At 32.8% G+C, this 144,179-nt stretch overlaps 7 protein-coding genes and 1 long non-coding RNA gene across 10 annotated transcripts in view; 3 read left to right on the top strand and 5 right to left on the bottom strand.

The window, feature by feature from the left end:
* Positions 1–1,901, top strand: part of LOC134691154 (D-erythrulose reductase-like) — a 16,854-nt gene extending 14,953 nt beyond the window's left edge. For both annotated transcript variants that reach the window (XM_063551442.1, XM_063551441.1), the window contains one exon: positions 1–1,901. This exon is cut by the window's left edge and continues 1,270 nt beyond it. The gene's annotated coding sequence lies outside the window, so the exon portion shown is untranslated.
* Positions 1,902–8,306: 6,405 nt separating this feature from the next.
* Positions 8,307–11,604, bottom strand: LOC134690389 (uncharacterized). The gene is made up of 3 exons (XR_010101921.1): positions 11,245–11,604; positions 9,046–9,437; positions 8,307–8,580 (listed from the first exon to the last, which is right to left on the bottom strand). It is a non-coding gene; the product is annotated as an uncharacterized LOC134690389 (long non-coding RNA).
* Positions 11,605–17,262: 5,658 nt separating this feature from the next.
* Positions 17,263–17,688, bottom strand: LOC134690074 (ATP-dependent DNA helicase Q1-like). Its single transcript, XM_063550048.1, has one exon. It carries the CDS (start codon positions 17,686–17,688, stop codon positions 17,263–17,265), a length of 426 nt encoding a protein of 141 aa, XP_063406118.1.
* A 12,827-nt stretch (positions 17,689–30,515) lies between these two features.
* On the top strand, positions 30,516–44,877 carry LOC134690388 (embryonic protein UVS.2-like). 2 transcript variants are annotated; one of them, XM_063550363.1, is made up of 10 exons: positions 30,516–30,602; positions 35,034–35,154; positions 35,352–35,527; positions 37,474–37,692; positions 39,715–39,873; positions 40,385–40,488; positions 41,419–41,599; positions 42,112–42,441; positions 43,289–43,564; positions 44,445–44,877. In XM_063550363.1, the coding sequence occupies exons 3-10, from the start codon at positions 35,383–35,385 to the stop codon at positions 44,768–44,770; spliced, it is 1,740 nt and encodes a 579-aa protein (XP_063406433.1). In that variant the 5' UTR covers positions 30,516–30,602; positions 35,034–35,154; positions 35,352–35,382; the 3' UTR covers positions 44,771–44,877. The 2 variants fall into 2 exon arrangements, with proteins under 2 accessions (XP_063406433.1, XP_063406432.1); XM_063550362.1 differs by having other exon boundaries at positions 43,259–43,564.
* Positions 44,878–53,648: 8,771 nt separating this feature from the next.
* Positions 53,649–106,643, top strand: LOC134690072 (hemicentin-1-like). Its single transcript, XM_063550047.1, has 20 exons — positions 53,649–53,694; positions 54,753–54,833; positions 62,658–62,888; positions 64,078–64,377; positions 65,413–65,721; positions 66,178–66,477; positions 66,771–67,070; positions 67,868–68,176; positions 68,559–68,858; positions 73,187–73,486; positions 75,818–76,129; positions 78,772–79,071; positions 79,876–80,175; positions 82,434–82,733; positions 84,421–84,720; positions 86,783–87,076; positions 90,668–90,730; positions 92,313–92,420; positions 105,728–105,795; positions 106,605–106,643. Exons 1-20 carry the CDS (start codon positions 53,649–53,651, stop codon positions 106,641–106,643), a joined length of 4,560 nt encoding a protein of 1,519 aa, XP_063406117.1.
* A 1,358-nt stretch (positions 106,644–108,001) lies between these two features.
* On the bottom strand, positions 108,002–113,437 carry LOC134690071 (uncharacterized). The gene has a single exon (XM_063550046.1). The coding sequence runs from the start codon at positions 113,435–113,437 to the stop codon at positions 108,002–108,004; it is 5,436 nt and encodes a 1,811-aa protein (XP_063406116.1).
* Positions 113,438–121,545: 8,108 nt separating this feature from the next.
* On the bottom strand, positions 121,546–127,631 carry LOC134690070 (axoneme-associated protein mst101(2)-like). Its single transcript, XM_063550045.1, has 4 exons — positions 127,619–127,631; positions 124,453–124,653; positions 122,677–122,961; positions 121,546–121,919 (listed from the first exon to the last, which is right to left on the bottom strand). The coding sequence occupies exons 1-4, from the start codon at positions 127,629–127,631 to the stop codon at positions 121,546–121,548; spliced, it is 873 nt and encodes a 290-aa protein (XP_063406115.1).
* Positions 124,537–131,120, bottom strand: LOC134690387 (S-antigen protein-like). Its single transcript, XM_063550360.1, has 3 exons — positions 130,952–131,120; positions 127,619–128,371; positions 124,537–124,653 (listed from the first exon to the last, which is right to left on the bottom strand). The coding sequence occupies exons 1-2, from the start codon at positions 131,118–131,120 to the stop codon at positions 127,647–127,649; spliced, it is 894 nt and encodes a 297-aa protein (XP_063406430.1). The 3' UTR covers positions 124,537–124,653; positions 127,619–127,646.
* Positions 131,121–144,179: the final 13,059 nt, after the last annotated feature.

Below are 144,179 nucleotides of genomic sequence, written 5' to 3'. Positions count from 1 at the left end.
ACCTTCCCCAATTAGATAAAATAAATCATAAGGTTATCTCTGTCCAGTAACATAAATGTGCAATAAGCTTTAGAAGCTCATATGGACTCAATTCACAAACGATATGATTTCCGTGGTCTTTGATCTTCAAATCCCAGCATAGTTGTTTTACCTGTAGATTTAACGATTTATTCCTAGTACCGATTGCATGTTTCCTTTGGATGGAGTATTCGAATGAACGGTTAAGCATAGGCACTGTGATGTATATATAACATTTGACAGTGTTTTAAGAACTGGATTATGGCAAAAACTACATCTTAGTGAAATCAAGGGGAAATGTTTCAAAGTTATCTTTAATATGTATCAAGGTATTAAATCTTGTGTTCAATATAATGGTGAACAATCAGAATTTTTTCCATGTCTGATTGGTGTTAGGCAAGGGGAAAACTTGTCTCCTTTTTTATTTTCTATTTTCTTGAACGATTTGGAACAATATTTTAGAAATTTAGATGGTATTCCTTTAGAACTTTTAAAGGAAAAATTTGAAAACGAACTTCATATATTTTTTGAATTGTTCGTAATTCTGTATGCTGATGATACAGTAATCTTTTCAGAAACTAAAGAAGGCTTGCAACATTCCTTATATATTTTCCAGTTGTACTGTGAAAATTGGAAATTGAAGGTGAATGTTAAGAAAACCAAAGTTATGGTATTTAGCAAGAGGAAAACTAAACAAAATCTGAAATTTACACTGCAGAATGATTTACTTGAAATTGTTGATACATATTCGTAATTGGGTGTCATTTTTAAATATAATGGTACATTTTTTGATACCAAAAAGAAACTTGTAGATCAAGCCCAAAAGGCACTGTTTTATATTTACAAAATTATACGGAATGAATCTTTACCAATTGATCTACAATTTAAACTCTTTGATTCTATGATAGAACCTATCTTACTGTATGGTTCTGAAGTTTGGGGCTTTGAAAACCTGAAAATTATCGAAAAAACTCACTTGAAATTCTGCAAAAGGGCGCTGAAAGTTAGAAACACTACGCCTAATTTTATGGTGTACGGATAATTGGGTAGATTTCCTCTTGAAATAAAGGTGAAAATTAGAATGATTATATATTGGTGTAAAATTGTAAATAATGAATCAAAACTATGCAGTTTATTGTATAGACTGATGCTTGGTTTAAGGCCTAAATCTAAATACACCTTTAAATGGGTAAATTGTATAGAAGCAATATTAAACGATACTGGCATTGGATATATTTTTGCCAATCAAACAGGCTACTGTGATAAAATGTACTTAAAACAGATACTTTGTGATCAATTTGTACAACAGTGGTTTAATTAGTAATATTGAAAATTCGTCACGAGGTCAATTCTACTCAATATTAAAACAAGATTTTACTTTAGAAACATATCTGCTAAAACTTCCCGAATATTATAGGCTTTGGATCACACACTTTAGGTGTTCAAATCTGCGTCTGCCAATAGAAACAGGCAAATGGCAAAATATCCCGAGGCATGATAGAATATGTACTTTGTGTAAGAGTAATATTGGTGATGAATTTCATTTGCTATTTAAGTGTACTTATCAAAATATTGTTGTATTAAAGGAAAAGTTTCTGCCAAGCTATTACACAGTGAAGCCTAATTATAAAAAAAATGGAAGGTCTCCTTTCAATATGTAATGTACAACTGTATAAACGTCTTTCTGTATTTATCAAAAACATTGCAAATATGTTCTGAAAATGTTAAAAAAAAACATGTTGTATGTTATTGTTATATCTTTATACTATGTCATTGATACCACATAATTACTTCGTCATGTTTATATAATGCTATTATGTATGACCTCATGTTACACATGTATCTGTGTCTGAGTGTTCAAATAAAATCTTGAAAATCTTGAATCTATAACCTGTCGACACATCCAGACCAGCTCCTTTATGATTTAATGCGATTTACTCAGTTTATTTTTTTTATCTTCATGTGTATTAATGTATTAATGAGATTAAATAAAGGTAAACTACATGTCCCTCTAATGTAGACACCGGATTGCAATTTGCATGATACTGGTATACATTTTTCATAATGCCCTTATGCAAATCAAGTTCCTTTTTTTATTATTAAATTTAAAACGAAACCGGGTCGTACACATTGACAGTACTTGGTCCTGCCATTTTAACATGCCCTATATATCATTGTATGCATAGTTAAACAAATATATAGGTGCAAAACGTGACCAATATTGCATTTCTATGTCTCTTCTAACAAGCTACATACAGTGAAACCTGTTTAAACCGAAATCTTCGGGACTTAAGATTTTGTTCGGTTTCGTCAGGTTCACAACGCATGCGATTTGATATGACAGTGCTTAAGAACATGTTTGGTTTAGATAGGTTTTCGGTTTATGCAGGATTTGGTTTAGTCACGTTTCACTGTATTTGAAATTCAGCCAAATTTAAGTTGGGGGTTATTCTGATCAACATTTTACCGTGAATGTTTCCTACTTTCTTAATTGATTTAGAATAGCGGTTTAAATGTAACATATAACCAATGTTATTTCAACTGATCGGGCGGAGCTTATGTTTTAATTTGCATAAGGACAGTCTATTTAAAGATGTGTGTGATAAGGATGGTTGCCGTTATAATACTAATTGAATTCTAATCACTAATCAGTGTCACCAAACACATATACAAAAGAACTTGGGCGAATAACTGGACACTTCATAGATGAGCTTATACAAAAACACATGCCTATAGATGGACTGGTCTTAAATGAACTAACTTCTTAAACTCCGCCCAGTCAAGTGAAATAAATCTAGTAATATCATAGCCGAACATAGCAGTATATAAATTTATATTCTACATTTTCATACACATAAATAATACGTAAACATAAATCCTACATTTCAGTTGTCTTTTTGTGGTTCCTCTTTGTATTGAAAGTTGGTTATAATTCGAAACATTTTTTGCCGCGGTTAATCGAAAAAAAAAATCCTGTCTAGTACAGATTATGATGAACTCAAAGTTCATTGTACCATTGAAATTCTTTTTGTCATCTAAAATGCTCTATACCGATACTCAAAACGTGTTATTGTCGGTTTGTTGATCTAAGATGTCCTCTCGTGTATTTATTCCAATAGGTGGACGGTAGAGTAATACACATTATTTCAAGTAGAAATAATCTCTACCTTTATGACCTCTGTTATAGAATAACGAGCCATTTAAAAGTCTATTATAATAAAAGGATAGTTTATAAATAACGGAACTTAGAAAGCAGAAAAAAAATTGACAGGTACGTTTCCTTAATTTTGAGATATAATCATTTCAAAATTAGGCGGGAAATAATTCGCTTCTGATTTTTAAATACTTTTTACAATGGCTCCTTTTTTGTCTCTATGAAAAAAAAACAAGAAGTTTATAAGATTTAAAAAAATGGCCTTTTAAATTTATGTAATTAAATTATAAAAAGAAAAGTAGGGTGATCTGGCAAAGTTGTTATTGGCACCCCATGGACACAACTAGAGGATTCCGGATATCTAACAAAAAGTCAAAAACCAAGAGTAGTAAACATCCTTAACGCGTTTGTCAACTTATGGTTAGTGTTTCATTTGTAAGAGCCACATCCTTTAAATATACAGTGAAACCTGTTTAAACCGAACTCTTCGGGACCTAAGATTTTGTTTGGTTTTGACCGATGTTGGGTTTCGTCAGGTTTACAACGCATGCAATTTGATATGACGGTGCTTAAGAACATGTTTAATTTAGACAGGTTTTTCGGTTTATGCAGGATTCCGTTTAGTCAGGTTTCACTGTACTTGAAACAGTAGATAAGTTACTATTTAAATGACAATGCTTATTTTGTCAAACCAAACAGGAGGTAGAATGCCTAAAACGGAGAAGCCAGTTGTCGGAAAGATACGTAATCACCCGTTTAACCAAACAGGAGGTAGAATGCCTAGAACGGAGGAGCCAGCTGTCGGAAAGATAAAACGTAAGCATCCGTTAAACCAAACAGGAGGTAGAATGTATAAAACGGAGGAGCCAGCTGTCGGAAAGATAAAACGTTAACGGTTTCGTTTTAAGAAAAGCGCCATTAAAAAATCAGTGAGTCGTGTAGAACTAATATGCCTATTGGTGATAAAAAAAAATATGATTTATTACGTTTTTTGGCTTATACGAAAACTGATGTTGAAGAAATAAAAGTATCTCGACAAAAAAAAAAATGTCAAATGTTATGTTAATGTTCGAGTGGAGATGGTTCGAGATATTGATGATGGACAACAAGAAAAAGCTCATCCGCATTTCCGCAGCAAAAGTTCCATGTCTCTTCAGAATGAGAGTACTGATCATAATTTAAATGAAGCTTTCCAATGAATTCACAGAGTAATGGAAGAATTTATCAAAAAGGGATCGAACTGGATATTGAACAAAGTTATATGCCTTGAAGTACATACTTTACCATACTCACCCATAGCTGGTTCAAGTTATATGGAATTACCACATACAATTTAGTCCACTGATGGAATTATCAACATTAGAGATGAGATGACCAAAAGTGTTTTCTATGGTCTGTGCTGGCAGCCCTTTATCCGATAGAATATAATCCATACTGGAAGTCACATTACACAAAAATGAATTGAACATGAACGATATTGAATATCCTGTGTCTTTAACAAAAAAAGGAGAAATTTGAGAAACAAAACAATATTTCAATCAATGTTTTTGGCTTTGAAAACAAAGAAGTGTTCCAACTATACTAAAAAAAAGTTAGAAAATGTAGATAATGAGATCGATTAATTGTATTTATCACAAAACGGTGAAACGCACTACTGTTGGATCAAAATTTTAAAACGTATCCTTAGATCAAAGACTAAATTTCACACCAAACGGTTTTACTGTAGAAGATGTCTTCACGGATTCAAAAGACAAGACTTATTAAAATAAACACAGACTATATTGTAATAAGTTTGATTTTCAAAAAGTGACTTATCCGAAAGAAGGAGAAGCCATTGTAGAATTTAGAGACTTTCATAAACAAATGCGTGTTCCTTTTGTCATATATGCAGACTTTGAATGCTTTGCAAAAAAAGATAGATACCTGTCAACCAGACCCAAATCAATCGTCAACAACACATAAAACGAAATTTGTTCTATGTGGTTACTCCTACGTTGTGGTCAGTTCACACGATAATTATTCCAAGCCAGTCGTTGTTTACAGAGGAGAGAACGCTGCCGCGAACACTTTTTTGAAAATATATTTACAGAGGAAGAATGCATAGATGATATATTGAGGAACATTTATGAGGAGTTAATTATGAGTGTGGAAACCGAAACGCAATTTCAAAATGCTGCAAACTGTTATGTGAGTAATCAACCATTTTCAGAAAAAAAAAAATCAAAGTTCGTGACCATGACCATTTAGTTATGAACGAAGATAACGAATCACCAAATTATGGCAGTTACAGAGGGGCAGCCTGTCAAAGATGCAACTTGATGTTAAAATATCCAAGCATTCCTGTCTATTTCCATAATTTGCGGAACTTTGATGCACACCTTTTGCTGTCGGAAGTTGGTAAATTGAAAGACAAAAAATTAACATGTATACCAAACAATATGGAGAAATATGTATTCTTTTCTGTTGGACAACTAATGCTTTAGACACATACCAGTGCATCAAGTGCTCTTTGGAGACTTTAAGTGCTAATTTAGCAGCAGACGGTTTTAAAAATTTCAAACAATTTCGTAAGGCTTTCCCCAATGACGAACACGCTAAACTTTTGCTTCATGAAGAGACAGCTCACCCTTCAAAAGCAGCTTTTTATAATTCCTTAACCAAAGAAGCTATTTCTGATGAAAAGTATGAACACGCTCAAAAGGTCTGGAACACGTTCAATATGAAAACCTTAGGGGATTTTCACAATTTCTAGATATTCATAGATACGTTACTTTTAGTATGGCAATCAGCATTAAAAATGAGTAGTGTCTGCCTGGATTTAATCATTGATCCCCTCATGTACAACATGATAGAGCTTGGAACACGAGATGGGGTCAGTTTGGTCACCAAAAAATACCGTCGAGCTAATCATCAATATGTTACCTACGATGAATCAGATGTGAAAAAACACATCATGTATCTAGATGCCAACAATTTGTACGGTTGGGCAATGTCTCAACCATTTCGGTATGAGTTTTTTTTTCCATTTTTTAAATGAAGATGAAATTGACCATTTTGATTTACATAAAGTCGAGTCAGACGCAAAAGAAGGCTACATTTTAGAAGTAGGCATAGAATATCCTGAACATCTCCACGACAAACATAACGATTATCTTCTGGCATCCGAACATCTACTCATTGAAGATAAAGATCTATCGAAATACAGTACTGATTTATTGGGAAAGTTAAATTCTGCGAAGAATGCAAATGGTGTGAAAAAAGTGAAACCTAGGATTAAAACCCGAAATTAATTCCAACTTTGAAGAAAAAGACAAACTATGTGGTGCATTATCAAAATTTACAACTTTAAACAGAACTTAGAATGAAATAACTAAAATACATAGAATATTAGAATTTAAACAAAAGGCATGGATTAAAACATACATAGAATTCAACACCAACACGAGAAAACAGGCAAACAACGACTTTGAGAAGGACTTTTTCAAACTGATGTGTAATAGGTATATTATTTTTAAATTTGTAAGATTTCAAAGTGTTGTTAGGATCTCGAGTTTGCTTGTTGTCTCCTTGTCGCATTACCCACATTGATTTAATTATGTTTTGTGGTTTTTGTGCCAGCTTCTAGTACTTATCTAAAAGTATTCCTATTTTTCAGTGTTTTTGGTAAATGTATGGAAAATTTGCGTGTCAAGACGAATCTTAGACTAATCAATTCAGCATCGGGAGAAAAACCAAAAAAGTTAGTAGCTCAGTCGTCGTTTCTATGCTGTCAAATTTTCAATGAAGACCTCGTTGGAGTACACAACCAACAACCTAACTCTCTCTATAAACCGATCTATGCCGGACAGGCTATATAAGACCTTTCAAAGAGACTGATGTATGAATTTCATTACAAGGTGATGAAGCCTCAGTACGGTGACATGATCAACTTGCTGTTTACAGATACAGGTATGATATTTTTTGTTTGTTGAAATACAAGCCATCGTTTCTTTATATTTCTAATATTTCTCAATGTTTTCTCCTTGGTAAATGTAGAATTAATTCCTCTTTGGTATTTTGTTAACATTTCTGAATTCATTTTATATTCGTTGTGTTAGGAGATTCTGACTATGATTTATATGAAGACATGAAACCTATCAAAGACCTATTCGATACCTCAAACTATGGCTCATTCAACAAAACAAACCATCTCTTTTCCAACAAATAAAAAGAAAGTAGTTGGGAATTTAAAGATGAGCTTGGTGGTGAGTTCTTTCAAACAAACATTTTTTTCTCTGTCTCTAAAGTTTAACAGAAATTTTCTTTTTAATTTTCTTTTTAATTTTGTTTAAAATTATTATTAAATATTGTCTTTCTCATGTTTTTCAAAAAATCCTTTCAGGTGTTCCTTTGAAAGAATTTGTTGGCCTGAGACAACCCGACCTCTAAAGAAGGCATCGCATGTGAAAAGGGAAAAAAGTTGCAAAAGGCATTTTAAAAACTGAAATAAAACAGACTCTCCGACATAAAATGTATAAGAAATGTTTAAATGAAGAAACTACGACCACCAATTCAATGACGTGCATTAGAAGTAAAAATCATGAACTTTTCAAGGATACCGTTGTGAAAAAAGGACTGTGTAGTTTTGATGATAAACGTTACTAGAAGAACCCAATTGAAAGCTATGCCTATGGACATTATAATAAAGACAAATATAAGTGATAGTATTTATTAAATATTTAAAACAACTAACCGTGTCAGTCTGTTTAACATATATATATACATAATAATATTTACAAATGTTATTCCTTAAAAGGTTCATTGAATATAGTCCTACACCCCATTGAGTGAAAAGTAACACCACATTGAGTGAAAAGATACATCACATTGAGCGAAACAGTATATCACGTCGGGTGGAAAAGACTCCCACCTCCTCCTCAGAGAGGTCATACAGTTCATTTTTCAGAGAGAAATGAAATACTTTCAGTGCCGTTTGTAATTTCAAGTTTTTTAAAGAACAAAAGGCTGTTTGCAATAAACAAATTAAATTCAATTCTAAACTTGAAAAATAAGTATTGCTTTGTTCGCATTGAAGTGTATCAAGTTAAGAATAAATAGTGATTCTTGAAAGAAAAAAGTATATTACAAGTACTGTTGACAGTATTAATTGTTAACTTGTTCCCGTCCTGAACATGTATGAAATATTTGCCACTGGACGTTTAAAAACCAACAATCAATCATGATTTTTGAAAATTATTTAAACTGTACATTAATATACTTACGGAAGGTTTTGTTCGTGGTGCATAAAGTGGTGCCATATTTTCTTTTGGCACATCCTGCTCTTGTGGGTGGGAGTGCGACTAATACATAAATTGATGTCACATTTTCTTTAGGCACACTGTGACCTGCTCTTGTGGGTGGGAGTGTTGCTATAAAACATAAAAAATAAAACTCAAACTCAAATGTTATGAAGAAAGATTTATACTTGCGAGAGGTGTTGGTGGTGTGTTACATATTGTTTTTCGTTCATTATTTTGTACATAAATTAGTTTGTTCATTTTTTTCCGGATGTATGTTTTACATTCATCATTTCGAAGCTATTTATAGCTGACTATGTGGTATGGGTTTTGCTTATTGTTGATGGTCGCAAGATCATTTGGTCTCTTGAAAGGGGTTATCTTATTGACAATCATACCACATCTTCAAAAACAGAAAGATGAACGGTAATAGACAATACTTAAAACATTCCTGTTGTTTACGGTAAGCGCATACCAACAGTACAAAAACACCTCAAAAGGTATTATAATCTTTCCTAGGTGTTGTTTTTTTTAAAAGAAAACTCTTACATGTAGACCTAATGTAAAAAAAAAAAAAGAAAATAGTCTTACATGTACCTGTGGAAAGTATGCTTTCAGGGACTCTTGTTGACCCCTCAGGTTGAACATATCTTCTTACTCATCCAGCCCCAAGTTTTACATCATTGTTCCATTTGATGCCGCTAAATCCAAAAAAAAAGAGTCCTCTAGCGAACTTTTTATATGTTAACACTTTCGCCCTCCCAAATTGTGTTCTGTATTCGGTCCGACGAGTGCAAGTAACAACTTGATTAAATTGAACATTTTCAGATGACATTATAGCACTTTTGTGCCAGAACAGACTCGTGGCTCCTTAACACCCGAGCACAACCCTCTGTCTAGCACTGTCCCTGACCATCAGCAGGTTGGTTTTCATCCGTAGTGAAAGGGAATCTCTGCCTAACATTATCATTGCATTATGATGATGTATTCTGAAAAACATTAAAGCACTGCTGTTAGAATTGACTTAAACAATTTTGGGAGTACTTATTTTTCATTTATTTTAGACATTCATACTTATAGATATCTCATGCTCTAAATTCAGCTAAAGCTAAATGTGTATTGATTGTCACATGTAGTATGATGTGGATTAGGTTATGTTATTGTATTTGTATACGTGGCCTGTGCTAGGTCAGGAATCTGATGTACAGAAGTTGTCGTTTGTTTATGTAATTTATACGTGTTTCTCGTTTCTCGCTTTTTAATATAGATTAGACCGTTGGTTTTCCCGTTTGAATGGTTTTACACTAGTAATTTTGGGGCCCTTTATAGCTTGTTCTTCGGTGTGAGCCAAAGCTCCTTGTTGAAGGCCGTACATTGACCTATAATGGTTTACTTTTATAAATTGTTATTTGGATGGAGAGTTGTTTCATTGGCACTCACACCACATCTTCCAATATCTATGTAGTTTATTATATTTTTATTTAGACTACTACAGAAAATGAGACCGCAGCCAATACAACACCATTGGATAGTGGCAACCGTCACCACTTTAACCGGTAGATTTTAAAAGTTTATATAATTTTTCTTGGAGTAATTTTGTTTCTTTTAATTGTCTTAATTTTTGTGCCCTTATTAAAAAAGTATTAATATCAATCAGACTACATTCCAGTTATGTTATCAAACGATGATTCTTTATATGTTGAAATCAACACCATAACTATAGTTAAACTATTTCTGTTCTTGTAGTACTTCTGGTGATAGCGTTATTTTGGGGAAGAAATGTTTGAGGAATAGTAGGGGGGTTATAATTGATCCTGGTATTCCTCTGGAGGAGATTCCTACTGCCCCTAAATATAAGTGCTACATGTAATAGGATTTTTTTTTTATTAATTCAAATTTTAATTTCAATACTACTGCTTTCAACACATTTTTTTTATTTTTTTTACAGTGATATTCTTTAAAAGTTCTACTAGGTGGATTTATTGTTTGGAGGAAAAGACGTTCCCAAAATATTTCAAACTGAGAAGATGAACTATATAATAAAGGCTGATAAAATTGAATAAGTATGTATAGCAATTTCAAGTCCTCATCTTTACCATGAGCAGTTTGCTAGTGGTTCTAAACCAAATACATAGATTTTCAATTAATACTGTAACAGCTATTCGCAACTTCATTCCCCCTGTAAGACAACTTTTTAACCCTCCTCCACATCGACCACTACACAAAGCAGCAGCTCAACCCATACCACTTGCAGTACACCAAGAAATCATCCTACCCTTGCCAGCACCACCACGTATTTTAAGATGAAGCACCAGACAGTCAATACCACCCAACAGACTTATTTTATAATTTATTTATGAAATTAATTTGTGAATTTTGTTTTCAAACAAAACTTGTTTATTATCTATCAGACTGTCTGTGAAATTAAGATATTAAGGTGGTACATAACACTACAGGGAGAGAACTCAGTAAAATCAGCTTACCGTTTTAATTATGATGTGTTTTAAGGGCATTGTAATAAGCTTCTCAATGATTGAAATTAGTGTTTGTCAAACTGCTATATAACCAGTGTAATTTTTATGATAAAATGGTTGGTTCAAATATTTTTAAATTTTTACATTTTTGTCAAATGTTTTAAATTAATACTTTGTTAAAATTTTATGAAAATTAAACGAGCCAAATTGATTTTAGTTAATTATAAAACTATGAATAATACCACTGTAAGACTAACTTTTATGAATCATATTGCTTTACTAAGTAACTTTATATAAAAAAAAATGTTTAAGTCTTTCTTACCTGTCCTTTAACATATTCAATCCTATCTGCAGCATGTCTCGGCTGTGTACACTACATGTATTAGCTGTATTGCACTGTTGCATCAGTTCTCCTAAAAATGTCTCGCTCATTCCCTTGAGACATCCTATCCTATTTTTTCTGCTTTCATGCATCAGACTATGATATAGTCCAGAAATGTTAAATTGTCTATTACTAAATGTATTGATGGGCTGATAGCTATACCAATCCTTCATTTCATCAAACAATTCGGGTTGTATTGAACACTGATAACATGGGAACAAATGAATTCCCACTTCTGGTATATGTTGAGATACAAAATTAGTAAATTCATTAAGAAAGTAAGTTGTTGAAGCACGTTTCATTATGAAGTTTTCATAAATATTAAAAACTCTAATAATTCAAGCCCTTATATACCGTCTACGATGCTCTCCGCCTTTCGAGTTATTGAGTGATCGATAGGGAGCGTAATATAACTACTGGATTATTCGGATTAAAATATCAAAGGATTTATTCTTCTCTCTTGGGTATGATAAGATTCATTAAATAAAGTTGGGTTGATAAATTTAATTCATTTAGACTTAACTAAGATATCATTTTTATGATTAATCTATATATCATGAATAAGCATCCATTGTAATGACAAAGGAGACATTAGCATTTATTTATTATATTATCTTAAGAAGTTTTTTGAGGGGGGCTTCTTTTTATTGTTGAAGGTTTAAACAAAGTTGAGTGATTTTTTTTATACATAAGAAAAACTTAACATCCAGTGTTTGACATGATTACAAATTATGGTTAAAATAATAATTTTCTTTTTTTCTTTTTTTTTCATTCTTTTTTATGAAAATAGTGAATAATAAAATTGAGAAAGGAAATGGGGAATGTGTCAAAGCGACAACAACCCGGCCATATCATGCATATTTTCAAGTCAGATTTTGAAATGATGCTACTTCAAAGGGTGTTGTTCATATCATACATGTACATATCTAGGAGTTTTGTATATGTTTACACAATTATGTTTTTTTCTGTTAACAAGTTAAACTCAAATTAGAAGTATTATTATGTTTATCTGTCTGATGTTCTTCCTTTAACACATAATCAGTTTTGAAACTTGATTGCAATAAAGACGAATTCTTATACTCTACATCTCAAGATTGTTATATATGCTTATCTATCAACAGTTATTTAGCTAAGCACCAATTCGAAAAATATGGAATTTACTAAAATTTAATCAAATCAAATTAATGCTATTATCATAAATATATGTTATTTAGTCTAAGTATATGCTAAAAATATTTATGGAGCCTTGCATCTAAGGAATTATCTGACATGATCTGTCAGATTAAAAGATAAAATTTATTTGGTCCTAATATAATCAAGGATTTGTAAGTTATACAAATCCTTGATATAATGTAAAAATATCAAAAATGTTATGGAGATTAATGGGGAACATAATACGGACATTATATAGTAGTATACTGTAATATATAGTATAACATGTATATAGTCTATATTTTCTTGTTATTAAGCAATATAGTTGTGATAATTTATTAAATGTTAATTCTTTTAAAGTTGGTGCTAAATAATTGTGATATTCATTATAAATTTCATATTTCAAATCATGATACTTGTACTCCTGATAACATGCTGTTATATACATGAATGTTCTCAACTTTTCTTTTCATTTACAATGATAGTTTGAGAGAGGAAAAGACTTTTAATTTATCATGTATATACTCCCAGCATGTTCCCTCTATAAAGACAAATTTTATAAAGAAATAAGTGCTTATACTTTAGCTTTGGTGCTAACAGTTATATATATGGTGTTCCAACAGATCATACTAGTTTCAATGCTATGTATTCCAACAGATAGAGACAAATTTTATAAAGAAAGTAGTGCACTACATTTATACTATAGTTTTGGTGCTGCATTCTTACATTGATAACATAAGCATTTACGGTTGTTAATCAAACCATGTTACCTTCATATATTTTTTCGGTTTTGTTACTTTATCTAGATCTACTCAAAATGTGATTTTTTTTTAAATTAAAAATAATTTATTTTCTTCTATCTTTGTTTTATCTCTTCTCAAGTTTCTGTATGTTATGGACACAAAATGGATGCCACCCTCATACCCTTGCCAACAACCAACTCTCTTTCGTATTTACTAAATCCAGCCAAATAACAATTCAGCAAAGCAAGGCAAAAGGGGGTAACAACCCAAAATTCTGCAACTGTTGACAAAATGGACGTTATGTCAAACATACCATGGTCACCAACCAATATTGTTCTACCCTGAAAAAGTCGGCTACATGGAAACAAAATGGACGACAAACAAACCCAGGAAAAAAGACTGCAACGTGGAAACAAACATTCCACTATCACTTGCACAATATTAACACAACTTGGCTGTGTTACCTGATCTACTGTTTTCTTATCACTATTCTACTAGTACTTAGGACAATTAAGGTAATTTATATGTCCGATAAGTATAAGTGTAAAAGCGTTTGTGTAGGGCTCTTCCACGAACCATCCCTTTTTGTTTGTAAAAAAGCAAACGACTGGCACTTCTTTTTCAGAGGGAGTAGTTTAAAAACCCAGCATGAACGGTTGTCGTATCTAGGTCAAATATGTCAATTTCGGAATGAATATATATAGAAAGATGTGGTGTGAGTGCCAATGAGACAACTCTCCATCCAAATAGCAATTTAAAAAAAAGGTAAACCATTATAGGTCAATGTACGGCCTTCAACACGGAGCCTTTAACACGAAACACATTACAGTCAAAATGAATGATTATGCCGAATTAGCAACATCTTGTGCACCATTTAAGGGTTTGAAATTGTTATAATATTAAGTGCATGATAATTTGATAAAATTCATTATTCTGAAGAAGTCAATATACGCATGTGCAAATATTTTTTGGGGGATTAAGAGCCTGGGTTTGTTCACAAAGCGAAAGAAGCACGTCATATTAGAATTGGTGTTTTGTTTTCTATTTATGCAAACACAGTCACGTGACCGGGAAGTAACCTAAAATTTAATGAGCAGGAATATTCGATCAGCACATAGTACTGCAACCAGTTCATTTTTTAAAACTTAATGGTCTGGAAGAACACACACCTAAATTATATATCTATGGAAAGCGGAAAACATGTACAATTAGAAAGGATGGGTCGTAAAAATCCGGAGTGGTCACAATTTTGTAAAATTGAGGTCAGAGGACAGACATAAAAATATCAATATTTCAACCACAAGGACAAAAAGGAGAAATATTCTGATATGTATTCAATAGAATGCTACAAAAACGATTCAATCATAAGCATATGCTATAAACGAAGTTAAAACGACACATTTGACTACTTATATGAAGAGCTGCCATAACAAAATGGCGTTGATTTGGAACCTTCTGATTTTTTTCTATTTAAGACATTGCAAAAGAAGAAGTGGCCTTCACCTTTTCACATCCATACACTTTTATATTGTGTATAGTGTTTCACTAAAGTATATCACAGAATTATTTTTTTCTAAACTATAAAACACCAGTTTATCAAATTATTTCAATATTTTTTCTATCTTTGAAAAAAAAATTCAATCGCAGAAACAGTGTTTTAAAATTGGCATCTTAAAGGGTGTGTATTTTGTGAAATTTAGTATCTAGTTATATATAGATAAATACAAATTGTGTATTTGCAAAGTGTAGACAGAGCAGTTATAACACAAAAATACTTTAGTCACCCGAGGCGAATGCGAGGTTTAAAAAATGAGGTTAAAACAAAGTCAGTTTGGTGCATGTACATTTTTTAGTGGGATAATTCTGGTAAAAAAGTTAACTCATTAATTTTTTAGGGGAAGGATGAAAAATATAATATGCAATGCCAATTTTCTAATGTTGTAATTAAAAATCAGTCATGATCCTTATATAACTTTTAAAAGCGACACACAATAGCTCAAGTATGCATTAAATAGGGACATAAATCAATATCTTAGTCATCATATGCGGATTCAGTTTGCGTATTAGCATTACAAGACACTTCCCTTTTTGGTTTATTAGAACAAGTTCGGCGCAGGACAGAGTTTGTTCAAAGCAAACACAGTTTTTAAGTACAAATGCTATCGGGGAGCGTAAATACCGTCATGATTCGGTCAAACTCGTCAGATATACTAGTCGTACCTTTGCATAGGAAACACATTTAAGCAATGTAAGTACAAAGTTTCGATCAATGTTCGTGACCCATATTCCCATATGCATATGCATGATATATCTGCACTACCAATCCCAAATGTAATGGGGCGAATGTTGCTACAGAAACGATTGAATTTGTAATTGCCATACATTTACGAATTTTTGTTATCTTTAGGGACAATATATTACGGTTCAAAAGCGCCTTTGTATTATTTTTCATCAATTTGCTAACAAATGTTTTTTGAGCCTAGGCTCCGTGTTGAAGTCCGGACCATGACCTATAATAGTTTACTGTTATAAATTATGACTTGGATGGTGTGTTGTGTCATTATATTGGCACTCATACCACATCTTCCTATATCTAGTAAGAAGCTATGCAAGCATAATTTCCATAGAAATACCAAAACGACGACATAGCTCATAAGAGCACTGGTGGCAGGGTGAAGTAATTGTTCTTCTTTTAATGTATCCTTGATATATTCAAACACACCTTGGTTTAATTCTGAAAGTCTTAACATAGACTTCAAAATTCCTGCAGCAGATATATATATTGAGTTCAGAGCTAAACTCTATATTTCACATCCCTTGTCACCACTGTGTCTGAATTGTAAGGTGTCACAAGATCTAGTTAGTTCTTGAGTTTGGCAGTTTGGTAGGCATCAGAGACAATCTTGGGTAAAAGTGATCGGTATATCTAGAGGATGTGCTACATGAGAAAAGCTTTGTTCACATCACTAACAATCTTTATTAATGAACTGACAACAAGTTCAAATTCTAATTTCTCAGTAACTGTTTTACTTAATTGCACAGGTGTTGACTTCAATAAGTACTTGGTTATGCATGGATAAATGATTACTCGCATTAATAAGCACAACTTAAAAGACTGTCAACACGTTTAGAGGACTCAGTTTTTGTGTAGTCTTCTGGTTTTTTTTAAGGTTTTTCTTTTTTCACAAAAACACTGTTTTCATATCCGAACTACAAGGAGCGCAAGATCTTATAAAAGTGTCAGGTTGTGAGGATACATGTCGATTAGTTTGATCACATATATGGATTTCTGTTGTTTCTAATTTAAATTTCCCCATGGGTGACTGGGGAAACGAAATATGGTCACTTGGTCTTCTCTCGATCGGCAGTAAAACGAAGTGTGGCGTCCGTTTGGCTGTGCGGGATGTATCAAGTTCGCCGTCACGTCCGGTCATAATGGGGACGTTAAATCCGATGCCTCGTGTAAAGGGAGTGCCACGTTCTTTGCACGTTAAAAACCCTTGCAACAACTCTTTCAGTGGTCCGCAGGTGGCCTGTTACAATGTAAAATTTCTGTCCCAATCCAATATACCATCATTTTCCAGTGGCAGTCTACATTTTCCCGATCATCATCCCGAATGGCCTCTATAATGACAAAACCTACCTATTGCTTTTATTGTTAACTTGTTCTCGTCTTGTACATGCATGAAATATTTGCCACTGGACGTTAAGCAACCAACAATCAGTCAATCAATCTAATTTAAAGACGCACCACATTTTGCCTTCTGATGCAAGTCGCATAAATCACTGAGGATTCGCCCAAGGAAAGCAGGATATCAAGCGAAGTTGTTTTTTGCATCACCTTGTCACACACCAAATCTCTGCGAAACTTCAATAGTACTAATCCCTCGACCACTTGCATGCATATTAATTGCTCTGAGGTTACACATTGACATACAATGTATTTCACACAATATCAACTAGTCATTATCCGGAAAAAATTCTTATCCGAAAGATTTGGTTAACTATTATAAAAAGTCAAAATTTTATTAGTAACAAAAATATAACCCGAATAATCTAGTCGTTATATTACGATCACTTCGATCAACTCCATTGTCAGACTCTTCCTCCACATTCCAGATGTCAATGCAGCCTCTGGCGAGGAAAATACAATTGAGAATTGTCCTTCAGATATTCTCTGGCCAACACCTTTATATTTCTGAATTTCACCAACCACAACAGATGTTATTGACAGTTTTTCCAGCAATTGTACTTGATCCAGCATCAATGCTTGTAGTGGTGAAATGACAACAATAGACGATTTCTCTCCAGTCAAGGCCTCAAATATCTCGGGCATATAAAAATAAATACTGGACTTTCCGTAACCCGTCGGTAGAGTAACGAATGTATCATTTAATTGGACAATTGCGTTTATAGATTCTACCTGTTTTTCTTTAAACTTGAAGTCATATTTATCTTCTATTATTCGAAGGCATTGGTCGACGTCCATTTTGAAATTTGTAAACAAGCGGTATTTACTACGGAATTACATTGCGCATACTCGCCATGGGATAGACTCTGATTAATCTGTACAATTTGAACAGGGCTGACGCGACCAATGATCAATCTGCCTTCAAGCTTTCGAGAAAAGTAGTGGATAGAGGGCGCTGAATTATTCGAGTTAACAAAAATATAACTTATTTACAGAAAATACACGAAAGAACAACTATATATATTCAAATCACCCAAAAATAAATTAACTTCTCTTACAAAATCTACATATCACATCGAAACTATCAAATTGTTTGTGAAGGAAAAAATAAAAGGTGGAGCTGATTGACGGATAGGAAATTTCCGTAATTAAAAAAAGGTACAAATGATGTTTTTATTTTTGAGTTTTTGGCAAGACTGTTTGGAATTTGCCCAATAAAATTTGAATGCAGTATCGCAATAATTTGTTTCAACAATTTGTTCTTTCATATGTCAAATATGCTGTTTTTGAATCATAAAAAAATATGTTTTCTCGTTTTCAAATAAAAAAACGCGTTAAATTTCTATCTAAAAAACAGCCAACTTTATTAATACGGAGTGGCTATTTGTCCGGCTAGCCGGACCAATAGTGTCAGGGCTATTTGTCCGGCCATTGTAATGCGCATGTCATATAATGTGCGTTCGGAAGTGCGTGTAATATTATCATCAGTAGCACCAAGGGAGCACGTGAACGTGATCACTGATATTCAATTTTAAGATCATGGCTGAAAACGGTGATATCAACATTTGTGATAAATATTGCAGTTTTCGGAATTTGACAATGGAACACGATACTTTGAACTTCCAAGAATGATATAATTTTATAAAAGGGTCTCTAAAAAAATGAAATTACAAGGAAAATGGGAAATAAAAGATCAGTCATTGATCGGAGAACTATAGTTTAACAAAATTATTTGACTCGCTACAGCTGTGTAAATGGTGAAAAAGATGTTCAAAGCAAGAGTATAGCCGAGAGAGGCATTTACAATAATTATTGCATGTATAACTGGGCCCGTATGACTGAATGAAATCTAGCTTAGTTATATTCCAAAAATGAATCTTGCAAGTAGCCCTGGAAGTGGTATATAGAAGGGGGATTGAGGCTACAAACTTGAAGTGGGGCTGTTGGAAATAAGATTATAATGAGTGGGGTAATGAAATACACGGAACAACAAAGATGGGATCAGGAGAAACAAAGAGAAGAGAAATTTGGGGAAAGGAGCACATCGTGTCACCCCGAAACCCCTCACGTACAATTTAAAAAAACAGTGTTTTTTTTACTTTTTTTTTTTTGGGGGGGGGGGGGGGGGGAAAGGGTGGGCATTATAGAAAAAATATCTCACATTTCACTCAAAATATGGATAACTGTATGTCAAGGGGTCGATAATTCTCTTTGACAGCTACAGACATAATAATTTTGTACCTTTTTTCAGCCAGAAAAAAATCCTTTGCGTTAACTTCAAATGCACGAGTCAAGTTTGTTTTACAAGTAATTTCTTCTCTCTTCTTATATAACGTACATAACAAATATGGTATATATATATATATATATATATATGATTTTGTTGAATTATTCGTTCTCCACATTGGACTGTTTACACCAGTATGACATGTATGAAGAAAACAACAAATTAATTCCAATTACCAGTAACAAGATTAGGCCCTAACACTAAAAATTACAAACATGTGCTATACCCCCTGGTGCTGCTTAAGATAATATTACACGCACACACAAATATTACAGTGACATGCGCATTGTATTGGCCGGACAAATAGTCCTGGTACTATTCGTCCGGCTAGCCGGACAAATAGCAACTGCCTTATTAATAAGTTTAAAAGTATTACTTGGAGATGGTATTATATTTATGTCCTCATCATTCCGATGATCCTTGATGATATGTGCATAAAAATATTTACGAAAATAGCGGGAAATTTAACCAAAAAATATTTTTTTTAGATTTTAAGGTAACTACCCAAAACCGTAAATTGAGGGGTTCCCCCATTAAAGGGATAAAATACAAAAATGTGACCATTAAAACTTTTTACGACCCGACGTAAATTAAAATATATATAGATATTATTCTATCATTTAAAACAATTTGCAGACGTGTGTTATTCCGGGCCATTAAACTCGTTAACTAAGCGTCTTTTTCGATGTCAGTTGCAGTACTAACAGAATCTAAACACGTTGAACAATAGATATATACTTTAGTTGTTCAAACATACATCAAATACATATATTTAAGAATAGTATTGGTCAAGGGAGGTCGAAATTCGACATTGGTACACATACAAACTGACAAAATGCCAGTAGTGATTAAAAACTGTCATCCTTTAAGAACAGAGTCAGGCAAAAATATGGACAACTACTGTTTATGAAGGAAACGTTAATTAGAGATCAGTTAGAATATCCAGGACTTATTCAAATGTTAGGGTACTGTGTACGTCATTTGAGTAGTAAGAGGTTCCAGAAAAGACGTCCTCACAGAGCTAATAAAACAGCAGTGTACGAGTTTGGAGTAGAGTTTGATATAAGAAATTTGACTTTGGAGTGGAGTTTGATATAAGAAATCTGACTTTGGAGTGGAGTTTGATATAAGAAATCTGACATTAAATATAGAAGAGCGACTTCTATTTACAAAATTTGTCTCTTGGGTCATTAGTGATAGGTTTTAAAGATGCACATTTTATCATGATGAACAACAGGATCTAGCTTATAGACTTTGATTATATGCATAATGTAGAACATCCGTGTCTGTTTTTACCAAATCAACCAAAAACTGACATTCCATTTAATATCGATTGTACAAAACTGACTGTCCATTTAATATCGATTGTACAAAACTGACTGTCCATTCAATCTCGATTGTACAAAACTTGAAGCAAATGATTCATCATCGGCAACGCTAACAAAACCATGTGATTATAATAAAGGATACAAACTTGGAGAATGCAGAGGATACAATTGTTAAATACAATTTCAAAAGGGTCAACCAGTCTTTCAATCTAACTCTTTTGAAACCTGAAATACAACAGTCATTGTCAAATTTGGTGACGAAGCTTGAAGGGAATGACATCAATATCAAAGAATGGTAAAAGAGCTGAACATTTTTAAAAACACTCATAAAAATATGAAAAGATATTGATATCGAGCAGCATTTTTCATTTACAAAATAGGATTCCCAAATTAGATATACTGCAGAAAACGATTCGTCACAAGACTTCGTCATCACAGAAGTGGACGCAGAGTTTCTGTGTGTCAAATCAATTACCTTCATTACAATTTGACAATAACACTGTTTGCAATAACTATTTTTCAGTTATTTCAAATTATCACAACCATGCATAATATCAATCCCTAAATTAAGAAGGGCCATATTACAGTTGTACCATTGCAATGTAATGAATAACGGATAAAATAACAAAGCTCAAAACTGTGATGACAATTATGTATCATGTAAAGCTGTTCGGATTGTATAGTTGCACACTAGTCGTTATGTATCATGTGATTTGTTTAAGCTGTTCGGATTGTGTAGTTGCACACTAGTAGTTATGTATTATGTGAAGCTATTCGGATTGTGTAGTTGCACACTAGTAGTTATGTGTTCTGTGAATCTGTTCGAACATGTGTTGTTGCACACTAGTAGTTATGTATCATGTGAAGCTGTTCGAATTGTGTAGTTGCACACTAGCAGTTATGTATCATGTGAAGCTGTTCGAATTGTGTAGTTTCACACTAGTAGTTATGTATCATGTGAAGCTGTTAGGATTGTGTAGTTGTACACTTTGTCTAGTAGTTATGTATCATGTGAAGCTGTTCGGATTGTGAAGTTGTACACTAGTAGTTATGTATCATTTGAAGCTGCTCGAGTTGTGTAGTGGCATACTAGTAGTTATGTATCATGTGAAGCTGTTCGGATTGTGTAGTTGAACACCAGTAGTTATGTATCATGTGAAGCTGTTCGGATTGTGAAGTTGCATACTAGTAGTTATATATGTATCATGTGAAGCTGTAAGAATTGTGTAGTTGTACACTTTGCCTAGTAGTTATGTATCATGTGAAGCTGTTCGGATTGTGTAGTTGCACACTAGTAGTATGTGAAGCTGTTCGGATTGTGTAGTTACACACTAGTAGTTATGTGTCATGTGAAGCTGTTCGGATTGTGTAGTTGTACACTAGTAGTTATGTATCATGTGAAGCTGTTCGGATTGTGTACTTACACACTAGTAGTTATGTATCTTATGAAGCTGTTCGGATTGTGAAGTTGCACTATAGTAGTATGGGAAGCTGTTCGGATTGTGTAGTTGCACACTAGTAGTTATGTATCATGTGAAGCTGTCCGGATAGTGTAGTTTCACACTTGTAGTTATGTATCATAGAAGCTGTTCGGATAGTGTCGTTTCACACTAGTAGTTATGTATCATGTGAAGCTGTTCGGACATGAGTAGTTTCATACTAGTAGTTATGTATTCTGTGAAGCTGTTCGGACATGTGTAGTTGCACACTAGTAGTTAAGTATTATGCGAAGCTGTTCGGATTGTGTAGTTGCATACTAGTAGTTATGTATCATGTGAAGCTGTTCGGATTGTGTAGTTGCACACTAGTAGTTATGTAGCATGTGAAGCTGTTCGGACATGTTTAGTTTGCACACTAGTAGTTATGCATCATGTGAAGCTGTTCGGATTGTGTAGATTCACACTAGTATAGTTATGTATTCTGTGAAGCTGTACGGACATGTGTAGTTGTACACTAGTAGTTATGTATCATGTGAAGCTGTTCGGATTGTGTACTTACACACTAGTAGTTATGTATCTTGTGAATCTGTTCGGACATTTGTAGTTGCACACTAGTAGTTATGTGTTCTGTGAAGCTGTTCGGACATCTGAGTTGCACACTAGTAGTTATGTATTCTGTGAAGCTGTTCGGACATGTGTAGTTGCACACTAGTAGTTATGTGTATAGATCACGTAATATAGCTACGGCTTAGAAAGTTTTTATATGTTTGTGTTTTTTTCGTTTGGAGAATTCTGTTCTTCAAGCAGACTGTTCATAGTCTGCTACTTGAATGAAATTGAGTATTTATACTTTTAAGATATAAAAAAGAAGATGTGGTATGATTCCCAATGAGACACTATCCACAAAAGACTTAAATGACACAAACATTAACAATTATAGGTCACCGTACGGCCTTCAATAATGAGCAAAGCCCATACCGCATATAGTCAGCCTTTTTTCTGTTTTTTTCTGTTTCTTTTGTTTTTATTACGTATATTTTCATTTTGGTATATATTTCTTACGATTATAATGACAAGCATATATTTGTTTTTGTTTGTTGAATTCATTCCATTTACGTCAACCAGAAAGCGAACAGTCGATTTTTAAGGTCAGGTTTTATAGGTCGAAACAGATTCCCCTATTTAAAGTTTTATCAGTTAGTCTATTGAAGTGAAACTTTTGAACTCCTACTTGCTTTCCCAGTTTATCATACTGTGATTAGCTTGAATATTATATTAACAAAACCAATTACATTAATTCCTGATAGTATTTAAAAGTCTTTTATACCATTATCGGATATTAAATGTCCGAATAAGTTCAAGAACGATAATCGAAAAAAACATGTGAAATGGAAGGGATGTTAGTCTTGCTTTTTCTTGTGTCATCTTGTCAATATTCGGCGCAGGTAAAATTAACATTTACTTTTTGTTTTCTTAAAAGTGTGCAAAGTGTAATTTTATGTACTATCTAAATATTGTAAGAACTTGCATAAATTTAGACGATGTATTCGAATGTTATTTGACACAATGTCATACATGTACACAACTTTTAACTTTTGGCGAAAACACGAAGCCACTGTTTATACATTAAGCATACAAAATATTTTGTTGTTTTTGTATATAAATCCTTTATAGAATAAAATAAAAAGACAACCATCAATAGAAAGAAAAGTAACATCAGATACTTGTAACACAAGAACGATTGTTTCAAATTCAGAAGTCGAAAACAAACTGGTAAAACCAGGCGGCAAAACATACACACAACAAACCACACAAGTCTATATAAAACTGTGTAGAAAACTAAACAAACACACAACAAACCACACCAGTCTATAGAACACTTCGTAGAAAACTAAATAGTGAGCTAACCAAAAACACAACCAACCACAACAGCCTATAGAACACTGCGTAGAAAACTAAATAGTGGGCAAACCAAACACACAACAAACCACAACAGTCTATAGAACACTGCGGAGAAAACTAACTAAACACACAACAAACCACAACAGTCTATAGAACACTGCGTAGAAAACTAAACAAACACACAACAAACCACACCAGTCTATAGAACACTGCGTAGAAAACTAAATAGTGACCAAACACACAACAAACCAAAACAGTCTATAGAACACTGCGTAGAAAACTGAATAGTGAGCAAACCAAACACACAACAAACCACAACAGTCTATAGAACACTGCGGAGAAAACTAAATAGTGAGCAAACCACAACAGTCTATTATAGATCACTGCGTAGAAAACTAAATATTGAGCAAAGCACAACAGTCTAAAAAACAAAGCGGTAAGAAAACTAAAAAGTGAGCAAACCAACCCTACCAAAAACAATAAAAGCTCAGATTTTTCGGAGGGGTAGGTAGATCCTCATCTACATATTGCACGCGCTGTGTTGCTTATGAAAGTACAAATTTGATGCTAAAAGTAATTAAAGTATGGTTATAAAATTCCTGCTTTGTATATTGCAGCCGTCGTATCGCTGGTCGTCAATAGGTTTAAGAAGATGTGGTACATTGTATGAGTGAAAATGACACAACACTCCATCTTAGTCGCAATAAGTAAAAAATAAACAATTGCTGTGTACATGTATGTTAAGGAGCAGCCTTCAACAAAGAACTTTGGCGCACGCCGAATAACAAACTATAAAGGGGGCCCACAGATGACTAGTGTAAATTTAAAAAAAAAACCATTTAAACAGAAAAACCAAAGGGGTCGGTCTAAACTATACAAAGAACGAGAAACACTTCTAAATGAACCAAATAAACAAACGACAACCCCTGAACAGCAGATTCCTCACTTGGGACAGTTGCAAACAAATGCAGCTGGTTTAAATGTTTCAACAGGCGCCAACATTTACCCTCATCTGCAGTAGTGGTGTAACATTTAATACAATATAGAAAGCCAGTAGGGTAAAAAATCTTGAGGCTGCGTTCTTTATTACAGATACCAGCTGTTCATCGGCAGATTGGTAAGAATAATAATAAGATCAACAAAAAGTTAAATATTTTACAGTAGTGCAAAAGATTGAAGAATTGCAAAGGAAAAGATTGAATAGTAAAGAAGCTTTACTAAGATCACTAATGTGAAATAGGCGGTAAAATATTTTTATATTAAACAAAATCAAAATTATAAACCGCCAATCCAACTACAATTTAGGTAAATTGAGGTATCTCGATTCAATTTGATAAATAGTTGTTAATGACTACTCAACTGGTAGAATATACCTTTAGGAGGTTCAGGAGTCTTAAGTAATGGAAGCCATATAATATATATTTTCGAAAGGCTGGTAAAGATATTTTTTCAGTTAAATTTGATACATCACTATTTAATTATTATCATCATTCCGCGTTCGTCGACAAAATTTAAACAAATTTCTATCATTATTTGCATTACATCATCAATTAGAGTATGTAAAAGAGAGAAGATCTGATACAAAACTAGAACATGGAGGCACGTCTGGAGAATTTTCGTCGGCGATGGACCTTATTGTTGATGCAAACACAAGTAAGTCCATTCCATTGTTCAGTTTTAGACTTATCCAAAATGAATATTATATATTAAACCTTACGTTACAAACCGACATCCTGTAAAGTTTTCTATCATTTTGAGCCTCTCTTATGGCATATGGTTCCACCATGATACTTTACCCTATGATTTTCGCACATGTTATATCATTTAGGTCTCTATTGTGGCATATTCGTCATGTCACTTCTATTTCTTGTACTTAGTTTTGCATATGAAATACTTTTTTCCGAGAAAATGTTATGGCATGATCTATTCGGTATCAGGTAATGATTTAGATTTTGAAATTGAAAAGGATGGACAAAAAATTATAATCGAAGGAAATAGCTTAACTATAATTACTACATCACCTATAAGCACGCGGTAATCTGGAGTAAGAGCAAAAATTGCACGTCCAGCAAGTAGCGTTGTTTCCTATTATGACAATACCGATATATTTGATATCGTATTCTGATATAGAACAATGATAACTTCCCTTACCTGTTTTGTTTTTTAATATATTTTAGAGAGTGGTATAAGTGATCGGCTACTTGGTGGAGATGTTCTTTCAAAGAGGCTAACGTATTTTAACAATATTCAAGTAAGTACACTAATGTACATGCATATGAGTGGCCGTTCATGTCATTTGCGCGATTATATACGCGTATATAATTTTCAACGCGTATATATACGCGTATATTGTGGTTTTCAACGCGTATATTGTGGTTTTCAACGCGTATATTATCGTTTTATACGCGTATATTGTTAAAATAAACACGTTTATACTTTATTCCAATTTATTTATCATATACGCGTTAATATACGCGTTATTTGCATAAATATACGCGTTAATATACGCGTTAATATACGCGTTATTTGTGTTAATATACGCGTATGAAATCATTATATACGCGTTAATAAACATTCGTTTGTCTTATTGTTTTAACCAATGAAAGCTGCGTTCTTAAACTGGTTTGCATGTGACAATTGGGTTACACTAATGACTGGACCGAATGACAGGACCGAATGACAGGACCAAATGAAAAATGCTAATAACTTTTTCATTTCTTTAAGGATTGATCTCAAATTTGAAATATAATAAGATTTTATCATTTGATAAATTTTAAGAAAAAAAATTAAAAAAATTTTGGTAAGAAACTTTAGAAAACGTGACATGACCAATTCTGATAATGACAGGACCAACATCGAGAATGACAGGACCAAATAAAAATGCTGATAACTTTTTTATTTTTCAAACGTGGCATGACTATCGCTGACTGACATGACCAACCTCGACAATGACAGGACCAGATGAAATTGCTAATTGACTTTTAATTTTCTAAAAAAAAAAATTCTGAAATTTAAGATATAATCAGATTCAAGCATTTTATACATAAAGATAGGAATAATATAGAAAATTTTTATTTAAAGCTTGCAGTAATATGACCTCGACAAGGACAGGACCAAATAAAAATGCTATTCACTTTTTAATTTTGAAAAGGAATAATGTCAGATTTAAAATATAATAAGATCTCATCTTTAATACATCAATTTTGCGAAAACGTGAAATGACCAAAGTTCTTCTTTAGAAATCCTGGTTGAAATTTATAAGAATTATGAAAAAAAGCATAATTAAGATTGAATGAAAAGTTTTTAGAAAATAAGGGAATAAAGATAACTTGGGGAAAACGTTAGGTAGATGCGAACGTCCACCGCGTTATTTGAACTTTTTATTGGTATATTGTAATCCGAGTTGTAGAAATATTGTTGAGCTTGAGAAACTTTGTAGATTTATTAAATTAATTTCTGTGAAAGTTTATCCTCCTCGCTAGTACAACTATATGGTTTTTTTTTTATAAACTATGTAAAGATCATTCATTCATTCATTCATTCATTCAGAATACTTTGTATATTAATTACCGGTCATAATCTGACACGTCTGAAAACAATTATAAGGTAACAAACAAAAGGTTTGACATAAGCCATAAATAAGTTGATAAATCCAATAAAGATTGTGATGACAGTAATGAAAATCACATAATAGTTCATGTCGTTGTTTTATTAAAATTTTCAGTACAGTAAATAATTATTTCCATGTATGTTTGAGTATATGCAGGGTATATCTTGATCGTTTTTTCACGGACTACTTTAAAAAGTTTGATACCTTTCCAAAGTGGCTTAAATTGGGCTTCATGATGTCAAGAAATATTATGATGATTATTCAGTAAATCTTAATTAATCTATAGTTAAATGAACTATCTCTTAAACTTTAAAATGATTATATGTTATAACATATAAATATTTCAAGATCTCTTTCTTAAATATAGTGATCATTCGTGTCTTTTTGTCCTGTTGCTCTCCGCCAACATATGTTTAGTAGCTAGATCAAGATTTTTAACCACCATAGAATATTTTTTCCTGAATAAGATATATCTTATCAATTATGGATCAGAATTGAACAAATTCAGTAAAATAAGAAAGACATTATGATTTATCATCGGCCAGATCATAGCTGATGTTGGTCAGGTCACACAAACGCAAGCTTTCAATACGTTGTATTCTATATTTTTCTTATATGATGTGCGAAATGGTATAAATTGTCATTTATTTCAATTTTGAGAGAAATATTCTGACAAATATATAATAAACATTTTTTTTGGTCCTGTCATTAATTGTAGATGATTGTCCGGTCATTGGCAACGTTATTTTGGTCACAGTTCCGCAATTAAGCTTTCTATACCTTTTTCTTATATTTATGTATAAAATGGTGTAATCTTCTCATATTTTAAATTTTCATAGAAATATTCTGAGAAATAAAAGAGTAATTAGCAATGCCATCTGGTCCGGTCATTGTCGAGGTTTGTCCTGTCAGTCAGCGATGGTCATGTTACGTTTTTGAAAATTTTTGACAATAAATCTATACTTTTTATAACATAGATATTTCAAACTGTGACATATCATTTTATTTTTTAAATCTGAGATAATTCTTTTGAAAAATGAAAAAGTTATTAGCATTTTTATTTGGTCCTGTCATTGTCAAAGTTGGTCCTGTCATTATCAGTGTTGGTCATGTCACGTTTTCTAAAAAAATTATATATCTATTTTATTTTGTTCTCTTATCAAATGATGAAATCTTGTTACATTTCAAATTTCAGAAAAATATTTTAAGAAATAAAAGAGAAATTAGCAACTTTCATCTGGTCCGGTCATTGTCGAGGTTGGTCCTGTCAGTCAGCAATGGTCATGTCACGTTTTTGAAAATAAATCTATATATTTTTTTATAACATTTTGGTGTCAAAATATGGCATACCATTTTATATTTCAAATCTGAGATAATTTCTTTGAAAAATAAAAAAGTTATCAGCATTTTTAATGGTCCTGTCATTGTCAAAGTTGGTCCTGTCATTATCAGTGTTGGTCATGTCACGTTTTCTAAAAAAAATATATATCTATTTTATTTTGTTCTCTTAAATCTATTCATCAAATGATGAAATCTTGTTACATTTCAAATTTCAGAAAAATATTTTAAGAAATAAAAGAGAAATTAGCAACTTTCATCTGGTCCGGTCATTGTCGAGGTAGGTCCTGTCAGTCAGCAATGGTCATGTCACGTTTTTGAAAATAAATCTATATTTTTTTATAACATTTTGGTGTCAAAATATGGCATACTATTTTATATTTCAAATCTGAGATAATTTCTTTGAAAAATAAAAAAGTTATCAGCATTTTTAATGGTCCTGTCATTGTCAAAGTTGGTCCTGTCATTATCAGTGTTGGTCATGTCACGTTTTCTAAAAAAATTATATATCTATTTTATTTTGTTCTCTTAAATCTATTCATCAAATGATGAAATCTTGTTACATTTCAAATTTCAGAAAAATATTTTAAGAAATAAAAGAGAAATTAGCAACTTTCATCTGGTCCGGTCATTGTCGAGGTTGGTTCTGTCAGTCAGCAATGGTCATGTCACGTTTTTGAAAATAAATCTATATTTTCTTATAACATTTTGGTGTCAAAATATGGCATACCATTTTATATTTCAAATCTGAGATAATTTCTTTGAAAAATAAAAAAGTTATCAGCATTTTTATTTGGTCCTGTCATTCTCGATGTTGGTCCTGTCATTATCAGAATTGGTCATGTCACGTTTTCTAAAGTTTCTTACCAAAATTTTTTTAATTTTTTTTCTTAAATTTATTTATCAAATGATAAAATCTTATTAAATTTCAAATTTGAGATCAATCCTTAAAGAAATGAAAAAGTTATTAGCATTTTTCATTTGGTCCTGTCATTCGGTCCTGTCATTCGGTCCAGTCATTTAATTTAGTGTAACCCAATTGTCACATGCAAACCAGTTTAAGAACGCAGCTTTCATTGGTTAAAACAATAAGACAAACGAATGTTTATTAACGCGTATATAATGATTTCATACGCGTATATTAACACAAATAACGCGTATATTAACGCGTATATGATAAATAAATTGGAATAAAGTATAAACGTGTTTATTTTAACAATATACGCGTATAAAACGATAATATACGCGTTGAAAACCACAATATACGCGTTGAAAACCACAATATACGCGTTGAAAACCACAATATACGTGTATATATACGCGTTGAAAATTATATACGCGTATATAATCGCGCAAATGACATGAACGGCCACTCATACATGCAGCACACGATGAATAGCCGATTTTATTTGTAAACACTGAAAATCTTAAATTCGTAATGTTCATCGCCCTTATCTCCTCTTACATGTACATGTAAAATAAAGAAAACGTAACGTATACACTTATTATCTATAAATGAGCTCAACACACATAAAAAGCAGATGTGGTAATAAAGTCACTATTGGATAATCATCCACAAGAGACCAAATGCCACAGAAATTAATTAATATTTGTCATCGTACGTGGCCTTCAGCAATGGACAAAGCCATTACTTGCAATTGAAATTAATGAGCCTCAACGTGTATATTCCATGCTGAAACAAATTCTTGTCTTTTTCTTTTATATATAGAAGAGAAATGCTGTGAGTTTAAGTTTATGGGAATGGAAGAATCATAAAATACCTTACATCATTAAAGAATCTGATTTCAGTGAGTATTGCGTTTTTTAGAATTGGTTCGATAAAAAAATGATAAATCACAATGAATTGACATTAATGTATACGCATCGCAGTAATCAATCACTTGGAACATTAAAACAGAAGTTGAAATCCTAGAGGACAATCATTACGGAAGCCGATAAGGGTCATTCAAAAAAAAAAAATTATGTCGTAATTACGACGTAGCATGTCGTAATTTCGACATAATATGTCGTTATTACGACATCGCTATGTCGTAATTACGAAATAACATGTCGTTATAACGACATCGCTATGTCGTAATAACGACATCGCTATATATAAAAGAATATGTATTATGATTGCCAAAAGACTAAATGACACAGATATTAACAACTATACGTCATCATAATGCCCCCAATAATTAGAAAAGCCCCCGCATAGTCAGCTATAAAAGAGGGAGGAAAGATACCAGAGGGAGAGTCCCCGAAATGCTGTGTGGCAGACAGTGTTATTATTCAATTATTAGCTCCCTTGGTAAAACTCCAAATTCCATATTTAATGCATTTTATTGTTAAATAATTTACATGAAGCTTAATAAGTACATATTTGTTAATTGCATAGCTTTTGCTATTTGAATTCATTGGTTAAAGATATTTATTTATATTGTAAAGTTTAATATTTGCATCGTCTCAAAATTTTTGAATACCTTCTTTGAATACCTTCAGTGAGAAACTTATATATTGTATAAAAAACGATTGAGGTTAATAAATTAACGTTTGTCAAATGGCTGTACAGACAGTTAAGGTAGACAATACTATGTGTATATGGGAGCCTAAGTTGACAGCTAAGCATCCCATCTCCCTCAAAATAAGTGCATACTGCATGGTTTCCTGTATTAAAGGTGAAATATAGTTTCAATTGTCCTAATGCTACTTTCAAATGTTGGGCATGATATTCCATACAACACGTTACACTTTGACTTCGATTAATTTTTGCAAGTTTTATTCGGTTTTTTATATTGTTGGTTGATTCTGGTTCTGTTCGTTTTGTGATGTCATTTTATCAAAAAATTACCTCGAGTTGTGGAAATCGATAAAATAATGTTTACCCTTTAAGTTATTTCAATTTAAAATGCAGTACTGTCGCAAGTAATGTGTGAAGGAAAGAAGGGACGGAAGTACAAATGTACATGTATACGGTTTTCATATATTTTTTTTTATCATAGGATGTTTAACTTTCAAGTTGCATATCATCTGTCATTGTAAAATTTCTATATCTTAATTTAACCCCAATACAAATATATCTGACACTCTGCAAGTAAATCGAACATTTTTACCCTTGGTTAAATTTGAATAGAATTGTATTTTCCCTGACACATAAGTTGTCGAAATACACCCCTTCAATTACTTGAACCTTGGCTTGAGAATTATTTCCCAAGTCATCTTCAGATATATACATTTTAAAATATAGTACTCCTGGGTCGTCCGCGAAAACGGCAAACAAAAATATAATCCGGGTTTTTTTTTTAATTCGATGAAACGGTTTTCGTTGCTGTTTGGGATTCGTCTTTCAATTACCTCCATTTCATGCACAAGTTTATATTGACGAAAAGTTCCGGCTTCGCTAGTACAGGAATTACTTTCATCACGAAATAGAAGGACAAATCGCGAAGTAAAACATTCCGTTAACTGGTATTAAGTGTTTTGATATTGGTAATTGAACCTAACTGAAGTAACGACTTTAAATGATCTATTTCGGAGTACTTCCGTAACATAAATTTCAATTTATTTTACAAAATGGGATTTGCCCCCCATTTCCAAATTCTTTTAAATAAATCGTCAAAAGCTATACAATTAATATAAATTGCAAAATTTAAACTGTGTCGAACCTATTTCCCCGGGCGGAGTCTTAAGCAACATGCACTATTTTTTTTTCGGCAGCAATCATTAACATCTTTCTCCAAATTTCATAACACGATTTGTTTTAATTATCATAAACATTTAATTGAAACTTTAGCACATTTAACGTTGGAAATAAGCGTCTTTAGGATTTTAGACGTTTTCAGACATTTGGAAAAATTGGCTACCGTTTTGTAATGTATGAAAGTAATTCCTGTACAATTCCTTTAAGACCCAAATATGTAGTTAATAAGGAAAGAATATTGGCATTTTTTACTATTCGTATATCTAACTTTTGTTTTGATCAATTATAAAAAAAATACGCCTTAACTGCTTTGAAAAATGAAATATCAACTTGGACAAAATGGCTACCGTTTGAAAAACGACTGTGTAGAGAAGATTTTATTGAATCAGCAATATTTGAACTCACATGAGGCAAATATTTGTACTTTTGTTAGATATTATTATTGTCTTACTATTTTTATTCATTTTCTACTATACTATGCAGTCGAGTCAAATGAAATTTGGTAAAATAACGGCTTTAACGCCACAAAGAACCGAGATATGTCGTTGTTCCTGTCAAGAATCAAGAAGATCACAGAATAAGAAATATGATCACTATACATAACAGTTGAAACAGTTTTTCATAAATGTAACGTTGGATGGGGACATCCGTTTTTTTCACATAGCTTTCTTTTTTTAATCCTCAAATATACTAGATATTATTTAGGAGATGATCAAGAGCTATAAAAACATAATTCAAAACATATATTGAATTTGTTTTAATATTGGTTCGTGTTTTCTAACATTTTTATTTTGTTTTGCGGATGAAATTTCGAAGATTCTGTTTTAGTCCTAGGGGTTGTAGAAACATCGCGCGTGCCCAACGTTTGAAAGTAGAAATAGAGCTATCAATACTTCAATACACCCTTATACCAAGAAGCCATGCGGTTTGCGCTTATTTAAAGGGAGATGGAAAGCTTGGCTTGACATGGTTGTACAATTTCAGTCCTCTAATAATTCCACATTTCATTCTTCCAACATGTGTGACTGCATAGCTATACTACGACCGGAAACTTGTTAATCTAAACGACTTTGACTGACTGTACAGCCCTAGCATTATGAGCCATCTTATCCTAATTTGGTATCTATAACATATTTAAGTTTCTCACTGAAGGTATCCAAAGAAGGTAACCAAAGATTTTGCGACGATGCAAATATTAAACTTTACAATATAAATAAATATCTTTAACCAATGAATTCAAATAGCAAAAGCTATGCAATTAACAAATATATGTTTATTAAGCTTCATGTAAATTATTTAACAATAGAATACATTAAATATGAAATTTGGAGTTTTACCAAGGGAGCTAATAATTGAATAATAACACTGTCTGCCACACAGCATTTCGGGGACTCTCCCTCTGGTAGCTTTCTTCCCTCTTTTATAATTATCGGGGACATTATGATGACGTATAATTGTTAATTTCTTTGTCATTTAGTCTCTTGCAAATCATAATACATATTCTTTTAAATATAGCGATGTCGTTATTACGACATAGCTATGTCGTTAAAACGACATGGTGATGGCGTTATTACGACATGATATGTCGAAATTACGACATAGCGATGTCGTTATAACGACATGTTATGTCGTAATTATGACATAGCGATGTCGTTTTAACGACATGTTATGTCGAAATTACGACATAGAGATGTCGTAATAACGACATGTTATGTCGAAATTACGACATGCTATGTCGTAATAACGACATAAAATTTTTTTTTTGAATGACCCTTATCGGCTTCCGTAAATCATGAATGATACATTGATTTTATTCGAGATATCGGATCTTGATGTTTTATGCATTTTTTAACATTTCAAATGTTACTTTTTTTTAAAATGCAATCTATTTATATGAAAACAGTAATTAATTAAAAACAAAGCAGGGGATGGGCAAACAAATCTGGATTAAGGTGTACAAAATTTTCAAATACTCTCAGGATATAACTTAAAATATTCAATTTATTCACCAAAATTGATTAGAAGATGTGGTTTGAGTGCTAATGAGACAACTTTCTATCTAAATCACAGTGTATAAAAAGTTAACAATTATAGGGCAAAGTACTACGAACTTCAACACAGAGGCTTGGCGTATATCGATCGACAAGCTACATGTATGAAGGGCCCCTGAATGACAACAATTCAAATCTATACTTAAACGAGTAACACCTCTGTGGTCACCAACAAACAACAACCACTGAACACTCTGGATTGAGACCATTAACTCGGACAGACATGTGCAGAAGAAAGGGTGTGGCTAAATATAAAGGAAAACGTTCAACATTATCAACTGACATATTTAGTATTTATGTAGAAAAACATACATTCATTCTAATTACTTCAGACAAAAATGCTTCGTACCAAGATCACATATGTTTTGTATAGCTTGTATAGAACAGTTACGATGTGTTTTTTTTTTTTTTTTTTTTTTTTATCTGTTTTCAATATTTTTATTGTACATTGTGTATATATCTTCAAGAGAACTCACACATTTTTATAGGTGCTTCGGCTTTGAGTCTGATCAAAGAGGCAATAGCCACATTTAACAGAGAAGTAGCTTGCATAAGCTGGACACCACGAAAGAATGAACCAGACTTTGTTAGAATTAGATCTGGGGCAGGGTGAGTGATAAGAAATACAAAGATAAACAATGACTTTAGTCGACATTTTAGAAACAATTAAAGATAATGAGATTAAACAATCATACTTTCAGATGAAGAACAGAATTATAAGAGTTCTTCATTGGCTTTGTTTTTTTTCTAGTACTTAAATGGACTTTGTGTCACGACATTAAACACCATTGATATCCATTTTTCAGATGTGTTTCTTCCATTGGTCGAGATGGTGGAATGCAAGATTTGTATCTCGGTTCAAACTGTTACTACAAGGGTGTAGTCCTACATGAGATGAACCATGCCACTGGGTTCTACCATGAACAGAGTCGACCAGATAGAGATAAATACGTCCAAGTTAACTGGGACAATATACAATCTGGTAAGTCACGTCATTCGAAATTGTAAAACGAAGGACACTCATACTCAGGTGATTCGACATTGTAAAACGAAGGACACTCATACTCAAATGATTCGAAATTGTAAAACGAAGGACACCCATACTCACTTGTTAAACGAAGCACACTCATACTCATGTGATTCAAAATTGTAACATGAAGGACACTCATACTCACGTGATTCGAAATTGAAAAACGAAGGACACTCATACTCACGTGATTCGAAATTGTAAAACGAAGGACACTCATATTCACGTGATTCGAAATTGAAAAAAAAGAAGGACACTCATACTCACGTGATTCGAAATTGAAAATAAGGAAGGACATTCATACTAACGTGATTCGAAATTGAAAAACGAATGACACTTATACTCACGTGATTCGAAATTGTAAAACGAAGGACACTTATACGCACGTGATTCAAAATTGTAAAACGAAGGACACTCATATACTAACGTGATTCGAAATTGTAACACGAAGGACACTCGTACTCACGTGATTCGAAATTGTAAAACGAAGGACACTCATACTCACGTGATTTGAAATTGTAAAACGACAGACACTCAACAAGAGACTTGTTGTAGACTAAATGTTGCCCTCTAGAGTTTTTGTTTATGTTATAATCTTTATTGCAAAAATACACCCATAATTAGGATCAAGCAATAAAATCAAACAATTTTATACAATGCAATGCGATGCAACACAATGTATAGAATAATAGAACATATCTTAAGAGTTCAATTATAAATTTATGTAAAAAAAAATACATGTATTTGTCGTTGGATTTCTGTTTGATTTCTCTCTCAGGATTTAATTTTTAATTGGCCGTTTCAGAATCTAAACAACTGTGAGGAATTTCATTGTTCGTGCCCCAAAATGAAAAAACGTCAAGACATTGGTTGAATTTTCATTGTTTTGAACGTTTTCAGCAAATCACGACGTTTTGATGTATATTTTTTTAAATATTACCCAGATTTCAGTAGATTCTAAAACGGCAAATTGTAAAAATACTATTTAAGGGTAGTCAAATTGAATCATATATGAACAAATAATGTGACCTAGCAAAGCATAGTCTAGATCTTTGCATATACTATGGTCAGAATATACAAAAAGCCACATGTTCTTTAATTACTCACTCTTTACACTAAGTCAGTGACTGACATATTAAACAAATCATAATTAAGGGATTCATGAACCTGTCTTCTTTAAAAGTTAAGTTTCATACTTTTAAAATTTGTTTTGTGTTTTTATGATGCAAAGTTATGTATTCAGAAACAAGAATGTGTCCCAAGTACAAGGATGCCCCATTCGCACTATCTTTTTCTATATTCCGTGCAACATGAAAATGGGGCAAAATCTCTAATTTGGCATTAAAATTAGAAAGACCATATTTTATAAAAAAAAACACCATGTGTATTAAGTTTCAAGTTGAATGGACTTCAGTTTCATCAAAAACTATCTCGACCAAAAACTTTAACCTGAAGCGAGACGAACGAACGAACGAACGAACGGACACACATACCAGAAAACACAATGCCCATAACTGGGCCATAATAAACAGATCGTGTACGAAATAATATGAATAAATATGACTTTCCATTAAAAAAGCCTGTAACATTGCTTAAATTACAAGTATAGTTTATGTATATTTTTGTATGACGGTATAATCTAAGGTGGATTTAAGCTGCGAAGCAACCCTATCTTTACCAGAAGCCATATATTTATATGGTTTAGGCATAGACTTTTACATGTCCCAATCTTAATGTTGCTTAGGTTGGAGGTCCTTTGATCACCTTGCATGATAAAAATCCTGGACCCGCTTCTGTAAATATTCTTTTTGTATCAAAAATATAGAAATTGAAGAGGTTTAAGTCTGATGCCTATTTCGAGTACAACTTTGAATAACATTTAGATTTGTTTTACTTTTCAGATAAACGTCTAGATTTTAAAAAGGAAACACAGTACATAGATACTCTCGGAGCTCCATATGATTACGGAAGTATCATGCATTATGGGAAAGATACGTTTTCGGCCAACGGAAAGCCAACATTAATACCACTTTTTGATCCAAAAGGAACTATGGGACAACGAACAGATTTGAGTATGGTGGATATTTGGAAAATAAACAAATTATATAAGTGCACCGGAAGTGAGACAATTTACATTCTAGCTTACAACTTTTAAATATAGGATAATGAAAGTCTAAATTGTGTGTCTTTAGGATATATAATGTATCTGCTATGGGAGTTGCAAATATCATTATTTAAGATGAGAAAAAAAAATCAATATGCATCTTTATTATAAAACCAGTTACAAAGTAGACTCTGTGAGATTCAGGGTGTTACTTATTGCAAACAAAACCTGCTTATTTTTATGTCGACATATCAATATAGAAGTTAAGATATGGCATGCTGCCAATGAGACAACGCTCAACCAATGACCAAATGACATAGAAGTTAACTAATTCAAGAATGAACACAACCCATAGTGCATGGTCTTAAATTTCTTCACTCATATCCATATCTCTATTTAGGAGATAGCTGTTTTATTTAAAGCTCCGACGGAATGAGTTGGCGGTTCAGTCAGGATTCTACTTCGTCAAAATTATCTCCCCATTACGCCAGTTCACTTTCATAGAAAGTCAAACGGAAGCCATTGTAGGGATGACGCGCTACCAGTTTTGCTCTTGGAAACCGATAAATTAATCCACATTGTACCATTACGATCCTTTTATGTCAGTTTTATTTTTAAAGCCAAATGTATCAACTAGCTTAATATGAGCATCAGTTAATAATCTTGTCTGCATTGATTCAACTTAAAACTATTGTCTGATTGGTTGTCAGGTGGAATTTTCGAAAAATCATAAACATTTAAAAAAAATTCTAATTAAATATTTCTTGGAAGGGCAGACTTCATTTTTTTTAAGTATATGAAGACTATAAACTCTAGTTATCACACACAAAAAAATAGAATTTTTCGAAGATATGCATTTTCATCATCCAACTTGAAAGACTGTCGTCAAGTACGTTCGGTAAAAAAAAATAACTATTCGAACACACCTTCTCTATTTTTGTGACTCATTAGAAAGGTATTTCATTTGACCCATATATTTCGTCTTTTAGTACTGTGATTTTTAGTGTTATAAAGTCAACATGTAGCATTAATATATAAAAAAATGTTATAATCTGAAGCGAGACGATGTATTAAAAATTTTCTTACTTTGTACGATATCAAGACAAAATGCTCAACTCAAACACGTCCTAACATAAACTGGTGCACTCGATTTTCTCTTTTCGATACAAATGTTACCCATTTTGGATTTTTTTCTTCAGTCACATAATGGAAGGGCAGACACGAAAATTACCGAACTAATAGATTGATATGTTTTCCGTCCGTGGTATTTTTTTCAAAAAAATCGGAGGTTGTGCATTTTTTTCATCCAACTTGAAAGATACCCATGTCGTCGACTTGCTATCTAATTGTTCTGCTTAACTATGTACTAGATAAATTGAAAACTTATGCAAATGGTGTTTTTAAAATAAAACACCTCCGTCGTAATTAAGAAGAAAATTGCAATTTTGTTTGTTTCAATTAACTTTTAAAAATTTTGTCACTATAGTAAGCAATACAGTAAACATTTATCGCCTTCTCTAACAAAGAGCTTCGATTCTTTTGTTCTATTTCAACCTTGTTTCCGACTGGGTTTGCTGGTCGCATATGAAGTTACCTGGAGGAGCGATCTCCATTGATTTACTGCAACAGTGTTTATATTGAATTTTTTAAATAATTAATTATGAAATCCTTCCGTTATTCATAAGTCATATGAAAAATTCTGAATTCAAATATTACAGCACTTTGTAAGTATTTTGCATTTTATTGATTTTACGAATTTTACTACAAGATTAATAGGAATTGCTGGCCATTTTAAGCTCATGAGATCGCCAACGACACAATTTAGATGTGTGTAGTTTAAGTTAATTTAATGGTACATGTAGATTTAATGGCCATTTAATGGGTGAGTATGCAGTAGTGTAGAATGTGTTCCTGCTTATTTTGATTTTTTTTCGCAATTTAGATCTTTCTATTTGATAAGATATTAACTTCTCGACACCTTCTTTATTTATTAATTCTTATAATAATTTTCTTGTCTTATATTTTTTCTTCTTTCAAGTAAAACCTCCAATTCCTAAATGGATGATTGGATTGTCTACCCTACCTGGTACCACCACTACAGAAAAGTCGTCGCTTATGTCGACGACTAGTGCGTTAAGTTCAACATCATCCACAGCAGCAACTACAACAAACACGAACTGTTTAGAAAACTTAACGGGTAAGTTTATAGAATAGTTATTACGGTGATGTTGAATTCCCTTTCATTTATTTATTTTCCGAACAAGAACTTGTCTCAGAAAAAAAACCCATCTGTACGTTAAACCCAGTCACTTGAAGGTATAAAGGTGTGATTTTTTCCCTGAGACAAGTGCTTGTGACCTTCCACAAGAATGGCGGTCATCCGATGTTCAGTACTTCAGTATTTTGATTATATTTGCTAGATGAACATGGAATATGAATATATTGTAACTGATAATGAAATGTTTATGGCATATCTTTAAAGCTCAGTGTTCCATTTCTTCTTAATTTATCTAGTCCAGATATTCAGGACTTGAGATTTTGTTTGGGCATTTACCTACAGTAATGTTAAATATGACTGTAAATTAATCTACAGGTTAAGTTTTCATACTGGTTGCTGTCTTAAACCTTAACTTGTCTTTCATTCATGGAATGATATTTTTGAAAATAGGCATGACGCGAAGTTATTCATGAATTCATTATACTTGCAGTACCCAAAGGACTTCCTGGAAGACCACAGATGGCCCAGGTATTTGCCTTCCCTTCAGCTCTCCGTGTGTCGTGGGAGCCACCATGTACATCCGTGGAAGTAACAGTAAATATTATTTGAATTTATTTAGAAGCAGTGAGAAAACTGCTTTAAAGTTTGTCTGATTTAATCCATGTATAATCCCCTAAAATTTGTACAAGGAAACGTCTTAAACTTACTGTGGAGGGAGATGATTTGCTCTGTATTTTTAAAGGTCTCACGGTGACTTTGAAGAACAACGATGTTTTATTACTTTTTGTGTTTTTGTCTTGCATGGACTGATTTATTTTTTCATGGGAGGATAATACGGTTTTTTTTGTGTATTTTTTTCATGATAGTAAAAAAAAAACCACTAAGACCAAGAGCACACAATATTCAAGATTTGTTTGTGTGTGCTCCGTCTACGATTTTTACCTCTTCAATCATCAATTGAAGACTTCTGCATAAGATATTTATGAACCTTCAGAAATCTCGACTCTAGAAGAAAGAAGTTCAGAAACCACAATTCGGACGTTTTACTCTGGAAAGAAATTATAGTTTGTAAATCCATCGAAGTTCATGCATAACACTATATTGTGTTGAAAGCATATTATTAACATTTTATTGTTATCGTATATATAGTCTTCTGTTCCGTTGTTTTCAGTTACAAAAATGTATGTCTGTATACAATACGCATGCGCCATGATAGTCATACATTGTAAGTATATATGTTTGTATTGAGACAAAGTATTGACTTTTCACATTGCATCTTTCTTAAGTTTAACATACGACAGAGACACATTTGATCGATTACAGCATCAGTATATACATGTACGTGTATATTCCATGCATTGGCTATGATCCTAGTTACTTCTTAATATTAAAAAAAGGCAATATTGTGTTTATAAACAGTTTTTGGTAAATCTAAATTTGAAACATGTTATTCATTTTTATTTTGATAAGTAATTTAGGTCCCATTAAAGTTTATACGACGTGTATTTATCTTCAATAATTTAGGGATATAATCTGGTTTACTGGAACTCTGCTGGCAGAAAGATATCAATTACACTTCCCCCAACCAAGTTAACACATTACATTGGTACAGTTCTTCATAAAGGTCAGAGGTACAAAATTAGTATGGCAGCCATCAGCAAAATTGGTATGGGTCCAAGGACAGAACAATTATCAACTTATTCAGGTACTGTTCTTTAAATAAATGATTAAATACTTGGATTAAATATCATCTTATGGCTTAATATATATGTTATCATATTTTTTTGGTAAAAAATTCAGAGTCTTTTTGATGCAAAATTATTTCTCGCACTGTGACTGTCATTCCCGAACGATTTCTTTGCCGTGCAATATGTTAACCTTTGGTAAGACATGAATGAAGCTTCGTTTTTCTCTACTTTTATATATATTTACATTTTAGATTGATTGACATTTGATTCGAAATATAACTCTTTTTTTTTTGTATTGTTAGTTATTCATGATAGACAGTGGAATTATTGATATTCATTTTCCTGTTATCTTAAAAGTGCATATACCACTGGTAGGACATAACATATATTGATCTTTATTATTTATCTTTGAAAAAAGTGTATGTTGTTCAGTTGCCATTGTTCATTTTAATGTAGATTTCAAGTCATGACCGTTTCCAACATGTACTAGAAAACACGTGTTAAATATTTCAAATGCTTTATCTTACAGCATGTGGAAATGACGTATTTTTACGGGGCAATGAAACATATGACAGAATATATAGCCCACATTTCTCCCAGGGTTACTATGAGCCGGATGTTGCTTGTCATTGGACAGTATCCGTTCCACAAGGTCAGAGATTAAAAATAACCTTCGACAGTGTTAACCTTGGAAGCGGCCTTTGTAATTACGACTTCCTGAAGATTAATGGTGTTAATTACTGCACGCCTCCAAACAAATACATTTTATCTAAGACGGATACAGTCGATATAATATTTTACTCAACACCCGGAGATGGCAAAAAACCTGGTGGGTTCCATCTTATTGCTGAAGTTGAAGGTAAGTGTGATCATAGTGTACTAGTATGTGATAGTGCCAACTGAAAGTACTATAGTAAAAGAAATGACTGCTTTTAATCTTATTACCCTCTCATACCTTTACTGCTTTTAGTCTTTTTACCCCCTCATATCTTTACTGCTTTTAATCTTATTACCCTCTCATATCTTTACTGCTTTTAATCTTTTTATCCCCTCACATCCTTAAGATGTCGTTTATCTGGATATTTAATTGGCTGTGAAGTGTTGTGTTAGTTATGTTTGCCGTGACATGTACACGTTCAGTGTATATGATATATCATAATATTGCCAAAGTACTTCGGTTAAAGAGATGACTATCAACTGCTTTTATTCGTATTATCCTCTCATATCTTTAAGATGTCATTTATCTAGATATTAAATTTACTGTGTAGCATTGTGTTTTCAAAGTTCTGTTTGCTGTACGTGTATTAGTTCTAACTGTTAGGCCATGGTGTTGTCAGATTTTATTGTAGTTGTGGTTTTGATGACCCCTTAGTATTTTCTATTTCCATTGAGGACAGTACGTTTATTCTTAGGCATACCAGATGATGATCATATAGGAGTAAAAAGACCCAAAATGAATCAATATCTGAGACCTATATATATACAAAAATGTAGGTTAACCTATAGTGGTCAAAATAAGATAGGTGTGTTAACAACATGTACAATATGTAAAGCTCTGAAAGGCATGCAAATAACAAACGGTATATTTAGAGTATAAACTGAAACAACGTGAATTACTAAGGCATTTTCCAACAATTGAGGTCACACTTTGAAAGTATTTTTAAATTGTTATTCAGCAAGGACAATAAGAAAATCCATTTTTCCAGATAACAGTCCAAGAAACATTTCTGTTAAAACGAACATCCCAGGACTTTTTGTTGTAACCTGGATACCACCTGAAGACAGAGACCAGTCTACGTATAAATACAGAATAAAATATAGAGTGTATCCCGAGATAGACCAACAGGTAGTGACACTACCTGGCCACCGTACTTTTTGGCCCATTAGGACACAGTCTCATTATGGGAGGATATATGAAGTTGAACTGATGACTGAAATAAATGAAAAGGATGGTATCTCTAAATCAATTCTGATAAGAACAGGTAATTATCTACTAATCTCCACAAGAGTTCAATGCAATGAAATATCATACTTTTGGGTATACCAATTGAGATGCAATTCAGCCCAATTAGCAGTGACTGATTAATATTATATTAACGGCACCGTCTCTCCCTATATGGACACATAAAATAACGCAGCAAAAATTATTGATTGATTGTAGGTGTTTTTTCCTGCCACTTTAAGACATTTGGGCTGTATCTTTGCGGCCAGTCTTTATTGGTGAAAAAAACCACTGACATTTGCTAGGAAAACTGACAGTCCTAGTCAAATGAAATTTGAGTGGAGTCCTTCAGCATGGGAGGGGTTCTAACTCAAAACCTCAGTGTTGACTGGCAATAGTGATTACAGTAGTGGAACTACTTGGATCACTTGGCCATCGATGACCCTGTGCAGCGAAAAAAAACCATTTCATTTTATAGATCATATTAATGTATTCATGATATATTATACTCAGAATGTTGTAAAAATAAACCTGTTGAAATTAATATCATGTTGTTCATTCTGTACGAATGTATATTTTAAAAAAGAGGTTCACATTTAAAAGAGGGACGAAATATACCAGAGGGACAGTCACACTCATAAATCGAAAATACTCTGACAACGCCATGGCTAAAAAGGAAATATTCAAACAGACAAACAATAGTAAGCATATCGTGCTCCACATGTGGCAAAGTGCCAACACCAGAGAAAGGACGATAATTCAAGTTTACAACATTGACTAAATACATTTTCAATTGTTTTTCAACACTCTCTAAAACGTTTATTAAATCAAGGATTAGTTATTTCCAATTTGATAAGCATTGGATGTTTATAAGGGATTTTGATAACCTACTTGTAGTACATCTTATATCTTGTGAACAGCTTGCGGTGGAAATATAACTGTTGACGGACCAGGTTGGATAACAAACCCACCTTCCTTTGGATCGTATGAGAGAGATGTCATTTGTCGTTGGAACTTCTCAGGAAAAGATGGGAAACATATAATATTTATAATAACTAAACTGAACCTTGAGCCTTCGAGTGGTTGTCAGAATGATTTTGTGGCAGTTGGAAATTCCGGTCGATTCTGCGCACAAGACCAGAATGGTACAACTATAACTACAGGGGAAAATGAAATGACAGTTTTGTTTACTTCAAATATGGAGGATGAGAGAACAGGGTTTGAGTTGCAATATAATATTCTATAAAATTGTGTAATGCTTTGATGTATATTGATCCATCATGTAAAAGTGTAGAACAATTATTTAATTCATTGCTCACATTTCACTAGGCAAATATATGTTCTATAGTTTTATCAACTTATTCATATTCAAAATGACCACTACTAATTTGAAATCTTCTTGCAATTAAATCCAACAATTCAATAATGATGATTCGTCATAGATACCAGGACTAAATTTTGTATATACGCCAGACGGGCGTTTCGTCTACAAAAGACTCATCAGTGACGCTCGAATTCAAAAAAAAGTTAAAAATGCCACATAAAGTTCGAAATTGAAGAGCATTGATGAACAACATTCCTAAAAGTTTTGCCAAATACAGTTTCGCGAAACATACATATCTCGAGTACCAAATAGTATCTTTGCTTGAAAGCTTGTTTTTAATTAGATCAGACAACAGAAGTTTACCAACGCGACCATCGTATCTTTTGAATCTATTCGAATCATACATGTCATAGGAATTAGGGTAAAACACTGACATACACACTGATACTGCCATCAACCAACTCGTGATGGCTACTAAGATTTATTTAGAGTTTGAGCTGTTTTCGAGTACCACGACCACATCCTTTTAAATGAAGTCCATATAATGTGTACACCCATGAGCGTAGTGTATCAAATGAGACAGGTGAGGATTTTTCTTGTGGTGTTAAAGACCAATTTGTGGCCTTGGGCTGCTCTTTGGTCAGGTTGTTGTCTCTTCGATACATTTCCCATTTCCAATTTAATTTTTACTTTTATTAATTGTTATTTTGATAGAAAGTTGTCTCATTGGCACTCATACCACACCTTCCTATATCTATTCCTATACAAATAACGACACCATTATGTTTGGTTCTGGAGTTGTAATGCTCACAGTTGTCATACATTATTGGACAGGTACACGATATTATAATTTCACTAAAGTGTCTGAAAAAAAAGAAATTTGGGAATCACATTCAGTATTAACAGGGACTTTCTATTCAACATACTTAGAATGGACTGTTCCTGGTGTAAAATATACTACACAGGAAATGCAAAAAAGAAAAAATACAGACAACAGTAGTGTACCGCTGTTCAGAAGTTATAAATCGATTGAGAGGAAACAAATCCGGATTACGAATTAAAACCAAGAAAAACGCATCAATTATGAGAAGAAAACAACGAAACAGCAGAACACCGAAGTACAACAACAACAACAAAAATACGGCAATGCAGGATACACATGATACATTGAAACAAACAATTAGATAACAGAGAAAAATGGTCAATAGATGAATATATTATAGACAAATGAAATACGACAGCAAAATTCAAAGCACATTAAATAGAAAACTGACCATTTTGGCACAATAATCCAATCAAAACCCGTGTTGTACTCTTGTACCTCGAAAGGGAAATAAGTTGCAGATCCACTAATGACATGTGTCTTTGTACTGATCGCAATTAGAAATGGTTTGAATGTTAGTGAGTCAAGTGTTTTTACCTTCACGGTTAACTAAAACATATATGTCCGTATTTACTACTATGTCTCTAGTTTAAAGAAGCTTCCTCAAGTTAGCCCCATTAGCGCAGTGTAGCAGTGACAGTGATAGTTCTGACTTGAAACCATTTAAGATCTTATAAAAGGGACGCGTCATGCATCAAACGGTCATTTTCGTCTACCGTTAGCGTCAAAGTAGTTAAATTTTACCGTGATTCGTCAAAATATCCTTATCGTGATTTGTCAAAAGTTTCAAATATGCCCATAATCATAATAATTGCACTCTGTTCGTTATTTTAAATCTTGCATTTCTTTTTTGAATTTCTATTTCAAATCACAGTTGTTATCCCCTTTGTTCTATTAAATACTTGTAGATCACATTTCGTTTCTTTTCACCTAATCAACCAATAATCTTGGAATAGTTTATTTAATTATTTAGGCAAAGTCCAATTGAAACAAAACAAAGATCAAGCTAACTTATGATCATGAATACACCTGCACTTAATATACGTACTCATAAACGTCAGAATGTCAACTCTGCAAAATCGGACTTTAATATTACTCACAATATTGTGTTTAAAAAGATTCTTCTATGATTATGGACTTTCCGAATTGGTTTTCCTCAAAGTTCAGTTTGTGTTGTGATTTTACTTTTTTCCAACGAAATGTATACTTTTATAAATAACAAGATACATGTACATGTAAATCCACATTTGTTCTCAGGAAAATATGGGTGAACGTACAAAAATTGTGGGCAAGCAGTACTTGAATTACTTTAAAATATGAGTGTAACGAAAGTAAGATATACATGTTCATGTTCATTCCTCGACGTTACGCCCGGTAATGCGTTCAGATTAAAATTACGTTATAAATGATTTTAGACCAGCAACCATTCGCATATACAACATTAATCCACTAACATGCATATATCTACAGAAAGGCCTTGGCATCTTTTTTCTTATTTTAAGTTTATTCCATAAATGTTCGCACCATGCATTTATTTTATTGATCACACAAATCTTTTTACGTTAATAATTGCATCTCCGGCGTAACATTTCATATTGAATAAAATGCATTTTACTATTTTCCGTTGTAATTTTGCACATAAAATTTGCGAAAGTTTATAAATTAGAACATCCACTTCCTACTAAATTTATATTTGATGCAATTCCTCAACGAAGTATTCAGCAGATGAACCTGTTTTTATGAGAAAAGTTAATCAAACTTTCGAGTTTATTAGTATCACTATTAAAACATCAAATCATATTAAAACTATACACAATAGAAAGTTCCGATAAAGATGAGTATTTTTGAAGTTACAAATGTAAAAAAAAGCTTTTATATTTTTCATGAAGCAGAATTTAAATAAATCACATGTCTGGCCACTATGTCCAAACCTTATTTTTTCAAATCCGTAGGTGAATTAACACATTGAAAAGCTACAAACTATAAGTACATACACATGGCTAAATCAGTGGGGTGTTTTCAGAAACACCCTGACCTTGCATTTTTTTCGGAAAGCATTCACTACGTCTACCCATTATGTCCAATGGCGTCATTTAGACGTTTCACATTCTCCTCTTATATTTAATGCGTTTCCCTCGGTTTTGGTTTGTTGCCCCGATTTTGTTTTTTGTCCATGGATTTATGAGTTTTGAACAGCGGTATACTACTGTTGCCTTTATTCAGCACAGTGGAGTCTTTTATATGACAACTATTCCGTATACATGGTCTAGAAAGTTAAAATGATGACGGGAAATGTTCATTCCAAAAAGATCTGCTGAATCAAACTAACACTTAGATTATTAAAACAATACCACACACATAACAAATAGACTCTTTATAGACACATGGAAAAAAGGATGGGCTAGGGATAATTTCCAATGAACAAGTTTTCACGCAATCAAAAACACCCCTATAGATTAGAATCCAAGGTACAATGCTCTTCTAAATTTTAAACAATCATATACATAGATATAGGAAGATGTGGTGTGAGTGCCAATGAGACAACTCTCCATCCAAACAACAATTCAAAAATTAAACCATAATAGGTTAAAGTACGGCCTTCAACACGGAGCCTTGGCTCACACCGAACAACAAGCTATAAAGGGCCCCAAAATAACTAGTGTAAAACCATTCAAACGGGAAAACCAACGGTCTAATCTATATAAACAAAACGAGAAACGAGAAACACGTATATATTACATAAACAAACGACAACTACTGTACATCAGATTCCTGACTTAGGACAGGTGCAAACATTTGCAGGGGGATTAAACGTTTTAATGGGCCCAAACCTTCTCCCTTTTTCTGAAACAATAGTACATACTTATTTGTATAAGTTTAATAAAATCTAAAACTAAAATCATTATAAAAAGAAATATTGCTAATTATTATATATAAATTATACATCTATCAATAAATGATACAATTTTTTTATGTTAAGTTTGTCAAAGATTGTTTTATTTTTTTATTTTTTTGTGTCCCTCCGGCATGTCCGGTATGAAGATTTTTAAAGAAAATTTTGCTATGCATTCTATCCAAATTACAATCACCGATCGGAAAATAAGATGATCCTTACGAAATTAATTGCCTTATAAATAATAAAATTTGAAACATCTCTTTATCCTACGTTATTTATTTGATAAAAATCACCGAAGTAGGTACTCCGCTCTTTTTTTTTTAAAATAGCTCAAATTCGCTTTTGATAAGAAAATATAAAAGTATATGGCGTCAAAAATTGTAAACTATACGATACGTCTTGCGACGCAATACCGTGCGTAACGTGTATAGACGTTACGCACGGTATTGCGGTATTCCTTCTTGGAAGTGATAGCATTATCAGATAAAACCTTTATAACAGTAAAATTGAGAATGGAAATGGGGAATGTGTCAAAGCGACAACAATCCGACCATAGCTAGCCCCTAAACAAATATATACCAGTTCAGTGATAATGAACGCATACTAATTTCCCAATTGTACACAAAAAACTAAAATTAAAATAATACACGACTAACAAAGGCCAGAAGCTCCTGACTTGGGAAAGGCGCAAACATGCGGCGGGGTTAAATATGTTTTTGAGATCTAAATCCTTCCCTATATTTCTAGCCAATGTACAAAAGTAAAAAGTAAAAGTGTATACAATCAACTAGATTAAGCTTATAATCACTATTTAATACCATTTTCTTTGTGCGAGTAAATGGAAATCATACATTTATAAAATATTATGGGACCTAATAAACATAATCTGATAAAAAAAGGCAACAGTAGTATACTGTTCGAAAGTCATAAATCGATTGAGAGAAAACAAATCTTGGTTACAAACTAAAACCGAGGGAAACACGTCATCTATTAGAGGAAAACAACAAAACAACAGAAACCCTAATGTACAACAGAAAACCAAACGACAGTTTAACACACACAGGAAAGAACTATAAGATAATAACTACCATTTATCCGACTTGGTACAGGACATTTTAAGAAAAAAATGGAGGGTTGAACCTCGTGTTGTGGCTAATCAAACCTCGCCCTTTTTTGACAATGTTAAATATAAAACTAAGACATGTAAAAGGACAAAATATATTTCTGAAATTTGTTCTTACATACTTTTGATTTTTGTAACCTGTATGATAACATTGTCTATGTGACAATTTTAAAATTGCTTATATGTACATTGAACGACAAATATATGTGACGTATATAATTTTCCGACGTCAGACACGCAAATCAATGAATGTGTTTGTAGATAGATGCTTTTGTGTTCTGTGAAGTTGTTCCTTTTAAAATTGTTACACGATGATGACTGCTGTACCCATATTTTGACTATTTTATTTATTGTGTCTGTTTTGTTAATGCATCGCGGTAAATTTAACGTAATTTGAAGAGACTGCCATCAAAGTGAGAGAGTTAGAGCTATAAAACCAGGTTTAATCCACCATTTTCTACATTTCAAAATGCCTGTACCGAGTCAGGAATATGACAGTTCTTCTCCGTTCGTTTTTTATATGTTTTGTTATTTAATTTTGCCATATGATAATCGACTTTCTGAATTGATTTTCCCCTTACTCAGTTTTTTTTTGTGATTTAACTTTTTACATGGCAGGACTAAAAAGGGCCTCAGCAAATTGTAACAAACATTTCCTATAACATACGCATCAATGATATACATGTACACGTATCAGCGTAAATGAAGTAGATCAATGTCATATGAATATGTGACACACACATTTTATAGCTAACTTGTATGAAACACGGTACTTAAACCCAAGGAGCTTGGGCTTGCATTTAGTTTTAAAAATGTTTCTAGTTTTCAATGTTAAGTGACCGAAAAGGTGTCCAACAAATTAACGCGCGTCTGGCGTATTAAAGTATAATCCTAGTACCTTTGATAACTATTTATACCACTGGGTCGATGCAACTGTTGGTGAACGTTTCGTCTCCGAGGATATCACCAGCCCAGTAGTCAGCACTTCGGTGTTGACATGGATATTATTTATATGGTAATTTTTATAAATTTCCACTTACATAGAATTTTACCCCAAAAAACTAAGGATTTTCTTATCCTAGGAATAGATTACCTTAGCAGTATTTGGCACAACTTTTTAGAATTTTGGGTCCTCAATGCTTTTGAACCCTGTACTAGTTTGGCCTTATATAACTATTTTGATATGAACGTCACCGATGAGTCTTATGTAGATGAAACGCGCGTCTGGTGTATTAAATTATAATCCTGGTACCTCTAATAACTATTAATCTGATTCAAATACATATCTGCTGTGTCAAAAGAGATATTATAGCTTACACCAAAATAAAGCTTTGTAAATGTTCAAAATGTTGAGTTTTACCTAAAGTCAAAACTGTATCATTATCATGAATCCTATTGGAATAAACTCATCATAGATACTCTAGTACCAGGATTGAAATTTCATATTTACGCCAGACGCGCGTTGCTACAAAAGACTCATTAGTGACGCTCGAATCAAAAGTAGTTAGAAAGGCCAAAGGGAGGACGAAGTTGAAGAGCATTAAGGAATTTTAGCGCTCAAATTCCAATTTGTTTTTTATCATTTGTTTCCAATGTTATCTATTTCATTGAAAATTTAAGATAATGATTATATTTTATGCAAAAGTATGATAAGCATTAACATAAGGGTTTTGCCTTCTGTCTTAAAAACTATAATAAAAACTTTTAAAAAGTTTAAATGGATCTACAATTCAAGATATACAAATGAGTAAATTATAACCGAAACCGTCCGTTGACATCTCGTTGAAGTCATTGCGGTTTAATGAGGTTTGTATTTTTTGCCTATAATTTAATTTTTTTTAGTTGATAGCTAAAAACTTAAATAAAACTTTATATGGAAAAATGGTCAACAAGACAAGATTAACACATATGCCAACATGAGACGAGTTAAGTCTTTATATAGTTATTGCCATTTCATGGCGATTTTAAGCCAAAAATGGCTACTTGGGAGATGCTACAGAGCAACATGTTTCATACTTTTTGGCCTGTAGTTTGTGTCCTGTCATGAAAACTAGTAAACAAAAATAGCAGATGCTTAACCTTAAAATATGTGCAATCACCGTGTTATGTTTTAATGATTTTGATTAAATACAGGCTAGGTATCACATCGACACCCTTTCCAAACTTCTCCATACTTGAAGCAGATTCTACTCGTACGGACCAAAACATCTTTAAGGTACCATATGATAATTGTAGTGAAAAAAGAAAGAAATAAGGGTGAAATGCATATTCTGTCCTAGATCCTGCAAATCATAACAGACAATGTAAAAAATTCAAGGCAAGGTAATTTGCCTAATTTACACATGTGTAACAGACTCATGAAAGGACAGAGGAGTATCATCCTTCTAGTAAAGCAGGGTTACAATTATTCTTAGTTATAATAGAGGCATTATAGGATTTCAAAATGAAAGAGGTGCACCAAATTAGAAAATATACATAAAGTTGTCATGTTCATCATGTGAAATCTAATATTAAAACAATAGAGCACACGTTAAAAGTCTTGCCTTCTTTACTGACCATTTATAGTGTGTTCAATGTCCTAGATATTAAGCTTCACTACAAGTCTACAACTCTCACTTAAACTGACCTAAGAAAGTGAGGTCAAGTTCAGATAAACTAAACTGGTTTTACATACATCTTACTTAGAATCAGTGACCATTTATTATTAATTGAAAAAGGGAGGCATTTTAAAATTCCTCGCGAAGAGAGACTTTGCAAAAAATGCAACGTACTAGATGATGAGAAACATTTCTTAATAAATTGTTCTCATAATTCAAATATTAAATTAACATATTTTGATTGCATAAACAGAGAAAGTAATTCATTTGCTAATTTCACTGACAATGACAAAGTTATATATATATACTTAACCCATCAACACCAACACAAGTCAATAAACTAGGATCCTTTATAAAAAAGTCAATGGAACTGAGGACAGGGGACCCTTTAATATTTACCTGAATTTGTGTATATATTGAGTTACTTGGTTATTGTCTTTATTTGTTTTTGTTGTTGTTATATTATGTCACAAATTGTAAAGTTTATATGGCAATGAAACTTTGAATTTGAATTTGAATTTATAATAATTCCATACACTAAATAAGCTTTAGATATAGTTAACCTATTGCACATAGTATATAAGAAATAAACTTAACCTAGAAAACTCAACATTTATCATTGTCCCACGAAAACGAGGTCAAAGTCAGATTAACTCTGCCAGACATGATATATGCACATCTAAAAAAATCATTACATGGTTAAAATAAAGTTGACCTATTGCATATCGTATTTAAAAAAATGATTTAACCAGGAACACTTAAGATTGACAAATATACCATAAAAATGAGGTCAAAGTCAGATGACAATTGTCAGACAGACATGTAAACCTTACAATCATTACATCGATCAAATGTAGTTGACATATTAGTTATAGTATTAGAAATAATCTGTGCCATGAGTGCATGATACGCCTATTTTGTTGGGTAAATGTTCTACATTGTGACAAAAGGACGGGCGGACGGACAACGGTATATCTTTATATGTTCTGTAAATGGGCGTATAAAAACAGCATTGATACAATATTCCCGTGCTTGCGTATTCTATCATGATTTTCTTGATATAGGGTTGCTGTTCACCAGGAAGCTATTCAACCTAGAGTTCCAAATGGTAAAGTTGAAATCATCCCTTCGTAAAGTTTACGGATACCATCACCAGTTTATTGACCGTTATGGAATAACCGTTTCACAAATGATATCGGAGATGTTCATTACGTCGTAACTACAATCCACTTCCCTTTCATGAATGTCACCTACCGAATTGGTCTATTTTCCGGATTTGTTAGGATAACATGAACAACACGATGGGTGCTACATGTAGAGCAGGATCTACACACCCTTCTGGAGCACGTGAGATCACCCCCTAGTTTTTTCAGGGTTCGTGTTGCTTATTCTTTAGTTTTCTATGTTGTGTCAAGTGTACTATTGTTCGTTTGTCTGTTTGTCTTTTTCATTTTAAGCCATGATGCTGTCGGTTTATTTTCGGCTCATAAATTTGATTGTGCCTCTGGTATTTTTCGTTTCTTTTTGATGTCGTATGAAACATTTGAAATTTATTAAAAACAAGTATAAAACCATGGTACTTTTAGCGCAAATCACAATTAATTACACAAGGGTCCTCACCAACAGTTTGATCATCACACTTATTTAAAAAGTCTTTTCATTTAAAATTGTATAAAACCTGAGAGGTCCTCTTTAACCTGAAAATATGTTGAAATGGCTCTATCGTATCTGCAGTTTTTTGCATTACAAATGTGTACTAGTTCTTGACATTGAACAGGCGAAAAATGCGACAAAGAAAAAACATGTTTTGTGAGATCTAAATCCTCTCCTATAACTCTAAAACCAATTTAGAATAAAAATACACACAGCAACACGCATAGTAAAACAAAGTTTAAAAGAAGTTCAAGTCCGATGTCAGAAAGGGTAAAACAAAAGAAAGAAACTAAGCAACATGACAATGATACATACATTAACAAAGTACTGAAATTAAACCCCTTAATTTAACTGATTGAAAAATTATATCTTCATACCATGAAAGTCAAGCACAATCCCTCCTGTTGGGCTCTTAATATCTTACCATCATAAAATATATGAGAAGAAAATAACTCGTACAACTAGTTTTAGAACAAATGTGTTTATTGCCGATGTATGCGTGATCTGAAATAACATAACTATATCCTCTTATTGGAAAATGCCGACATGTTTGTGCACTGTATAAAACATTACCATAAAAAGAAATTTGAAATACCTGAACATATAAGAAGATGTGGTACATGTATGTGTGCAAAAATTGTTGTTTTTAGAAAGGGTGGAAAAATACATGACAATGACAAATGGTATTATAATAACCAGGAAATAGAAGTTGTAGATAAGTTTAGTTATCTTGGTATTTTGTTAAATTTTAGTGGAAAATATAAAGTGTTACAGCAGAAACTCTCAGAACAGGGTAGACAAAGCTATGTTTGCCTTAAGGAGAAATGTAAAAGGTATATATTTGAATTTTGTAACTTTACTTTCACTTTTTGATACTTATATAAACAGTGTACTTTATTATGGTTGTGATATTTGGGGTTCTCACAAGGCACCAGCTATAGAAAGAATATAATTGGGCTATTGTAAAAATATAATGAAAGTAAAAGGTCTACCAGTAATGTTATGGTGTACTATGAGCTAGGTAGATTGCCATTATTGCACACCAACAAATGTCGCATTTTTAAATACTGGTTTAAGCTGTTATTTACTACAAACTGTATTTTGAAAAACTGTTACTGTTTTTTTATATGACGATTTACAAAAATGTCCAAATAACAATGACTAATAAGACAAATTAGTTGTATTTTATTAAAAAATGTGTTGCTCAGTATAGTTTAAGGTGATATTTGGTATAATCAAGGTTTATTTTTAGATAGTAAACTCTCCAGTAGTTTTTATTTGGTAATTAAACAACGCCTGTTTGATTGCCTGAAGCAAGATTTTGACAGCCAAATGAATAATTTCGTTAAAAGAGGGACGAAAGATACCAAAGGGACAGTCAAACTCGTAAATCTAAAACAAACTGACAACGCCATGGCTTAAAATTAAAAAGACAAACAGAAACACAATAGTACACATGACACAACATAGAAAACTAAAGAAAAAACATCACGAACCCCACCAAAAACTAGGAGTGATCTCAGGTGCTCCGGAAGGGTAAGCAGATCCTGCTCCACATGCGGCACCCGTCGTATTGCTTATGTGATTACAAAACAGGTAAATAGTCTAAATCGGTAGGTCAAATTCATGAAAGGGAAGTGGATTGTAGTTACGACGTAAGGAACATATCCGATATCATTGGTGAAACGGTTATTCAATAACGGTCACCCAACTCGTGATGGCGTCCGTAAAATTTACGAAGGGATGATTTCAACTTCACCATTTGGAACTCTTGGTTTAATAGCTTCCTTGTGAGCAGTAACCCTCTATCAAAAAAAGCATGATAGGAAATGCAAGCACGGGAATATCGTATCAATTGGGAGATATATACCCCGTATGCAGGTGCTGCTGGAATGTTGCTACTTAGAAATGGAAAGTTCAGAATCGGAAAGCTGAAATCATCTCTTTTGTCGTTAAGTTTTGTCTTCAACCGACCCTCATTGTCAATTTCTAGATGTAATTATCTTTCTTCCTAAGAAGTTCCTGCATGAAGTCAGCCTCATAATAACAAAGAAACAAATCAGCAAGTAGAGGGGCACAGTTTGTTCCCATTGGGATGCCGACATTAGTTAAATGTACAAGTTATAGATATATGGTTCAAAACTTTTGTTTACAAAATTATTTATGTATACCAATACCAGTTATTTATAAGACATGTATTACCAAAACAAAAACTTAGTAGTCATGATATAGCTATAGAATGCGGTCGCTATTCTGCAAAAGTAATAGACTATGTAGTCTTTTGTTAAAATCACATTGAAGATGAGATGCATTTTTTTTTTAAAGTCCTACTTATCAAGGTCTTAGGTCTTATTTTTTTTAAACCATATTATTTGAGAAAACCTTCTATGTATAAATATATACAATTAATGAGTTTTGATAATCTTAGAGAATTATTCAATTTAGGTAAATTTATATTGCACATATGTTTAACTCATTACCTTCTGCTATCTTTGTATACTTTGTGTAGTTTATATGTTGTATGCCTATAGTTGTTGTGTATTTGGCAAAAAAAAAAGATATATACAATACGACAATTCTCCATATAAGTCACAAATTGTAAAAGTAATCCATTATAGGTCAAATTACTGTCTTCAACACGGAGCCTGGCTAGCACCAAACAGCAAGCTATAAAGAGCCCCAAAAATGACTAGACTAAAACGATTCAAACGGGAAAACCAAGGGTCTAGTCTACATTAATAACGAGAAACACTTGTGAACTACATCAACAAACGACAAATTCTGAACATAAGATATTTGACTTAATAAAGGTGCAAACAAATACAACGGGTTTTAACGTTTCAATTAGAACAACTTTCACGATACACGACATCCCCATAGCAAAAACAAAATATTTTTTAGTAATAATTCAAGGGCAGTTAAAACATCGAAGTAGGACTAAGTGACATAATTCTTTTGTTGTTAGCTTCTAACAATGATCTTAATGATTTTGAACATATATATTCACATTCTAACATTTTAAATGCCCATTTAAATAGCTGTGTGAAGGTTTTCTTAATAAGATTATGACCAAAAGTTGTATACAGGGTAAAATATATGTCGACATAACAAAATTATCAATAAACTTTCTATTGAAGTTGTAACTTTTTTGTGTATTTGCTGGGAATAATTGAACAAAACTGTTCACAGAAGAATAACCAGGATTTTTGTTGTTGTTTGGAATTGATTACCTAAAAAAGTTTATGCTCAGTTTAAGCATATTCGTTTCATGTTTCATGCAATGAGAATGGAAATTTGAGACAACCCTATCAAAGAGCATAAACAGCCCAAGGCATAGGCCACCAAGTAGTGTCTATATTCCGGACCATATGAGTATTTGGACCATACGCGTATGGGTATATCCTCATATGGTCCGACCATACGCGTATGGGCGGGGTAATTAACAGGTTTACTTCTAGTTATCACGTCATTAAAAAGACACTACCAAAGGTAATTTTAATATAGATCTATAACAATTTTAATTATAACAAGATTGACAAAATGAAATAAACAGTTTCACACAGTAAATTTCATCACAAGTCAAAACTACAGTAAAAACATTTTTTTTTTTCATTTTTCGATGTGTTATTACGAGTGAATGGCAAAATGTCGACCTGGAAAGATAACTTCCAAAAATATCTTTGTAAATTGTTTTACTATAAACTGACGTAATATAATTAACGGTACCAATTTTCTTGCACCAGATGCGCATTTCGACAATACATGTCTCTTCAGTGATGCTCGTGGCCAAAATATTTGAAATCCAAAGCTTATATAAAAGATTAAAGTCGACAGGATAGAGAGTCTAATAATTTGAAACTTTATATAATTAGCATTTATTTAGCACTGCAATTTTCAGAATTTTTATACTAATACGTGTTTTTGTTTATAAAAAATTGAATGACGTAACAGGCAAGAACCCTAGTTTAATTTTCTAAGTTGTCTAGTGATATGATGCACTTCAGTCTTGTTACGATATTGGAGATCTAAAGCTTTTTAAAAACATCGTAGACACGTCGGAATGATCCAGGACCCAAGGAAAGCTATGGTACCGTATGGAAGTAAATGTCACCCTACGCATACAAGCAAGAATACCATTAGCGATGAAAAGTAGCTTTGGCATAATTATTTAATGCTATTTGAATTGTAAATAACACTATTGCATGTATAAATCATTGTTTTTTATAAAGTTTTCTAATGCATATTATTGAAAAACAAATACCTATATGGTCCAAATACTCATATGGTCTGGCCCGTTAATAACCAAACGAGTATCAAACTCATATGGTCCGACCATACGCGTACGGTCGGACCATACGCGTATGGTCGGACCATATGAGTATACGCATATGGTCATGACCATACGCGTATGATCCAAATACTCATATGGTCCGGAACATATACATAGCAAGACAACTGCACACCCGGAGGCAGGCTTCAGCTGACCCCTAAACAAAAAAATGTACTAGTTCCGTGAACATGAACGACATACTAAGCTCCAAAATATATAAATGACCTATAGTTGTAAATTTCTGTGTCACGTTGGTCTATTGTGGAGAGTTGTCTCATAGGCAATCCTACCACATCTATTTTTTATAAAATTAAAAATAATATAAGAATAACAATGGCCAGAGGCTCCTGACATAGGACAGGCGCAATCATGCGTCGGAGTTTAATATGTTTAGTAAGATCCTAACCCTCCCTAAACCTCTAGTCAATGTAGAAAAAAAGTCACACAGCAATACACACAATGTACTCAGTTTATAAGAAGTCCAGGTCGCGAATTGGGACATGCGAAAATATCATGTATATTCAGCAAATTCGTAGCAATACTCACAGTAAAAAAGTTTAAAAGAGACCGATGTAAGAATATGCAACAGAAGGAAATAAGCAAAATGACTATGATACAGAAATAATAAAGCCAATTTGACTTCTACACGGAGCAGTTTCTACTGACATAGAACTTCATACCTATATTAAACTTATTAAAAAGTAACGTGTTTATCATATGAACACCTAGCACAATCCCTCCCGTTATGGTTAAGTATTATACCATCATTATAGTATATTAAAAGAACATTATTTCCGATGCAAATACCATTTGTGTGAATCAATATTAATAACAAAACAAATCCAATTTTTCATGAATTGACAACCGTATTGTAACTTTATCATGTATATCTCTTCTGAAAAGTCTGTTTTTAGTTTTAGGGTTTTATGTGAATGACGACTTTCTTTGCGTTGATAAATTAATACTAATGATTTTGTAACACACATATTTACCAACTATATATGGTATCTGACAATACAGATTATGTAAAATGTAATGCATATCTTTTTGAGATTGGTCCAAAATATGTTCTTACGTTTATAATCATGCATTATGATTTAAATTTGCTCATACAGTAAACAAATAAGTAACCTTGTTAGGACATTTAATTTTTTGAAAACAGATCTTTCGACGAAATTTCGTATTTTAGTATTTAATGCTTGCGTAAACCAGTATGAACACTTTATATATACCTATGTAAGAAACAGGCGTCAAGAAATTTTGACAATTGATTATCTTAAAAAATGGTGAGTTCATCAAATAACATGCTAGATGTTTAGCCTTTATAAATGTTTAATTTCTAATTTGTGAACGCCTTTTTTTTTTGCATATTCGAAAAGTTTGTATTTTGTTCGACTAGGTTACATACCAAATTCATTTTTTTTTTAATTTGATAAAAAACAAAATGAAGACTGAAAGCATCAGTGCATTATGTTTGTGGTCACTCTTTCGAATGGGTTTTTGATTTTAATTAACCATGTTTACAAGAGTATGTATACTGTTGTCCAACTTATGTTCGTGGCAACTTTATTTCGTGTTTAGCCCTTTCTATCCCATTCGGCAGCGACTCAATTTCGCGATTTTCAAATTTACTTGAAGTTAAGTAAGGAAACATCAAATTTTACATTTTTGCGACGATTTATATTCGCGATTTTTTTCCCTCGCGAAAATAAGTTAGTTTACAGTATTACACTGGCGGAAGGTTGCATAGCAGGAGATGCTTATCCGATTTAGAATTCCTGAATTTGAATAAATAAGTTAATTAACAGCGGATGTGTATAGACTAGCAAGTCAATGATGTAACCTCATTCAAGCCCAACAATGAATCAATTTCTTTTTATTGCATTGTTTTATTGCATTTGACATAAATTTATAAGACTTTTTTCATGAAAAAAAACTTTCAAGAATATAAGCGTTACAGAACATTAGAAACACTAAAATGCATCAAAAACAAACGCCAATGCAACATACATAGAAACAAACTTTCTAATAACAACTGCCATATTCCTAACTTGGTACTGTGCATGACATTTTAAGACATTTTTTTTTATGGCTAGCTTAACCTCGCGCTTCATGGCAAGTGTTTAGTTCAAATAAATGCAAGGAGACACAGTACTGAGAATAATACACAAGCAAAATATAATTATCATGCATTTCGACAGGTTAACCACAGAATAAATACTCTTAAATAGAGAAACTGAGAAATCTATAAAAAATATACAAATTTGCAAAGTTTTAATCAAATAAAAAAAAATCCAATGCAAAATCCTGATATTTGAGAAATACGATATATTTAAAATTCTAGATGTACTCGTGTATCTTATGAAGTTTGATTTTAATTGAAATAATTAATTTGTTCTAGTTGATGTCAGGGTTTGGCAATGTTTTGAGAGTCTTACTTCTATATGTTGCAGGTAAGGTGAAAAAAAAGATAAAGCTAAATTATTTATATTTATTGTGAGTTATTTCTGAAATATCTTTTGCTTATGCATTTGATTGGAAAAGCACAGCGTTTCACAACATGTATCTAAAGTATTCAAATCTAAAATCTTTGAATCTCTACCATGCATTTGACAATAGAACTTGTTTAAGGTTTGATTGTTACGAAAATGGTGTTTCAGATGATGTCAGGAACACTGAATGTTTCTGTGAAATATAGAAAGGAAGGCAACTGAAGTGCTGATGCCTTTTAAATCATTACAAAAGGAATTCAGTACTTTTATTTGAATTTGGTAACAGTACTATAACTTAGATTCATTTTACCTCAGGAAAATGTAATTGTTCTGGATATGCATTTGACAGTTGAAGTAGGGCGTTCAGCAGTCATAGATTATTATTTCTTTTTTCTTTTTAAATTTTTACTTAAACAAGCATGTGTGTATATAAAAAAATAACTTTTTATTGAAATTAATAAGATTTGAACATTGCATTGATTTATTTTGATTTGATTATTTAAACAAATATTACATTGTACAGCATTTACAGTATGCGGCGGGGGTATCATCAGTGAACAGTAGCTCGCAGTTTCACTTGTTTTCTCTACATCTATCCAGGTGTGTTGATAAGTCGTTATCCTAAGGCTATTTTTTTCTTATTTTTTCTGTAAACTTAGCTTTCATTTTTATAACCATGCATTGTCAAGCTTGGTAACTCATAATTGTTTGTCAGTAACTAAATGTACGATGCTGTCCCATACTGAACCATCTGACCTTGTTTGTTTACATGTATTTTTCAATGGCGTCAAAATCACGTGATGTCAATTCGTTCTACCCAATCCAATTGCTCTACTGTCAATTACGGGATTTTTTTTCAGTATACGGCAATTACGTCATTTCTTTGTTGGATATTGCTTCAAAATAGTTTGCAATAATTTTGGGTTTTATTCAACAGGAAAACTCTTTTTTTGTCATTCCTTTTGACAGCAATGGAATTCTGTATGAATATTTACCTACAGTCATGATGGTCAGAATATCGATCTTTTTACAATGAATAAAGGAAAATTCGATGAAAAATAAATGTAAATTATTTTTTTTTAACCTAGTCTATATTCCTGTACAAAATTATGGCAAAGACATCGTTTTTTCATATAGTTCTCTTTTCATTTTGGTTGGACTTTTTTCGCGGGAAAATCGCGAAAGACGTAAGAAGCATGTCATTTTAAAATTCCTAAAAATACGATTTGCTTGACCTGTATTGCCTGCCACAAGATTGATGAAGCTGAATGGAATGTACACAAAGCAATGGAGGCCGGAAGTTGGATGTTGTGCAGTTCTAGAATGTTTTTACACATTCGGAAGTCGGGATTGAAACGGGCATTAGAAAATTGGCATTTTTTAGCAATAATTGAGAACAACAATGAAAACTTACCTTAATAAATGTTTTATTATTCAAGAGTGCAGAAAATCTTATTCTGCACTGTTTATCTACGCCGGAACTAGCGTAGTGACGTCAATCCGGAGTTCCCCCGTGTGTTAAGTTCAAACACAAAATTTAACGAACTGACAAGATGAACGATTTTAGACTACGGTAGGAAATTACTGTTTCCACGATATATCAAAAACAACCGTTGAACGATAATGAAATCATCAATAAAGGTTAATTCCACTTTTACGGTCATGGAGTAATGAGATGGTTGCTGTATTATTTTCGTGATCTCATAATTAGAGAATGTGTGTTTAAATAAAATTATTTTTTATTAACAAAGTATTTTTTTTCAAGCAAATCAAATTGTACAGTGATCATGTAAAACTTTTTGATACACAATTTATTTCTATATCACACTTTTCAGGTAAACTTTCTATTCATGTTAACACGACTTCATATGTAGCAGTATATGGCACGAAAGTGACACTAGATTGTAATGTAACGAGGGATAATAACTTAGAAGCTGCTCATGTGTATTGGACAAAAGTATTTGACCGCGGTTTGATACAGATGAATGCTGGTTATCCTGGAACAGAAGGCATGACAATGGAAGATCCTTCACTGACTATTACTTTTCCAAAATTTGACGATACTGGTCAATACATCTGCGCAGCAAAATCACAAGCGTCCAATATCACAGGCGAGCCAAAATCTCAACGTCATTGGAAGTAGGTTTTGTTACTGCGCACACATCAATATCGGAAAAATAAGTCTTTTTGGCGATACAGCAGCTCATTTTTCAGAGTTTCTTTAAATTATTCTGCAAAATGAAAATATCATTTAAACCTACGAAAAGGCAAATAAATCTGACAGCGTTGAATTCTTTCAAACATTTTTTTTAATGATTTCAGAAAAGAGGTTAGGATCACCCGTTGAATTATTTGTATATACGTTATGTTCATTTGTTAAATAACAGATTGGCAATTTCGACAAAGTTAAGGTAAATTTAATGAAGCTATGCGTATAAATAAAAGCAACCGTAGTAGACCACTGTTCAAAAGTCATTAATTGACAAAACGTACCAAATCCGGGTCACAAAACAAAACCGAGGGTAACACTTCAACTATTACAAAAAACAACGAAATAACAGACACACAGAACTGCTACAAAATCAAACGCAAAGATGAATTAGAACAGACGATTTGAAATCAACTGCCTTATTCTTAATCAGAACCGGATATTTTAAGAAAATAATTGGTTAGTTGAACCCGTGTTTATGGCTAGCAAAACATCACGCTTATATGACAATGTTGAAAACCCCGGTAAAATTGCGTAACCAGAATACCGTACAAACAAATACAAGAATACCAATGACAGAGAAGTACATAGATAAATAATGTGATAGAACATTACAACATGTAAACCACATATTATATTACACACCTTCCATTAATATATGACCGTTCACCAGTAAACCACAACAGAAATTAAGGTACATTTATAAAATTAGATTATAAAATTGAGATTACGTTTGTAATGGTATTATTCTATGCTTTTTTAATATTAACCATAACAAGAATATTAAAATAGAATTGTGTTAGTAATAGAGTAACGATTTGTATTTTCTAGCTGTAAAATAAAACAATCCTGGGCATATAGTTGCTTTAAACTATAAATCATATAAATGAACTAGCTAATTATGTATCTTTTAAAACTTCTACATACATATATGAAAATAAAGATAAAATTGAAAACGTACCAAAAAATTTATTAAAAATTGTTGCATTAAACATGTTAAATGGGTGGATAACACCAGTAAATATTACTATTACCATTTTAATCAGGTATTCCTAATGTTACAACTGATAGCGCAATGCATGAAGTTGTATACGGACAAAACATTACTTTGGAATGTGATGTGACATCCATACCTGTGAACACCAATGTGTACTGGCAGACGATTAAAGATGGTACAGTCACAAATATAACATCATTCAACCATAATGTTAATGGAGTTACAATAATTCAGCCATCCTTGACCATTTTAAAAGCTACCATGTCTGATTCTGGGATGTATGCTTGTCCTGCAGAAAACTTGATAGGAACTGGACAAAGCAATTTTACAAATCTGACGGTTGTTGGAGGTAAGAAAATGCATGGTATATAAAATTTCCAAAATTTTGGCACATTATTTTCATTAACAATTTTCATCAAACAAATAGTTTATAGTAAAAAACCAATATGGTGGTTAATGCATTTTATAAATCGTGAAAAAAATCATGATTTGTGGTAAATTTGTTTCTGTTTTTTATAAACAAAGCTTTCACCAAGAAATGGCAAGTGTTATGAATTTGTCTATCAAATGACAAAAAAAAAACGAATGGATGCTTAGATTTGCCATTAGCAGTGATCCGGAACAAAAGTACAACAGGTAAAAAATGGAAAGCATACACTCTGTCTATAAACTTTCCTAGCGAAACGTATACATGTTGTCAAGTAGAATAGTTTTAATTGAAGTAATACAGTTGTAGATGAGTATCTAGCATATTTACCTTTTTTTTTATAACAGAAGAAAGTTTTGTATTAGTGCTAAATATATTTTGATATTTGACATTTTGAAGAAATCTTTATCAGATGAAATAACGTTTGTTCAATAAGATATTATAACAGTGAGGTATAAAGACTTAAAAGTCATGACTGTCCGAACTGAAAAATCATCAAAAACACGAACATGTATCTTAAATTCGCTAATAATTTGTAACACTTACCGAGTAACTAATTGCATTATACTTTTTAGTATTTGCATATGCTTCATGCTAATGTTGTTTATAAATTGTACTGAGGGAACTTGTTAAAATTCAGACATAACAGTTGTAGGTCAGTAAGTAAAGCCGAGATGAAATGACAACAACAATGAAACCAACAAACAGTTAAATCTAAAATTGAATGTAATCGGAGGTTTGGTAATATAATGCTTTCACATATAATTTGGCACACGACCTGGAATGTAACAAACACATAATTTCATTCTCTTTCTACATTTAAGAACTTGTAGTTTTATTTTTTTTTCAAGTTTTTTAGTTTAAAGAGGACATATTTGCAAACAAAATAAAACATGAAGAAATTTATGAATTCTTTTGATTTAATTCTTTATTGTAACTTTATCAATTTTAACATAGAAATTCCAAGTGTAGAAGTTGGATCTGCATTTAAAACTGCAGAGTATGGTAATAACGTGACTCTTGACTGTAATGTCACATCATTTCCTGCACACATCTCTGTCTATTGGCAACGGATATCATCTGGTATAACAACAAATGTAACGTCTGATTACTGCGATAGAGCATGTATAGACGGTGTTACAGTTATCAACCCTTCGTTGACGATATTAAAGGCTAAGACATCTGATTCTGGGCTGTATACCTGTTATATCACCAATCAAGTAGGAACGGGACAAAGTGCAGCGGTCAATTTGACAATTATTGGAGGTACAAAATAGTTCTGTTACATTTCGAACCTAATTCAGGACAGCTTTTTTTCAAGGCCTAACTTTTAAGTGTCAAGCAAGGATCTGTATTAAAAACTCGACAAATATATAAGAATAGTATTAATGAAAAAAATCGCCTATCAAACTAGTCAGTTTAAAGAAAAAAGATTAGAAGAAATTTTCTTTTAAAAATGATATTCATATTCAATACAGTTGTATATGAGTACTACAAATGTTTTTGTGGATGATTTTGCACAATATCAATCTATCTTCCTATATACGAAATATTCGATAAAGTTGGTTCCATGATATCTTGTGCAGAATATAATATGAATAAATATGGTTGTATTTTTGCTTTTTCGTTTTATCTCACAAACTCAATATGCAAATTTCTGTATTTAATGTAGTGATAAAAAGCATATGTCTAGTCTGTGTGTTGTTTACAATTTATATATAGATATTCCGAATGTAGAAGTTGGATCTACCACTCAAATCGTGGAATATGGAAGTAATGTGATACTCGACTGTCATGTCACATCATTTCCTGCACACACATCTGTTTATTGGCAACGGAAGTCAAATGGTTTAACAACAAACTTTACGGCTGATAAATTTAGTTCTGAAGATGTATCTACATTAAATCATTCTTTGACAATATCACTTGCTAAACCATCCGACACAGGACTGTATACTTGCTATGCCGTCAATATAGTTGGAACAGGACGCAGTAAAGCAATTAATTTGACTATTATTGGAGGTATTGTAACACCATTTTCAAACATGTAGAACTTTTATATTGTTGTTTCACGCGTAATGTCTTTGCAAAAACCAATAGTTACTTTATGATTAATTTGGTGATGCTAAATACTATGAAATTCAATTACTTTTCATATTGCTTTAAACAATTGATTATATAGACTTACTTCAATCTTGAGAAACACAACAATAACTTTTGAATCACGTCTGTGCCAAATGGACCGTTCTATTCAATCTAGAATATTTCAACAACTAGACAAACATTACATTCAGTGTTTCGATTGTATTTAACAGGTATTCCAAATGTTACAATTGACGAGACTAGTTATAATGTTGAGTATGGTCAGCCAATTACTATTGAATGTAAAATTACATCGATTCCTGCCTATACGAACATATACTGGGAAAAAGATATAGGAGGCATTACCACAAATATAACATCTGATTCTACTGTTATGGATAGCGTTGCCTTTACTACTACTTCAATATCGATACCAAAGGCTATTACAGCAGATTCAGGAATGTATACATGTTTCGCTGTCAATATTGCTGGAACTGGACACAGTGGTTCTGTTAACTTAACAGTTCATGGAGGTAGGGTTAACCAAAGAATGTTTCATCACAAAACTATTTTCCCACTTGATAAAAAAGGATCGTAACACAATTTATATTTGCTTACATTTTTTTTTTTACATTTTTTAACATGTTAAACAATGGTTTAAGTAAGATATAAGCCCCTAACAGTCCATTTTGTAAAATATTGAACAGAATGGACTGTTATAGGCGTATATCCTTTACATATCATAATCTATTAAAGATCAAACGGCCTATGTATTTCCGCTATTGATTTTGTTCTTAAATTTTGACCAAAGGCTATATTAAAAATGTAGAGCTTAAGCTGAGATGTGGTAATGTTATGTTTGTCTACGTTTTCAAGTATCATTTAGCACACGACCAGGAATGTAACACAAACATAATTATACCCCCGCCTAAAAACAGGGGGTATACTCTTTTACCTCTATCCGTCCTTCCGTCAGTCTGTCAGTCCGTCAGTCAGTCAGTCCGTCCGTCCAATGAATATTTGTCGTCGCATTTTTCTCAGGAACTACAATACAAGGATTTCTAAAATTTAGTTTCAGGGTTTATCTACGTCAGCTTTACCGTGTGGTGCGTTTTCAGATTGATCACTTGACAACTTCATGTTTACCGAACACTTCTCTTCCAACATTTTAGAAACTTGTAATTGTAATGTATTCGAGTATTTAACTTTTAATAGGACATTTATGCATTCAAAATAAAATTCAAAGCATATCTAGTTCATTTGTTTTGATGAATACAAACAACAATAGATCAATGTACTACAAATTGTTACTTAATTCAATTCAACACAGATATTCCAAGTGTAGAAGTTGGATCTACGTTAAAAGTTGCAGAGTATGGTAAAAACGTTACTCTCGACTGTAATGTCACATCATTTCCTGCACACATCTCTGTCTATTGGCAACGGATATCATCTGGTATAACAACAAATTTAACGTCTAATTACTGCAATAGAGCATGTATAGACGGTGTTACAGTTCTTAATCCTTCGTTGACGATATTAAAGGTTAAAACATCTGATTCTGGACTGTATACCTGTTATATCACCAATAAAGTAGGAACGGGACAAAGTGCAGCGGTCAACTTGACAATTGTTGGAGGTAAAAAATTGTTTTGTGACATTTTGAACTCAATTTAGCACTTCTAATTTTTCAAGGCCTAACTTTTAAGTGTCAAGTAAGGATATGTATTTTAAAATGGACAAACAAACTCATCATTGATACCAAGAATAAAATTTAATATTATGCCAGACGCGCGTTTCGTCTACAAAAGACTCATTAGTGACGCCCGAATCAAAAAGGTTGTAAAAGGCCAAATAAAGTTCAAAAGTTAAAAAGCAAATATAGAAGTATAAAGGAATTAATGAAAAAAACTAGCCAGTCAAACATGTCATTTTTTGGCTTAGTGTACCGTTCTGTTCATTCTAGAAGGATTCAGCAATTATACAAGCATTTCTTTCAGTGCCTCCATTGTATTTTACAGGTATTCCAAATGTTAGAATTGACGAGACTTCATATACTATTGTATATGGCCAGGCAATCACTATTAAGTGTAAAATTACATCGATTCCAGCCTATACCAACATATACTGGGGAAAAGAGATAAGAGGCAATACCACAAATATAGCATCTGATTCTACGTTAATGGAAAGCGTTACTTTAACTACTACTTCACTATCAATACCAAGAGCTATCCCAGCAGATTCTGGAATGTATACGTGTTACGCTGCTAATATTGCTGGAACCGGTCAAAGTGATTCTGTTAATTTGACAGTTTATGGAGGTAGGGTTAACCAAGATATTTATTTTGCGTTTTATTTAGTAATATACCGTTAAAGGGGCACTAGCTGTCAAATTCATGATCACCGATTGGACACAAATTCTCATATTTGATTTATAGCAATGTACAAAATTTATCCAAACTACCAAAAGTCTAAAATAAACAGTATACAGAGCAGATAACATGTAGGTTCGTTTTGTGTGCATGTTAGTCCAGACGCCATCAAATTAACTGTTGGTTTGACCTCGGATGACCATATAAGCGATGTAAACATAAATATCGATATGAATAGATTAACCAACACGTGCAATTGAATTTTTATAGGTCTGTTTGATTTTAATATATAGATTGAAAATTAATGTTGATCATTGTCTTTAACCGTATAAGAATGATTTTATATAGATCGAATCAGTAATCAAATGATTTACCGTAGTTTCACTTTCATAGTTGGCATTTTTCTTTTCTTTAAATAACCTGTACACGTATAATGCATACGTTGTCAATCTCTAGCTAGGGGTTAAATTGAAGTTCACATGAATACGGAGTTAATGAGGTCTACTAATTCACTTGCAAGTAAATCAGTAATTATCGATGTTTCTTCGCTTAATTTGACAAAATTGAACCATTTTGGCTGCTAAAAGCGAATTATTATTTCATTTTTTCACTTTCATTATTGATTGAACAAAAAAAACTTACTTAAGATTTTTTTTATATATTTGGTAGCTAGTGCCCCTTTAACGGTTTAGTAATTAGTGAATTAATAGTGCAAGGGAAAACAAAGTTACTTATAATTTGAGTATTACTTGTATTGGACATAACTCTCTTATATCTGATGGATATCAGTCATAACAAACATGTTTATTTTCTAAAACTCCTCTAAGAATCGAAGGGGGATGGGTGCAACATAGGATCTGATTATAAATAAAATGGAATAACATTATGTACAATTTCAGATAATCAAAGGTCTTTTTGGTTGATTTAATATCTCCGGACCGTTATAAAATCATGAATAAACAAACATGTCCCAAACCGGACAATGCAGGATGCAATGGAATCTATTTTAAAAATAAGTCCATATCACATTTATCTACAGTGGCTGTTTATAATTGAAAATTCACATTTTTTCGTATTTGGCATTTGATTACTGTGGATTTGATTTTTGTTTTTGTTTTACGATTTTTGTTATGTTGCAACTTTATTTTATTACGGAAACGCTCCATCTTATGACAGTGATGCTTTAAAATTGTAATAATCTGATCGTTAATATGCATGACATATTTCACATTGGACATCAAGGGAGCAATTTATAAATAAGTACCATTAAGTGATGTACAATCAAAAGTCTTCAGTTGATAGTTATCTCAGGAAGTTTACAAATATTTATAAATTTGATTTGTAAACGTTTATTTTAGCAGTTCTTTCCTTATCTTTCTCTTTTCATTTAATCTTAAGGAACATAAAATAACGCGGTCCACATTAAGGAACTCATTATATGCTATACACTATAATGAGCGGAGTACAAAATAAAATAAAATATGATTTTAGTGTCAATAAATCTTAAGTGTACAACGACGGCAGTCTCGTCTAAGTGCCACGATTCCTGTTTCAATTTTGTTTTATATCTGGTATGGTAGTGGAAATAAAAGCTGTCAAACAGCCCTTCAGGAAGGGTAAACTGTCGGACTGGAGAGATCAAGAGATGTCAATATATTTATACCCAAATCAAGCGGTAATTTGAAAGCTCCGAAACGACACACACAAATCGAAATATTAAGAGTCAACTTAATTTATTTAGTCATATAAAGATGCGTATACAGAATAAGCTCAAAACTGTCCCATAATTAAAAGATACGGAGTTAATTTAACGATATTTATTGGAACAAAGACATTTGATGATTAAATAGAAATTATCGTGAAAGATATTGTTACAGGCACATGTGTTTGGTTGAAAAAAATCATCTGCCTGTCTTATTTAAAAATTGATCGGAAATTAAAGGAGGTGTTATATAATCAAACAGACGAAAACAACTTCACTGTATAGAATAACGAGCAAATAAAAGGTTATTATGGATAAATATTCCGGACAGATACATGTAAATATATCATTAGTATTAATCTGCTTTGTACTTAATCGACACTCTGAGCCAGTTTTTTTACGCGTAAGTTCACATGATACAGCAATGTAACTGTTTCAGTTGTTATAAATTACTAGCATGTTAATATTTTAGCTTTAATCAATCAAAACGAATATAAACTAAAAGAAATGGCTTCGGACACATGGATTTATTTCTGTATTATTTCCTCTTTTCGCTTCTTAGAAAACACCTGCGAAAACTGAATACACAATATAATTTGCATTATTTATTAATGAGTAATTGAGATAAAAATTGAAACGGCCTGATTTAAAAAAAAATCATAGAGTAATATTAGCTAAAGAAACAATTGGTCAGATGTAAAAAAAAATATGATTTGTTTGTATTGTTTCGAAAAATCGAACGTGTCCATGATTTTCTACCCAAACTTGTATGATTTTTGTTCTGATCGTTGAATGTCGTATAATGGCCAATGAGGGCTAACACGAATTCATTTGATAGTTATTATTAGCAACCATAATAATCTGCTCATTTTTTTTTATTCTCAGATATAGCTGAGCGTGTTTTAAACCTTAGTTAATGAATAGTTTCACTTAAAATGATACATTTCAAATACCGACAAGTTTAAAAGTAATGATCAATAGTACTTCTTTAAAAGTCTGTTTTGTCTGAGATGGGTGTGAATTAAAAAAAGTCTATTTAAAACATGATGCATATGTCCTACTACTCAATTGTGTCACCTAACCACAGTAAAATACTAAATTCATCAATCAGATATTATGTCATATATTTTAGAGGCTTGTTATCATTTTTTTTTAGTTTCTTAAAACATTCCAATGCTGTTGTCAACAGGAGTACACGTATGAACGACAAACAATAATCCCAAAATACGACCAAATGACAAACTTTATAATTGACTTAACAAAAATGACCTGACGTGTGTAAATAGAAGAAAAAAATGCAACAAAAGATGTGATACCACGTAAACATCAAACAAATACATATACCCCGGTGTATATATACATATATATCACAACACATTGTTTTTCTAATCTGTATAGCCATTTTGGGTTTTAACTTGTTTAATTGGATGTCATCGCTTCCCTTAAATCTCGATCAACGTACTAATCAAAGGAGCATGCACAACAAACTGAGTATAGGAAACGTATAATACTTTTAGTCGTCTCTGTTTATTCTAGTCCACAGTAAAACTATTTCAAGCAGTAAATAATAATGAAACCAATGGTGTTCATTAATTTTGAATACTAATAGTAGATTCACTGTATGCCGCCATTTTGGATTATTTTATAGCAGGTCATGATCAGTCTAATTCAATGCCTAAAAATGCGATTTTTTTAAGATAGATTTGTAATTCATTTGGAAGACTTTTTAATTTTATAAGAAAAAAAGTGATGTTTTACATAATTCAAATTTTGAATTATTCCAAATACTTGTGAATAAATTCAACTGAGCCTTGTTAGGATACTTTTTAAAAAGATTGTGGAATGATAGTGTATACGTAATTTCAAACTTTTACTTGTAGTAAGAAATAAGTTCGGTAACACACTTTTTCTTGGTATTTTGTTAAAGCAAGTTATAGAGCCTATCATCTTATATTCTAATTCAAAACTGTATCTATTTCTTTTTTCAAAACGTGCTAAACAATTAACTTTGCACGACTTATAACATGGTGATTTATACTTTTTATTATATTAAAAAAAACCATATAAAATCTTCATTTTGGAAAAGTATAAGAACATTCTGTTTCAGGAACTTGATAACGATCATGCAAATCAAATTGATACATATATAAAAATCGGCTTAAAATGCACATGGACATACTGCTTATCCCAACAAAGGCGTTACTTCAACGCAATTCAAGGAGTACATGTTTTCGCGGTCTTAGATCAGAAGATACTAGAAGCGTTGTCTGTTCCTATGAATCTCTGGTTTTATTTTGTTTAATTAATTGACTTAATTATGTTAAACATTTGAATGTCACGTTGTATCTGAAATCAACAATTGATAATTAACCACGAATAGCCTGACATCACCGATTATAACTTAATTTTTTTTTGAAATGTTTGCATGGTGTGTGTTTAATCAATGTTATAAAGTCATATAGGTTGTTTATTCAATTTTCATGACTGTTTAGCAGGATGATTGCTTATTTGTATTGTGTGTATAATTCAATATAGCATAACACATCAATTTATGCAATTTGTTGTATTTCAACAGGAATTCCTTATGTGTACACTGAATCTGATTTTTATGAAATCCTCTATGGTCATAATCATACGATTATATGCAGAGTAAATGCTGTTCCTGTTTTCACTAAAATTTATTGGCAAAAGATATCTAATGGTACTACAACGAATATAACCTCTAACAGTCCTGGTATCGATGGTGCTAGGATAACTAGACCATCGTTAACGATATTAAAAGCTGCTCCATCTGATGCAGGACAGTATATATGTATTGCTGAGAATGTTGCTGGAATAGGGCAGAGCAATTCAATTAATTTAACAGTTTTAGGGGGTAAGTAAATATAAGTTGATTTCGTATAACACATGAGTTTCAATTCAGTATGTGAGTACGAACTTTTATAAATCGATTGTATAATCAATAAGTTCGTTATCGTTTTAGTACAACAACAAAAAACATGAAACTAGACAAAAGAGGGACGAAAGATACCAAAGGGACAGTCAAACTCATCAATCTAAAACTATAAAACTGAAAACGCCATGGCTAAAAATGAAAAAGGCAAACAGAAAAACAATAGTACACATGACACAACATAGAAAACTAAAGAATAAACAACACGAACCCCACCAAAATCTAGGGGTGATCTCAGGTGCTCTGGAAGAGTAAGCAGATCCTGCTCCACATGTGGCACCCGTCGTGTTGCTTATGTGATTACAAATCCGTTAAATAGTCCAATTCGGTAGGTCACATTCATAAAAGGGAAGGGGATAGTAGTTACGACATAAGGAACATATCCGATTTAATTTGTGAAACGGTTATTCCATAACGGTCAACCCGATGCCTTTGCACTCCATATGAAGTACCTGTATTATAAGGATGTCAGTTGTAGAACATTTTTTTATAGATATAATTGTGTTTTGGAGGCACAAATGATACCCCCAAAGATGCAAAGTGTTATTTCAAAATCCACCAAGTTGAATATGGGGGCACATAGGTCTATCGTTTACTGATGGAGGAGTTTTCGGGAAACGCTAAGCATCTCGTATGTAGGTATATACTCCAAACAGAGTCATTTATCAACAAAAATCAATACCCTAACCACATACACCTTTAGAATATAACACATGTTGCTTATGATATGATCTAGGATCTTCCACAAACAAATTAGACTTTGGACCCCAGTTTCAACAATGAAAGTGCAAGTTTCAGGTTAAAGTTTTCGGTCGAGGTAGTTTTTGATGAAGTTGAAGTCCAATCAACTCAAAACTTAGTACGCATGTTCCTTTTGATACATTCTTTCAAAATTGGAGATTTCCCCCCATTATCAAGGTCCACTGAACATAGAAAATGAGTGTGGATGGTGCATCTGTGTACTTAGGACACATTCTTGTTCAATTTATTTTTATAGTTCGTGCTTATGTTGTACTGTTACACCACTGTTCCATGTTAGGTGGAGGTGTGGGATCCGGCTAATATTTGTTATCCCGCCACATTTTTTATTCATGTGTCTGTCCCAGGTCAGGCACAAGTACCCCAGTGATTGTTGATGTGTTACATATTTGTTTTTCGTTGTATTTTTTGTCCAATAATTAGGCCGTTAGTTATTTTCGTTAGAATAGTTTTACATTAATTTTGTCATTTCGAGGCCTTTATATAACTGACTGTGCAGTATGGTATGGGTCTTACGAATTGTTAGAGGCCGTGCGATGACCAGTAGTTGTAAATTTAGGTGTCATGTGGTCTCTTCTTTTTTTCAAAACTCTGATAAATTCAATTATTGTCAAATAGGTTATATTCTTGTATTTTTATTTATTTAACATGGATTTTTAAGATGACACTACATACACTTAATATCCAATAAAGTGTAGGTAAAGCATGACATAGTAACGGCGAATCAAAGAATTCAACTTTACATATAACTCATATAGACTCTTTGTTTTTTTCAAAATAATTGATATAACCAATATAATTAATCCAGATTGACATACAGAAATGAAATTTAAAAGCAGAGTAAACTGTGCATTTAACAGTCACCATGACTTCATCAGATTTTAAGAATTAGATACTTAAATTTAGTCACGGACACATGTGTTCTAGTAGTACTCTAACAGACCAAACAAGAAAAACTTATTATTGACCAATATAGATGTGAACACTATGAACACCTTGGAACATTAAATGCAACAATCATATTTGATCTTATCCTTAAAGTATTCAAAAACAGACAAACAATGAAATTATAAGAGAGAATTATGATATGTACATTCATTTAACGACTGTTATATTTTATAAAATTGAGAATGGAAATGGGGAATATGTCAAAGAGACAACAACCCGATCACAAAAGAGAAGCTAACAGCCGAAGGCCACCAATGTGTCTTCAATGAAGCGAGAAAATCCCGCACCAGAGGCGTTCTTCAGATGGACCTAACGAAATATTTATAAGAAACTTAAATAAAAATCATACAAGAATAACAAAGGTCAGATGCTCTTCACTTTGGACATGCGCAAAAATATTTTATTTGACAAATTTTCATGATTGTTTTGTTGTAGTTTTTTTTTTACAGAAAATAGACTCATGATTTTTGTTTTGTAGTTATTTTAAACAAAATAGACTGTTAATGTATATAAATCTAACAACTGTAATTCATGTTTTTCATACAGAGGAAAATTATCCAATTGTTGGTATACAATTAGACAGATATACAGTGAAGTTCGGTGAGTCACTCACAATCAAGTCTTTTGTACAAACAAATGACGAATTCCCAGTGCGAAGTGTACATTGGCAGTATATTAATAATGATGTGCTAACGACAATAGAAGCAGGTTCTCACGGCATAGCTGGAAGTCAGATTGAAACTCCATCTCTCACTATTGCAACGGTCACTACATCTGAATCAGGACTTTACACGTGTTTTGCGACCAATGATATAGGAACAGGGATCAGTAAACCTATCAACGTCACTGTTGTTGGAGGTATTAATTGTCTATATATCTTCAACGTTAACAACATAAAAAAAAATCATGTCAAGTGAAATGAATTAACTAAACATAATGGGGGGTTTTAAAAACAATTATTTCCCATTTTACTAGTATATATTTCTTCATCAATTGAAAGATAGAGTAAGTAAAACACAGATATTTTTTTAGTGCAAAATAATCGAATAAAATATCCGCAAAGAAATGCTCACTACAAAAAAAACTGTTTACTTTCAATGAAAGATCTAAGTGAATATGCAAAACAATTAAACATATATTTTTCTATGACTCCAAGGATAGGATACATAAAAAAACATTAAAAAGGATTTTTTTTATCCCGTAGTCTGTTTTTATATATGTTGGCGTACCCCAATGGTGACTGGGGTATAGAAATATGGTCACTTAGTCTTCTCCCGACCGGCAGTAAAACCCTTGCCGAAGTGGGGCGTCCGTTTGGCTGTGCGGGATGTATCAAGTTCGCAGTCACGTCCGATCAGAAGGGGGACGTTAAATCCGATGCCTCGTGTAAAGAGAGTGCCACGCTCTGTGCACGTTAAGAACCCTTACAGCAACTCTTTTGAGGGGTCCGTAGGTGGCCTGTTGCAAGGCAAAATTTCTGTCCCTATCCAATATACCCTCATTTTCCAGTGGCAGTCTAAATGTCTTAGACCATCATCAAAGGTGGCCTCTATTGTATCAACCTACCAATTGTATTTATTGTGAACTTGTTCTCGTCCTGAATATGCATGAAATATTTGCCACTGGACGTTAAGGAACCAACAATCAATTAATCAATATATGTTGGCGTTTGTTTTTCTAGCAGTTTAGCGTTTCTGTTGTTCTGTTGAATGACTTTCATAGTAAACTAGAATACACTCGCGATATTGCGGTCATTTACACATGTTTAGAGCGTGGTTGAACGTAGGTGAACTGTTTTTTAGCCCCCTTTGTTTTTTTTCAAAATCCGTTATGTTTTTGATTTCTGTTAGTTTCAATTATTTTATCGTTTTCTGTATATATACAAGAACATAAATAATTGTATACTGTATCTATCTACTACGAATTCAAAGTGTATTATTCGTGTCGGTCACGGATATACTATAAAGACAGTCTCTATATATTATAGTAGTATGCTCATAGTATACATACAGATAAACGCGAAAATAATTGTCTTGTCCCTGAGTACTTATAAAAAGTAATTATCAGCAGTTTTGTATTTATTGACGTAAAAGTCCGTCAGATGATGGAAACAATATCCGCACAAGTTGATTTTCGTTTTTCTCTCGAACTGAATACTCATAAAATGGATGACAAATGCGACTATGCGTGGTACCTATTTATATCACAGAGGTATGATGTTTAGTTTATTGTGGAAGGAAGAGAAGCGACACACAAACTGAAGTCTTCTCGTTTAAAGCATAGATGCGTTTACCTTTGATTTTGGTTAATGACCCGAATTTGTTTGCACTTAATCGATTAATACATATTGAACAGCGGAATAATTGATACTTTACATTTAAGTCCAACTGTGTGTTGCTAAATTTTGCAGACGAAGTTCGATAGTTCGAAGCTAACTTTTTTTATTTGCAATAGATGCGTTGTTAAAAATTACGATATGTATCATTCTTTTTTTGAATTTTTTAAATGTTCTTTTCATGATTGTCAGGAATGTTCAATTTCTAATGTAACCAACAAAAAACTATATTTGAAAGATACGTTAATACAGATGTTAAGCTCGTAAGTCCTCCCTAGCTGATTTGGAATGAAATATTTCTACAGTTAAATTGGGAATAACATAATAATGTTTGGTAGGCCAATGATAAAACAAACTACGGACGCAAACAATTTAAAAAATAAGCATACAATGAACTGTAATGTACAAGAGTCTATATTCTTCCTTATTTAACAAAGATGTTTAATATATTCTATCGCGGGGAAATAGTTCCATCTTCAGTTAAATTGATAAGAGGAAGTATTTTAAAATTGTATGAACGTACACGTAAATGAAACACAAATTAATCAATTCATTTTAAGTTGGCTTTAAAAAAGATTAAATGAAATTGACTTTTTCAGATTACCCCAACATACTACTGTTTGGCTGATACTCTATACATGCCATATACCAATTGATTGTTTTTCGACATTTCAACCCCGTCTGCATCAACCAATATAAAAGTATTCTACCACTGCATCGAGTGTGATACGATATTTATCCACTCGAGACAATTAAATTTACACGAAATGGTGGTGGAATCTGTTTCTCTAATGATTTTAAAACAATATGCAGACAAATTCCACACTTGTTTTTAATGATCTGCAAAAAGATGTGTTTTTTCTATGTGACGTCGTCAGGCATGGTCGCCTTTTTTCGTGCCGTCACAATAGGAAATTCAGAGGAAAGCAAGAAAATTCGTCGTCATAATTGAATTTTGACCAATGAAGAACCGAGATCTCAAACGATCCACACGTTGATAAAAAAAATAATCAATATGTCAGGAAAGAGATAAATCGTGTAAGAATTAGAGAATTAGTTTTCTTTTTACTTTTCCCCTTCTATGAGTGCTTTAATTACGTTTCTAATAAATATGATGAAAATGTAGCTTAGAGTATAATGATTATTTGTTTGAATATTAAATTAGGTCTTCCAATAGTGAGTGTGAGAGACAAAAAGTACGTTTCAATGTACAGTCATCAAGTTATATTGTCTGCTGTCGTAAAATCTGATCCACCAGTCAGATTTGTTTACTGGGAAAAAATTGTCGAAGGAAGGAGAAGTATCATAAATCATGGCGCTGTGGGAACTATTGGTGTTACCCCTGATAACCCCTCATTAACAGTAACATACAGTACCAAAGCAGATATTGGAGCATACAGATGTTTCGCCACGAATGACGTTGGAACAAGTCGTGGTGACATTATAAGTCTACAAGTAACTGGAGGTAGTGCTCCATTAAATGCAATTTTTGAAGTTGCTTATAAGTTATCAATATCATTAAATAGTGTTTGTGTATAAATAGAGCCAAAACACATCTAGTTTAAATTGTATATCTTATAAATATACAGAATTAAACATGTTAAATCAAATTTCTTTTCTTTTTTAACAAATGTTTCTTTTGAATATTTCATAACATTGAAATTTAGATTTGAATCGTGACTCAAATTCTATTGATAATGATACATCCATAGCAATTACTCAGATTATTAAACTTGTCATTACACTGAATTCAAGGCAAAGGTTAATGATAAATGTCGAAAATACGCGCGAGTTCGAACCTTTCAGTAGTCACTCGTTTTTGAGATGATAACATATCGTAGTTTAAAATTTTAAAGTTATGATATAAGTTGTCTCAAGTAAACATGGTGGTCAGTGGATTCTTGACAAATGACCCACTGTTAGAGCAATAGACTGACGTCAGAGTACTGGGTTAAGAAATATTATTTAATTTGTGTTAAATGTAGCTTATAGAGTTCAATGAAACAATGCAGATGGAAAATTATGACTCGAAGTAATTCAGATTATTAAATATCAGTCGAATATTCCATTGGTGATTTCACATATTCTTAAGATGATTATATAAGACGGTATCGATTTATATGAACTATCAATACTCAATTTTAAAGAAAATTCCAATCAATTTAAAGCTTACTTAGCTTATAATGCAGGAAAGTATTTTAAAATTATAGTGTTCAAATCCTTTAAAAAAATGCTGATATTGCTTTTAATAATTCATTCTTTTTTTCAGAGAGCCCAACTGTGTTTGTTCCATTTTATACGATATCAGTCGATTTTGGTGCCGAAATGAACCTTTCGTGCAATGTTGACTCGTCATTGCCTATAACAATTGTTTATTGGGAGAAAATGATCAATGGTATTAGGTCTAGAATAAACTATGGGACCGTTGGTACTACCGGCATTAATGCAAATAATCCGTCGTTAACAATTCTTTATTCGACAAGTGCTGATTCTGGATCTTACTCATGCTTTGCAGGAAATGCAGTTGGGATAAGTCATAGTTCGACGATAAATGTAACTGTTGTAGGGGGTATGTAAAATGATATATTATATCCATGTTAAATCAAAACGATTGATTGGTCATTCATAATAATACAATAACAAATGAAGAAAGTAGTGAACAATTTGGATCAAACGTCAAGTCTCGTAAATTCATACATCCCCTGCAGTGAGAATCTACATTTAACATGTCACGATCGAGATTTTGTATGTCTATCATAACAATTTTATGAATATAGATTCCACAATTGCAACAAGTGTACATGTATTACGGTATTTTTTCGAAACAGTTAAATGTTAATATTTAAAGCGCGAGCTCGAGGCTTAAAATGTAACTGTTGAGAGTGGAGAAATATCGTAATACACGAGTAACAGTCACTGTGCTGGAATCTGTTTCTCTAAAGATATTATCCTTCCTATTCCCAGATTTAGGGAAAGTTGTGTTCTTTTGATATGACGTCATCACGCATGGACGCTGTTTTTTCTGACGTCACAATAAGAAAATTCAGAAGAAAACAAGAAAATTTGACGTCACAATTAAATTTCAACCAATCATTTGATGTGAACAATTTTTTCACTACAGATTAGAAATACTTTTCTCACATCGGTCAGGAAATGTGAAAATCGAATGCAAATTAGAGAAGTTTGTGCTCATCCAATTTTGACAATATGTAAGATCTATAAAGCAACTGCTTGATGATCATTGAACTATAAAACCAAGTTTAAGATAAACTTTTTGTTCGGAAAATGATTGTACCAACTCAGGCATATGGCAGTTGTTTTTCACTTGTTCCGTTAATTGATTGTTTTGGGGTTTTTTGTTTTTTTTTGTTATGGTCTTCCTTTTCTCAGCACTTGGCGTCTGTCGTCCGTCGTCGTCCGTCGTCGTCGTTAACAATTTACGTTTTGAAGTTCTTCAAGAGAACCACTGAATGGAATGGAACCAAACATGGCATGAATGTTCCTTATGAGGTGCTGACCAAGTGTTGTTACTTTGTAGCCGATCCATCATCCAAGATGGCCGACAGCGGGGGACTTAGTTTAACATGGGACCCTTTGGGAAATGCATACAAATGACTTCTTTTAGAGAACCACTGAAAGGAATGAAACCAAACATGGCATGATTGTTTATTATGCGGTGATGACCAAGTGTTGTTACTTTGTAGCCGATCCATCATCCAAGATGGCCGCCAGCGTGGGACTTAGTTTAACATAGGACCCTATGGGAAATGCATACTAATGACTTCTTCGAGAGAACCACTGAATGGAATGAAATCAAACATGACATGAATGTTCCTAATGTGGTGCTGACCATGTGTTGTTACTTTGTAGCCGATCCATTATCCAAGATGGCCGCCAGCGGGGGACTTATTTTAACATAGGACCCTATGGGAAATGCATACAAATGACTTCTTTTAGAGAACCACTGAATGGAATAAAACCAAATATTGCATGAATGTTCCTTATGAGGTGCTGACCAAGTGTTGTTACTTTGTAGCCGATCCGTCTTCCAAGATGGCAACCGGTGGGGAACTTTTGAATGAAATTAAACATGTTCCTTTCCTTATAAATGAGGTTGTGTTGTCACTTTTAGCCAAATTTTATATTTAGGGAAGAATTTTAATACTGTAAACCAACTTATTTTAGCGACTTTCGCGAGAAGAAAAATAACGCGAATATATCAATCTTTGATCTTTCCTGAATAAACTTAATCAAGTAAATCAGATAATCGCGAAATTTAATAGCTGCGAAGTGGTCAAGAAAGAATAAAACGCGAAATAAAGTATCCGCGAAAATAAGTTGGTTTACAGTAATTGCGGCAGATGTGTTTATCACGGTAATGTAATGGTGAAATATTACCTAATCTCCTTATTCATAGTTTAATCTTGTTTTTAAATCTCTAAATGCTCTCTAACATTTGCTTTTTACGAACTTCATCAACATGATTTACAGTGCTTTCTCTACATAATTTGAATTAAAAGAGTTATTAGAAGGAGCAGTGGCCATAACGAATTGATCGACAGATCCGTTGTGTTAGTATTTCAGCCCACTAGAGACATGCCTTGTTGGAGGAGTAACAGCATGTATAGCAGGTGACACTTATCCTGTCGACAGCTTCGGTTCTTTTTTTTTGGAGCTCATGTACATTTCGAAATTTTTGTTTGTCACTTTGATGTATTTGATCTGAATCGATCTTTTAAGCTACAGTATTTTTTCTTCATTGATGTAAACTGAAGATCTCTTTTGAATATCATTTTGCCTAAAATAGATTTAGTTTCTGTATTATAGGAATGCCAGCTGTTTCTATAGGGTCTTTGTACTATAAAACAATTTATGGTCAAGAAGTAAAACTAGAGTGTAAAATTACTGCATATCCGTCTGTTACATCAGTCTACTGGCAAAAGACCACCGGCGATGTTATTACAACTCTTAATGAAGGGTCTTTAGGAACCAAGGGAATAAATATTACCATGCCATCTTTAATAATTTTGTTTCCTACGACTGCAGATTCTGGAAGTTATATGTGTTTTGCATCTAACAGGGCAGGTACACAAACAAGTATGGCAGTGCAATTGAGTGTAGAAGGCGGTAAGTTTAATTTTTGAATACTTTTTTAAACCATATGCAATTGTGTCTACATGGTTGAATGTTGTAACTTGTAGGTTTCAAATCACTTCACAGAAAAACAAATTTGAAGGGGGGAAAAAGGATAAATTCAGCTGTTTCGTTTCTAAATTCATTTTAATTTAATTGAAGTGTTGATAACAGTAAATAGCACTCATTGACAAGTTATGAGTATTGATGCCTTTATTGTGTAAAGGAGGATATGCGTATGGCTTCAATGATGTTGAACCATCTATACTATGGCACATTATATTGAAATATTTCATAGACATTTCCAGTCAAAATTAAAAACCCTCTAGTTCGTAGTCTTAGCTTTCAAGGTACCATATAAAGGAAAGGTAACATTCCCGATTGTCATTTTATGACTGAGTGTGAGTTTGCATACTGGTCGATATATGTTTAGCAGAAGCCTTTACAGAAGTATACTCCTTACGTAGAAACTGCTCCAACAGAGTTACGAGAAGGATAAATCATAAATGACACACCGTAAGTTTTACTATCACGAATTGGTTGATCTATACGATATGTCTGCGTCTAAACTAACTAATGCCATGTTTAGCACGTTTTCGATTGTAATGTATAATCTATATCGTCTGTCTGATACGAGACCGTTCCGGATAATGAGTTTTATACAGCATGTAAATTTGTATTGCCGTTGAATAATGTGTTATGTCTTTTTTTGTCCTAAAAATATCTGTTTATAACCTCATTGTCATGATAATTGTTCGAACGTGTATTGTATAAAGTTCGAAATTGAATGTTAGTAACCTGTGGTCTGTCGTGGATGAATTATGTTCGTTGTTGTTCTGTGTTTTGCATGTTGTGTCGACTATTGTGTGAGTGTGTTGTATTTCTATCACGAAGTGTTGTCTTTGTTGCGATATGATTTTTTTTTTAAGCTTGAGGTTTGGCTAGCCATTAAACTTGTTTTTTTTCTAAAAAATATATTCTAATCCAATTAAGAAATATTGCAGATGATATCAAATAGTGACTGTGAATATTATTGATAATTGTTCACTCATAGTAGCAATTTAAAAAGAGTTCAGTAGTAAGGCATTAAATAAGAAGCACACACAATAACTTATACTCAGCTAAACAGGCTCCAAAAACATGTTAAATGTGCAAAAATTTATGCAATAAACCATAACGGCCTGATGTATATGACAAAACTATGGACGACAAACTTATCAACAATACCAGGCTGAAATGTGTATATGCAACATAATCAAGGTGACGCTCGATGATGTTAAAGATAGTCAGCTGTAGAGTTTACAAATATTTACACCTCAAAAAAACATCACCGATGGTCGAAATGCGCATATGATGCAGTAAAACGTCATTTAAATGTCATTGGATATCATTGGAGATCCAATATTTCAAAAGGTTTTTGCCAAGAAACATTACACGAGCCATCGAACAATAACCACTGGATCCTGACTTGGGAAAAACACACATTTAATATGGGCGAATAAAACATCGTTTGGTTTCACCTTATCACACGCCCTATTCAATTTAAAGTTTATTTTCAAAAAAAGGGCGATATATAATGGTTAAAGATATGCAAATTGAATGTTTGTCCTAAGTCCGTATCAACGGTTTTCCAACAATACACAATAATGCTTATTTTTATGTTGGGTTTTTATCATTACAGACATACCTGTTGTGACAGTAAGATCCCCACAGTATACAGCTCACTATGGGGATACCGTAACTTTGGAATGCGATGTAAATGCTTATCCACTACCTCAAAAGATTTTTTGGCATAAAACAGTAAATGGAATGATAATAGGTATTTCAGATGGATTTGCAGGAACACAGGGGAGTAAACTAAGCACTCCTTCACTTACAATAATTTTTGCTTCCTCAGCTGACACGGGACGATACACCTGTATTGCACAAAATGCAGCGGGAGTAGGTCACAGCAAATCAACCATGTTAAAGATACTAGCAGGTAAATCACATTTTAAAGGTTTAGTAAGCGTAATTAAGGGAGGACCATAAGATTCGTTACAACTCATAAACGTAAGTTATTGTGTCCCGCCGAACCTATATACAAATAATTCAGAAACTTGTTTTTTTGGTGCACAACAATTGACATTGAGGGCTATCTATTGAGTGTTCCTGAATAAATCTAGATGGTTTTTTTTTTAAATTGGATAATATAATTCAAGAAATATGTATGCTACGGATATTTGCATACTAATTTGACTGAATGTAAGCCCTTAAATCAACTCATCATGGAAACCAGGACTAAATTTTGTATATACGCCAGACGCGCGTTGCGTCTACCAAAAACTCATCAGTGACGCTCGAATCCAAGAAAGTTAAAATGGCCAAAAAAGTACGAAGTTGAAGAGCATTGAGGACCAAAATTCCTAAAAGTTTACAGCTAAGGGAATCTATGCATGTTGTAGAGAAACCCTTAGTATTTCAAAAATTCAAAAATTCAAAATTTTGTAAACAGTTAATTTACAAATATAACAAATCGATGATGATTCCTGTCAGCATAAAAATGTTGACTTCTGGACTGGTGATACCCTCGGGGAAATAAATCTTCTTCACCAGCAACGGCATCGACCCAGTGGTTGTAAAAAAACTTATCATAGATACCAGGACTAAATTTTGCCTAAAAAATAGTAATTAACAAATGATAAGTAAATATTTTATGGAGAGCATTTACCCTATATAGAAGTAAATTCACTTTGTGAAATAGTTACGAATAATTCCTGAACATGTTTGAAAATTAAAATTCCAGAATACCTGAACAGAACAACGCGTGCATTGTATTGTTCAGTCAGCCCATATATGATATAGATAAACTCATCATTCCTGAATTGAAATTTTGTATTTACGCCAGATGCACGTTTCGTCTAGCAAAGACTCATCAGTGACGCTTGAATAAATAGAACTGGTAAAAAGAATAATGTGTACATTCGTGGTTGTTGAAAGTGTTCGTGCTGCTCATTATTAAATTTCCAAATTATTGTTTTGTATACTGTATGTCTATTGTTGTTTTTCAACATTTTTTGCCATGTTGTTGTGATATTCCTGCTTTCGTTTGCATCTCTTTCATATGTTTGTATTTAGTCTATATAGACATCTCAAAACAACAAATTTATAATGAAAAATCTCATAACAAAAATCAGATCGGCGTGTACGACAACTTAGTTTAGAAAACCGGGTAGATTCGGAAAATGTTATTCCAACTATTAATTAAGACAAATGCTCAAAGTAGATGTAAGGAAAAAGCTTGATACTTTGAATTAACTTGATAATATTTATGTAATGTGCAGCAAAGACTGAAAATTTTAATATCAGTGCAAACCTTTTCTCGGCAAATAAGAAAATCAAACAGTTATATACATTTGCAAATATATTTCAAATAATATAATTGAGTTTTTTTTAGGTACGAATGGGGTTTAAAATAATAAAAAAAAAAACCAGTAAAGTTAGTTACGAAAAAATTACAATTTCGTTATTATCGAATCATCGGTTATTCCAAAGAAGATATATTTATGCAATAGAGATTTACGGGTGGTAAATGTTATACCTTGTACCGATTCCATTGTTTGGTTAGAATATCTACCCTTTGGAATCAATTAATATGACTGTATAATGTAGCGATTTAAATCTGCATTAATTATAGATTATCGTTGATCATCTCAACGAGATTGATTTTTCTCGCTTGAGCTGGTACAGCGAAAGTGAGAAAAGCAATCGAGTTGAGATGATCAAAGATAATCTGTTTATCGCTATTTTACCTATGACGACGTTGTCAATTTCCTGTCAATTTCGTTAGCAACGCCACGTGGCCTCCTTAGTTTCTAGCGATAATTTTTCCATCTCAAGCGAGAAGCATGATATGAAAATTATCACAACAAAAGATCAAAGGAGAAATGCACAAAATAGCGATAATAAATATTATCTTCTTTTGTGTTCTTTTAAATTTTAGAAATGCAATTAATATATATATTGATATATATAATAATTATTCGATTTCTCTTTTCTTTCAGATATTCCAGAAGTCAAGGTGTCACGCGAATCTTACCAAACAGGCATTGGGTTTTCAATAACTCTGGTATGTCGTATATCAAAAGCTATTCCTGAAGTTTCACGGGTGTATTGGCAACGGTATAAAAATAATGCTACCACCGTGCTAACATCTGGCTCTTTAGGTATTGAGGGAGTCAAACCTGACTTCCCGTCATTGACAATAGCTTCTGCTAAAGAATCCATGTCCGGAGAATACACATGTTTTGCCATGAATTCTGTTGGAACAGGAAGCAGCTTTCCCACATTTTTGAAAGGTACATTTTATGATCGTATATACAAAATTTAGTCCTGGTATATATGATGAGTTTATTTTCTAAACCTATCATACAATCAATGATTACAAACAAACATCATGTCGTAAAAGTTCTACAATCAAGGAAGATTTTGTCTTATCCCTTAAATATTCAAAAACAGACAAATTAAAATATCTTTGTGAGCATGCACAAATATCCAACGTCACCGACATTTTCACAAGGTCAAACCACAATATCACCTGATTACTATGTTCAAAGACCCGTTACTCCTATAAATAGCAATTGATAATCAGTAGTATACCGCTGTTGGAAATTCATAATCGATTGAGAAAATAACCAAATCAAAGTTACAAATTAAAACTGAGGGAAACACATCAAATATAAAAGAGAACAACGAAACAAAAAACACAACACTGAAATGCAACACACACAGATAGGAACTATGATTTAACAATTGCCATTTTCCTGACTTGGTATAGTACCGGGTGCCGAATGGGTTTGTACACAATTCAATTCTGTCATATCAAAAACATTTTTGTCTTACAAAACTATGCGAGGCAGACTTTTTTTGTAGACAAAATTTATTTTTGTCATGACAAAAGTCGATTTTGTCAAAACGGATTTGCATACAAAATTGACTTTTGTTACCTAATATGGAAATTAAAACACAAAAGTCAATTGTGTGAGACAAAATTGACTTTAGAAATACAAAATTGACTTTTGTGAGACAAAATTCAATTTTGTCAATTTTGTCTCAAGGAAGACGATTTCATGACGACAAAATTCAGTTTTGTGACGACAAAATTCAATTTTGTGAGGACAAAATTCAATTTTGTGAGACAAAATTGACAAAATTCAATTTTGTCTCACGAAATTGAGACAAAATTCAATTTTGTTAATTTGTCTCACAAGAGTTAATTTTGTGACGACAAAATTGACAAAAGTGAATTTTGTCTCAATTTTGTCAATTTTGTCTCACAAAAGTCAATTTTATTACCTTTGTGAGACAAATTTGACAAAAATCAATTTTGTCAATTTTGTCTCACAAAAATCAATTTTGTCTCATAAAAGTCAATTGTGTCTCACAATAGTCAATTTTGTCTCACAAAAGTCAATTTTGTCTCATAAAAATCAATTGTGTCTCACAATAGTCAATTTTGTCTCAGAAAAGTGAATTTTGTCTCACAAAAGTCAATTTTGTCTCACAAAAGTCAATTTTGTCTCACAAAAGTCAATTTTGTCTCACAAAAGTCAATTTTGCTTCACAAAAGTCAATTTTGTCACACAAAAGTCAATCTTGTCTCACAAAGGTCAATCTTGTCTCACAAAGGTCAATCTTGTCTCACAAAGGTCAATCTTGTCTCACTAAAGTCAATTTTGTGTAACAAAAGTCGATTTTGTATGCAAATTAGTTCACAGAATCCAAACTAAACTAGTTTGCATACAAAATTGACTTTTCAATTTTCAAATTAGGTAACAAAAGCCAAGTCTGTGTAACAAAAATTAATTTTGTCATGACGAAAGCGACTTTTGTCCACTGAAAGATTATTTTATATGACAAAATTTTAGATTTGTAGTATGTTACAAATTTTGTTAAACTGAACTCATTTTTGTTGAACAAAAGTACTATACTATACAGATATCGCTTCGAAGCTCCGCCCACTGCAGGACTAAATATTGTATGAATCTGCGTGACCTCAGAATGTGTATTTCAGATGCATTCAAAATAACGTACTGATTGCGAATTGACGATTACTTTTAGACGTTCTGGGTTTTTTTTCTTTAGAGCAATAAGAATCACTCCAATTTTCTGATAACATACACACATTAACAGCAGTCTTTTCTACGATGACAACTATTGATTTCAAAACTTTTAAAGTGTATGATTGTGAAACAAAATCAACCATGTCAATTTCAGCATGCATGTTAAGTGAATGTCGAGTCTGAAGCGTAGGACAACTCGTAAACTCCTGTTTCAAATTGGGCAATGTTTTGTTATTTGTTTTATCTGTTGGAATAAGTTGTTATATACGTATATGAAAAAATAAATAATTATTCACCTTGAGCGATGTATTATTGTTGACCATTCGGGATTCTTTTTTTGCGAAACTGTCTTCAGCTGAATATGTGATTACTGTATCGTAATACTACACGGACCTCAAGGGATTTGAAATAGAAAATAAATGCAAAACATGTGTTTTTGTGTCTTTCAAAACACAAATAATATACAGAATTAATTGCAGGATAAAGACAACAACTGTTTAGTGTCTTTAAATATCAGCAATATTTGTACTCGGCTCGAAACAGGTGTACGTAGAAGCTCGCTAAAACCTCGCATACACATTGTTTCCTAGCCTCGTACAAATACAGCTGATATTTAAAGACACTATTAAAACAGTTATTGTCTATATATCGATCCTAGCTATGAGTTATTGAACATTGCCTAAATTTTGGTTAGATTGTTCATGAAAAAACACATTTGTGTGCAGCAAAAATAATGATATCGACTTTCAAATTGAATATTTAGCGTATGACGTTTTCATTTTTCAACTGCGTCGATATTTTCTTGATATACATAAACAGTTTAACCAATAAATTGTAAATCTGTCTCAAAATTTGTAGAATTGGACAAATAACTAAACCGATTAGTTGCCCAAATCTACACCCAAAATGCTTGTGGTTTATTGTATAAATCAAAATATTTAAACAAACATCAACAATTGTGTTTTCACAATCATTTTTTCCTTCAAATAAATAATAAAGGAGAGAAAACTATTCTCGTAAATTATATATATTGGGCTGATAGGGAAAATTAAAATTTTTACTTGAATCAAGAAAGCAAAAAAATGTACACATCTTTTTTTATTCTTCTTCGTAAAAGATATAATATTAAACCTATCTTCCCAAAATTTATTTCAAGCTTCTATCTCATATTTTACTTATTCACTCAAATGTGTTCATGAACAATCTCAACAAATTTTGGCAACTTTCAACAACTCATACATGTAGCTTGGATATAAACATACTTGATTTCACGTCCCCTCACGCATTCACGATGTCCTCAATCAGAACCGATCCCCTCACGCATAAAATAGTGAAAACATGTAGTTTTTAGATTTATTAAGACGTCTATCAACACCGGACAGCATACACGACGTCCGAAACGACATATGTACCAATTGACCGAAAACAAACTGAATTTTAACTTGTAGGTCTGTTAATACAACCATTTCAAAATTTAAATGTCACTTTTTTATGCAATTTATCGTGTGGCAACTAATTTTGTAGGAGTTCAACTCCACTTACAACCATAAATGATACAAGTATCTCTTCGTTAAAGTATTCACCACAGCATAGCATTCTCTGATTTTCAATGTTTCGATCCGTTGGATAAGAAAAATACGATTTAGAAATGTACATACCTTTTGAAGCAGTGATAATTACTCCACTCAAGCACAACCGGACGATCCTCTCACGGTTTTCATTGCAGAACCAAATGTAGATTACCAGCCGTGACAATTAAAAAATGATAAAAGGTAGAGACTTTTTTCAGATCTGTTTAAAATGTCCTTTTGTCTTATGCTTTTACAGTTGCAGCTGGAATAACTCCATCACCTGTGATAAGTGCCTCAGAGGAAGAAGAAGATGACAATAGTTTGTAAATTTAATAGCATACGCCCATTCATGTTATTATTAGATGATAATCTTCTTGATTTTACCTTGCTGTCAAAAATGCTTTACAAGTGACTTAAGTGTTCCATGTGCAACCTTTAAAGACTAGTCGATTTAATGGTTAAACTATAGTTTTGTCATTTGGTGCCATAGGTAAATCCTAATGTCCTACTTCGTGATCGCATTTATTATATTAAATAAGGAGATCCTGTTTGACGTGCAGCTCCTCCTTCTTTCAAATGAAACGAAACAATATGACTCTCTACCCTAAAGTTAAAACTATAGGGCCGTCTTAAACATACAGAGAGATGAGAGATTTATTTTGCTCAGTGTTCAATGCCTCACTGTGATTTTGGGATAAATAACTGTTCTTTTACTTCTTGTGTGTTTTTCTTGTGCATAAACTGATTTTGTGAATGCCCAGATAACATCAATTCTTAAAAGTGCTAAGTCATTGCACTTTGCAAGCACAACTTGAAGTAATGGCAAATAAAGCAACTATTAAAATTAATTAACTCAAATGAATTGCAACCAAAATATAATGAGACTGGATTAATATGTCTTTCACTATAATACTACAGAATATTACCTTTATCCTAATCATGTTGATTAAAATAGTCAGAAACCTCAAATTAAAAAAAATAATAATGAATATATAAATATAGAAAGAAGTGGTGTGAGTGCCAATGAGACAACTCTTCATCCAAATAACAATTTAAAAAGTAAACCATTATAGGTTAAAGTAGGGCCTTCATCACGGAGCCTTGGCTCACACCGAACAACAAGCTACAAAGGGCCCCAAAATGACTAGTGTAAAACCATTCAAACGGGAAAACCCACGGTCTAATCTATATAAACAAAACGAGAAACGAGAACGAGTATATATAACATAAACAAACGACAACTACTTTACATATGTTTATTTATAACTAAATGGATAGTTTTCATTATAAAACCTATGTACATATACTTTTTTCTGAAGAAAATTCTTTAATTTATTCATATTTAGAAGAAGTTTTCTTTATTTTGTTTGCTTTCTTCCAGGAAGCCATTCCCCCGACATATTTTCCGTATTCAAAGTTACCTCAGTGTGATACATCTCGTAAAAATCCGCAATACGAATGGATGTCATTACAAAACTATTATCTGAATTTACATGTTAAACACGTTACATGCTTTTTTGTTATTTTTTGTTGATTGTTGACAAACAGGTGACAATCGTTAAACTCCGGCTTTAAAACACGAACTTTAGTTACCTGCCATATTTTCACAAAAACACTGACCGGTTGAAAAAAAATGACGATTATACGCGAAAAAAATTAAGAATTCTTGAACAGAAGACTAAGTTTATGATGTTTAAAAAAGAAGATGTATGCATTGGTTCAAGAATTGGAACAAACATTATTTTTCACCGGTCACTCGTTTCTTATGACTTTAAACTGACACACTTCGTTTAGCCATAACGACGATTTCTTTTTATTCTTATAGGTAAATTAAATGTTTGTAATTGAACCTTCATTACAATGTATTACAGTTTGATAAAAAGATATGATATTTCTTGTAGCTGACACTATTTTGGAAGGCGTACTAGGTTCCATCGGTGCATTAACAGCAATTGTAGCCACCATAATTGCCGTCAGGGAACACATGAAAAGGAAGAAGAAAAATATAGGTAACATTAAAAAAAAAATCAATGTTACAATAACACAATAAATGGTAGTTTCGTCTGATACATCTTATTAGGTCAAACAAGACAATGCTTCAAATGAAAAAAATCACACGTATTTAATAATTATCAAGCATGGACATTTGACGTCTGCATTAAACATTAAATTCTTGATATCTCTTTCTGATAATCTTCTTAAATTTCCGTCTGCTGCGACGCTTTCTTCATGGTTGTTATGTATGACTTTTATACGACGTCATTAATCTAGCAACGAATTTTTTATATTGACCGTCAATATACATTTATAAATATAAAGGAGTCTAAATTGAAAACTACGTTCAAAGCTATGATTACGTTGGATAAAACCCGCAATTTTTATTCGTGTGCATGTAAAACAAATTCCGTTGTAGAAGGGTCTGAATACAGCACAAACAACATTTTCCAAAAGACCAAAAAAAGTGAAAAAATACATTTAAACAAAACGCATTTGACTAACAGGTCGAACAACTGATGATCTTTAACCCTGCTGACTGCCATTGGCGATTGTCAAATAAAATTGATCACAAGATGTAACAAAGGGTGCTATAAACAGTTTCGTATAAAAAACTAGGGGTTATTCCCTGACTAAAAATAACCATGGAGGGAAACCCCTGTTTATTAACTCAATTGGTGCAAAAGTATCATGTTTTTTGTGTTTGATTGTAAAAAATAGTTAATTAGCTTTCAATTAAAACAGGTTGAATGATTGAAATATTTTTAAAAATTAAATTAACTTTACATGTTTTGAGGGGAGACAACTTTGTAAACATCCTGTTTTTTTGGCAGTGAAAATTGAAAACTTATTTGCAGCCACTGTAGCTCTTTTCGGAGCAGGAAACCGTACCCTGAAACAAGATTTTTTTGAAAGGCCAGGTAAAAACCTACAAATTTCATACAGTTTTGATTATGAAAAATGTGCATGGATCATGTCTTCATGTCTGTGCACATGACCTGGTTTCAAGTTTTTTCTGTCAAAATTAGAGCTTTTTCCCCCCATGTTCATTGGATGGAATGTTTTTAATATATTAAAAGTACACATTATTTTTATTTCATTATAAACTAGAGAACATTCTGATTCCAGTGATATCAAGTTTTATACAAGTATCTTTATTAATCAGTCCACCACTAAGGGTCACTTATGCATGGTCCCTAAAAATGTGACGTCATAGAAAAAAACTGTTGATTGCACCCTTAAAGGGACAAATATATATTATAGTGATGTTTTAGCATAGAAAAGTGCATGCGAATGGAGTAAAATAATTCTGAAAAATATTGTACGGCATGTATACTTTAATTTAAAAGCATCAGTTTGGTATATTTAATGCAAATATTACAGATTTGTACATAGCAACCAGAAATAAGAAAACCAGACTCTGCGCGAATATTGAAGTTTTTTGCATCTTTTTGCGACATCATGATATTTTATTTAATCTCTCATATATTTGAAACCATAGGTTGCACATTTAAAGTGTAGATATTTTCTACTTTGACCTTTACTACTGATCAGTGTGACATAAATCTTAATTCATTATATTATATATTTGGTACTTTTTATAGTCTTGAAGGTACATGTGCCATTCCTAAGAAAAAACACTTTTTCCATATTTTTCTCAACTCAGCTATAACTTAGTTCACATAATACTAGGGACAAAATATATTTCAAGTAACTTTAGTCATGCTTATTTCATAGTTTTTATTCTATTTATTCAAAAGAAACCCTATTTTATGAATTATTTTCTTTGTAAAACTGATGAAAATGAGATACAGGAAATGTTTGGAATTAGCTGGTTTAATTGTTTGCCACTGGCCAATATGTCAGTACTACGCGACATGAGAAAAGAGCTGTATTATCACTATTCGTGGTCACAATCCTTAAAGTAAGACATCATTTTAATCGGTATAGTGTACAGATTCAGAAAAGCTAAGAAATTTTAATATATTGAATATAAAGTTTTGCCTTAAGGGTGCTATAAACAGTCTCGTATAAAAAACTAGGGGTTATTCCCTGACTAAAAATAACCATGGAGGGAAACCCCTGTTTATTAACTCAATTGGTGCAAAAGTATCATGTTTTTTGTGTTTGATTGTAAAAAATAGTTAATTAGCTTTCAATTAAAACAGGTTGAATGATTGAAATATTTTTAAAAATTAAATTAACTTTACATGTTTTGAGGGGAGACAACTTTGTAAACATCCTGTTTTTTTGGCAGTGAAAATTGAAAACTTATTTGCAGCCACTGTAGCTCTTTTCGGAGCAGGAAACCGTACCCTGAAACAAGATTTTTTTGAAAGGCCAGGTAAAAACCTACAAATTTCATACAGTTTTGATTATGAAAAATGTGCATGGATCATGTCTTCATGTCTGTGCACATGACCTGGTTTCAAGTTTTTTCTGTCAAAATTAGAGCTTTTTCCCCCCATGTTCATTGGATGGAATGTTTTTAATATATTAAAAGTACACATTATTTTTATTTCATTATAAACTAGAGAACATTCTGATTCCAGTGATATCAAGTTTTATACAAGTATCTTTATTAATCAGTCCACCACTAAGGGTCACTTATGCATGGTCCCTAAAAATGTGACGTCATAGAAAAAAACTGTTGATTGCACCCTTAAAGGGACAAATATATATTATAGTGATGTTTTAGCATAGAAAAGTGCATGCGAATGGAGTAAAATAATTCTGAAAAATATTGTACGGCATGTATACTTTAATTTAAAAGCATCAGTTTGGTATATTTAATGCAAATATTACAGATTTGTACATAGCAACCAGAAATAAGAAAACCAGACTCTGCGCGAATATTGAAGTTTTTTGCATCTTTTTGCGACATCATGATATTTTATTTAATCTCTCATATATTTGAAACCATAGGTTGCACATTTAAAGTGTAGATATTTTCTACTTTGACCTTTACTACTGATCAGTGTGACATAAATCTTAATTCATTATATTATATATTTGGTACTTTTTATAGTCTTGAAGGTACATGTGCCATTCCTAAGAAAAAACACTTTTTCCATATTTTTCTCAACTCAGCTATAACTTAGTTCACATAATACTAGGGACAAAATATATTTCAAGTAACTTTAGTCATGCTTATTTCATAGTTTTTATTCTATTTATTCAAAAGAAACCCTATTTTATGAATTATTTTCTTTGTAAAACTGATGAAAATGAGATACAGGAAATGTTTGGAATTAGCTGGTTTAATTGTTTGCCACTGGCCAATATGTCAGTACTACGCGACATGAGAAAAGAGCTGTATTATCACTATTCGTGGTCACAATCCTTAAAGTAAGACATCATTTTAATCGGTATAGTGTACAGATTCAGAAAAGCTAAGAAATTTTAATATATTGAATATAAAGTTTTGCCTTAAGGGTGCTATAAACAGTCTCGTATAAAAAACTAGGGGTTATTCCCTGACTAAAAATAACCATGGAGGGAAACCCCTGTTTATTAACTCAATTGGTGCAAAAGTATCATGTTTTTTGTGTTTGATTGTAAAAAATAGTTAATTAGCTTTCAATTAAAACAGGTTGAATGATTGAAATATTTTTAAAAATTAAATTAACTTTACATGTTTTGAGGGGAGACAACTTTGTAAACATCCTGTTTTTTTGGCAGTGAAAATTGAAAACTTATTTGCAGCCACTGTAGCTCTTTTCGGAGCAGGAAACCGTACCCTGAAACAAGATTTTTTTGAAAGGCCAGGTAAAAACCTACAAATTTCATACAGTTTTGATTATGAAAAATGTGCATGGATCATGTCTTCATGTCTGTGCACATGACCTGGTTTCAAGTTTTTTCTGTCAAAATTAGAGCTTTTTCCCCCCATGTTCATTGGATGGAATGTTTTTAATATATTAAAAGTACACATTATTTTTATTTCATTATAAACTAGAGAACATTCTGATTCCAGTGATATCAAGTTTTATACAAGTATCTTTATTAATCAGTCCACCACTAAGGGTCACTTATGCATGGTCCCTAAAAATGTGACGTCATAGAAAAAAACTGTTGATTGCACCCTTAAAGGGACAAATATATATTATAGTGATGTTTTAGCATAGAAAAGTGCATGCGAATGGAGTAAAATAATTCTGAAAAATATTGTACGGCATGTATACTTTAATTTAAAAGCATCAGTTTGGTATATTTAATGCAAATATTACAGATTTGTACATAGCAACCAGAAATAAGAAAACCAGACTCTGCGCGAATATTGAAGTTTTTTGCATCTTTTTGCGACATCATGATATTTTATTTAATCTCTCATATATTTGAAACCATAGGTTGCACATTTAAAGTGTAGATATTTTCTACTTTGACCTTTACTACTGATCAGTGTGACATAAATCTTAATTCATTATATTATATATTTGGTACTTTTTATAGTCTTGAAGGTACATGTGCCATTCCTAAGAAAAAACACTTTTTCCATATTTTTCTCAACTCAGCTATAACTTAGTTCACATAATACTAGGGACAAAATATATTTCAAGTAACTTTAGTCATGCTTATTTCATAGTTTTTATTCTATTTATTCAAAAGAAACCCTATTTTATGAATTATTTTCTTTGTAAAACTGATGAAAATGAGATACAGGAAATGTTTGGAATTAGCTGGTTTAACTGTTTGCCACTGGCCAATATGTCAGTACTACGCGACATGAGAAAAGAGCTGTATTATCACTATTCGTGGTCACAATCCTTAAAGTAAGACATCATTTTAATCGGTATAGTGTACAGATTCAGAAAAGCTAAGAAATTTTAATATATTGAATATAAAGTTTTGCCTTAAGGGTGCTATAAACAGTCTCGTATAAAAAACTAGGGGTTATTCCCTGACTAAAAATAACCATGGAGGGAAACCCCTGTTTATTAACTCAATTGGTGCAAAAGTATCATGTTTTTTGTGTTTGATTGTAAAAAATAGTTAATTAGCTTTCAATTAAAACAGGTTGAATGATTGAAATATTTTTAAAAATTAAATTAACTTTACATGTTTTGAGGGGAGACAACTTTGTAAACATCCTGTTTTTTTGGCAGTGAAAATTGAAAACTTATTTGCAGCCACTGTAGCTCTTTTCGGAGCAGGAAACCGTACCCTGAAACAAGATTTTTTTGAAAGGCCAGGTAAAAACCTACAAATTTCATACAGTTTTGATTATGAAAAATGTGCATGGATCATGTCTTCATGTCTGTGCACATGACCTGGTTTCAAGTTTTTTCTGTCAAAATTAGAGCTTTTTCCCCCCATGTTCATTGGATGGAATGTTTTTAATATATTAAAAGTACACATTATTTTTATTTCATTATAAACTAGAGAACATTCTGATTCCAGTGATATCAAGTTTTATACAAGTATCTTTATTAATCAGTCCACCACTAAGGGTCACTTATGCATGGTCCCTAAAAATGTGACGTCATAGAAAAAAACTGTTGATTGCACCCTTAAAGGGACAAATATATATTATAGTGATGTTTTAGCATAGAAAAGTGCATGCGAATGGAGTAAAATAATTCTGAAAAATATTGTACGGCATGTATACTTTAATTTAAAAGCATCAGTTTGGTATATTTAATGCAAATATTACAGATTTGTACATAGCAACCAGAAATAAGAAAACCAGACTCTGCGCGAATATTGAAGTTTTTTGCATCTTTTTGCGACATCATGATATTTTATTTAATCTCTCATATATTTGAAACCATAGGTTGCACATTTAAAGTGTAGATATTTTCTACTTTGACCTTTACTACTGATCAGTGTGACATAAATCTTAATTCATTATATTATATATTTGGTACTTTTTATAGTCTTGAAGGTACATGTGCCATTCCTAAGAAAAAACACTTTTTCCATATTTTTCTCAACTCAGCTATAACTTAGTTCACATAATACTAGGGACAAAATATATTTCAAGTAACTTTAGTCATGCTTATTTCATAGTTTTTATTCTATTTATTCAAAAGAAACCCTATTTTATGAATTATTTTCTTTGTAAAACTGATGAAAATGAGATACAGGAAATGTTTGGAATTAGCTGGTTTAACTGTTTGCCACTGGCCAATATGTCAGTACTACGCGACATGAGAAAAGAGCTGTATTATCACTATTCGTGGTCACAATCCTTAAAGTAAGACATCATTTTAATCGGTATAGTGTACAGATTCAGAAAAGCTAAGAAATTTTAATATATTGAATATAAAGTTTTGCCTTAAGGGTGCTATAAACAGTCTCGTATAAAAAACTAGGGGTTATTCCCTGACTAAAAATAACCATGGAGGGAAACCCCTGTTTATTAACTCAATTGGTGCAAAAGTATCATGTTTTTTGTGTTTGATTGTAAAAAATAGTTAATTAGCTTTCAATTAAAACAGGTTGAATGATTGAAATATTTTTAAAAATTAAATTAACTTTACATGTTTTGAGGGGAGACAACTTTGTAAACATCCTGTTTTTTTGGCAGTGAAAATTGAAAACTTATTTGCAGCCACTGTAGCTCTTTTCGGAGCAGGAAACCGTACCCTGAAACAAGATTTTTTTGAAAGGCCAGGTAAAAACCTACAAATTTCATACAGTTTTGATTATGAAAAATGTGCATGGATCATGTCTTCATGTCTGTGCACATGACCTGGTTTCAAGTTTTTTCTGTCAAAATTAGAGCTTTTTTCCCCCATGTTCATTGGATGGAATGTTTTTAATATATTAAAAGTACACATTATTTTTATTTTATTATAAACTAGAGAACATTCTGATTCCAGTGATATCAAGTTTTATACAAGTATCTTTATTAATCAGTCCACCACTAAGGGTCACTTATGCATGGTCCCTAAAAATGTGACGTCATAGAAAAAAACTGTTGATTGCACCCAAAGCTATGATTGCGTTGGATAAAAACCGCAATTTTTATACGTGTGCATGTCAAACAAATTTCGTTGTAGAAGTCTATATATATATATAGATTGCCTAACAATGTAATTTTAACACACTATTGTGTATGTAAATATAATAATGTTTAAAATATTTACAAGATGCTGAAAATAAACGCAATATTTCGCTAGACCAACTAGCTTTATCAAGCGTGCATCTATTCAGGTGAAATCGGATGTAGTTGATAAGAAACTTTTACAGCTCAATGTATATGCTGCACTTTGCTGCCTTGAAAATAAGAAAATTTTGCAGCTCAATGGCTATGTTCCACTTTGATTAAGCTGCCCTAAAAATAAGAAAATTTTGCAGCTCCTTGTATATGTTGATCTTTGATTTAGCTGCCTTGAAAATACATAATTGGTGGTTGAAGTTATCAACGTTCATTGGCCAACATTACGGGATAAAAAAGGACGATGCTTAGTTTTAAATTATTCTTTATCTTTCCTGTATCTTTTCTCGTCTTTTTTGTTAAGACCATCAGGTTCTAAAGTGTTCTTCTCCTTCTCGCCGTGGTGTCCCACTCAGTGTTGACTTCTATAAGTTGGAATGTTACATTTTCAAAAGGATGTTTCGTTGAACGAAGATGTCTTGTGAGATGACAGTTTTTGTTGGTTTTGTACGATGAGCGATGGTTATTGAGCCGAATATTAAATTTGTCCATTGTTTCTTCCACATACTGAATGCCACAAGTGCACATGTTAATATATAAATTGAGTTCTCCGTTTTTCAGTTGGAATTAGAGTAGATGGTATAATTATGTTAGTAACGAAGCTGATAAAAGAACTGTTTGTATTGGCAGCTCTTTAATTTTATTTGTGTAATTGAATTAATCTCTGTACTGATAAATCCACTCTCCCATAGAGGTGTATGTCATGTGCTGCTATTTATAGGCACTTATATATATATGTATATATACAACTCGTCTAAACATCAACCCAACAATGTTAGATCTGTAAATTTGCTTTCGCATATGTATATATATATATTTATAGTTTTCAATTTAGACTCGTTTATATATATTTTTTGTTTGGGCATGTATCATATTTTCCCTCCGGTTTATATGATCCGTTCATCCTATATTGTCTCTTAAAATTCAAGAGTCAATCTTAAATTGAGAGTAAATTATATGGCCTTCCAAATACCGTTTCGATCCCTAACATCACTGAAGAGACATATATTGTCGAAATCTAGATCTGGTGTACTAAAGAAATATTGACACCGAATGTTTGTGGCACAACATCGTAGCCACAAGTTAACCAAAATTTTTTTCTGTGACGTATTAAATTTATATTCAGATCCATTTTGTTACATCTTGTGATCAATTTTATTTGGCAATCGTCAATGGCAGTCAGCAGGGTTAAAGAACATCAGTTGTTCGACCTGTTAGTCAAATGCGTTTTGTTTAAATATACTTTTTCACTTTTTTGGTCTTTTGGAAAATGTTGTTTGTGCTGTTTTTAGACCCTTCTACAACGAAATTTGTTTGACATGCACACGTATAAAAATTGCGGTTTTTATCCAACGCAATCATAGGTTTGAACGTAGTTTTCAATTTAGACTCGTTTATATATATTTTTTGTTTGGGCATGTATCATATTTTCCCTTCGGTTTATATGATCCGTTCATCCTATATTGTCTCTTAAAATTCAAGAGTCAATCTTAAATTGAGAGTAAATTATATGGCCTTCCAAATACCGTTTCGATCCCTAACATCACTGAAAAGACATATATTGTCGAAATCTAGATCTGGTGTACTAAAGAAATATTGACACCGAATGTTTGTGGCACAACATCGTAGCCACATGTTAACCAAAATTTTTTTCTGTGACGTATTTAATTTATATTCAGATCCATTTTGTTACATCTTGTGATCAATTTTATTTGGCAATCGTCAATGGCAGTCAGCAGGGTTAAAGAACATCAGTTGTTCGACCTGTTAGTCAAATGCGTTTTGTTTAAATATACTTTTTCACTTTTTTGGTCTTTTGGAAAATGTTGTTTGTGCTGTTTTTAGACCCTTCTACAACGAAATTTGTTTGACATGCACACGTATAAAAATTGCGGTTTTTATCCAACGCAATCATAGGTTTGAACGTAGTTTTCAATTTAGACTCGTTTATATATATTTTTTGTTTGGGCATGTATCATATTTTCCCTCCGGTTTATATGATCCGTTCATCCTATATTGTCTCTTAAAATTCAAGAGTCAATCTTAAATTGAGAGTAAATTATATGGCCTTCCAAATACCGTTTCGATCCCTAACATCACTGAAAAGACATATATTGTCGAAATCTAGATCTGGTGTACTAAAGAAATATTGACACCAAATGTTTGTGGCACAACATCGTAGCCACAAGTTAACCAAAATTTTTTTCTGTGACGTATTAAATTTATATTCAGATCCATTTTGTTACATCTTGTGATCAATTTTATTTGGCAATCGTCAATGGCAGTCAGCAGGGTTAAAGAACATCAGTTGTTCGACCTGTTAGTCAAATGCGTTTTGTTTAAATATACTTTTTCACTTTTTTGGTCTTTTGGAAAATGTTGTTTGTGCTGTTTTTAGACCCTTCTACAACGAAATTTGTTTGACATGCACACGTATAAAAATTGCGGTTTTTATCCAACGCAATCATAGGTTTGAACGTAGTTTTCAATTTAGACGAGTTGTATATATATTTATAAATATATATATACAACTCGTCTAAACATCAACCCAACAATGTTAGATCTGTAAATTTGCTTTCGCAAATTTTTGGTTCTTCCCTCGCCGGGATTCGAACCCATGCTACTATGATATCGTGACACCAAATCGCCTGCACTGCAGTCGTCCCGCTAGAACACACGACCACCTGGGCTCTCAAAAAAAGAGCCTTCGGTGGGCATGTGTTACCTTTCCACGTCAGTTTTAATCTAGCGGCGTACTACAGTTCATGATATATAAGGCATGAAGATGTACTAAAATCAGAATTTACGTAACTTACACAACTTAAAATGACAAAACAATGTCATTGCTTCTGGAAAGATATGGACAAACTAGACTCTGTAACTACTATGAAAAATCAGAAACTTATGTCAGAGGTCTCGAGTATTAATCAAAATTTAGTACGAGAATACAAATCCATAAACTTGACATTGAATCATTTATACCTAGCGTTTGAAATTGAATATTAAAGTGACCGAAATATATCGAAAAAAGGTCAACTCGCAGGCGCTTCATTTTTAACTAATATGAAGTCACGTTAAAAGGAGTAGGTCCGGTAAGGGCCGATTTTGGCCTCAAATTTCAGGTACATCAGATGCAAGAGATGTTTACCACTTTTAAAACATTTAAGTGTCTATTTCATTTGATAAAATTATTTTCTGTGAAAGATTTTAACTGATATAGTCATTAAAAACGCCCGATTCAAGCTGAAACATGAAACATCTACCAAATATGCCGAAAAATGTCATTTTTTAAATGTGTTTTGTCAAAAATGAAAGTGGCCGCATCCGTGTTCATCCTCAACCTTTATATCTGTTATGTATTATCATCAAATACAACTTACATTTCACTATTAAGGATGAACACGAATGCGGCCACTTTCTTTTTACACGAAAATCGTCTAAAATTTAACTAAAAGGCTAGAGTTGTAAAGATTTCAATAATTTAGCATGACTTAATTGTGCAAGTGCCCGATATATATGTGCATTGTATTGTCAAAATCAGCCTATAACTAAAAGTTTACATGTTAACAATTTTGTAAAATTGCTATAGTTTGGGGCCAAAAGGGGGTCTTATTGGACCTACTCCTTTGACGTTTATGAAATCCGAAAAGTTATTGTACTTTACTTGCCGTATTTGTAAGCGATATTGAGCATGTTGTGACGAAAGGCTATGGGACGACTATGCATTAAAAAGGGCGAAGTCAGAAGTTACTGTCTCCTTTCTTATTTGAACCCTAAACAACGAAATATTGGAATTAAAAGGTACAGTTACAATTTCTTTATCTGTCTTAATACTTACATTAAACCTCATCATATTAATAAGTTACATTTTATTAAAGTTACACTGAGGTAATTATTTGATAACTTGCATTATTTCGGAATACATTCTACTTTCCAATTCAAGTAGTTATGCATATCGCGGACTATTTTATAAACTGGCAAATGAGTTAACTTGTATGAAGAATCTTCAGCGTGAGATGTGATAACAATATAAATGGTATTTTTATGGTCATTGGGTACCGTAATATCTTTCTTGAGATAAGATATTATCGTTTCATTACTTGACATCCCTTGTTAACTATGATCTGCTCAACATGGCACAGTCCAATAAAAGTAGACTCATCCAGGGTTGATACACCCTCGTTACTAGGAAATATTGGATAATGGTATTGTCGAAAAGTGGAATATCCCAATCATCCAGGGGTATATAAACAGCCGTCAGCAGTCAGTCAGGGTCGGTATTACGATCAGATCACACGTTTAAGTGATAGGATAAATACCTGCTATTGTTCCAAACAGTGGATTCACTGCTCAAGTCTGTTCAATAACTGAAACTTAGTAGAAGAATTATCTTAAGCTGTAAGTGAGCTGTATCGAGAGAAACGAAAGAGCTAGAGAGTTTCGTTGGTTAATATATAGCGGAAAGAGCAACACTTTTGCGAGCCGGTTGAGCTATCTATTTTATATAGAGCTACAGCGCTAGTGAGTCTGTTGAGCTAAGAGCTAGTGGGCAAGTAGATCTTGCTATATAATTGAGTCAGTGATATATATATTGAGTCAGTTGCTATATAATTGAGACATATAGAGTCAGTAAGCCAGTTGGGCTGAAAATAAATTGAGCTGAAGTATCTTAATGAGATAGAGAGTTAGACAGGGATTATAAATAAGAAGAATATATATATACAAGTATCAGATCTCGAGAATCAACTCGGGTACGGACCTCAGACACGTTACAATGTGAGTTGCACAATTGATGAGTGAATACATGTAGTTGTATATCGATTGAAGTCTGTTAATTAAGGTTGTTTATATAATTGAACTATAAACAACTACCATCAAGTGGGAGGTGTCAGCTCTCTATAAAACCCCGTTTAACTAAACATTTCGTTGAAAAGTGCCTATACCGATTTGGGAATATGGCACTTGTTCCGTTGATTTGAATTTGCCAATTTAGAAAGATAAAAAAAGATATCTTTTTTTTAAATTTGCCTTGGAATTAGATATTTTTGTAATTCTGTTTTTTGTATTCTCGTTATATAGACCAATTACGTTAGCAACCCCCAAACACATAATAGGTTAATGTGACAATCATTGGGATCAAGCAGGCAAAAATGTGTCCGCATATATTACTGACATGCAACACAACGGACTAAAAATTCAAGCAAATATAGACAATTTTCACTTTCAAACATTTATGGGGAGGAAACGGGACGGGACCTTTATACTGTTACTTACACATACAATGTAAGATCGCACTGGTTATCGGAACTATGGATGCATCAAACAAAGTACATGTATTCCATATCTGAGAAACAGGCAATATAAGTCATCAATTTAAAAAGAATTCATACATGTTTATGTCATGCAAAATTATCAGTTAAACTGAGTTCTGCAAGGATCACCAGTCCTTCACCTTTAATTTGATTCCTAAATTACCAAAATATAGTTTACCCAGTTTGATATTTACATCTATGCGTAGGAACTATTTTAGGTTAATTATGCACTTCTTTACAGTATATTATTTTGACCAGGTCCGAGTAAGCATCGTAAATTTCACGGGCGCCATCACAAGTTAATCGACCGTTCACATAATGATATCGCATATGTTCCTTATGTCGTATCTTCAATCCCGTGCTCTTTTCACCAATACAACCTACCGAATTAAACTATTTACTGGATTTGCAATTACATGAGCACCACTACGGTTGCCACAAGTGGAGCAGGATCTGCTTACCCTTCGGGAGCACCTAACGTCACTTCCAGTTTTTGATGGGATACGTTTTGCTTAGCCTCTGTCTGTTGTGTACTGTGTAGTATTACTAGTATTTGTCAGTTTGTCTTTTGCCGTGGTGTTGTCAGTTTGTTTTCGATCTGGTATCGATCGCCTCTCTTTTACACTATAGTACACTATTTAACAAATATAAAAAAGAAGATGTGGTATGAATGCCAATAACACAACTCTCCACAATAGACCAATACGACACAGAAAGGAACAAATACTAAAAAACTCAATTTTGATTTACACAAAATATAAGTGTTGTAAAGAAAATGTCGAACTGTTACATTAATAGCATTACAAAAACTCACTCAAAAAAATATGCTTTTCTCTGTATTTTACAGAGGCTGGCTCTCGCTTACGCCGGAAGGACAGCAGAGATATAATAGCTACCGATCAAGTTAATCTCGAGGTGAGTTTATAAATATCAATTTATAAGTACTAGGTTATCATACACTATGCTGGTATATACGTACAGATAATGAATGTATAAAAGGTGTAAACTTGTATTCTTCAGAAAAAATAATTTGAGATGATAAAGAATAAAAAGAACATTTGCAGAAATCGTATGAAAATCAAAGTAATACGATTTAAATTAAATATTTAGGAACAACTATACTCATGATTTAAAACGAAATCCAAATATGCTACATAGGTTGAAAAATAGAGGCGAAATCGACCTGAAATGCCATGGTAAAAACTAACTATTTTATTTTACCAGACTCAAGCTGGCAGTAACTTGAATAATTCAAGCCCTTACTGTTTCCGAATGTAGTGATCGATATGGAGCGTAATATGACGACTGGATTATTCGGATTAAGCTTGCAGCCACTTTTAGCAGCCAATCAAGATAGCAGCCACTTTTTCCCAGCAGGCAATTTTGATGATTTGTATAAAAGGCCAAAAAACTGCATGAGACTCAAACGTTCCGAAAATCTAAAAAGTGGCTGCTTAAAGTGGCTGCCAGCTTGAGACTAGTTATTATTTATGACATGACATGGTTTTTTTTATACTAATTTGATATAATATTATAAGCCTGAAATAATTTTTAAAGTGATATTTACAATTATGATTTCGTCGAGTCTGTCAAGTTATGTATTGCGGATTTTTTGTTATAAAACAGCATAGAATTCGAAACAAGTTGTAACTTACTTTATATCTTTTCATATTATTTTATTAGAGATAAATAAAAACTAATTGCTTTTTTTATTATTATTTCAGTTTCATGGAAAACGCAATTCTACGAAAGCCGGTCGATAATAACTTAAATGTTACTGTTCTTCGTCAGCCTTTCAGCTTACATTTTATATCAGAGATCTCATATCAATGTAACCAATCATTACAACTAGATAGTATGCTGTAAAAGACTATCATTTCTGAAGATATTTTTTTTTGTTTTGAAGATTTTTTTATTTTTTTTGTCTCTTTAGTGTTTCTATGATGCATTATCGTTTATGAACAGAAATCAAAAAGGGATTTTTTCTTCTTCTCTTAATTGATCCGATAAGTGAAGCTTTTTTCGATTGATTTGTATAAATTCTTATTTTGTGCTGTTACATCACTGCACCAAGTAAGGGGAGGTTTGGGCGCCCGCAAACAAGTTTAGTCCCGTAACATTATGTGTGTATTTGTTCCAAGTCAGATTATTGTAGGTAAGTGGTCAGGGGCGGATAAAGTATTTTAGATTAGGAGTGCACAAATATTATTTTTTAGGTAAAACTATCGAAATATTCTTTATTAAGGTGAGAACAACCGATAATTTACAATTTTTGGTGGGCGCACGCCAACCATGAACCCTGATGGTTGTCGTTTGTAGATGTATATATCATATAATTATGTTTTTCGTTTATTGTTTGTACATAGATTAGTTAGTTTTTTTGTTTGGATTTTCCATTCATTTTTTTTCTCATGTTGGGGTCTTTTATTATAACTTGCTGTTAGTTAGTTATTTGGCTTTTTGTTGAAGGACTTAGGGAAAATCATGCAGTTGCAAACTACAACATCAATAAGTTCCAGGTGTACAGTTGTCTCATTAGCAGTAGTACCAAATTTTTTTTTTTTATTTTATGTCTTATTTTGATATCGAGTTAGATGTTTTATTGTATCACTATGTCATAAATATATAAAAGTGTCACATAAAACGTCACATGTTGCTGTATTCCTGTAGAAAATAGTAATAAATGTTATATCAAATGTTTTATTGAACATCATAAGTAGAAGGAAATCTGACGACACCATGGCTTATAAAGTGTGACTGAAAGAAAAACAACAGTATACAAATCACAATACATGACAAAACGAAAGGCTGAGCATCACGAACCCCATGTTGAATAATCTAAGTAAATCATGCGTTGTGTTTTCTATACGTTTAATCGTTGTGATAGCTAATGCATATAATATAACGTCACACAGTATAGCGTTATGGTAACAACGTTACCATAACGTAATGTTAGTACTTCGCGTATTTTCCGACATTCTGGGGGCCGACAAAAGTGAAAATTTTATATGAAAATATTAAAAAATGTAAATTCACAATATAGATAAATAAATATTTAAAATTAATGTCCATCTCAAATAAAATAATTTACTTCCTTAACCTCAAATAAACACAATTAAAGTTATTTCTTGGTCCATTCGTGGACGTTTCTCCTGGCACACACGGCGGCCTCACGAAACGGTAATCGTCTCTGTATGTCACCAGTTCCCGGTTGTTGAGTTTCACGTGTTTCCTTTGGGTGGATATTGTCACATATCTCTAAGGGATATAATTTGACGATCGGTCGTGAAAAGCGTCCGGATTTTGTTCTCACTTCGGCTGCTCTTGTAAGTCCATCATTTCCAGTTATTAAAGAATCAACGACTCCAATTGTCCATTTGTTTCTTGGATACTTGTCTTCATGGATTTGAACAACATCTCCCACTTTAATTGTCTGGTCGTTATCTCCTGTTCGGGTGTGGTATTCACGTAGCGACGTAAGATATTCTGATTTCCATCGTGACCAAAATTGGTCAATTACGAAATTTTGTAGTTCAGCACGTTTAGAAATGTCGCTTCTTTCTATGAAACTTGTATTTTCGTCGATGTCTTGTCGTGGATACGGTGTAGTTGTAATCCTTCTCCCATAAAGCAGGTGCGATGGTGTCAAAGGTTCCTGATCCTCGATGTCGGTGGACACATACGTTAAAGGCCGATCGTTCAACACGGCTTCAATTTCGGTGACTATTGTTTGTAAATCCTCCAATGTAATGTACGATCTTCCAAGAACTTTTCGTAAGCACATTTTTGTTAGTCCTATTAAGCGCTCCCACCAACCACCATACCAGGGAGCTCGTTTTATTATGAATTTCCAAGTCGTTCCACAGACGGATAACGCATCATTTAAGGTTTCAGATTTGGTTAGTCTCTCTAAAGTCTCGGATGCGGCCATGTATGTTGACGCATTGTCAGATATCATCACTCTCGGCAAAGACTTGCGGCTCGTAAATCTTCTGAACGCTTGTAAAAAAGATCTTTCTTTAAGATCTGTGACGACCTCTAAATGCACTGCGCGCGTTGACGCACATGTAAATAAGCATATGAATACTTTGCTCCCTTGTCCGTTATTGTCTTTAACATATAACGCTCCAGTAAAATCAACACCTGTGACGGTAAACGGTGGTGCTTCCATTAATCTTGTCTTTGGTAGAGGTGGAGGATCTGGCGCACTGTACGGTTTTCCGGTTACTTTACGACAAGTGACGCATTTACGAAGAACTTTTTTCACTTGTTGACGTATTTTAGGTATCCAATAATTTTGGCGAATCTCGGTGACTGTGGCTAATACTCCTGAATGTTTTAAATTCTTATGAACTTCCGATATAAGCAATTCAGTGAAATGATAATTATTTGGTAATAAACACGGAAATCTTGAATTTTCACTAATTGGAGCATTATGAATTCTCCCGCGGCAACGAATAATTTCTTTCTCGTCTATATATAGTCGTAATTGTCGAATTAAAGTATTGGGTGTGTTCGATTGCGACTTCAAAGTCCTGATTTCTTTATCAAATGAAATCCTCTGAGCACTTATTATCCATTTTTCTGTTGCAGCTTGTAGTTCCTCGCATGTGATGAATTTGCTCTGTATTCTCTGTGAGCGTGATTTGCGGCAATTCGCTATGAATCGGTAAATCCACGAACTAACACGTAGTATCTTTGTTAATGTACTGTATCTCATAATATCCAGTATGCAATGAATGCCATGTGTATTATTCCCTTCAATTGTATTTGTAACGTTCTCCTCTTGATCTATATTCGTTAAAAGAATGCATGTGTTAGGTGTCCACTGCGGCCAAGATTTTGAACAATTGATCCATTCCGGTCCATTAAACCACAGTTTAGCATCTGCTAGTTGTGAAGCGCTGATTCCTCTTGTCAATAGGTCTGCAGGGTTGTCATTCGTTGGACAATATTTCCACTCTGAATCCTGTGTTAAAGATTTAATTTCTGTAATTCTGTTGTGAAGGAATTTTTTCAAATGTTTAGTCGTTGTTAACCAGTGTAAAACTATTTGACTGTCCGACCAATACGTGACTTTGTTTATTGATAAAGCTGATTTTACGTGTGTTGCAATTCTAGCTCCTATCACAGCGGCCATTAGTTCTAATTGTGGTAATGTCAACGTCTTTATAGGTGCAACACGGCTCTTAGCAAATACTAATGTTGACTGCTGTCCATTTGTAACATAAACAGCTGATCCGTAGGCTTTCTGGCTGGCATCAACGAAAACATGTAACTGTTTTGGTTCATCTGTACTCTTAGTTAAAATCTGTCTCGGTAACTCTGTGTTTGTTGAAAATTCTAAGTCTCTAGCTAATTCCATCCACTGTTGTTGTACGTTTAACGGTAGTGGTTCATCCCACTCAAGTTTGTCTTTCCAGAGGTCTTGCATTAAGATTTTGGCCCTAACGGACACTGGCGAAAGTAATCCCATAGGATCGTAGATTCGAGATGATTGACTCAGTATTTCACGTTTTGTTATGTTTGGTTCCTTAATATCTGTTACATTAACTTTATGAAAAGAAATTGTATCTTTTTCAGTGTTCCATATCATTCCTAGTATTTTTACCGTTATGTTCTTTTCGGCTAAATTTTCGTTTTTTGCAATTTCAGTTAAATCACTGCAGTTTGAGCTCCAAGATCGCAAATTGAATCCTCCCTTTGACATGACATTTCTCGCATCCTTGAAATATGCAATGGCTTCGTCATAAGTCTCAACGCTTGACAGAATATTGTCTACATATAAGTCCCTTTTCATCGTTTGTGTTATACTATTTTCATTTTCGTCCAAGTGCTTAAGTAGAGTGGCATTTAAAATAAATGGTGAGCATGTTGCGCCAAACAATATCGATTTAAACCTGTAAGTTGTAAGATTGCTACGTGGGTCGTCGGGGTCAGCTAGCCAAAAGAAACGTGTAGCGTCACGATCCTTCTTGTCAAGTCCTATCTGTAAAAATGCCTTTTCAATATCTGTACTGATACCATATTTTCCGATTCTGAATCGCATTAATATTTTCGTCAAGTCATTTAGATTTGGTGGTGTTGACATTAAGCAATCATTTAAGCTTGCTAAATCTTGCTGTGGTTTACAACTACAGTCGTACACTATACGAATAGGGGTAGTCTCGGAATCTTTTTTAACAGGATGGTGAGGAATGTAGTGAATCATATGATTGTTGTTATCATCTTCCATATCTGGAACCCTCTCTATAAATCCTCTCTTTTCTTGTTCATTGATTATTTCACTGTATTTTTGTAGCAAGTGCGGTTCCCGGTTTAGACGTCTAATTATATTATCGGTCCTACCTTTAGCAATGGCCATATTTGAAGGCAAATCTGGGTGGTCAACTTTCCAAGGCAACTTTGCTGTGTATTTTCCATTCTCGTAATCAATAGCTGTGTTCTGGTATGTCTGTAAATAGTTGGTGTTCTCCTTGTTTTCACATGTATTGATTCCTATTGACTCAAGTGTCCAAAACTTTTCAATCTCTGTCTCCTCCAATTGATGGGATGAAATGACGTTTAAAAGAACTGTAGATCTTGAATGCTGGCTGATATTTCCAATAGTTGGTCCTGATAACAGATATCCTATCTTTGACTGTACAGCGGTGGGTCCTTTTCCTCTTATGATTTTGTCCTCAATAATTTCCCAGTAATAATCCGCGCCTATTAGTAGGTCGATCTCAAAACGCTCTCCACTGTGTACAGAATTTGCAAGTTTAAGTCCTCTCAAATGTGGCAAGCTCTTTGTAGTATGTGAAATACTGTTATGAATCGGGACGGCAATTTCCGGCACAATGAGTGTGTTTATACGCACATGTTCTCCCGTGTCGGTCTGTAATTGTATTGTTGCAGTTTCCAAGTTACGAACTTTCTGAGATAAATCTCCGAACGCAGACAGTTGAATGCTGACTTTCCCCGTTGTTTTAATTTCAAGTTTATCGGCTAATTTCTGAGTGATAAAGGAACGTTGCGCTCCTTCGTCAAATAAGATGTTACATTCTGTTTTTACGTCGTTATATATAACTGGTGCAGTTGCTGTTTTTAGGAGAATGTCGGGACTTACTTGTGATGCATGCAATACACTAGTTGTGTCTGATGTTTCAACCACGTTGATAGCTGTCTGCTGTATTTTCGGCTCCTGCTTCGTATCTGTAATGACCTCTTTCCCTTTACATATGCTTGTATGATGCATTCCATTACAATTTTTACACCGTTTTGTAGACTTACATGCGGCCACCCGGTGTGACCCTAAACAGTTAAAACATAGTTGTTTCTGTTTTACTATTTGATTTCTAGCGTTTGCGTCTGTTACTTCAGAGCACTCCGTTGGATAGTGCTGACCTGAACAAAAAATACATGTATGCGTATTTACCTTCTTCCGTGTGTCAGTTAATTTACCTTTATTGTGTGATCTTGGTTTTGTACCTGTGAAAAATGCTGTGGTGTGCAATCTGTCCGGTTCCATGACTCCCTGTCCTGCCTCAAGTATTTCAATCTCTTTAGTTATTGATTTTCGTAGATTTTGCAACATCAAATTATCTCTCCCGTGTTCTCTTGCAATAGATTTTCTTACGTCAATCGGTAACTTGTCCAAAACTACAGGTACCAAAAGCGAACCATACATCTCTGATGTTTGACCAAGTGACTCTAATCCTCGTACGTATGATTCTAATCTGTCTCCGTAAGACCTTAAACTAAAAGCATCATTTGTCGGTGCGGGTAAATTCATGAGTGCTTTCATGTAAGCATGTATCAGTTTGCTAGGTTGTCCGAACCGATCTCTGAGAAGGTTGACTGCGGTTTCGTAGTTACCATTTGTCAAAGCGAATCCCTCTACTGTTTGCGCGGCGCTTCCCTCTAGCTGGGCTTTCAGATAATTAAACTTTTGGATTGAAGTTAATGTGTCGTTGAAGTGTATGGATGACTCGAAACAATCCCAAAATGTCTGCCACTTGAGAATATCTCCATTAAAATAGGGTGAGTCTAACTTTGGAAGCCTATGGTAATTAGATTTTGAAGATCTCGGTTCTGACGGGACTTGAAACATGACATTCTCTGACGGACGGGTATGAACTGCAGGGGCGTGCATTGAATACTGCTGGTTGATAGAATCTATTGCACATGTGTTCATATCAACTCTAGCTTCGGGTGTGAAATTATATGCGTCTGGGTTAAGTCTGCTCGTTGAAGGACCAACAATATCATGCGAAATTACAGTACTTGTTTCAAAGGACTTAATAAATTTCCGAATTTGTCTAATTTTACAATCAAGTTCGTACATATACTCATCTGAGTCGGTGATTTCCTGCTCCAGATTTTCCTCCGATGTCTGTTCCAAAAGTCTGTTATTCAGGTCAATCAATGTTTTCTGTTTCTGCGTGACGGCATCATCAAGGGCTTTCACTTCGTCAACTTCTGTGTCTGTTTTTGACTTTAACTCGTCGAATTTCACAAGTAGCTTCGTGACGGCTCCTTTGTGTCCAGCACGAACTGACTTCAGCTTTGAATCCATATATATCCAAAGGTTACGGCACCATTAAATGTTGAATAATCTAAGTAAATCATGCGTTGTGTTTTCTATACGTTTAATCGTTGTGATAGCTAATGCATATAATATAACGTCACACAGTATAGCGTTATGGTAACAACGTTACCATAACGTAATGTTAGTACTTCGCGTATTTTCCGACACCCCACCAATAACCGAGGCGATCTTGTAAGTGCTCTGAATCAGTAAACCGATGTCACTGCATATGAAGCACCTATCTGTATCGTCGAGCGTATACATGTACTACATGTATTATGTACAATTCGGTGAGAAGACTTATTAGATGAACAAAAGAGGAAGGGTTGTGGTTTTAACGATTGGAACACATCCGTGGTAATCTACGCACAGATAATCCACACAGTCCACCAACTCAGACTGGCGTCCTTCAAAAGATACCACATATTCAAACTCATAAGTCGGAAACAATCAGACAATATCACTGCATGCAAAAATGGAAAAGCTGCGAAATGAAATCGAAACAGACACCAATACACAAAACACAACAAAGAAACTATACACCATTACCTAAAGACTAGGCAACGTGAACCCAACCAAAATCCGTGCTGATATCAGTTGCTCTGGAAGGGTATTGTTAAAAATTCTATGTTGTCATCTATATACATTTTTACCTCTCGGTTATAGCAGATTTTTAACATTAAAAATAATTTGACACATTGACGAATGAAAAATAAAACTTTAATCACTTTAATTTGTTATTTATTAGTAGAGATTATCTTAAAATGTGATACCCATTGTCGAGATTGTCTTAAATTCAGACATCCATTGTCGAGATTATCTTAAAATCAAATATACACTAGAACACACCCGCGAAATCGCGGGTATAGTACAGCTTTGTGGACTGTTGTAGGATGATTTTTTTTGTAAAAGATAGTATGTATGGGAAATTTCATAAAAGATATCAACAGCCTTCTCCCTTGTTCAAAAGTCCGATATTCGTTTCCTATCTGTTAAATTCAGATTAATACGTGTGTCTGGTCTCAGACCACAATTATCCTTCTCATTTGCTACAATGCTGCTTTTGGTAAAAGTCAAATAAAATTAACAATTTGCACCGTTTCAAACATGAAATAAATCTAACTGCTTATATATAGACCTTTATTAGTCTAATAAAATATGCTTCTAGGACAATCCGTCAGTGTTTTTTTCTTTTCTTTTGAGAGCCTTATTAAGATGTCAATGGTAGGATATGCATCATGTATAAATGACTTAGGCTAATTTGAGGAGTTGTCGGAGGGGTCCTGATCCCGAAATCACGCGCTTAAAACCATGAAATCCAGAGATGCAGAATTAAGAGAAAAGCATACCCCGAAATCACGAAATCGAAAAATATATTCCCGGATCCAGTAAGGATCAATCCCCAAATCCCGCGCTTAAAAACACACGATCCCGTCGCCCCGAAAAATGCTCGCCTACTTTTAATCTCTACCTTACTTTCATTTTTGCCAAACTCACTTTTTTCCCTTTCAACAATAAATTTTTATGTCCCATTTACGGGCATTATGTTTTCAAGCTAGTCTGTCCGTCCGTCCGTCCATGTATGTCCCGCTTCAGGTTAAAGTTTTTGGTCGAGGTAGTTTTAGATGAAGTTAAGCATGTTTTACTTCTTTTAATATATATGCAAGTGGTATGACCCCTTAAGTAATCAGTTCAAAGAAAACAGTAGACAGAGTCAGGGCCGACATTCTATACTAACATAGAAAGTCCCTGACAGAATACAGATAGTCTCTATATATTAAAGTAGTATAATCGTAGTTTACTTGTAGATAACGCGAAAAATAATTATCTTCTTTAAGGAGGTATCATAGTTGTGGTTCTTGCGATCTAAACACCGTCATATGAAACGCCAGTTTTATATACTACAGAGTCTATATATATCGTTGCATTTGGGATATTGGAACACCAGGGGTCTAACCGTCATCAGAGCGGTCTCTCGTAGGTTTTCACTATATATTTATTCTATTTTTGGCTTTCCATAGATATTTCTATTTATATTTCTGAATGTTTTTGAGTGGCCGGCTTTAGTTTTAGTTTTATATATTATATATTAAATTAAATCTTTGATGAATCTTTGATGTCGTTTTATTGATAAAAATCTTCATTACATAAAGACAAATATGCATCTTATATAAGGGTTTATGGACAACGATAATTTACGACAGCTTGAAGGGTCATAACACTATTTGCAGGCGAAATTTTTCACTCCTGTTAACTATGAAAAATATACTTTTTAATAGTTTTCAACTAAATTTTAGTATTGAATCGACTGCTAGCAACCGGTTGGATATTGAATATTGAATAACAAACCGGCAGCTAACTTCACATACATATTTAAAACGTAATGAAATGCTTTTAAAATCAGTACAAGCCGCAAAATTGTCGAATTCCGCTATTAAATTATATTTAACTAAGATCTAGCGATTGTTGGAACGTTTGAGTCTCGTGCTGGTTTTTGGTTTTTAGACATATCGTCAAGATTGGCTGCTGGAAAAAAGTGGCTGCTATCTTGATTGGCCGATAAATTATACCGTACTGTTGTTTTTCCCCTTTGAATGGGTTAACACTTAGTCTAGTAATTTTGGGGCCCTTTATAGCCTGTTGTTCGGTGTGAGCCAAGGCTTCGTGATAAAGGCCGTACATTGACCTACAATAGTTTACTTTTATAAATAATTTTTATTTGAATGGAGAGTTGTCTCCTTGGCACTCATACCACATCTTCCTATATCTATTTACTGTGGATTCATTTATTTTCGTGGGTACCAATTTTCGTGGATTAAAAAAATCTTGCATGTTCGTTGATTACTTAATTTCCTGATTTTGCCGAGTCTGTATATATGAGCCTATATAAAAGTTTGTATTCGTTGAACATTTTATTTCATGGTTCTGCTGTAACCACGAAATCCACGAAAATCGGTATGAAACGATTAATAATGAGGCCACAGTATATTAAATCTCGCACTAAGGTTACCGTAGTGGTTCATTCCCTCTATTCCCACTTTTTATAAATCTGGTAAGAAAAGGTAAAATTTAAGGTTGGAATAGGAGGAAAACTTGTGCAAACAAGGGATTATACTGTACAAACATTTTTTAATCAACTGTTAATTGACCAGTGTTTTTTTTTATTATTATAACAGGTAATAAGTTATTTTTGCATCTGTATGAATACTGTTTTTTTTTTAACAAAATAAATATGAAAGAAATTAAAAAAAATATAAGTAAATTATTTTATTACGTTTATAATAAAAATTCAACTGTAGATCTTCATTTTTGTCGAGCCTTCGACTTTTGTCGAAAAAGCGAGACTAAGCGATCCTTCATTCCGTCGTCGTCGTCGGCGGCAGCGTCCACAAATATTCATTTGTGGTTAAAGTTTTTGAAATTTTAATAACTTTTTTAAACTATACTGGATTACTTCCAAACATGGACAGAAGCTTGTTTATGATCATATTAAGATAGTATCCAGAAGTAAATTTTGTAAAAATAAAATTCCATTTTTTTCCGTATTAGTTTTTCTGCGGGGAAACATTACATTCACTCTGTGGTTCAAGTTTTTAAAATTTTAATAACTTTCTTAAACTATCCTGGGTTTGTACCAAACTTAGACAGAAGCTAGTTTATGATCAAAAGATAATATGCATAAGGAAATTTTGTAAATCCATTTTTTCCGTATTTTACTTTTAAATGGACTTAGATTTTCTCCCAGGAAATAACATGTTCACTCTGTTGTTAAATTAAAAAAAAAAAAACTTTCTTTTGCTACTTTTAATTTGTACTAAACTTAGACAGAAGCTTGTTTAAGATCATAAGCTACAGTGGAGATCACTTCTAACCTCTCATTAAATCTGTCAGAATCTGTCAGGAGAACTGTTCTAGGACAGTACGTAGAACTGTCAGCCTGACACCTTTTAGTCAGTTCTAGGTTAGAACTGTTCTAGCTATAACTGATTTGGTCAGTTCTACCTAGAACTGATTTGGACAGTTCTACCTAGAACTGATCCTGACAGTTCTACCATAGAACTGATTTGGACAGTTCTACCTAGAACTGATCCTGACAGTTCTACTCTAGAACAGTTTTAGTCAGTTCTACTTCTAGAACAGTTCTGATTACAAATTCTACGGCTAGAATTGATTTATAAATTCTACGGCTAGAATTGATTTATAAATTCTACGGCTCAGAGAATTGATTTTTAAGTTTTGAGAACTCTTTGTCTAAATATAAAGGCTTCGGCAAAATAGCGATTAATATTATAAAGAGTTTTGCTATTTTGCCGGTTTTATTTCAAATTTTTCGTCGACAAGAGAACATGTTTAACCCCGTCATATTCTGCATGTATGTGGCTGTTCCATGCAAGTCTGGAGCCTGTTATTCAGTGATTTTCTTTTGTTGATGTGTTACATAAATTATTTGTTTTTCTTTCATTTTTGAACATAGATTAAGCCGTTAATATTGGGAAAAGGGGGGGGGGGGCATTTTTATTTCAATTGTTTTACATTTGTCATTTGGGGAGTCAGGATGGCTCATTTTACATAAAAAAAATATCTGACCTTAATCTTTGTGTAATATGTTATTCTGGCCCAAACCACCAGGGACGGATCCAGCAGTTTTAAAAGGGGGGGGGGGGGGGGGGGTCCAACTAAATGGCCTCATTCAAATGCATTGAAAAAAAAGGGGGTCCCCCCACCGCTCTGGATCTGCCATTGAGCCACTATTAACTTAAACTGATCATATTTGATTTCATCATATAAATCTAAATACATTTAGCTGCAAATTGCAGGAATCCAGTTTATCTTTAGGCAAGGATATCAATTATATTGGAAAACATTAATGATTTCAAAATTTTATTTGCACTCAATTTATAGTACTAGCATGTCCTCTTTTTATTTAAAATATTGAATTGTAAACAAATGTGATATCTTTTTACAAGTAGTTTTCATACCTCGGACGGACCTGTTATACAAAAATCTTTTGACCGCATCAATCTAAACTGACCTTATTTGCTCTTTCTTCCTGCAAATCTATATAGCTGCACAGTAATTCAGTTATAAATTTAGGTCAAGAGGGACTGTAATATACAAGTTACAGCAATATTGGAAAACAATGACCTCAAAATTTTGTTCACATGATTTTAAAGTGCTAGCATGACCTCTTTTTATTCAAAGTATTGAATCGTTAACAAATATCAGTAGTTTTCATACTTCAGACTGAGTCGTGTAATAAAATATTTTGACCGCACCAATCTAAAATGACCTTATTTGCTCTTTCTTTCTACAAATCTGCTTAGTTTATAGCTGCACAGTAATTCAGTTATAATTTTAGGTCAAGAGGGACTATAATATACAAGTTACAGCAATATTGGAAAACAATGACTTCAAAATTTTGTTTGCATGAATTTATAGTGCCAGCATATCCTCTTTTTATTCAAAGTATTGAATCGTAAACAAATATCAGTAGTTTTCATACTTCAGACTGAGTTGTGTAATAAATTCGTTTGAACGCATCAACCAAAAATGACCATATTTTCTTTTTGTTTATGCAAGTCTATATAGTTGGACAGTACATCAGTTATAATTTTAGGTCAAGAGGGACTGTAGTTTATAAATAACTGCAATATTGGAAATCAACAACCACAAAAAAAAATTCGCATTGATTGAGAGTGCCATTATTTCCTACTTTTATTCAAAATATCGCATCAGAAACAAACATCAGCTAGTTTTCATACCTCAGACTGACTCATGGAACAAAAATATGTGTCTGGGCAACAACAACCCAACCATAGAGCAGACAGCAACGGATCACGATGGATTGTATAATTCAAATGACAGCGTGTCCTCTTTTTATTCAAAATATTGAATTTCAGAAGTTTCGATATATCAGACTGAGTCGTTTTAATAACAAAATTATTTAACCGCATCAACCAAAACTGAACATATGGGACCTTTTATAGCTTGTTGTTCGGTGTGAGTCAAGGCTCAGTGTTGAAGGGCGTACATTGACCTATAATGGTTTACTTATTTTTAAATTGTTATTTGGATGGAGAGTTGTCTCATTGGCACTAACACCACATCTTCATGATCTTCCTATATCTATATATTCTTTATCATGTAAATATATATGGCTTCATTGTTAACCAATAATATTTCTAAGTCAGGACAGATATTGTATGATAAAGAGGACACCAAATTTTATCCACATCAGAGCGCCATTATTTCCTCTCTGTATCGATAATATTACTATTTAAGGAATGACTGTAATATTTTTTCTGTCTATGAAGAAAAAACATAAAAAATTTGGTGCACACTGATAAATGCACGTAGAGGGTTTTTTAACAGTGTGCACCACATTTTTTACGTTATATATATCATGTATAATATAATAGACAGAAAAAATATTACAGTCATTTCTTATAATTTAATTCTAAATTTCATTTTAACAAAATGTTTAAACCTTGGCAAACCATAAAAAAACGTTGATGATGTTACGTTCACATGACTAACTTATGTCTATGGGTGTTGATAACAAAATAACGTCAGAAGACCCGTTACATCCAAACTTAAATTATTAAATATTGAACCGTCACAAAAGTGACTTTTAAGTCAGTAGTTCATGATGTTTTTTTTAAACAAAACTATTTAACGGCATAATGCAACACTCACATGACTGATTCATATACTTTATTTTAAAATGAAAAGTACATGTATGAGAAGTTCTCTTCTTGGACTTGGATTTTTAAGAATAGTATACTGACTATACTGTTAATATATAATTTGAAGAAGGACAATGGTTGGTTTTGTTTGTAGCCTAACGTCCAGTGGCAAATATTTCATTTATGTTCAGATCGAGTATATTTTTCAGACTTTCAGGACTCCCAGATATTATTCATAATCGTTATGGATAAGTTTGGCAACGAGCTACATGTAATGCAAATGTACATAGTTTTTTTTACGTTTAACAACACTGATTTCATTAATCCCATAATCCATCCACTGTACAATTTTCGTTTGAACATTTGTCAAAACAGAATCCTAAGTCATGAATGTAAATCCAAGGCAAACAAGGTAAATTAAGATTAAATTTCCATGAATTAAATGCAGAGTTATATTTATGAAGAGACTGTTAAACACGGGGAACGAAGAAACGTAAACAATGATGTTTCATTTGCAATCTTATAAAAATATTTCTCCGATGAGTTGGATAACCTCCTATTCACTTCGATATTTGTACATGTAAATTTTGATCAGTAAAAGTATAGAAAAATCCGCTATTATATATAGTAAAGTAATTGGAACTGATTTTTTCTTCTAAATTCTAAAGTGCCCTTTCTGCAGTGACGTCATTTAGAACTGACTGATTTGGTCAGTTCTGCTGACAGTTCTACAGTTAGAACTGATTTGGTCAGTTCTACCTAGAACAGTTTTAGACAGTTCTACCCTAGAACTGATCCTGACAATTCTACCTAGAACTGATTTAGTCAGTTCTACCAGTACCTAGAACTGATCCTGACAGTTCTACCTAGAACAGTTCTAAGGTAGAACTGTTCTGGCTAGAACTGTTCTAGGACAGGTTAGAACAGTTCTATGACAGATTATTCTGACAGTTCTAATGAGAGGTTAGAACTGATCTCCACTGTAGTATTTAGAAGGAAATTTTGATAATATTTTGTACCTGTGTATAGATTTTACTTATAAATGGACTAAGTTTTCTCCCAGTTAACATTACATACAGTCTGCAGTTAAAGTTTTTAAACATTTATTAGATTCATAAACTATCCTGGATTTTTACTAAACTTGGACAGAAGCTTCTTACAATCAAAAGATAGTATCAAGAGGGATATTTTTATTGATTTTTTTCCTCATTTTGTTAAGCCTGTGAATTTCAGCAAAAGTAGGCGAGACACTGGGTTCCGTGGAACCCTTACAAATTTTTAAGTGGGAATAGGAGGAAGACACCACCGTAGTAATTGTAACTGTTTGCTAAGATGATCCATTTTATTCTAATTAAGTTGAAAAAAAGAACAAAATAACAAATAAAAAATAAATTTATTTAAACAAAATAACTAACATTTAACATCTTTGTTTTTCTCCTGTTTTACACGAAATAGGGATCTTAAGAATGCTCGAATGTTTGATCCAAATATTTTCTTCTTATCTGCGGTGTTTACATCTTCTAAATCATCTTGTATAGTATTTTTTTCTGTATCCTTGTGTTCTTTCTTCTCCTCGGATTTCTTTGATTCTATCTTTGTTAATTTCTTCTCCTCGGATTTCTTTGATTCTATCTTAGTTAATTTCTTCTCCTCGGATTTCTTTGATTCTATCTTTGTTTTTTTATTCTCCTCGGTTTTCTTTGATTCTATCTTTGCTTTTTTCTTCTCCTCGGATTTCTTTGATTCTATCTTTGTTTTTTTCTTCTCCTCGGATTTCTTTGATTCTATCTATGTTAATTTCTTCTCCTCGGATTTCTTTGATTCTTTCTTTTTTAATTTCTTCTCCTCGGATTTCTTTGATTATATCTTTGTTTTGTCCTTCTTTTTATAATTTTTTTCGTCTTTTTCATTAGCTGTGGATTTCATGTTTTTCTTTGTTTCATCTTTAACATTTTTTGCTTCTTTTCCTTTCATCTCTGTAAAACAATTAATGTCAAAATAAAACAAATGTTTTTATACTGCTGACTTATAAAACTTACTTCATCATTATATTGTGGTGGTTAAATTTTATACTTTTTTTCTAAATAATAGATTTGTAATAACAAATGTTCGCGTCTCTGATTCAAAATATCGAGCTCCTCAAAACTTTTATGAATCGGTAGTATAAAGATAAAGAAACTAAAAAAAAATAATGAAGAGTCCGTTTTTGTGTTTCAGTGAGCCTTTAAACTTTTGGCGGAAACAATGATTCTCTCTAGATTTTTCACGTCTTTATTTTACCTTTGACTTGTTTTTTTTTCACTTTAACTTAATTTAATTTGGCTCGCTTAATTTGCATAAAATTTTGACAAAGTATTTACTTTGACCCTTTAACAGAGCACTGCTAATTTGACGTACTTGAATCAGATTAACTTTAACTCAGTACAATGAATATATCTTTATTGCAGAATCGACGTTCAAGGCGTATCAAAAATAATGTGATAAAATGTTCCGACGCTCATTGTTATACAACAGACAAGCCCATGTTATTCAAGTGAATACCTTTCTCTAATTTCTTTTTCTGTTTTCTCTCGATCTTATCGACTTGTTTTTCCCTCTTCAGTTCTATTTCACATCGTTTCCTTACATCTATGGCGTGTTTTTTCAACACTTTGTCTACTTTTTGAAAATGTCTTTTAATTATTCTCTTCTCATCTCTTTTCATCTTTTTCACTTCCTTCTTTCCCCCTCTTTTTGCCATCATATTCTTGTCCACATAGTCGACAGATTCTTTCAGTGGATTTTTTTCTGGTTTCATCTGGTTTATTTTTGTTATTTCTGATCCTTCTAACGTAAGAAAAAATCATTTAAGTACATTTTATAACCATAGTAACGAATAAAGTATAATTTGATTCGCTAGTATGCAATCAAACTTGTTCATTCGTGTCATGTGACACCGAGTTCGATGGACTCAATGTCAATTACAGTCTCGTGTTTCTCATTTTGTTTTATATTTAATACTTTTTTATAAAAAAAAATTTCAAAGTCGTGTATCGTTTCTTTTGTAGATTAGTATATATACATGTACAGACAGACATACTATAATAGCAATGGAAATGGCTTAACTCAATAAAAATAATGAATTAATAAAAACAAGTACATGTATATTGCACGCCGTTTTTATATTTATTCAAATTTGAAGATATTTTATTTATTTAACAGGATATCTTATTAAGTATTAAGATATCTTTAATTTTTATAAGATATCTTATTCAATTTGAAAGTAAATAAGATATCTCTATTAATTAATAAGATATCTTACTTCTTTATAAAGATATCTTTTAGATACATACTTTATAAGATATCTTATTAATTAATTAATTAATAGATATATCTTATAAACTAATAGATATATCTTATTAACTTATGGAGATATCTTATATAAAAAATAAGATATCTTTATAACCAATTAAATGAGATATCTCTATAAGTTAATAAGATATCTCTAAAAGTTTATAAGATATTTCTATTAGTTTATAAGATATCTCTATAAGTTAATTAGATATCTCTATAAGTTAATAATTCCTCCTGGTGCGGGAATTTCTCGCTACATTGAAGACCTGTTGGTGACCTTCTGCTGTTGTTTTTTATTTGGTCGGGTTGTTGTCTCTTTGACACATTCCCCATTTCCATTCTCAATTTTAAGATATCTCTAAAAGTTTATAGGATAACTCTATTAGTTTATAAGATATCTCTATAAGTTAATAAGATATCTCTATTAATTAATAAGATATCTTATAAAGTATATAAGATATCTTACTTCTTTATAAAGATATCTTTTAAATGCATACTTTATAAGATATCTTATTAATAAATAGAGATATCTTATAAACTAATAGAGATATCTTATTAATTAATAGAGATATCTTATAAACTAATAGAGATATCTTATTAAATTATGGAGATATCTTATTAAGTTAATCAGATATCGCTATAATTAACTATATAAAAGATATCTTATATAGTTAATAAGATATCTTATAAATTAATAGTGATATCTTATATTTTAATAAGATATCTTATTTATTTAATAAGATATCTTTATAAACATTTTAATAAGATATATTATTTAATAAATCAGATATCTCAATTAATATATAAGATATCTCATTTTGTTATTAAGATATCTCAGTTAGTTTATAAGATATCTTATTTAACTAAATAAGATATCTCGAAACTGAATAAATATAATAACGGCGTGCCATACATGTATACATACGTTTACACTGAATTAATAAATTTGATCTAGTAGCATGACACAATTATTTAAGTGAGTACCTTTCTCTAATTTCTTTTTCTGTTTTCCCTCGATTTTAGCCACTTGTTTTCTCCTCTGTTGCTCTTTGGCATTTTCTTCTTTCTTATTCTCTTCCATACTCTTTCTTCTTTTCTCCATCTGTTTTCTGTCCCTGTAGTTGACAGCATTCTTGAGTGGATTATCTGCTGGTTTCTTCTCTTTACTTTTTGTTATATCTGATCCTTTAAAGAAAAAGTTACACGTAATTATATGTAACCATAGTAACGAACAAGTATAATTTGATTCGCTTAACAAATCAAATGTGTCATTCGTGTCACGTGACATAGAGCTCGATGGACTCAGTGTCAAAACTTCATAAAATTCCGTACAAACAACGGTATATTGCTGGCTCATCTGCATGTTCCACTAAAGAATTGTCCATTAGATTGACTAAGATTCTGTCCGCAGTGAAAGAGGGTCTTCAGAAATACTGTGAAACTGTTTACTCGCGTAGTGGTATTAACCATATGTGGATTCTTAAAAATTCTAAAGAACTTCTAGACAATTTTAAATCTCGGTCTTTTTCTGAAATTAGTTCCATCAAAACTTTTGATTTTTCAACCCTGTATACCACCATTCCCTATGTAAAATTGAAAAATCGCCTAAAAGAAATTATCCACAATGCCTTTCAACATAAAAATGGTAGCATACACTATACATTTATTACTTTGGGATTTCATAAGACATATTTCGTTAATAGTGACAAACAAAAAGGTAAAATATGCTACACAGAAGAACAAGTGGTCAGTATGCTGGAGTTTCTTATCGACAACATATTTGTTGAGTTTGGAGGTAGACTTTTCCAAAAAATTGTCGGCATTTCTACGAGAACAAAATGTGCGCCTCTTCTTGCCGACCTCTTCTTATTTTCATATCAAAAACAAGAGGATCAAAGAAGCCAGATTATTTAATTTCACTTTCAGATATATTGATGATGTTCTTTCCATAAACAATCCGAACTTTTCTGATTGGGTTTCATTGATATATCCCCCAGAACTAGAGATTAAAGAAACAACAGACACCGCTTCCTCCGCCTCATTTTTAGACTTATATCTCGAATTTGACTTACACAGTCATCTCAGAACCAGAATCTATGACAAACGAGACGATTTTAATTTTGAAATTGTAAATTTCCCCACCTTAGTAGCAACATACCAACTTCACCTGCATATGGGATATATATTTCCCAACTTATTCGATATTCAAGAGCCTGCAGCTCCTACTCAGACTTTGTAAAACGTCATCAGTGTCTGAGTGGAAAGTTGATGAACCAGGGGTATGTCAAAGAACGTCTCGTCTTTTTTCTAAAAAAAGTTCATCGGAAGGTACCAAGACCTTGTTGATAAATATTCCGTATCAACTTCTCAAATAATACACGATGGTCTTGATGTATAGATTCTGCGTACTGATGTTGTTTGTCATCTCAACAATATGTTTTACTGTTCTTTCATTTGTCTTTGTTCTATTATTAATATTACTTTTACTGTTGAATGGTTTTATGTGATATCCGTTTGACGTGGCTCGGTACTTATACATCTCGTCAATGTGTGTGTATTGGCTTTCATTTTTTGTGGTTTGTTTTGTATATGCGACTCTTTGTATTTCTTTTGTTCTTAATACGTGACTCTGTACTTTAAAAGATCCCGTCAGCATTATTTTGGTCTATTATATGTCATTATGATATATTTCTATTATGAATCACTATATACGTTGAACCACAAACGTCAAAATCATTCAATCGCGTAGTGGAACTTACTATTTTTGGATTCTCATAAATTCTACCTATAACTTTTAGACTAGTTTAAATCTCGGTCTATTTCTGTAATTTGTTCTTACATACTTTTGATTTTTTAACTCTGTATGCTTACATTGCCTATGTATATTTTAAAACTGTTTGTATACACATTGAACGACACATTTATGTGACGTATACAAATTTTATGACGTCAGACACTCAAGTCAATCCATGTGTTCGTAGATAGATGTTTTTTGTTCTGTTAAATTGTCCCTTTTAAAATTGTTATGCGATGATGGCTGATGTACCCGTATTTTGACTATTAATTGTGACTGTTTATTTAATGCATCATGTAAATATAACGGAATTTGATGAGACTGTTATTAAAGGGAGAGGGTTAGCGCTATAGAACCAGGTTTAATCCACCATTTTCTACATTTGAAAATGCCTGTACCAAGTCAGGAATATGACAGTTCTTGTCTATTCGTTTTTGATGCGTTTTGTTATTTGATTTTGCCATGTGATTATGGACTTTCCGTATTGATTTTCCTCTGAGTTCAGTATTTTTGTGATTTTACTTTTTACAGTCTCGTGATAGTATCCGTGGTTTGACGGGGCAAACAGTGAAATAAAAATCAAACAGAGAGCGTTCAATGGTTTTATAAAAACTATGAAAACGCACACAAACATCAGCAGAAGTACAGTTTTTTTTTAATTTGAATGATAGATTTTGTTATACATATAGAGATATATAATATGTGAATGCTGTTTGCATGGCCCCGCTACGAAGTTCTCGTTGCAATATAGTTTAACCCTTGTCCGTCATTCCACAACAAACCATTATGCGGAGTTTTTTCTAAACGCATCAGATATTTGGCTGATTTTTGGTATGTGAGTTAACCATGATAAGTTACAGACCAAGTTAAAGTTGCGTTCCGCTCAAATAATTTTTGCTGAAATTAGAGGCTTTGGACTTAGCGAAATTGTCGGAAATCACAGTTATATGTTATACATGTGTACGGTCTTTTTTCTAAACGCCTTCAGATATTGGGCTGATTTTTTTGTATGTGAGTTTACCATGTGTTACAGGTGAAGTTTAAGTTAGGTTCTGCTCTACTAATTTTAATTTTGCTGAAATAACGGGTTTCGGACTTTGATAAATAATTGAAATTATAGTTATACGGATTTTTGTCTATATGCCTCAAGATTTTGAGCTGATTTTTGATATGTGAGACTACCATCATGTTTGTATCTTTGACACATCTAGTTTAAAACTGTGAGTCAAGAGGATTACCAGACAATGATCTACGAATAACCTTTCGACTTATTAAACAAAGCCAAATTTAAGGTACATTACATTATGGTCATGTTTCAAACAAATGGGTTTTTTTTCAATGCTATGTTTAAAATACCTGTATCTTTCATTAGAGATCCAAGGTGTTAACCTATCTCAATGCAACCATCCTCATCATTGATATGATCATCAAGGCATTTATCTTTCTCTATGCCACCCTCTTCATCTTTTGTGGGATCCTCTAGATCAACCTCCTCATTTTTGATAGGATTTTCTAGGATATCCTTCTCATTTTTAATACGACCCTCTACGCTACCCTTGTCATCTTTGATAGGATCTGCTAGACTTTCCTCCTCGTCTTTTTTATGAGCTTCTATGCTACCCTCGTCATCTTTCATAGGATCTTCTAGGCTAACCTCCTCGTCTTTGATAGGATCTTCAAGGCTATCCTCCTCATCTTTCATATGATCTTCTAGGCTCCCCTCCTCAGCTTTCATAGGATCATCTAGGCCACCCTCCTTATCTTTGATAGGATCATCTAGTCCACCCTCCTCGTCTTTCATAGAATCTTCTATGCCACCCTCCGCATCTTTGATAGGATCTTCTAGACCACCCACCTCATCTTTGATAGGATCATCTAGGCCACTCTCCTCATCTTTGATAGGGTCTCTCGGAAATTCATATTTTACTAGGCCACTCTCTTCATCTTTGATAGGATCTTCCTCGCATTCATCTTTCTCGAGGTCATTCTCTTTATATTTGGAAAGAGCCCCACGGTATTCATCCTCCTTTTGATCGACATCTACGTCTCTCACCAAAGCGTTGTGTTTCGTGTCTCCCCTTTTCAGGTGATCCATATATTTCAATTTATCTAGAAAAGTATATATCAAAAGTAAAAAATAAATAACCATATATATAGAAAGACATACTATGATATCAGTGGAAATAGCTTAACTCAATAAAAAAAATGTACTAACAAAAAAAAAGTATACATACACTATGACACAATATGTATAAAATATATATTAAAAGAGGGGGTGTAAAAGAGTATCAGAAAAACAAATATTACCTTGAACAAAATGGCGTATTTATAAGATGAAAAAATCCGTATGCCAACAAGACAGCTCTGTATACCATGTAAACATTAGAGTTCAAATGATGTGGAGGCAAGTAGATATAGACAACCGTACGGCATTCAACAACGAGAAAATCCATACCGTATAGCTGACTATAAAAGGCCAGGATATCAATGTGAAACAATTCAAACGAGAGAAATAACGGCTTATTGTGTCGGGATGTATAAGTACCCGGCCACGTCCACTTGTATTTTTTTGTCTATCTGATGAGTTAAGCCTTGTTCAACTGATTTTTATAGTTCGTTCTTATGTTGTTCTGTTATACCACTGTCCCATGTTAGGGGGAACGTTTGGATCCCGCTAACATGTTTAACCCCGCTACATTATTTAGGTATGTGCCTGTCCCAAGTCAGGAGCCTGTAATTCAGTGGTTGTCGTTTGTTTAGGTGTTACATGTTTTTTTTTCGTTCATTTTTTTGCATAAATAAGGCCGTTAGTTTTCTCGTTGGATTGTTTTACATTGTCTTATCGGGGCCAATTATAGCTGACTATGTCGTATGGGCTTTGCTCATTGTTGAAGGCCGTACGGTGACCTATAGTTGTTAATGTTTGTGTCATTTTGGCCTTTTTGTGGGTAGTTGTTTCATTGGCAATCATACCACATCATCTTTTTTATATTATCTATAACATATAAATATACGAAAAACACATAATTATGACAAATTTGTCTATTTCACGACAATTAGAATAATTTTTACTTAGTAACAAATTGTTACGTGAAAAGGTTGTACTTAAACGTATGCGTATGGCAAGCCGTTTTACTATTTATTCTAACTTCAAGATATCTAATAAACTGTATAAGATATATTATATACTTTATAAGATATCTTATATACTTTATAAGATATCTTATATACTTTATAAGATATCTTATATACTTTATAAGATATCTTATATACTTTATAATATATATTATAAGATATCTTCTAAAGTTTATAAGACATCTTATAAAGTATATAAGATATCTTATAAAAACTGGATAATATAAGATATCTTAATATATATTATATGAGATATCTTATAAATAATTTTTAAATAAGATATCTTATAAACCATTTAAGATATCTCATATAATATATACGATATATTATAAAGAAAATTAAATGAGATGTCTCATATATCATAGGAGATATCTTATATATTATATGAGATATCTTATATATTATATGAGATATCTTATATATATTTTATGAGATATCTTATATGTTATAGGAGATATCTTATATATTATATGAGATATCTCAAAGTTAGAATAAATAGTAAAACGGCTTGCCATATTAACGCCTCTTGTCCGTAGTGCTAGTGAAAAAGGGACCAGGTAGTTTCACTTGTTCATATTGTCTTGGACCTTCAGAATATTTTTTTCTTCTAATGAGAAATATTTAGCAAACATGTTCGTCTCAGATTTTTGTTTACTTTACAATTGGAAAACAAAGAGATGCATGCAAGGACAAAAATATATTACAGTCTTTTAACGAGTTTGTAAGTAGGTCGTAAAATTATAGTGCCATCACATTAACTAATCTTCAGTCTATTCAGTAACCACAAATTAGTCTCTCCTACATGTATTTATATGTTCCAGACCGTATGAGTATTAATATTTAGAAGTTAGTCAAATTTCTTAGATACAAATGTATATAAAAGATCAACATATCTTATATCTCAAATCAATATAAAAACTGTTCAATAGAAATTAAAATAAAAACGTAATATTTTAACTATTTGAAAACAAAATCACACTGATTTAATATCCTGTATTTAGCATGTCAGTATATTTCAATAATTGATGCCCATTATGCTCCTTGTAACTGAAGTTATCAGAAGAAAACAAAATGTGGAAGGACAATTGTGTTTGAATATTTAGGAACTTTACAAAAAAAAAAAATGCATATGCATAGGAACATGCATGAACAAAAATTGGTAATGTAAAACAAATATGACATTCCTTGTGGAAGCAAGTCTCCCCTTGGGTTAGAATAACAAAATAGGATTCACGTATATAAAATTAAACAAATGTTTAATTTCAATTGTTCGCTTATTTACTGAATCCATCTAAAGGGGTCGCTGTGATTTCGGGTAAGTGTTCATTTATGGTGAGGGTTAAATTATGTTTTTTTTCTTATTTATATTAAGGGTTAATTTAGAGATAAACCTACTGTTAGGGTTAGACTAGAGTAAGGAAAAGGAAAAGAGTAACTATAAGGTTTAGGTTCAGGGTTGGGACAGTTATTATTATACCTCTATATATGGATTGGAAACCCCACAGAAAGAGAAAGTCTCTTTTTATTCATACACTTTTTTTCTCGTTTACATACCCATTTCCATCTTTGAAGATGCTTCCTTTTCTTCCATAACCTGTACGTATGTCTCAACTTCTTTCCAATCTTTGAGAGTAAATTGAGATGAAGCTACATTGAGTAGAACATCACAAAACTTTGAAACGACCTGCTTTTCTTTGTCTCTCACTTTTGCTGGTCTATCCATGTCACGCCTACAAAAACATGAGCTTTGCTTGAGAAATTTTAAAGTTGAATTATCTTTGAGACTTATTAATCAATAAGAATATTTGTTGAATCTCTTAATTTGTTTACATGTTTTCGTCTGATCCAGATAAACACATAAGGGTTTCGTACTAAAAAAAAATATTCTAATAAAATTAACGGTACCAATTTTCTTGCACCAGATACGCATTTCGACAATACATGTCTCTTCTGTGATGCTCGTGGCCACAATATTTGAAATCCAAAGCTTATATAAAAGATGAAGAGCTATAATCCAAAAGGTCCAAAAAGTATAGCCAAATCCGTGAAAGGAATCAGAGCTTTGCATGAGGGAAATACATTCCTTAATCTATAATAATTTATAATACTTTTGTAACAGCAAATTTTAATAACACAAAAAATCCGTATTTGCATGCCAGTACCGAATTACTGGCTACTGGGCTGGTGATACCCTCGTCTAATCTGCCCCAGTTATTCCGAGTTTGAAAACTATTAGGCATTACATGTATCATGTATTTTCCTAAAATCAATTGATGTTGATGGAGGATCTTTGGTATTTTTAATCAAATTACTAACAACTTAACAAGATTGAAGGCGGTTTTGAGCTTGGCATAAAAATAACATAAGGACCTAAGAGCTACGGTTCCGCAGCTAGGCATATGGTATATACACTTCTCTTTTGGTAGCTGATTCGCTGGCCTATTCCCCGATTTTTTTTTCCTTTTCATTCAAATTTAAGAAAGCAATAACGAAAAAATAACTTACCACAAGGATTTTCCCGTCACTTCAATCTTTATAAAGCTGTACAGGATAAGATTTTAGACAGTAAAAAAAAATCCTGCTACGTTGAATCGACGATACTTCGACGATAACGTTGTCGCTGGTGATGTTTATGACGTCGAAAAGTCGCAAATTCGTTTATGACGTAGAACACTCTCAGATTCATTCATCACAATATATTAATTTTTGTGGTTTTTTTGTCTATGTAATTCAACAGCTCACACGATGTTTTGTCTATACACGTTACCGACAAAAAAAACTTACAATATAGAAGTCTGTAGTTTTAATAAGCCCATAGACTGAAATACAATCCATGTATTTACCCAGAATCCGTTTGTTATGTTCTGAATGCTATTATAGTCTTGGAAAACATGATTTTTCAATTATAAGATGAAATTGGATTCATTTTGAAAATCCTCAAGATAGATAATATAGGAAGATGTGGTGTGAGTGCCAATGAGACAACTCTCCATCAGAATAACAATTTAAAAATTAAACCATTATAGGTTAAAGTACGGCCTTCAACACGGAGCCTTGGCTCACACCGAACAACAAGCTATAAAGGGCCCCAAAATTACTAGTGTAAAACCATTCAAACGGGAAAACCAACGGTCTAATCTATATAAACAAAACGAGAAACGAGAAACACGTATATATTACATAAACAAACGACAACTACTGTACATCAGATTCCTGACTTAGGACAGGTGCAAACATTTGCAGCGGGATTAAACGTTTTAATGGGCCAAACCTTCTCCCTTTTTCTGAAACAATAGCATAACATCACAACACAAGAATCCATTTGTAGTGAAGTATTTTTTCTATACTTTGTCTTTTTGTTTGTTATTTTATGGGTGCGGTACTCTTCGTGTAGAACTTAGGGGTCAATCAAATTTCGAATTGCTTTTTAAAGTCTGTTCGTACAAATGTAAGTTGTGCTATTACGCAACTGCCCTATGTTAGGGTTTAGCTTGATAGCTTTTAACCGCGCCATTTGTTTTATGTTCCTATTTCAAGTTAGGATGCATTAATTTAGTGGTTGAAGTAGCTTGCAATCTGTCATTTTTGGCGTTTTTTCTTTTATTGTTATCATAAATTTGACCGCTGGTTTTCTTTTTTGGATTGTTTAGGATTTTTTATGCCGATGGATTTTTTGGTTGAACAATAAGTTGGCACATAAAAAAGCACGAAATACTGATACATAATAACGAGTGCATGCATTGTTACAAATTTAATTGTTTTTGTCTTAAAATCATAACATCCACATCTCCTAAATTTATTTATATTTCTTTAACAATTAATATGCTGTTGCCACATAAATTAATTTTTGATTTATAAGTTGTATTCAAAATTTCACCACGATCTATGACTTATCCTATATTTACTGTTCTGTAACCATAAGCCTCTGCTAGGAAATTCATTTTCAAGTTTTCGTAGTGTTTGTTTTTCATCGCTGCAAATCTTGAGTTCTAAACTGCCATTTCGTTGCATTTATGCCTAATGTATGCCGGTACTATTCTCTTTGCTGTTCAAGGTGTGGTCATGTATTCACCGTTTACACATTTTGTATTTTGTTCAGGAAGGAAGTCCATCTTCTCCTTTTCTACAGTTAAAGTTCTCATCTTTATGTAAGATGTTGTATTCAGTTTCAATAACACATCGACAAAGACAAATATGGTAGGATGGCTAGCGTGAAACTGCTCGTTCAGGTAGACACGAAAAGACTCGACACCATTCGTTGTTCTCTTTTCCTCGGGGTCAGGAATGATGCCCAAATGGTTGGTGGAAATCGCAATTGCCATCTATATAAAATTCCAATATATAATTGGCAGACCTCATGCATTTATCGTCAGATGGAGCATCGGCAATTCATTCAACAAAGCATTCTTCAATCATGTCAGTTGGCAAGTAAGCCGAACCAAAGATTTCTCAAAGAAGTTTAACTTATCCTTACCCGAGTCGGTAGTTATATCTAGTAAATTGTAGCAATACTGAGATCAGAACATTTTCTTTGTTAAAAAGAAAAAATCAAATCAAATCTTTATAATTTACCAGGTAAATTTGCGGAAAAGTAATAAATACAAATTGCGGAAATGTATATTTTAAATTTGCGGAAACGTAGTATTGGGACGTTGAAAAATTAGTGGAAATGCAATACGCCCAAACAATTAAGAAGCCTGCAGTTTTGTAAATTTATATCATTCGGTTTTCACAAGTTAACAAACAGGATAAAAAATCTAAAAGTTCATTCTTAACTTTAATGTCGTTAATATTTATTTACTTTGACAGCATAAAACTGTCACTTATAAATGTAACATGTGTTAGGAGGTGTTGAATGCGCTTTAATGTGACAGGAACCCAACGAGACGCATACCAAAGAAGACATCTAGGGTTAAACACACAGTCTTCAAGTTGTCAAAATCAGATGTATACATAAAATTAAGAATGGAACTGGGGAATGTGTCAAAGAGACAACAACCCGCCCATAAAAAAAAAACAACAGCAGAAGGTCACTAACAGGTCTTCAATGTAGCGAGAAATTCCCGCACCCGGAGGCGTTCTTCAGCTGGCCCGTAAACAAATATATACTAGTTTAGTGATAATGAACGCCATACTAATTTTCAAATTGTACAAAAGAAACTAAAATTTAAGTGATACAAGACTTAAAAAGGCCAGAGGCTTCTGACTTGGGACAGGCGCAAAAATGCGGCGGGGTTAAACATGTTTGTGAGATCTCAACCCTTCTCCTATACTTCTAGCCAATGTAGAAATGTAAACGCATAACAATACGCACATTAAAATTCAGTTCAAGAGAAGTCCGATTCTGATGTCAGAAGATGTATCCAAAGAAAACAAACAAAATAGTTGTTCATACAGTATAGCTTCAATTAACCGTCCTGATTTTTGACTGTTATTTACTACACGGTTCATTATCCCGAATTTGTTTTTGTCTTTTATCTTTTCTCCTATTTCTTTTTTTTATTAATTGTGTATTAACTTACATTGATTAATAAATGAAGATGACGATGAATTACGATGTATATGACAACGACAATGAATAACGATGACGACGACGACGATGATGAGAATGTTGATGATAACGTCCAGCGGCAGATATATAAAAATTACATTGACATTTAAATGTGAAATTAATATAACCCTGATTTGAAAAAGATCAACACCTTATAGGCAGGATTCTTTGCTATTTCAAAACAAAAACAGGTCATCCTACCCAGACACATAATACTTACTCCGAGCTGACCAACCGAAAATGCAAAACCCTCGAACTCTTGCAATAAATTAAACGCATGCATGCTATCACGACTCCATTCAAACACAATGAATCGGGATATGCTTACCCTTCCAGAGTACTCGAGATCTTCTGATTGAGAAGAAAAAATACTACATAAAAAAGACAATTTGAAAGCTCAAAGTTCAAAGTTTTTCATATCAATAACTTTCATTTTGATTACTTTATCGTCTTTCTTCATAATCTCCTCGTCATTGTGCACGTTCTTCTCTTCGGATTTCTTCGTCTCTATCTTTCTTCGTTTCGCTGTTCCGTTTTTTTCTATTTGTCCCTCTTTGTCAACCGCTGTGGATGTATCGAAGATTGATAAGCCATGCAGGAGTTACAAAGCATTTAGAACACATGATATATTTTGTTTTCCAAAACTTTCGTTAAATGCACTCCATTTAATGTTTTAATATAAATTGGTGTTTTCCACTTTTCAATATTTTTTCAATATACCTAACTATTTGCTATCAGTAATTTTTATTAACGTTGGACTAAAAGGCGATGGGGAATTAAATGGAGAAACGATTATATATATTACCTTTTTCTAATTTTGTTATCTGCCTTCTCTCGATGTTAGCCATCTTTTTACTCTTTTTGCCATTGAATCTTGACATCTTTTGAGTATCTTATCAACCATGAGTGTATAGCTTTGAAGTGCTTTTTTTCTGTGCTTTCTTCTTCTTTGTTTTTTTCTCTAATTTCTCCTCTATTCCTTATCATGTTTTATTTTCTCCTTTTTGAGATCGTTATTGGTTTGTTTTTTTCAGTTAAGAACTCTCCTTTTAAGTATTATTATGTATTATAATTCTTTTATACATTTCAATTATACATTCTTACAGTAATACACAGAGAAACTGGAATTCGCCTCGCTTTGTCGTATATGTTTGGGGTTTCTCTGCCTTACTAATTTTCTTCTCCGTAGTACTTAACGTTTCTTATATGTTTCAGTTAAAATCATTGAAGGCATGAAATGTATTTTTTCAACGACCGTTTAGCAAAAACACAATAATGACATAACAATAGCCATTTGTGCATACAAATACAATCGGCAATCCTCGGGTAACTCCGCTACTCACCTTCTACATGTATATGAGGTCCGGAATCGGCCGAGTTGTGACGACTGCATACTATAAGTTATATGGTTCGCTACTGACCCCCTACGGATCCATAGAGTGTAAGTAAAATCCATAGGGGGTGAGGCCGGAGGATCCGTAAAGGGTCAGTAGTTAACCGTATAAGTAATTTATCGGACGCTGGACTTTTCTGCGGCGTTTTGTTGAAAAATAAACAATGAAACACAAAAACATTAATAGATGACGTCGCCATTAACGCGTCACGAACCCCATATGAAACTTACTAATCCCATACAGTCTCTTATCGGACTGACCCTTTACGGATCCTCCGGCCTCACCCCCTATGGATTTTACTTACACTCTATGGATCCGTAGGGGGTCAGTAGCGAACCATATAACTTATATTATCGGACCATTGATAAAATATCACGTTGTGATTGGTTAAACGCCGTCACGTGGTGACCCCCTATGAGACCGTAGGGGGTTAGTAGGTTTCATAGGGGGTTCATGACGCGTTAATGGCGACGTCATCTATTAATGTTGTTGCGTTTCGTTGGTTTTTTTCAACAAAACGACGCAGAGAAAGTCCAGCGTCCGATAAATTCGTTATACGGTTAACTACTGACCCCTTACGGATCCATAGAGGGTGAATAAAATTCAGAGGGGACTCGGTATGAAGTGAGGTTTTAAAGACTTGACGGGATCCGCAAAATATCAGGTAAAACAAAATCGAAAAACACGTACGGTGTTTGTTCGACGGACTAGAAACTTTGCTTTTTTGTGCTGAACTTTTTAAAAATCTATTTCAAGTGCATATATATAATATATAACATATCATGAACATGTATGGAGCATGCACTATCATTTTAATCTTCAAAACGTGTTCTCACATTTTTATTTATGTGTACGGTTGTAAAGATAAGACATTACTGTGAAGTATTTACACAAGGTAATCAAGTTATCTAAAAAAAGAAAAGAAAAATACAAGCAAACTTTCGATAAATTCTCACATTCCTATGATAGATTGTGTGTACATTTACCATGACAGTTTGTTAATTTTATAATTCAAAAATGACGTAAAAATTAAATATTGATGACATAATTAGTTTCATCGCTAGTTAGAGGACGGGGGGGGGGGGGGGGGGGGCAGGAAGATTTTGAAAATAAATAACTCAGCCTTGATAATCACAAAAATAATAAATGGTTTGTTCTTTGGTAATTTGAAAATAAATTACCTGACTTGCAATGTAGTGAAAATAAATAACTCAGCAGGTCTATTATAGCTTGTTTGGCCTTCAGGGGTTCCAAAACCCTGAAATAAATGTGTTGCCTCGCTCCGCTCGGCAACATATGTTTAACAATACTTTTAAAAGAGGCTAGGTAAAAACCAAACTTTAATACTATGTATGTATGCAATACATCATATGGGGGGGGGGGGGGGTGTAAATATGAATGATTAATTTCGTGAAGAAAAGTATAAAATTATACCAATTGTCTTTTATAATACACTATGTATTTGTGTTTCGTTTGTTCTGTCTCGCTATGTATTATCTTAATATGTTAATTTGTATATATTGTTCTCTTATACACAAGTATGTGTCTGAGGTTATGAATAAAATCTTGAATCTTAAAATTTCTGCAGGGGATAAGGATAAATTCTGATTAAAAGGTACAAAATTAACTTGACTATACATGTATTATTTAAGAAATAATTCCTTCATGTCTTGCTCTATGCTCATTTTAACATGGGTAGGCATTAAACATGTCGATATTTTACACTGAGCGGTAGCAAGGTGTAAAATGTAGTCAAATATATTGCCTACCAATGTTAAAATTAGCATAGAGCATGAAATGAAGGAACTATTTCGATTCTAATAGGAATAGTATTTTTATAGGTTGAAGCGTATGAAATTACCGTAAAAATGTTTGGCTGTTCCCGTTTCGTCCTCGAGGAGTCTGTGCATTGCATTTCATATTTGATTTAGTTTAAAAGCTACGAGCAGGGTAAATATATATATGTTGTTTCATAAAAAATTGTAACTAAAAGTTTATGTTAGCTGCTTAAATGTATATATTTTAAAGGGTAACGATGGAAATCGTTAATATAAACATTAAGTTCGTGCGCATGTGTCAAACATATTTTTGTGCTCATAAGAACACGGCTTTGTTTACAAAGCGTAATAAGGACGTCATATTAGAATCATAATTAACAAATGTTTCAAAATTTGTATGTTTTCGAATATCATAAATATAATTGTGAAAATCAATAATCAGTCCCCCCCCCCCCCCCCCCCCCCCCCCCGAATGTTAAATGGTCGTCCCCTTACATTCTTGCATGTAGGCTTGAGTTGACATTTACTACCACTTGGTGTCATGTGGTTGGTTTTTTTTTATACGCTCGTCGTCTTTTAGACGGGACGTATTATGGCATACCGTTGTCCGTCCGTCCGTCCGTCCGTCGTCCACACTTCGGACAATAACTCAAAAACGTTTTCACCAATTTTCATGAAGCTCCCTTTCGATTTTTATAAATTTCAGATTTAAAGTTTTGGATTTATGGGGCTTTATTCCTAAAAAAAGGGGGATTTTCAACACTTCGGACAATAACTCAGAAAGGCTTTCACCAATGTTCATGAAACTTTGGTGAATTGTTTATATCTATTGATGTAAGCTCCCTTTCAATTTTTATAAATTTCAGATTTTATGTTTTGGATTTATGGGGCTTTATTCATAAAAAAGGGGGATTTTTAACACTTCGGACAATAACTCAAAAAGTCTTTCACCAATGTCCATGAAACTTTGGTGAATTGTTTATATCTATTGATGTAAGCTCCCTTTCAATTTTTATAAATTTCAGATTTTACATTTCCGTGTTATGAATTTTTATGCTTAAAAAAGAGGTAATTTTCCAATTTTGGGACAATAACTAACACTTTCACGAAATTTTATACAACTTTGATAAATTGTTTATATCTATTGACATAAGCTCCCTTTCCATTTTTATAAATGTTAAAAGAGCAACGGGCGTATCATGCGCTGAAGCGCAGCCCTTTATTGCATTTGCGAATCTTGGTAGTGCACGATCCTTTTCAGTTACACCATTTGTTTGTGAGTGAAAAGCTAGCCTTTTTGCAGCTGCGTACAGTAATTCCGAGGTATTTGGCCATTCTGATCTCTACGGTGTTTTTAAGAAGCTCTATCTAGATCTCAAATCTTGCAAAATGACTGCAATACAACATATTCACAAGACATTTAGAATAAACTATAATGATAGTTTCCAGTAACTTTTTGTTACAGTAAGAGATTATTAAGAGATTTTTGGAATTTAATTATTTACATGTAAGTCAAAATATTGCCATTTACACGTTATAACAAATCGGCAACGGTCATCCGTAATGATCATTGGTACATGTATTAGATGTGTTTTTTATGGTGTTGACAAGTACATGTAAGTAACATAAAATTTGTGAAACTTTTAATTTTTTAATCTTTTTTTGGCAAATCTTTTTATCATAATATAATAACAAAATTACCTATAAGATAGTTTCTTTTTAATTAACGGTCATACCATATGAAGGATTAAGAAGTATTAAAAGTAAGCCGTAACAGAATGTTAATTACCCCGACCATATGAGTATATACCCATATGGTCATGACCATACGCGTATGATCCAAATACTCATACATGTATGGTCCGGAACATTAATAAAAAGTTAAAAAAAAAGAACATTACAAATAGTATCAACAGGTCATAATAGAGCTTTCTTACAAATTGACGAAAGGTACGTATGCTTGACGAATCATACGTAAATCTTGTTTTAGGGATACTTTATTTTGACATATTTAAGTAATAGTCGTGGAACTTCGGATGATTATCGTGCATGCAACGACACTTATTAATTTGGATTTTTCTTGAGATATATTTAGGATTTCGGGACGTACGATAGGTTCGAATATGATTATTGATACCACAAGGTCAGAGGAGATAACACTACAAAATATTCTAAATAAAGAGTTTACTCATGGTTTACGTAAGTAACGTATCGGACGTAAACTGCATGTATTTGACACTATTTTTCTCTGATTATATTAAAATCGTGTATTATTAGCGATACTATTTTTTTTTTTAATAAACTTGATTTAAAAAAGAATGCTGTTTTACTGGATAAAACAAAGACTCTTTTAAATGTAAAAATGAAATACGTGCTCCCTTTACGTTCGTTCGTATCTTTCGTCATTTGTAAGAAAGCTCTAAAAGACCTTTTCAACAACTCTTGACACCGTCTCTAATACAAAAAAGTGTGATTATCATAAAGTATATATACATGTAAATTAGATGAGGCGAATATATAAAGCAACAGAATATATTTAAAAAAAATAAAAAAAATATTTCTCTATCATATAATATTGATTTCACATGTATTTACACGACATTTCACGTATAATTGATTTTTAAAAAAAATACTGCAATCATGACGCATCCTGCATGATCAGCTTACTGTTCATTTTATGATTATGAAATAAAATACTGAAAAGTTCTGAGAATTTATGAAACATAATATCTAGACTGTCTGTCCGTTTGTTACACAAGTGTAAACACGGTCGAGTTTGTGTTTCACAAACGAGCTTATCCTTCCTTATCCGATGTACATATTTCGGGAGGTGTGAACACATATAATTGACTTCAAAAGTCGAAGGATAAGATCTCATAGCTATTTTTATCAATCAAAGACTACGCCGCTTTAAGATCCCTAGTTAAAGTTATTTTATTTTATTCATGAATAGGGGGAATATAATTGACTTCTCTTTCAAATGTATCAACATTTAAGCAGTTCACCTGCCTATTGAATTTATAATTCAACACTCTACATGTAGTTACTATACAGCTTTGTCATTGATTTTTTTTTGGACAGTGATAAGCAGGGATTGGGAGTCCAATGACTTAATTATCCCTTATTTACATATATGATCGTCAGACCACTTTCGAGTTCATCCGTCACCGGAAAAAACTCGTCAATTATACGCGCCTTTATCACCGTCATTTGTGCGTTTAGGGGCGTCGTCACTTCCTTCCAATGTTGAGCGAGTGGTTGGAAAACTATAATTCTATATTGTACAAATTATTCGGCAAATTGAATTCTCAAAATTGGCAATCAACACTGCTGTCATTCGGGAATTGTCAGTAAGTACCTACAGAGCAACCATTATTTCTAGTTTATCCTGCACAAAGACGATCACTAAGACGCTTGATGAACGTAAATAGTGCAGGGATACAGGCGAGCCCCTCTATCTGGTAAATGACGTCATAAAGGCGTGCATAATTGACGAATTTTTGCCGGTGACGGATGAAGTCGAAAGGGGTCTATTGCCCGTGTTCCCTTTATAGTAGGGTAATATCCTAGTTTTCGAAAATGCTCTCAAGGTTACTTACAAGAAGCGCGGATATCGCATAGTACTAGTAATACATTATGGAGTTTAATGGGGTCCGTGTTGATCAAGTCTCGTTTGTTTACATGTTACGCTGTCATTGTTATATTTTGTTATCAACGGGTCAAAAAATGTTTCTCTGTTTCTCTTTTCCTTTACAAAGCTTTATCGGTTTGATAATCTTTTCTATATAAGTAGAACTCCGTCCCATGTTTTGTGGGCATGAACCAAGTTTTGAAAATGTTGGTAATTTGTGCCTTTACACAGAAGGAATTATTCTTCGTTTTCATAAGTGATTCCCTTTTAAACGATCAGAGATTGCTTTTTTCTCTTCTTTTTCTCTCCTTAAAGTTAATTCTCCATCCTTTTTTTTCATAAATCTTTTTATTTGAGGATTTTACACCCCTACATGTATGTAAATACAAACAATGTACCAAAAGAAGAATTCAGTAATTATAATATTTACATTGTTTTTCTATGATCATGAAAACACGATCACAATCAAATTTTCTTTCATTTAACTGTGAACTTTATTATGGACACGTCCATATGTCATCATGAATCATTTCGAAAGGAATGTTAAGTAGCTATTTTACCTGACCATATCGGGAAATAGGTATTTAGTCGGATCTTAAGACGTATTTGTGATTTGGTTAAACCGGTTTTGCTATAAATATACGAAGAAATGTCGAAATGTTCAGGACTTAATTAAATTCGTATTTCAGTAGGATTGTGCAAGCATACGACTTTTATTGCGTCTAACACTTTGAGAAGCGAATAATCTTTAACTACTTTATTCAAATATTGTCACGTGTAAAAACGTTAATTTTGAGCTTTGAAGGTCAAGTGACTCGATCTTTTTCCTGAGGAAGTTTTAAAAAATTGCAAAGAAATATGTTTACAGTGGGTTAGCTTTCATTAGTCTTCACTATCTATAGATTAACAACTTTTGGTTATATTTATAATTTAGAATCACCATTGAAGGTGGAGTACGATTGTGCAGTTAATTAATTCTATTAATGTGCCATTTGTATGCAAGAGTGACATTCCGTTGTATTATGTGCCAATTCGAAAAAGCTATGCGAGTATTCTCTCCCTTTAACAGGTTCATTATTTTATAAATAAGTTTACGTTTCTGATATAATTTTGAATAATTACAAAATTTATACATTCAATATATATTTCAGTTTTTGTTATTGGTGTATCAAAAACATTGATGTACGAATATAATTTCATTAATTTGAAACGTTTAAAATGATTACATACCAATATAAAAAACCGTTCATCATTTTTGAAAAAGACTATGAACGAAAATCGCAATAAATACCTGCACTTGATGATAGATTGATTGGCAAATGAACATGCGTTATCTAATGGTAATCACAGAAACGGACCGGCGAGCAATTATTAATTGTTGCATATTCAACCTGAAAACAATTTTCCACTATTAACGAATGTTATTTTATACAAATATAAGGACTTAGTTAGCTAAATCTACCAATTTTATCAGATATTATGATTTTTTATTGCAATAGATTAATATGCTATGTTAAGTTCAGAATTACTCTCGCTTGATGTAAGTTCAGCGACTTGGACGCCTCGCAAATCTAACAACGAACAACTGAACCGTAAACAAAAATATTGCTAGATATTATTCACTTTTGAGAAAGACATAAATATGGAAGGGCTACACATGTTTTATGAGATATCAAGCTTTATGTATATTTCTGGCCAATGTGGAATAAACAAACACGCAATAAAACGTTCAGCATAACGTCGCTGGGCTTCTATAATGTCGTATATGACTTTTTTGGCTAAAAATACGTTTTGACACCAATGGTCTAGGCGGGAGGAAATCTTTGGTTTTACAAAATAGCATGCAGTTAGACCAATCAAAATGTGTGAAATAAGACTTATTACAAAATTACCAATATCAGTTGATTGTACAGTTTGCTTCCAAAATGTTGTATGAAACCTTGAAAATCGTAATAGAATGGCTTTGGGGAAAAAACAATTGTACATTTCTTTATTTCTGTGACAATAATTTAAGTTCTTGGATAATCCAGAAATGTCAATTTTTTTATTTCACTGCTATTTAAAAAAAATGTTCAAGGTCACATACGATATTTTGGAAGCATGCATTTTCCAAAATTTTCAAAGCCTGTTTGTGAGGTATTTTTTCTAGTAATTTACAACATTTTAGAAGCCCATCGACGATACCACACTTTAAAAAAAGTTCGAAATAGAAATTACGGATATTAGGACTTTTCTTTACAAATACTCATTCTACTCATTTACAGTTGCTCCTTGGTTTAAAGCTATTCCAAGGCTAACGGCAGTTTTAACAGGGTGAGCAAATGATGTAAATGTAAATATCTTCTTTGCTAATTCCGCACCGTTTTTACGTAAGAACTCAGCAGCAGCTTTATTGGAAGCTGCGGATGTTGCAGATTTAAAAGTTTCC

The sequence above is a fragment of the Mytilus trossulus genome, chromosome 11 (assembly GCF_036588685.1).
Source record: "Mytilus trossulus isolate FHL-02 chromosome 11, PNRI_Mtr1.1.1.hap1, whole genome shotgun sequence".
NCBI classification, from domain to species: domain Eukaryota; kingdom Metazoa; phylum Mollusca; class Bivalvia; order Mytilida; family Mytilidae; genus Mytilus; species Mytilus trossulus.
The sequence above is the reverse complement of the archived record's forward strand: the minus strand, read 5'-3'. Positions and strand labels throughout refer to the sequence as shown.

What these genes read in the sequence shown, in the direction of transcription:
- LOC134690074 (XM_063550048.1), bottom strand. Translation starts at nt 17,688, where the DNA reads ATGGACGTCGACCAATGCCTTCGAATAATAGAAGATAAATATGACTTC.
- LOC134690388 (XM_063550362.1), top strand. Translation starts at nt 35,383, where the DNA reads ATGCAAGATTTGTATCTCGGTTCAAACTGTTACTACAAGGGTGTAGTC. An exon ending in ATTATATAAGTGCACCGGAA is followed by an intron (nt 37,693 to 39,714) that starts GTGAGACAATTT and finishes TCTTCTTTCAAG; the next exon opens with TAAAACCTCCAATTCCTAAA. An exon ending in ACAATTATCAACTTATTCAG is followed by an intron (nt 41,600 to 42,111) that starts GTACTGTTCTTT and finishes TTTATCTTACAG; the next exon opens with CATGTGGAAATGACGTATTT.
- LOC134690072 (XM_063550047.1), top strand. Translation starts at nt 53,649, where the DNA reads ATGGGTGCTACATGTAGAGCAGGATCTACACACCCTTCTGGAGCAC. An exon ending in CAACTTGACAATTGTTGGAG is followed by an intron (nt 68,177 to 68,558) that starts GTAAAAAATTGT and finishes TGTATTTTACAG; the next exon opens with GTATTCCAAATGTTAGAATT. An exon ending in TAATTTGACAGTTTATGGAG is followed by an intron (nt 68,859 to 73,186) that starts GTAGGGTTAACC and finishes GTATTTCAACAG; the next exon opens with GAATTCCTTATGTGTACACT.
- LOC134690071 (XM_063550046.1), bottom strand. Translation starts at nt 113,437, where the DNA reads ATGGATTCAAAGCTGAAGTCAGTTCGTGCTGGACACAAAGGAGCCGTC.
- LOC134690070 (XM_063550045.1), bottom strand. An exon ending in GAAAAAGAAATTAGAGAAAG is followed by an intron (nt 122,962 to 124,452) that starts GTACTCACTTAA and finishes TTCTTACGTTAG; the next exon opens with AAGGATCAGAAATAACAAAA. An exon ending in GAAAAAGAAATTAGAGAAAG is followed by an intron (nt 121,920 to 122,676) that starts GTATTCACTTGA and finishes TAACATAGATAG; the next exon opens with AATCAAAGAAATCCGAGGAG.
- LOC134690387 (XM_063550360.1), bottom strand. Translation starts at nt 131,120, where the DNA reads ATGGATAGACCAGCAAAAGTGAGAGACAAAGAAAAGCAGGTCGTTTCA. An exon ending in ATCTTCAAAGATGGAAATGG is followed by an intron (nt 128,372 to 130,951) that starts GTATGTAAACGA and finishes ATACTTTTCTAG; the next exon opens with ATAAATTGAAATATATGGAT.